Raw genomic sequence first — 123079 nt, 5'->3', positions numbered from 1 at the left:
GGTACTTGAAATGTGGTTACTGTGACAGAAGAACAAAACTGTTTTATTTTTTTACGTTAATTTGAATTTAAATTTAAAAAGCCACATGTGGCTAGTGGCTACAAAATTGGACAACATAGTTCTACTCTACCCACCACAGATCCTGCCTAACAGTAGGTGATCAATACCTTTTTGTTGAATGCCTAAATGAATGGATGGAAACAATATCAATATTTTACATTTCAAGGCCATCTCATTATTATATATCCCTTGTAGCTTAGAAGTATATAAGGTTTCCCAAATGTATCTAGGAGCACCTTAAATTCATAGTACTCATTTCAGAACCCAGTGAAATGGCTGTATTTAATTTAACTATATAACTCAAGAACTAGGAAATGTTATCATATTATATCCCCAACTCATACATGAAGTATTTTAAAGATCACTTTTTATCAGGATAAACCCTCTTACCAAAATTATGAAAAACTTGAAACTGAGTTTGAATGAAAAACCTTGATATCAGATGTATTTTTCAACAAACACATATTTATTGCAAGGACTGCTGTGCTCTGTCCTAAGAAAACCTGGGTGAAGAACTGAGTTCATCTGACAGTTGACAGTGGAGGTGGGAAGATGGTTTCTAAAGGGTAAGAAATGCTAGCAGCAATAATAAATGACCCCAGACATTGCATAACACAATAAACTTAACAAAACAAAGGCTTAATTCTTGCACATGTTATATAGTCTGATGTCAGTTGGGGAGTTCCCTAAGGAAGCTCTCCTCCAAAGGTGGCTCAGGGATGCAGGGTCCTTTCATCCTGTGACTCTCATTGCCCATCATTAACATTTGGCTTCCCACATGGAAGGAGAGTACAGTGTGTGGGAAGGCACATCAGATATTTCATTACTTCAGCCTGGAAGTGATACCCATCTCTGCTCTTTTGGCCAGACCTAGTTATGGGGCCAACCTAACTACAGGGAAATATAGAGGAGCATGCAAATAGCAGGGAGTTCCAGTAGTCTATGTCACAATACTTAAGGCAATAGAATCCATTACAATTTATTAGAATTGCCCTTAACAATCCTTCTTAAGAATTTTGAGCATACACAAAACAGTTGCCATTAGTAGATATGTTGAATGAAAAATATCTATTTTTATGGAACGGATAATACTCAGCCTTGGGAGAAACCCACATCTAAGAAAGATAAGTGAACAGTGAAGGAAACAACAGGTTCACATTTCAGTTCTCGTATTCACTGCAGGGACCATGATTCCCTACACATTCTGAAAACATCTCTCTCAATAAATGTGGATTTTATTTTGTGAGACTACTCTATTGTAGGAAAAGATGGGGTGGAATGATAGGTTCTTTTGTTAAATATGGAAAATCAAGACATATCTTTATCTTTTTTTAAGATTTTTTTATTTATTTATTTATGAAAAACACAGAAAGAGGCAGAGGCATAGGCAGAGGGAGAAGCAGGCTCCCTGTGGGGAGCCCAATGCGGGACTAGATCCCAGGATCCCAGAATCAGGCCCTGAGCTGAAGGCAAATGCTCAACCACTGAGTCACTCAGGCAACCTAACATATATTTATCTTATTTTTGATCAGGTTACTACTTATAAATATCTTAAATCTCTGTTATATCTGAGATCCCCTCAATGCTCCTTCTCTTTATTACTGAAGACAGGGAGTATGCTCTTGACTGGGATGCATCACAATTTCCAGTTTCCAGAGAAAACAGTCACTTGTTGAAAGCAGTTTGGCATGTGGACATTTCCAGCATTGTATCATTCCTCACAGAATTACCCATCATGAAATTATTCTCAGAGAGAAAGTTTTCCAGGGTGGGAAAGCAGCTGAATAGAACTTTTCTTCATTTGAATACCAGGATTCATTCTTCCTTTTTTGTGGCTATGATTGTGTCATGAGTAAGGAAGACAGTAAGATCTTTGTCTTCAGGATTCAGATGTAATGTATTCCTATTTACCAAAATAAATGTGCCAAGGAAACAAGACTATGAACCAGATGATATCTTACTGCCAATAAGTCAAAAGGAATGTGTGAATCTGAGAAAGAGCTGCTACTTCAACTTTTTTTTTTTTCCTACTTCACCTTTTAACTGAGCCCTGGCCTACCCTTTGCTAGACCTTAGCTAATCAACACCTGAGTGCACACAGGACTGGTATATTAAGAAAGTTTTCTACAAACTCAAATTATAGAAAACGATTATGCTTTCAAAAGCCTGGGTTTTACCCTGTTAGCAACATTGTTCAAACTCATGTGTGAGTCTGTGAGGCCTTCTCATCTCCATCCTCCAGCCATCATTAATACTCAGCCAACTAGCCCAGTGTGGAGATTTCCAAGTTTCTTGGGCTCTGACACCATTCTCCAAAATAGTCAGTAGTCAGGCATTTCTTTTGCCCTGTCTTTATACATATCTGCCAACATGTTTCATTTCTAGGTGTAAACATTATTGAAACAAATCACCATAACACCCGGCTGTATCCCCTCCTCAAACTTCATTTATTATTTTTTAAATATTTTATTTAAATTCAATTTGCTGACATATAGTATAACACCCAGTACTCATCCCATCAAGTGCCCTCCTTAGTCCCCATCACCCAGTAACCCCATCCCCCTACACAACCCTTTTTTTCCCAGTCAGGAGTCTCTCACGGTTTGTCTCCCTCTCTAATTTTTGCCCACTCAGTTTCCCCCCCTTCCCTTATGGTCCCTTTCACTATTTCTTATATTCCGTATATGAGTGAAACCATATGATAATTGTCTTTCCCCGATTGATTGATTTATTTCACTCAGAAATTTCATTTATTGTTGAAGCCTAATGGCTAATGTGTTGGTATTTGGAGGTGAGGCCTTTGGGAGGTAGAGCCCTCGTGAATGGGATCGGTGCCCTTATAAGAAGAGACCCAAGGGAGATGATCACTCTCTGTCCACCAAGTAAGACCCAGCCAGAAGAGGCCATCTGCAAACTAGGAAGAGGGTCCTCACCAGAACCCGACTGTGCTGGCACCCTGATCTAAGAATTCCCTGCCTCCAGAATTGGGAAATAAATTTCTATTGTGGTAGTCACCCAGTCTATGGTATTCTAGTAGAGCAGCCCAGATTGACAAAGGAACATCCATATTATAGAATATTATGCATCCATATGAAAATCACACTTACAGGGGTGCCTAGGTGGCTCAGTCATTTAAGTGACCAATTCTTGATTTCTGCTTAGGTCATAATCTCAGGGTAATGAGATTGAATCCCACTCAGCATGGAGCCCACTTAGAATTCTCTCCTTCTCCCTCTACCCTACCGCCACCCCTCGTGCTCTTGCTGTCTCTAAGGGAAAAAATTGCACTTATGAACTATATTTTATGACATTCAGTTTATCCGAAAAAGCAGGGCAAACGCTGAATATGGATTTTAATATTGGTATCATTATGATACCAATTTTTTTAACAAATGTGTTGTGTATCCCAACTTTCTATTCCTCCTCTCTCTTTTTAAATTTTATTTTATTTATTTATTCATGAGAGACACATAAAGAGAGAGGCAGAAACACAGGGAGAGGGAAAAGAAGGCTCCAAGTGGGGAGCCTGATGTGAGACTCCCAGGACCCCAGGATCCTGACCTCAGTCAAAAGCAGACGCTCAACCCCTGAGCTACCCAGATGCCCCTCCTCCTATCTCTTTTAGAGTGTCTCTTTCTTCCAGGAAAAATACTGCAAAATCAAAGGTTCTGTCTTTGGTCAATCCGGGTGGCTCTTGTATGAGTGGAGCAGCTCTACAGCTTCTCCCAGCTTTGCCACAGACCACCTGTTTCCTACCAGACTCTGCTGAAAACCATTCCCACAGTTCCCTGTTTCCTCTCCACGAACACCAGTGGTTGATGTGGGGCAAGACTTGCCTTATTTGATTGTCCTATTCCTTTCTTGATCCCCATCCCCACCACAAAAGACTGTAACGAAGGGCTCAAGAAATTTAAGGAAATTATAACACTGTAGGAAGAACAAACCTAAAGAAATGCTTACAATATGGCTTTTGCCAGAGTCCAAAAGCAAGCCTCCAAAGTTAATCCCAGCACAGGAATCCCTTTGCAGGAATAACTCCATTCTTAACCTGACTCCCTTGTCCTAAAGTTCTCCCTTTTGTCTCTGCTGTAAAAATTATGCATTTTGGAAAATACCACTGCCTAACCAAAGATCCGTTTACTGGAAACTATATGTGAGAGCAAAGTCATGGAACTCAGAGTTCTCAAACTGTCAAACAGTGTGGAAGGTAACCAAATAACTTGCATGCTACCCAAGGTGCTTTCATACACACTGGGAGCCACTCTTTTTTATTTATTTATTTATTTATTTATTTATTTATTTATTTACTTATTTATTTACTTATTTACTTGTTTGTTTATTTATTTACTTATTTTGGGGAGGCACTCTTACTGCAGGAGCTTTCTGACTTGTTTATCAAGCCCTTCTGGAGTGCTGCCAAATTCCCAGAATAAAACGTATGTGATAAATCCAAAAACGTTGAGAACACAGCCTAGGGTGCAGTTCCTTTTTGCCATCTTAATGTGAATTTCTTTTATTATTAGATGTGCTGACATTCAATTCAGAGGGACGAAGCTCACTATAAAAAGAATCAGCTATCTTTTCAGCACACGTAGTTAAATTTCTTGAGAACAAAGAAAGCCCACAATTATTTCAGTTTTTGAGCAAGTGAACCAATGAAAACTCAACGTGTCCTTAGGAAAGATTATCAACCCCTGTATCAGCATAAAAGCTAACACTCATTCTTCTATTGCAATGTTCTATTTTAATCGAAATATAACTGACATATGACATTATACTAGTTTCACGAGTACAACCTGATTTGCTATATGTGTAGGTTGCATAGGTTATTTAAATGTTAAATACACTTCAAACCAAATTATTTTACCTCCAAACTATATTCTAAAATATTCTGACAATTTTTGTTTAAATTATAATTTGGAGGTTATCTGTGACACCCTACCCTGTTCCCCAGTACTGGAGCTTAAGAGATCACTATCAATATATATATACACACATATATATATATACACAAAAAAAATTACTGGTAGAATCATATTTACTGTAATAGTCTCTGAGAACTGGAACTATGATTTTTTTCTTTAAGCTGTTTTGTGCTTTTCAATTTTTTTGCAATGAAAATTCATTGTCTTTGTAATCAGGAAGAAAAACATCCAAATATGTTGTTAAATGCTTTGGCCACTGATAAATGATCAGCAACTTACATAAAAGCAAGTGCCTTTATACTTCCTTAACAAAGAAATACCAAATATATAATAACATTACTAACCTTTTAAAGTCTTCTGATTTTTAAAAAGATTTTATTTATTTATCCATGAGAGACACACAGAGAGAGGCAGAGACACAGGCAGAGGGAGAAGCAAGCTCTCCACAGGGAAGCCCAATGTGGGACTCGATCCCAGGACTCCAGGATCACTACCCAAGCCCAAGCAGACACTCAACCACTGAGCCACCCAGGTGCCCCAAAGTCTGCTGATTCATAAAACAGACAAGACAAAAGAGCCCCAAATTTATAAGCTGGAACTGTAACTGATAATTCTCCAGTATCATTAAACTCTGGGGTTGTATTTCCAGCCATGCCAGAGTAATGGAGTCTGCAATTATCTTCCCACAACAAGCAACTAGAAAATTGGAGGAAATGTAGGAAAAACAAATTTTGGATATTGGACAATAGGTAGTTCAGGCTCAAGATTTTTGAGAAAATGGGAAAAAATGATGTGAGCGAGCCCTACACTTTCCCAACCTTTCTGCCTAGATGCAATGTCCAAGCTATGGGACAGATGGGGACATACAAACTGAGCTGAGGAGATGAAGATTGGATTTGAGGAATACTAAGGAGGCTGAATTTATAGGGCATAATTCCTGAAAAGGAGAACAGAGCAAAGAAGGAATTCCAGAAATCTGAATATGGATCCCTTTTCATGTTTGACTAAAAACCAGTCTGTACATGGCAGGCTGAAATCCCACAATATCAAAGAATGATTTCCAGAGACAGAAACCAAAAAATTCAGAGAGCACCAGGAACTGTTCAAATCCCAGCTAGTCAGAGTAGAGAGGCAGTATTGTACACACAGAATCTTTATGAGAGACTCCGGAAGGTCCAGGCTTAACAGTGGGGATAAATTAACCTCACAGTATAGCCTACTCTAGATTCTCCCTAGGAGATGAATCCAAACTCAACTGCACAGCAAAAACAAACAAAAACAAAACACACACACACACACACAAACCCATAAAAAACACAAGGAACCATTCTTTAAAGACACACGACAAAAGCCAAAACTCAATAATCTAAAATTTAGAATGTCCAGTATTCAACCAAGCATTAGTAGGTCTATGAAGAAGAAGGAAAACATGACTCATAACCAGAGAAAAAATTAGTCAATATAAAATGATGCTGAAATGCCAGAGATGGTGGAGCAAGATGACAAGGATATGAAAACAGCCATTATACATAAGCTTTATATTCTCTCTCTCTTTTTTTTTAGCTTTATATTCTCAAGGACATAAAGGAAAACAACACAATGAGATAGGAACTGCAAAGTATAAAAAGCAAATGAATATCTAGAAATTGGAAAACACAGTATCTGAAATGAAAATTTGGTCGTAGGTATTTTTGCCACAAGCATCTTTGCCACAGACATTTTTGCTGCAAGCATTTTTGCCACATAACTAATGGCCATAAGGCAATTTTGCAATAAAGGATAAAAAAGTAACTGGTTAACAGTTTGTGTATTATTAATTCGAAGAAGCCAATCTGAGATGGCTGCCTGATAGTGTATGATTCCAGCTATATGGCGTTCTGGACATGGTAAAATGATGGAGACAGTAGAACAGTGACTGCCAGGATTCGAGTGAAGGGATGGATAGGTGGAGCACAGAGGATTTTCAAGGTAGTGAAAACACTCTGTAGGATACTATAATGACCCATAACAAATATGACTTGTGTTTTGTTTTCTTTTGTTTTTAAGATTTTATTTATTCATGAGAGACACAGAGAGAGAGGCAGAGACACAGGCAGAGGGAGAAGCAGGCTCCCTATGGGGAAGCCCAATGTGGGACTCGATTCTGGAACTCCAGGATCACGACCTGAGCCCAAGGCAGATGTTCAACCACTGAGCCAGCCAGTTCAACCACCCAGACATCCCAAATGTGACTTGTTTTTAAAAGGATTATAACAAATATAGTTATAGATTTGTTATCCAAACCCACAGAATATGCAACACCAAGAGTGAGCCCTAACCTGATATATCAACATAAGTACATCAATTGTAACGAATGTACCATCTGGTGGAGGATGTTGATAATGTGGGAAGTCGTGTAATATTGTGGCAGGGAGTACATGGAAATTCTCTGCACCTTCCTCTCAATTTTTTTTAATGAACAAAAGATTTGAGCAGGAACTTCACAAAGGAATATATAGAAATACTCATTAAAGGGACACCTTGGTGGCCCAGTGGTTGAGCCTCTGCTTTCAGCTCAGGACTTGACCTCAGGGTCCTGAAATCCAGTCCCACATCCATTCAGGGAGCCTGCTTCTCCCTCTGCCTTTGTCTCTGCCTCTCGCTCTGTGTCTGTCATGAATAAATAAATAAAATCTTGGGGGGGGGGAGAAATACCCATTAAAAAAATTTAACCTCATTTGTCATCAGAGAAATAGACATCAAAACCAGCATGAAATCTCACTTCACATGCACTAAAATAGCTAAAAGTAAAACGGATTGAAAATAATAAGTGTTGGCAAGGATGTGAAGCATCTGGAACTCTCATATGCTGCCAGTGGAAATATAAAATGGTACAGTTACTTTGGAAAGGAGTTTGACAGCTTCTTTTAAATTTTATCATTTGGCCCGTAAATTCTACTTCTAGGTATTGATTCAAGAAAAATAACAACATATGCCCACAAAAAGCTGTACAAAATGCTCATGGCAGATTTTTTCATAATAGCCAAGTACTGGAAAATCCCCAAATGTCCATCAATGGCTAAACAAATTGTGTTCCATCGATACAATGGGGTATTACTGAGCCATGAAGACAAGCTGCCGATGCACAAAACAACATTTTGTAAGATTGTCCTGAGTCTTAGCCTCAGCTCTGCTCATTTCCCTAAGAAGCCCTCAGCTATTGTTCCCATGAGAATAGTTCCCTTTGCAAGAAAATGTTATGAGGAAGGCCTTATGAGTAGGATGGCCATCGAATTCTCATTGTAGTCTCTAACTCTTTGCAGCTAGAGAGAAGCCCATTCTCATGTCTTTATTAGTTTTGTTTTACTTGTTTTTTAGGTTTTGATTTTTGGGGTCTTTTGAGGGATGGGTCAACATTTTAACTCAAAACTTGATTTTCGATGTCATAACTCAGGACTTGTTTCTCCAATAGTATGAGCTTCCTCTCAAAATAGCTTTTCACTTTCTTCCTAGGTTTGATGCTTCTAATAATTTATAACTGTGTATCACCTTCAATTTTAAGAATTATTTCTTTTTGGTTATTTAATTCATTGGTTTAGTTTCTAAATGAAATGACACACTTTAACCAGTCAAATTTGAAGAATGCTGGGTTTTTTCCTTTCTTGGTGAAGGGTTGGGGAGAGGTGGGTGGATGGTAGCAATTTGCTCTTAAAAATAAGGTTTGGTCTTCTAAAGAATCTATTTCCCTGATGGCCCCATCATCCACATACATCACACACCATTAATAATTACATGTCACCACCAAATATTTGGCAAACCTAACACTTAACAGGCATTACTATTGCTAGCAAAATAGTGTATTTTTCTTAACAAATGGTTGTGGGGGGGCCTGGGTGGCTCAGTCTGTAGAGCATGTGATGCTTCATCTCAGGGTTGTGACTTCAAGCCCCACACTGAGGGTAGAGATTACTTAAAAAATAAAATCTTCAAAAAATAATACGTTTTGGAAGGGGTACCTGGGGAACTCAGTTAAGTGTCTGGCACTTGATTTCGGCTCAGATCATGATCTCAGGGTCCTGAGATCGAGCCCCAAGCTAAGTGGGCAATCTGAGGATTCTTCTCTTCCTTTCCCTCTGCCTCTCCCCCTGCTTGCATCCCCCCTAAAATAAATAAATTAATAATAATAATAATAATAATAAGGTTTGTGCCCCTGCGGGGCTCAGTCATTTAAGCATCTGACTTGATTTCAGCCCAAGTCATGATCTCAGGGTGGTAAGATTAAGCCCTGCGTCAGGCTCCACACTGGGCGTGGAGCCTGCTTAAGATTCTCTCTCTTCCTCTGTCCTTTCCCTTCCCCTTAAAAAAAATAAGGTTTGTTTTTTTCAGTTTATATGCAATACCTGTTTGTTATAGAAGATTGCTGTATTTCCCTCTTTCTCCACATTTTGGAAGCATGCTTTCCTGCAGATTTCCCATCGAAAGTGATTCAGGTAGGACTAACTCCATGCATGCATTTCCCCCACTCCTTAATAACTAGCAACAGAACGGCAGGGTATGGGGGGGTGCTTATTAGATCAAGGTCACCACGTGACCTGACAAGGTTAACCACAGACTGCCAGACTTTCTGGGTTTTTTTTTTTTTTGTTTTTGTTTTAAGATTTTATTTATTTATTTATTTGAGAGAGAGAGAGAAAGCAACAGAGACAGTGAGAGCATGAGTGGGGAGGAGAGGGAGAAGCAGACTCCCCACTGAGAAGGGAGCCTGACACAGGGCTTGATCCCAGGACCCCAAGATCATGACCTGAACTGAAGGCAGATGCTTAACTGACTGAGCTACCCAGGCGCTCCCCTACTGTTTTTGTTTTAAATGCAATCTAGTTGGCACACAATGTTACATTAATTTGAGGTGTAACGCATAGTGATTCCACAACTCTATGTTATGCTGTGCTCACCACAAGTGTAGCTACCATCTGTCACCATACAACAGTATTACAATATAGTTGACTATATCCCTTGCGCTGTGCCTTTCATCCCATGACTTATTCGTTCCATAACTGGAAGGCTCTACCTCCCACCCCTTTCCCTCATTTTGCCCATCCTTCCACCCCCTTCCCTCTGGCAACCACCAGTTTGTCCTCAGGAGGGTTTGAAATACAGACATCAGAAGAGTGAAATTTCTTCAGTTCTGGGATACAGAATGACAGAAGTAGAAGTCTTTTTCAGCCGCCTTCTCTGGTCTCACAAAAGAAGCCATCTGTATCAAGGAAAAATGTTATTGATGCACTAAAAGCAGCAGGGATGAGGGATGAAATAATAGGACAGTTAGACTCATCACCATGTCATTGGAGCCTCTGGATCTAGACTGAAATGTGCTATCCCTGGGATTTTTGATTACTTGACTGATAAACTTTTATTTTTGCTCATACTGTTTGGAGTTGGGTTTCTGTTACTTGTAACCGAGAGCTGACAATAAAACAGAAGTATAAAAGGGAAAAACAAGTACTGTTAATTCCACCCCCCAAAGACAACTGGATTTTTGTAGCATTTTTGTAACTTTTTATTCCAGTTGTTTTCTCTGCATAATTAAAATCATATACCACAATTCTATACCCTTTTTTAAATTTAAATTTTATTTTTTTAAGGGTTGTTATTTATTTATTCATATGAGACACGGAGAGAGACAGAGGCAGAGGCAGAGGGAGAAGCAGCCTCCCCACAGGGAGCCTGATGCGGAACTCGATCTCAGGATCCTGGGATCATGCCCTGAACTGAAGGCAGATGCTCAACTACTGAGTCACCCAGGCACCCTTATATCCTTTTTTAAAAAACTTAATGTAATTATGTAAGCTTTGCTCAGGTAATTCAAAATTATTTGCAAATATCATTGTTCATAGGTATCTTATCATGCAACCATGCTATAACTATAACCATCCCTCCATTATTGGATACTTAACTTGTTTCCAATGTTTCTCCATTATGGATTATACTATAATAAATATCATGGTACCCAGAGATTCTTTTCCCCTTGGATTTAGGACTATTTCCTTCATATTTAATCTCAGGAATTCAATTACTGGGCAAAACATGTGAACATCCTAAATGTCCATGATAAAATGTGACAAATTTATATCCAAAGAGTTGTATAATTTATAACCTCAGCAACGATGCATGAAGATGCTAAATTTATGACCACATTAAGTGCTACCACTTAAGACAATCTTTCCTTAGTTATATGGCTGAAAATAACATGGCATGACTTTGTTGTTTTAATTTGTACTTATTAGAGAGAATTGCATTGCATAAACTTAAGTCATTTATTTTTTCCTTTCTGTTGCTTGTCTCTTCACATCCCTACCGAAATGTCTACTGGGGACATTGTGTTTTTCTTATCAATTTGACCTCTCTCTCTTTTAAAAATTTGTTTATTTATGTATGTATTTATTTATAATCTCTACACCCAACATGGGACTTTAACTCACAACCCAGGGATCAAGAGTCCAGCAGTCTGCTGACTGAGCCAACCAGGCACCCCTGTTCCTCTCATTTTAAACTCAAGAGTCTCCTCCCTCCCATTTAGAGACTTGGTAGTCACTTTTGTAGACTTTTAGAGTATCTTTAATTGTTTTTACTTTCTACTTTAAGTTCATTTAACTATCTAATCTGTGTGCAATCTTTTTCAAGCACGTATGAAGAAAAGGCCAGGATTTCTCTTTTGTTCTAAACAACTGAAATGCATAAAGCTTCTTTGATCACATGTTAAACTCTCACATATCTTAAGGTCTAATTCTGAGCAATCTTATCTTCCATTAATCTGTCTCTTCTTATGCCAGGAATACTCTGCTTTAATTGCTATGATTTTGTAATGTGCTCCAACAACTAGTAAGGCTAGCTGCCATTCCCACTTGTAAGTTTTTATTTTTAAAGTTTTATTCTTATATCATCTCATCTGTCTGCTCTTTCAGATGATCACCACAAAAGGAAAAAACTGACACCTCTGAAAATTCACCAGCAGCCACAGAATAAGAAAAGGGGTATAACTACAAGTCATAAGCTTCAAAATGTGGCTATTGAGGAAAGAAATGAAACATTCTATCAGAGCAAAGCCTGGCTTCTAGTCCCACTGCAGCCTGCTACCCACCATGATGGTACTGAGGAGAGAGGAGATTGGACACTAATCCTGAGAATTCTCACTAATGCTGCCCAAACCAGAGAAAAACAGACTCAGAGGTAAGTAAGCAGCCCAAGGAAACACTCATCAGAGTAAAGGCCCCAACTCCAGCTCTCACTGGATACAGGAAACCATCAGGAACACAGAGGTATCCTACCATGAGGACAGCACGCATGGCCAACGTGACAGATTAATTCCTGGTACCAGATATTTAACATCATTTCAGAAGAGAGACTAAAACCCAGATTACTTAACAAAGGGTGCACGCAGCCGCGGCAGAACGCTATTTCTACCCTTTCTGTCCTCAATCTCAAAAGAGTGGATAGAACCCAAAACTTTAGCTCCGCCCTGTAACCTGAAGGTGAGACATGCATGTCAGGGATGGAGTCATAGAGAACTCATCCTCACTATCTCAGGGAGAGCTGAAGGTCTGGAAAGCGCTGCCCACATTCAACACGAACAAGCTACAACTAATCAGATATACTTTGGAAGAACAAAAAGAAACTGGTAAACATGCCAAGGAGGAGCCAAGGACCCAGGCTGGGAGAAGACAATATAAGCCGAGCAAAAAGTAAAAACAAAACAAAACTTCCCAAGAGTATGTGTTCTATGGAAGACTGTGATGAAAACCTGAATAAAATAGGAGGGAGCTCAATGACAAAAAGATAGAGCAACAGAACTTCCAGAACATTGTTAAGTAAGACTGGAAAAAGTGGTTGTCCTTGTTTTGTACCCAATTTTGATAAGGGCATATTTGGTGTGCATTATTTATTATAGGGTAGACACTATTTCGAGCGTGTTATTCTTTATCATGTTAAGGAAATAGCATTCTAATTCACAAAATGTTTCAGTAACCGATGGTTGAACGCTGACTCAACCTATTTCAGCTGGCATAAAGAAGCTATTTTGCAAGGTGCTTTTTTTCTTGCACCACACTTACAAAGAACCTCAGTGCAGTCCTCAGAACTTGTCCATATAAATGATGAGTGAGACATTTCATCATCTTTCCTTTTAACAACCAGACTTTCTGTCATACAGCAAATTTAATGACTCATTTTACAAAGGCAAGTTTTTCCACCATTAGTATTTACAGGATTGCTGACGTCAGGGATACAGGTTGTATAAACGCCCTATCCCCCAAACATCTTGAAACTAGAAAGATGGAAAAGCTGGTGGGATTGGGGTTCGTTCCTTCTGTAAATGTGAGCTTTGGAGTTCAGCAGCTCTGAGTATAAACCCCTGCCCTGCAATTTACTAGTCATGGCTTTGAACCACAATTTAGCTTTCACAAAAAGCACCAATTTTCTCACGTAATGGTTGGGTCTATGATACTTAATTTACAGGGTGTTGCAAAAATTAAATAAAATGATACATTTCAAGCAGGTACCTCAAAATGATTATTTATGCTATTATCATTGCTATTTTTTAAAAAAAATTATTACATGCCTGGCACATAATAGATATTCAGTAAATATTTATTGAGTGAATAAATGATCTCTATAAAAAATTCAGAGATGGGGCAGCCCCAGTGGCCCAGCGGTTTAGCGACGCCTTCAGCCCAAGGTGTGATCCTGGAGACCTGGGATCGAGGCCCATGTTGGGCTCCCTGTGGGGAGCTTGCTTCTCCCTCTGCCTATGTCTCTGCCTCTCTCTCTCTCTCTCTCTCTTTCTCTCTGTGTGTCTCTCATGAACAAATAAACAAAATTTTGAAAAATTCAGAGATGAAATAGAAAGTCTATGCCCACAGGAGATTTGCCAGCTAGGAAATTCATTGCAAATAAAATAAATCTAAATAAAGCTGGACTTCTAAGTTTGATTTCATGGGGCCTAATGACTTTTTTATCTGAAAAAAAGATTATTTTAAATTCCAGTCTTGTGACTTAATTCTAAGTATTGTTCCTAAGTTGATCTCAGCCTGGTCCCTGAGTACACTCACAAACCAATTCTTGACCCCTTGTACTCTTTGGATGCAAGTGGTGAAACTAACTCAAGCTAGTTTAAGTTAAAAGAGAAATTGTACAAAGATCTAGGAACTGGTGTCTCAGGGGACCCAAGGGCAGGGATATAGCTGAGTGTTGAGAAGGAATGGAACCAAAAAGTGGCAAGATTTTGGAAGTAGATTTCTCTTTCTCCTTCCTTTTGACTTTCAGTTCTATTTCTCTCCGTTTCTTTCTCCAAGGTGAGTCTCTTCTCTCTCTGGACTGCACGGCAGAAGGTCACCTATGAGTCTTGAATCTCTGTGTTTTGCATCCATCCTAATTCATATTCCTGGAAGGACTCTGGATGGCTTGGCTTAGATCAAGCACTTACACTCATCCATTCAGTAGCCTCCAGGAGAAAGGGGTCAGAATGCACCACAGAATGGACCACCTTCACTGCTTGAAGTGAAGGGCCAGGGGTAACCCACCTTGAGGGGAGAAATAGCAGAACATCCACTAGGTGTCCCCAACACCTAGCACCTACCACACACTGACCCTTAACATCTCGCAGCCCTAACTCAAACCAAAAACTGAACTGCACACTAACCTTATTCTTGGTCCAGGAATTCTGCTTACACTGAGCTTGTGACACACACATAACTGATAAAGTGAAGAGAGCTTGCTTCACTTACTTTTGGGAAAATGTGGTTTTTATATAATAGATTTTATTCAAAATCATGTTTACTTACTGTAAAATACCTGAGTGAAAACTAAAAAATTAAAAGAAAAAAATCTAGTTCTTTCTAAATGTTCTTAAAAGCTTGGATATTTCCAAACATTCCTAAGTAAACCACTATATGTAGAATAAAATTTCTGAATTTGGAGGTAAATATTTCTGCTTTGGTCCCTGTTGCTGGGGTCACGCTGACTTCTTTAGTGTCTGCACATCATTAAATGTATTCTTATCAACCACTCCATGTACAGTAAAATTCAGAGACTCGGGTTATAATCAAGACTTTACTTGGCCCCAAGGAATTTTTGGTACCTTCCAAGATTCTCCCTCTAACAAGAGTCTGTCTCAAGATTGGACTTTTTCTTTGACCTCCATCAACTTCAGAGTAAATTACATGCCTTCCTGGAGTTCCTGCAATCTCTCAATGCCTTCTCCTTTTCCTTCTTCAGGAGTATCATGGGACATAAGATATTCAGTGCCAGCCAAGATGCAATGAGTCAACAACAGTCTATCTTTCCCACTGATTACAACCAAAACTTCTAGGCAAAATGCAAAAAAACAAATATCTATAATACCCTAGTTGTACACATGCATGGCAGACCCAAAGAAGTGTAGTAAAGCTTCAAGAACTGAACTACCAAAGTCTGAGGCTAAACTCAGAGCTGTGCATGTGATAGATAGACCCAAATACCATAGCAAAGGTTTGAAAACTGAACTGACATTGGAATCATAACCCAAAAAAGGTGAGACAAAACTTGTAGTCTGAACCTAAGCTAACTGATTACCTGCTAACAAAAGCAAACAAACAAACAAATCAACATTCTCTAGAGGATTTTAACAGAAGCCAGAATCTCATAATACAATATTAAAAATATTCTGGATACAAGTCAAAATTACTGAATGTATAAAGAACCAGAAAAATCTAACCAGAATTCAGAATAACTTGGAAGAAAAAATAATCAACAGGTGACCCCAGTTAAATTACCAGACACAGACTTTATAATACCCACTGTAGCAATGAGGTAAAGATGAACATTCTTGAAATAAATGAGAGGATAGAGTTCTTAGCAGAGAAAGAAAAATAAATTTTAACCTAAATGGAAAAATTTAAACTAGAAGATACAATATCTGGAATTCACAGTTCTACCAAATGCACTCAATAGCGAATGGAGATGACAGAGGGAAGAAAACCTGAAGATAGATCAAGAGAAATAAGAAGATCAAAGAGAAAAAGATAGAAAAAAATTAGTGCAACCTTAGGTGCTTATCAATCTAACATTCATGTCATTGGGATCTCAGAAAAAGAGAAAGATTACTCAGAATATATATTTGAAGAAATAATGGCATAAAACATTCCATATTTGGTGAAAAGCACCTATTTACAGTCTCAAGAAGCTCAATGAATCCCATCAGCTTAGGTTAAAAAAATATATATACCCAGATATATCATTAACTATTCAAAGCCAAAGTAAAGAAAATACCTTAAAAGCACCTGGAAGCAAAAGGTGATAAGTTACAAGTAAGGGAAACTATGACTACAGGCTTCTTATCAAAAACCTCAGAGCCTGAAGACAGAGAGAGAATATTTTTAAAGTGTTGGAAGAAAAAATAATAAATAAATAATCATAAAAAGTCCTGGCTGGATCTGTCAGTAGAGCATGTGACTCTTGAGCTTAGTGTTGTGAGGTCAAGCCTCCATTGGATATAGAGATTACTTAAAAATAAAAAGTGCTGGGAGGAAAGAACTGCCAACTCGGAATTCTATAGCCAACAAAAATATCCTTCAAGAATGTAGGCAGGGGATCCCTGGGTAGCACAGCGGTTTGGCGCCTGCCTTTGGGCCAGGGCGCGATCCTGGAGACCCGGGATCGAATCCCATATCGGGCTCCCGGTGCATGGAGCCTGCTTCTCCCTCTGCCTGTGTCTCTGCCTCTCTCTCTCTCTCTGTGACTATCATAAATAAAAAATAAAAAAAAAGAATGTAGACAGGATAAAGGTATTCTCAGATGAGGGAAACTAAGAGAATTCATGACTTGCAGACTTGTTCTGAAAGAAATGGCAAGGGAAGTTCTTCAGGATGAGGGGAGACTATACCAAACTTTAGGAATGAAGAAAGAACAAGAGAAATGATTAATATCTGGCTAAATAGAGTATTTGGGGCCTCTTAAATTCTTTAAAATATGGAAGACTGTTTAAAGCAAAAAATATAGCATTATCTGTAATGTTTCAATGAATATAGATATAAGATACACAGCAACCACAACATAAAAGGATCAGGACACAGAATCCTATTTGATTATAAGGCATGCATATTTTATTTGAAGTGGTAAAATATTAATTCTAAGTATACTCTGAAAAGTTAGGTATACACATTGAAATTCCTAGAGCAACTACTAAAAAATACTAAAAATACCACAGCCAAAATCCAATAAATAAATTAAGATGAAATATTATGGAATATTCAAGTAAACAAAAGAGAATAAAATATATTTAAATATAAATGTAATATAAATAATAGAATATTATATAATATTTATATGAATATATTATAAAATATATAATACATGTAATATACAAAGTACATGTTAGTTGACTATGTTATCATTCAGGATTCCACTCAACAGTAGAAAAGTTTTTGGAGAGTCAAAAGTTATACACAGATTTTTGACTATGTGGAGGGTGTGTGCCCCTAAACCCCACATTGTTCAAGAGTCAACTATATAGATAGATTTAAAGCAACACAGTGGGAAAAGATACGATGCAAACAGTAATCAAAGGAAAGTTAGACTGCCTATATAAACTTCAGACAAAGTAGGCTTCAGAATAAGGAAAATGACCAGGGATAAAGAAAGACATTAGGTAATGATGAAAGAGTAAAATCATTGAGAAGACATAATATTAAATGAGTATGTACTTAACAGGAGAACTCCAAAATACAGGAAGCAAAAGCTGGCAGAACTAAAAAGAAATAAATCCATAATTATGTTTGAAGATATGAAGTGACCATGAAGATGTCATGGGACCATTAATCTTAAAATCTTGGCCACAATTCCTCTCAGGAGGGGCTATGCAGTTTGGGTCTCTCTGTTTCCACAAAGAATTGGCCATGCTCCAGAGAGCTTAAAGTGAGAGTGACTCCATGTCCAGTGCTGTGAAGATCCTCCCACCCCCACCCAGACGTGGGACTGTGAGCATGACCAGATATCAACCACTTGTTGAAATTTTAGAGAAAACCAATAGTAATCTTCCAGCAATATCTAAGAAACCTAAGAAAATTCAAACATAACATTAAGAGTTTATGGTGACCAGGTGCATTCGCATCCATCATTCACTCTCCCACTTCTGGCAACTGTGTCCAGTTTTGCCTTAGAGAAAATACCCTTTCTCCAGCTTGAGCCATAATCAACTTAAGTCGATAAGTATACTCCATCCTCCTGACTGAAGTAATTGGTCAGAGACAGCCAAACAACCCAGTGAGAGCCAATGAGATGCAAGAACATACTTGCTGGGGCTTCTGGAAAAGAGAACTTCCTCCCGCCTCCGTGGGAATCACCAGAAAAGAGAATGTCCCTCTAGCCACATGATGTGGTGGGTGGGTGCCAAAGCTGGCAGGCTGCCAGCCAGTCTATTTGATATCGTGAGGAAAGGCCTAGACGTATACTGTGTAGAGCCTGAGAGTTAAGTCCACACTGCTGACGGCAGAGAAGGACAGATAGAAAAGGGTCTTGGATATCACTTGAGCCTCTGTTTCAAGCCTTACCCAATGACAAAATAGCTGCTCTGGTAGTTTCCATCATGCAAAGGAATCCTTTTTTCCCCCCATCTTGACTGACAGTTGTTTTCCATCATTTATAACACAGAGGCCTAACATGCAATGTCCCCTTACCCCTTCACCCCCCTCTGAGCCCCATGTCTTTCTCCAAAAATGAAAACAAAAGCCATGTGATTCAAGTGCTTCTACTTTTAATGCTAAACAGTATTTTTATTTGTATAACATGATGATGTGAAAACATTTTTTTTTACTTTATTTTTAAAAAATATTTTATTTATTCATGAGACAGAGAGAGGCAGAGACACAGGCAGAGGGAGAAGCAGGCTCCCTGCGGGGAGCCCGATGTGGAACTCAAACCCAGGACCCCGGGATCATGCCCTGAGCCAAAGGCAGATGTTCAACCACTGAGCCACCCAGGTGCCCCGATGCGCAAACATTTTTAAAAATGAAGCTTTGTATGTAGAAATAATAATCCCTTAATGATAAGCAATACACAAACAAAAAGGAATCATTCAGAATGATAAAACTGGGAGGAGAAAAAAAAAAGCTTCCCCTGTCTGTTTATACAGAATGCTACTAACTCTGCTTTTGCTAAAGACTTTGAAAAATGTTACGCAAGCTGTTGTCTCCTGGGAGGATATTTATCATTATTGACTACTTATATACTTCTTTATTTTTTTGAGAAATATTTGACAACTAAAAATTGTATATAATTAGATGTACCATGTGATGATTTATTATAGATAAACATGGTAAAATAATCACCACAATCAAGCTAGCTCTCATACCCATCACCTCAGATAGTTCTTTTCTTTACTCTTCTTCCTTTTATAATTCTTAAAGAACAAGAATAGATTCAGAAGGCCCAGGTCTTTCCAGACCTTGTTGGTACTCAAGGAAAGAATCGTCTCCAAATTCCTTTGTGGGTTTTGCATTGCAGGCTCAAGCTACCCCCTTGAGGGAGAATTCTTTAAGTATTCTGGAAAACACACCCAAACCTTAGTGGAAAAAATTCAAACTACTCAGTGGAAAGGATTAAATTCAGGGAGTTCCTAAAATGAAAATGTTTTTGTAGATAAGGATCAGTTATATGAAGAGACTAAACTGGAGTTAATTCTGGGTAGAGGTGAGATTCAAGAGATTGGTCTTCATGAGGCATTTATCAAGGACCTGTAAAGGGACTCAGAGGTGAAAGAAGCACAGTCCTTTCCAGGCAGTTGTCTCCAGGCTGGTAGAAAATGTCAACCCAGGATTCTCATCCAGCTTAATATGTAGAGGGACACAGGGGCACGGTGTTGTGAGGAAAATTTGCAGGAAAGAGCTAGCACATCAGAGAAGCTTCCTGACTAGGTGGTTTGGAGGAACAGGGAGGATTTCACCATGTGGAGATGGAAGTAGCTTTCTGAGCTAGAGAGAAGAGCATGAGGAAAGACACAGAAGCAGAAGTACAGAGTAATTTTTTTTTTTGAAGTACAGAGTAATTAATGGTCCGGCTGGGATGGGACCTAGTCATAGAATCACCTTCTCTGAGGGAGCTCTACTGGGGAAAGGCTTAATTCACCATGAAGACCAACTTAGAGGCCCTCAGGTGAGGTGGGTGATAGACCCCCTACCAACACTCTCAAGAGGCCGTATACTCCTAAAAAAAGGCCAGGGTCTAGTGGAGAAGGCCTACAGACCTGGGTTTGGTTACTAACTCTTCCACTTAATGCCTGTGTGAGCTTAGGCATTCCCTTACTCTCTCAGGCTCAGGACCCAAGACTAAAATGAGAAGAATAATATCTTTCCTGTGCACCTCCCAGGATTGGCATGAACGTGAGGAAAAAGGGTGGAACACAGAATAGCACTGCCAAATACTTTCTGGTAGTCCACTATCTTACCATATATGTGAAGCACCCCCAGAAATATTATTAACTTTTCGTTGCTACTACATAACAGATCCTTGAGGCCAAGAACTATGTTTTCTTTAGGACAGGGAACATAGTATATGATTTTTTTTGAAAAGGTACTTGCTGAATGAATGAGTAGATAATGAGTAATGTTCAGAGCTTTCCAACTAGACACAAAAATTAATCTTCTTCTTCTTCTTCTTCTTCTTCTTCTTCTTCTTCTTCTTCTTTCAAAATTAGTCTTCTAACTCCACTGAACACCTGTTGACTGTTTTTTTCACTTTGGGGTTGTTTGGCCAGGTGGAGGCTCTAAGTTAGTTGTGATCAGTTGGTGTCATGGTAGAGAAGGAAGCCCGTAAAGGTGGAGTCATTGACGTTATCTGCGTAGATCCCATAGGAGTCCCCATCCCCGTACACCTGGAGCCAGACTTGGTCACCCACTTCCAGATGAAGGAGCACAGAGCCAGAGGCCTGGTCCACGTTCTTCTCCTGGTACTGGTCGTAGGTGAAGAGCATAGCCTTGTCTTTCTTGTAGAGGCTGACCTTGACATCCTTCAAGTAGACTGTGATGTGGTAGGAGAAGTAGTACAGCCCAGGAATGTTGCAGTGAAATTTTCCAGTGGTGCCATCGTAGTGGTTTTGCAGATTGTAGAAGATTTTGGTAAAGCGAATGGGAACATTGGGGACAGTGATCCGACTCTCCAACCCCACACTGAATGCCGAACGGTGTACATAGGCACTTTCCCCAGGTTCTCCTTTCCTTCCTGGGGTTCCTGGAAAGCCTCGGGGACCTTCAACCCCAGTTATTCCAGTTTCACCAGTGTCACCCTTAGGACCAACAAGACCTAGAGAATGAGAAGACCTCAGTGACCATAAGGAACAGAACACTCCTGCCTAGGTGAGTTCTAGCCTGAAACACTGTCCCTTTGGCCCTTACCCACAGCCTGCCTGACTTACAGAGCAAGGGACCAATGGGAGCTCCCAAAGAGGTGAGTTATGCCTTCTACATCCCCCAGCAGACTTCCATAAATTCATCTCCAGCCTTATTTCCTATAAGTTTGCATCCTAGACCCTCCACCCTGCGAACCCTTTATATGCTGGCTCAACCAACCATACATTTGCTCTTCTATCCCTTCTATCCGGGATGCACTCCCTCCTTTATTCCGTGTACCCATCCTTCAAGGCCTGACTCAAGCCCCGCCTCCTCCTGAAAGCCTTCCTTGTTAATCCAGATCTTCATTAAGAGCGTTGCATTTTCTCTCTGTTCCATACTTTGGGCATTTGTCCACATTCAATCTGGCATATTTGGAATAGACTTCCTTGTAGTAATCTTTAACAGCCTCATGCATTAGATTTTTTTTTTAAGATTTTGTTTATTTGTTCATGAGAGACACAGAGAGAGAGAAAGAGGCAGAGACACAGGCAGAGGGAGAAGCAGGCTCCATGCAGGGAGCCTGATATGGGACTCAATCCCGGGACTCCAGAATCATGCCCTGGGACGAAGGCAGGCCCTAAACCACTGAGCCACCCAGGGATCCCTAAATTTATCTTCTTAACTGAAACAAGAGTTCTCCAGGAGCAGGACTGCGAGCTATAAGAATGCATTAAGTGTGAATGCCACTGGGTGGAACGGGAATTAAGTGGAAATCAGTGGAATGAGAATTAAGTGGAAATGAAGGGAGACATGAATGTGAACAGATTGGGAATAGTGATGGATGGTGTGGGGGTGGGAAAGTGTACAGGGAACGTGATGTGGATAGAGCAGAGTCAGAAGTGCTGGTTTTATAGGTTGCTTATGGGTCACAGAAAAAATTGCTCCCTTCCTGTGTCTAAACCTTTGTCAATAGCTAATGACTTTGTATAATTACAGAAGCCCTCTTCTACCCAGAAGTCTATGATGGAGGAAGCCAAAAAACTTGTTCTTACCTGGATCTCCTTTCTCACCCTTTTCACCAGGGGTGCCATCTCTGCCATCACGGCCTGGGGTCCCATTGTGGCCAGGATGCCCCGGGATGCCTGCCATCCAACCTGGGCAGGCCCCCTTCGGCAGGGGAAGCAGGACTCCAGGCCCTTCTGCCACAGAGTCCTGGCCGTGAGCAGGCAGGACTAGTAGCAGTAGAACAGCTCGTAGCAACAGCATCCTGAGCCCTGGAACCCAGATCTGCATTGTCAGCCACGCAAGGAGACCCCATACAGCACACCCCATCAGGACCTAAGCAGGCCATCTCAGCAGTGTCCACTTCTGAGACCTGTTCTCTCAACACTCACCTCTTCTAGAAGAGTTGTCTGACTATTTCCACCTAGCTTGATCTCTTTCTGCCCTGAAATTTGCAATATTTAGCATTATTCTTTGTGTGTAATCTCCTTTCCTCAACAGATTGTGAGTTCAATGAGGGCAGAACAACACTCTTCCAATTGCCTCATAGGCACAGGGCCAGGCTCCTTGGACCAAGTTCCAAGAGTCCATTTGTCAAGAACAGAAACCTCTTGAGTTTTCCAAGGATGACGACTCTAACCAACTTCTCTCTCTCTCTCTGGCTCCTTCCTTTTTCTTCTCTACTTCTCTCCCTCATTTCTTTTGTTGTTGTTGGTTTTTTTTTAAGATTTTATTTATTCATTCATGAAGGACACAGAGAGAAACAGAGAGAGGCAGAGACACAGGCAGAGGAAGAAGCAGGCTCCATGCAGGGACCCTGACATGGGACTCGATCCTGGGTCTCCAGGATCAGGCCCTGGGCTGAAGGTGGCGCTAAACCGTTGAGCCACCTGGGCTGCCCATCTCTCCATTTCTATGTCTGTTCCTCCTCCTTTCTCTTTCTCTCTCTCTCTCTCTCTCTCTCTCTCTCTCTCTCTCTTTCTCTTCTGCCTCTGCTCATCTCCTGGATCACATATTAGACCATTTGGTTTATTGTACATGCGCCCGCACACGTGCACACACAGGCATACATCCACATGCTTGCACACACATATACACAGTCACACAGTGCACACACACACACAGCCTTTCCCTATGTTAGTCAGACAACCAGAGCCACACTGTCCCATGAGGATGACCCTCCGCTGCTGACCCTTTGCCTGGGCCATTCTTAACTGCACCTCCTCACCTGCCGGATCCCTCTGCAGCCTTCAGGACACAGTTAGGATGTCTTCTCTTTCTGGAAGTCCTCCCTCCCCAATCGATGTTATTCATTCCTCCCCTGCACACACTCTGCCCTCGCTTACCGCTGGTATCGCACTTCCTGCACGATCCAGTGATTCCCCGATCTGCTCATTCATTTCACCCATTAAACTACAGGTACCAGGAGGCAAAGCCTAACACACTATCTACTTTTTAGTAGGGACTAAATAAATGTCTTTCTAAGGAAGAAAAGAGAGAGCAAGAGAGTCAGAGAAAGGAGGGAGTGAGGGAGGAGAAAGAAAGAGGGAAAGAAGGATGGAGAGTGGAGTATATTTGAAATATGTGTTCTGGGAGCCCTAGCAAAAAGCTCAAGTGGCACAGGTGGCCGGGGACATTGTCTCAACACCGTTCCTCCATATCCTGCCCCCACCACAGAAGATGGTCCTTTATATATATATATACTGGTCCCCTCCCAGCTTCTGCCTCTGATGTTAGGGTGATCTTAGCCCCCCCATCAATAATAGACAGGGTCTTAGTCTCCTCAGCCCTCTTTCACCAGGGAGTTGTGAGAAGGTGCCACAGAAAGGGGAATAAGTCCTAGGATCCTGGATTAAGGCAGCCCTAAAACCTTCTGTGGAGTTTGAGAGGTGCTTAATCCCATGAACCTGATTCTGAGTTAAACACAGTCCATGTGTATTTTTTTACACCAAGGACTTACCAATTTTCATCAGTTTGCTTGTCTCTTAAGAGTTATCCAAAGTCTCCAGAATTGGGCTTGGGTTCAGGGTACAGTTCCTGTGTGCAGGAGGCAAGAAAGTCTCTGATTGACAATTTTACCCTCCAAGATATGCATGGTGTCTAGAATCCTACCTCTATGCCCCATCACCTGGGCTCTATAGTGCCCTCTCAACTCAACGCACCAACTCATCATTCATTCATTCATATAGATATGAATCTATATATATCTATCTATATATCTATATATCTATATATATGAATTCACCTTTCATATAGATAGATAGATGTAGATGTAGATATAGACACACATACACGCACATGTATTCACTAAAAATTGGTAATATAAACACTTTGGAAACTACAGAAAACAAAAAGATCCCCAGTCCCAAGGCTTTCTCCGTTTATTTTTAAACATAATGAAAAACACATTTTACATAAAAATTTTATTCCCCCATTTTTGCCTTGTCACTTTCTGGTTCTCATAATCACCATTTTTTAAAGGTTTTTATTTATTTATTAGAGAGAGAGAAAGCATGAGCAGGAGGGAAGGGCAGTGGGAGAGGGAGAAGTAGACTCCCAGCTGAGCAAGAAGCCAGCCCAATGCAGGACTCGATCTGAGGACCCTGAGATCATGACCTGAGCTGAGCCACCCAGGTGCCCATAATCTTCATTTTATTTTTTTTCATAATCTTCATTTTAAATGTGCGTGTGCTAGTTCATCAAATGGAAACAGTCAAAATATACTTAACCATTCCTATTTTGTTGAACTTCTAGCTTACTTCCATTTCAAAGTATTATTTTAAAATCCATAACTTATATCCTTGGTCATATGGCTTATCCCCAAGTTATATAGTTATGACCTATTCCCAGAAGTAAAATCACTGGCCCAAATCTATGAACATTTTTAAGGCTCTTGATGTGTATTTCCAAACTGCAGTTCGTTACACTGTTACTAGGTAGTGTGTTAGTGTGTGATTAAGAAAGGCTATTAACTATTCTCACCAGCAAAATTTTAAAAACCTATTTCTGTTATTGCTATTTAATGAACAAAAGAAAAGGCACCTTGCTACTTTGATCAATAGTGAGTTGCACATTTTATTAAAGGCCTATTTCCTAACTTAATTTCCTCATTCATGATACACCCTTTAGTGTTTTGGGTTACTTAATTTATTAGGGACACAATGTTCTTTTTCTTTTTTAGTTTTTTTTTTTAAGATTTTATTTATTTGTTTGACAGAGAGAGAGTGCACACACAAGCAGTGGAAGCGGCAGGGGGAGAGGGAGAGGAAGAAAGAGAGCTCTGCAGGGAGCCCGATGTGGGACTTGATCCCAGGACCCTAGGACCTTGACCAGAGCCAAAGGCAAATGCTTAACTAACTGAGCCACCAAAGCAACCCACACTGTGCTTTTGAATCAATTTGTATGACCTCTTTTTACACTTTATCATATATGCCACACCTGTTTTCTCTGGTGATTATTCTGTAGATTATTCTTTTGTCTACCCTGATTTTTAAGTGATGGAAGTTTTCATTTTTAGAGACAACTCTTATTTTTCTTTGCTTCTAAGTTGTAAACCCTTCTTAGCCCTTGTAGGTCTTGGAAAATATTCTATTTTTTGTCTTCTATTGCTTGATATATTTTAATTTCACTCTTTAATTCACCTTCAATATTTTGTTTTGTGATCTAAAAAAAACTCAAATGATTTCTATTTGAAGACTAGCTGTTTAAAGACACCTTTAGTTCATCTTTCCACTCTTTATTAAGCTGCTGCATCATTTATTTAGTAAATATCAGTTTTACTATGATCTTATAAGTAAGTGAGAATTGAGAAGGAGATGGATTGATAGAAGAAGGGGCCAGAGAGAGACCACACAGCAGCAGGCACTGCCCCTAGGGTCCTCTGTAGCTGTGAATCTCTAGCCAACGCGCCCCTTACCATCTATGTACACCTTTGTCGCCCTCTACTGGATTTCAAGTGCTCAGGCGAGTGTAGTCCATAGCTGCTGGAAATGAAATGAGATACAGCCTAGGCTTGGCTTGTCCCAAAATAAGAAGAGGTGAGTTAGATTAGAAGGCAAGGAGGAGAGACCAGCCAAGCCCGCTTTCGTATTTAGGAAGAACACTTCATATGAATAAGACTTAATATGCATTCAAAGTTTCCCATTATTTGTCATTTTCATCCTTTCTTCTGGAATTAGCATTCCAAGTCCCGAGAAGACCTCTGAAAGGTTGTGTGCTTGCTTTCTCCTGAAACAAGGAGGCTGTGCTCTTTTCCACAAAGAAATAGGAAGAGAGAGCCCAGAACATGAGAACTGGTGGGGGACAGCTACAGAGGACCCAAAGATAGGAGAAGATTGGCTTTTCCAAACTGTTGGGGGGAATGTAAAGTCAGAAGGTCTCTGGAGTTCTCTGGTTTAAGATTCTCTTCTCTCAGCCCAAGGGAAGGCATTCTGTTCTCAACACTTCAGTATTATGGATGGATTTCTCCACTAACAGGGATAAGCAGTCCGGGTACCATGACAGTGGCATGAGGAGGAGGTACTGAGAAGAGAAGTGGGGTGAAGATCGGTACGTGATCCTCAGAAATTTCTGATGCTAAGAACGGACTCTGATTGCAGAAGAAAGTTGTCTTCTATCCTTAGTTCTGGGTGGAAAAGTCAGCAGTTGATAACAATTAGAGGTCAGAGCAGAGACACTACTCTCAAAAAAAATGGATTCCAAAATTGTGTTCTTTGTTTATTTTTTTTAATTTTTTTATTTATTATTTATTTATGATAGTCATACAGAGAGGGAGAGAGAGAGAGAGAGAGAGAGAGAGAGAGAGAGAGAGAGGCAGAGACACAGGCAGAGGGAGAAGCAGGCTCCATGCACCGGGAGCCCGACGTGGGATTCGATCCCGGGTCTCCAGGATCGCGCCCTGGGCCAAAGGCAGGTGCCAAACCGCTGCGCCACCCAGGGATCCCGTGTTCTTTGTTTAGATATGGCAGTTGTTACACTTACATTTGGAAAGACTTCTAATTCTACAGGGGAAAACATTAATTAATGAAACCATAATATAAGACCCAATGGTGCCTGTAAAGAAAACATTTATGTGGATCGTGAAGCTGGACCCCAAGTTCCACTTATAATTCTGTTTCTACAGAACTCCATGTGTCACTTAATGTCTCATTTAATCCTCACAACTATTTTGAGAAACAATATGAAATAGAACAGGATCACATGCTCTATGATCTTGGAGCTTGGGTGAGAATGATTTGTTCTTACCTGTAACATGTATTACTCATATATTTGTTGGAGGATTAAGGGCATAAAATCCATATAAAGCACCTAGAATGGCACATGGCACATGTCAGTGCTTAATAAATGTTAGCTATGACTGTACCCATTTTAGAGATGAGGAAAGTGAGTTTCAGGAAAGTTAAGTGACTTGTCCAAGATCTTAGAGCTTTTAAATGCAAAAAGAGCTGGAAATTGAATTCTGGTCTTCCAAACCCCAAAAATGGACCCCTGGGCATACTTCAGAGGAGAAAAAAAAAGCATCAGGATCACATTTCTGCCTTTTCATATTTCACTCCATGGAATGGAGGACATAAGAGAAAATAGCTTGAAAAGCCCTTCAGATTATAATGCAAGCGCCCTGGCTTCTAGCCTAGGCTCCACCAATAACACACTGGGTGACCTCACCTCCCAGATCTCATGCTCGTTGCCTGCAAATGTGATTATTAATGATATTAATCCTTACCTATCCTATTTCACAATCTTATTGTATCAGTTGACTAAAAGTATGAGGTATTTTATAAGCTTCCACACATATAAGTAAAGAGAAGGGAAACTAGCAAATATTTACGGACCACCTGCTGTAGACCACCACTGTACGGCCACCTGCTCCTTCATCTCTTTCCATCCCTACTACTCCAGGAGGTAGGACACAACTGCCACAAGAGAACTCCCAGGACCAGAGAGGATTAGTAACTTCTGCCCATGCATGAAAAGGGAAAGAGTGCAGGGGTGCAATTTAAAACCCAAAGCCTGGGTTCTTTCAATGGCATTGGCTTTCACAGCATACCGTGTATAGGCATGGATCTCTTCTTTTTTAAAACTATATTAGGGGATGGCCACGATGTTCTCTGGATCCTAAAGGGCCATATTATGATCTCTTCTTTTCATATTTAGAATATATAAGAAATTCCACTTTGACCTGCTGAAATTTCAATAACAACAGCAGAATCTTGTGAAATGCAGAATGGGGTTTCCTTTGGGACTGACAGGAAACAGTAGAGGGGGGAAAGGCCACCAAATCTGGTGCCAACTCTTCCAGTAGGAAAGGGCACTAAAGCACAGATCACTGAGAGCCGAAATGAACCCCAGAATCATCTCACCCCTGTCCTCCTTTTACAAATGGGAGGTTAACGAGAAGGGAAAGGGTGCATTTATTAGATCTTCATAGAGGCCAGCTCCCACACTAGTAGCTTGTACCCATTATTTATTTTATCTATTATGTATTTTAATCTTTACAAGAGTCCATGAAGCAAGGAAAATAACCCCAACTTTAGAGATGGGGAAACCAAGAAGAGATTAAGGACATGATCCCTCAGACATTCCTGTTCTGACTTCCAAACCAGTGAGCTTCCCATCATGCTACAAGGCCTCTAAAAAGCCTTCTCAGACTCAGCTTCCTAACCTGCTAAAATGTGATCACATAAGATGAGGGACATGAAATCGGCAAGGGTACATTGGAGTAGAAATTGGATAAGGCACTTTAACTTTTATTTCATGTAACTTCCCCCATAGCCCTGCTCTTGCTTCCACTATAGAGAAGAATCGGAGACTTGAAGAGACCAAGATGCTGCCTTTAAGATCACACAACTCTTAGTAGAAGTGCTGAACAGCTGGGAGGGGGAAAAAAATAAAGAAAAAAGATCATGTGGGCAACTCTTGTGGGTTCTATGAAATTGCCATTTTTAGGGGAACCTGAGTGGCTCAGTGGTTGAGTATCTGCCCTTTGGCTTTTAGGTCATGATCCCAGGGTCCTGGGATTGAGTCCGCATTAGGTTCCCCGTGGGGAGCCGGCTTCTCCCTCTGCCCATGTCTCTGCCTCTCCTTCTGCGTCTTTCATAGGTTAAAAAAAATCCAAAAGAAAAAAGAAACTTCCATTTTTAAAGGTTAAAAATGGTTTCGCCTGCTACAACCTAAGGATGAATGACAGAAGCAGGAACCAACTCAGTTCAGGCTGGCTCCCAGGAGGATTACTTGGAAACCGCATCTCCACGCCCAACACACACACACACACACACACACACACACACACACACACACACACCCTCCAGGAACTAGCATAGCAGCACATCCCTCCAATGCATTTTTAGGATCCAGTCACTCTCCACGTGAAAAAATTCCTGATTGAAAACGTCTGCACTCCAAAGCTTCTACCTCCTGACTTCAGCTAAGTGGGGACACTAATCTCCTGTCCTGACAAGGAGTCCATGGAAAGTCTGTCCCCTTAACCACCTTAGAAAGGACAAGAAGCAAGTCCTGTGTATCTCTTTACAACTCCTCAAGAATTAAGGGAGGGAGACTACAAGGACTGCCCATTAAACTGCAGGGCTCTCTCTCTGCTTGTGTTTCCAGAACAAAGCTGACCCCCTCCTGGTCCTTTGGGCACATTCTACCAACAAGGGCCCCGTCACTCACCTACCTTGCGTGGAGGAGCCAGCCTTACACCTAATGGGAGGAGTCACCGGGAGTGAGGCGCTGCAGCCCCTCTGAGGTTGGATCTGAAACCCAGAACCTCTCCAGACCAGGGACCTGCACCCACTGACACAAGAGGGCTGGGCTGATCTCTAAAATCCCTCCTGCTCTGACCTCTGCCTTGACATTGAAAACAACCAGATGCCTCAGATGCAGCGCTCGTGGGGGCCAGCAGGATTGGGCTTGGCAAAGGCCAGGCTGACCCACTGGTTGCTGTCAGAAAATGTCTTCTATAAGATTGTCATAGGTTTTCAGTATATACCAAGCTCACTGTATCTCATTTGAGTGTCTCAATCATCCTGTGAACTATCTCCACATCTGTGTAGGTATCTCCATATTTACAGATTCCCTCAAATCCAGGGAGTGATTATGTCTCACTCATCTTTGTACTTCACTAACTCTACCCGGTGTCTGGCCTTATAGAATCTGCTCAATCAATATCTGCTGAGAAGAATCAAGTGGCAGAGCTGGGTTCCAGACTCAGCCTGAGCGCTGGCTTTCCCCAAGCTGCCTTTCCATGTGCTTCTTTCTTTGCCTACCTGTCAACCTGAGAAGTTCGTCATTTCCTTCCCTTCTTATTTGACTGAACTCTATCACTGGGCCATCCCTCCCTCCTCATTGACTCCAACCTTTTCTCTGGGTAGGCATCTTGCCACAGAGTGAATTGGGCAAAATTCAAGATGGCCCCAGGCATTCTGATCAGAAGAACAGTTCCTTTTCTCTTACAGATGTGGGAGAACCAAGGAAGAAGCCCAAGGCCTATCTGACTCCGCCAGTGCTGCCCTGGCCAGAGTTTTGCCGTACCCATCTGTGCCTTGCTATGACAAGAGAGCCTGCAGAAACCCCAGCCAGAGGCTCCATTGCAAGGCAGCCCCCCTACACACACCTCCCGACCTACTTGGGAACTGTAATCGACTTGTTCTTACCCTCAGGTGTAGAATCAGACCCACAAACTGCAGTCAGGATGGAAATGAGGAAATGATCCAGTCTCAGCAGTCTGGTACTCAAGGGGGAAGGCAATCCCCACCCCAAAGTTGTCCCTTCCCATTGGCCAGCCCTGTCAGGGTAGAGGCCAATGGGAGGGCACCCTGTCCCTGGCAACTGCTTCAGGTCTCCACTCTGGGGAACCTGCTGCAAACCTTCTCGGGTTTGGGAAGCCAAGTGGATCCTCAGTCACAGCACTCAGATTCTCTTGGCTCTTACGTTTGCTTCCTACAACCTCAACAGAAGGTAGGGCAAGGTTCAAGACCAGAAAGAGGAAAATAAGCTATCTCGACATCTGAGGGAGAAACTTCCTCCTGTAAAGTGAACTGTCCAGTGATCCAGGAGATGCCCCTTTCCCCCATCGATTTGCCGTAATAAGTCAGGGACACCAATTACCACCACCACACTCCTGCCCGCTGTGCATGACCAAGTGTGAGATTGTGTGGTGCACATGGAGCACTTCAGAAGGGGGAATAGTCAGAGGGGTTACAATAAAACAAGAAATAGAACACATCCTCCCCTCTCTGGGCTGGACCCCAAATTTGGGGAAGACTTTGTGGGTTAATTCTGAGAACCAAGGTGAAGGGAAGTTTCTGGAGTGGTGTGGGGGCAGAGCCAGAGTAAGCCCTTTAGAGCTTCCGCATTGCAAAAGGTTATAGAGCTCTGAACCTGATGTAACTCAAATTCAACATAACAGAAAACTTTCCTAAAATGTGATAATAGAATACAATCTCTCAAGATTTTCTGGTTCCAAAATTCAGAATAAATTTTGAAAACTAAGTTTTTGTGGGTATGTGAGCCCTTATTTTGCCAGTCCCTTAAGCATATTGCTGACTTTACCTATTGGGGAACCCAGCTCTAGGCTGGGAGCAGCCTGGAGGACCACCAGCTGCCACCCATGTAGGTGTTCCTAGAAGGCTTAGGCTTGAAATGGCAACATTCATCACCTTGGACTCTTTCTTGGCAAACTCATGTTCTGTTTTTGAAACTCAAGATCAGAGTGGTTCCTGCAAGCCACAAATTCTGGGGCACTAAATCATGACCCCAGCAAGGGCTCAAGATCCCAGTAACAACTTCTACAAGATAGTCAGAAACAGGATGTTCTCAGTATATCTGGGTGCCTCAATGGTTGAGCATCTGCCTTTAGTTCAGGTCGTGGGATTGAGTCCCGCATCGGGCTCCTCGCAGGGAGCCTGCTTCTCCCTCTGTCTATGTCTCTGCCTCTTTCTCTGCGTCACTCATAAAAAAATAAATAAATAAAATCTTTAAAAGAAAAAAAGGAAACAATGTTCTCAGGCAGAGGCTGGGCAAGTGTCTGCCTGCCCCCAAACACCATCTCTGCTGGCCCCACAGAGCCTAAAAGTACACAGCAAAGTCAAGTAAAAGTCTGATCTCAGGCCTTTGCCTTTGGCTAATATACATATTTTCTGGAGAGGTCACTTTAGGCCATTGGGATTGGAGTGATGAATCCCTTTCCAAGGGCCCACTGACTTAGATAGGGACCAGGGGAATCAAGGTTTAATAGAGTTTACCAGGTAAGTAGGACCAAGCAGAAAACAGAGAAGCTGCAGTTACTCTCAATTGAATCACTGTTTTTGTTTTTATTGTGGCATTTGCTTATTTACTTTTGGTTGTGTTACTATCTGTCTGTCTCTCACTACGTTGGGAACCTCATGAGAACAGGCGCTTTTCCTGTCCAGTGTTGTATCCCCTGGCCCCTAGAATATGATCTGGTACAAGGTAGGCAATACAAAGTGTTGAATCAATGGATAGGTAAGTGATCATATTTAATCTCCCTTTAAGGATTGCTATGGCTGTCTCATATTTTACAAAAAAAGCCTCTGGAGTTCAGTGAGGTTAAGTGACTTGTCCAAGGCACAGATCTAAGATTTGAACCCAGATCTGAGTCGAAAACCAGTATGCTTTCTAATAACTCATGTCCCTCACTCCTCCTGATGGACTGTGAGACCCTAAGATCCCCACTTGTACTTCAGTGTAGCTTTGGCAAAAAAAAAAGTATTTTCTCCCGGCTTTATGGGAATGCAGCTGGTTACAGCAGGCTTTAACTGTTGCACAAGGTGGAATGCCTCTAGCCCCAAAAACACACCAGGACTGGGCTGGGTCTGGTTGTCAGCCAATGACATTGTGAAAGCCTGTCATTTTGAAACCTCAGGGAAAACTGCCATCCACCACAAAGGTCACTGTGTGGAAAGAGGCAATTCTGTGGCATGCTGGCTTAGAGACCGTAACTGAAAAGCATTCAGCCAGGAATGCCTCGAGGCTACTCTTTTTCCCAGGACGGAACTGTTACTACCTAGAGTGAAATAAATAAATGTGATCATTTCCTCTAGGGTATGATGTCTGCAGTTCAATCTCCCATCAGCTTGTGAATTGGGATATTGAAAGAACAGGGCACATGATTAGTTTCCCATAAGTATGGCTAAATATTGCCATACATTTTTTGCTTAATTGTGATTTTTAAAACATAATCTTAATTGAAATAATGAAGCATCATTACCGTGTTTTGAAAAAGAATCCAGAATATTGGAGCACACCCTGGAAACTTCTGCTCCATCCCCAAATCCCTAGAAATGGCAAGAAAGGAAAAAAAATTCTTGGCTATAAAAGGAAAAAGACTTGGCTATAACTGCACTTCACCTAAGGCAACCTCAGATACTAATTTAAGTATATGTTTTGCCACTCAGGCTGTGGACTAATAGTAATGCACTTCCATTGGCAAGGAGGCCAGTTCCAATAAGCAACCCTAGATTCGTATCTTTGAGAACCTGTGTCCTGGGACCACACCCAATATCAGTCAAAGAATTTCCCACAATAATTTTGGAAATGCTGGAGAAGCAAAGGAAAGGAGATGGTGTCGCCCAGAGATCCAGAAGCACCTCTGTCCATAGGCCGTAGCCTATTAGTCTACACTCAGTCTGTAGTGCTAGAGCCTCCATGACTGTACTGAATGGCAACCAGGGCCACTGACACTGCCAGGGATATGGCCAGAAACATAATAGCTTCTCCCTTTTACCCCCTGTCAATCTTACACAACAGTCTTGCCTTTGCAGAATCTAATTGGAGCTCATCCGGCAAGGGAGACTAGAATATGTTATTTCAGACACACAGCTTCAGGAATAAAGGGGATTATTTAAAAGTGGATATGGGGGATCCCTGGGTGGCGCCGTGGTTTGGCGCCTGCCTTTAGCCCGGGGCGCGATCCTGGAGACCCGGGATTGAATCCCACGTCGGGCTCCCGGTGCATGGAGCCTGCTTCTCCCTCTGCCTGTGTCTCTGCCTCTCTCTCTCTCTCTCTGTGACTATCATTAAAAAAATAAATAAATAAATAAAATAAAAATGGATATGGGGCTAAGTACCAACAGACATAATCTGACATAGGCCACAATTTCAACAAATAGAAGAATTTACACCAAGGAATCAAAGCTAATTGCCAAAAAAAGGGGGCAAAACTTAAGAATAATTGTTAGATTTAGGAATATATCTATTCCTATGCCATGGCATAGATAAAAATAATTTAAATGAATATCCTCCCACAATAGGAGATGAAAATAATTTTCTCTTCCTCAAGTTATCAAGTTTGTGGTGATTTGTTATGGCAATGCTAGGAAAATAATACAGGGAATAGAGCTAGGGAAAGAGTTCTTACATATGACACAAAGCCATGATCCATTAAAGAAAACAATGGAAATTGAGATGCCTCCAAAATTAAAACTTTTGCTCTGTTAAAGACCCTGTTCAGAGGATAAAAAAAAGCAAGCTGCAAACTGGGATGAAATATTTGCAAACCATATATCTGAAAAATGATTTGTATCTAGATTGTATAAAGAACTCTCAAAATAAACCAAAAAACCCAGTTAGAGGGCAGCCTGGGTGGCTCAGGGGTTTAGTGCTGCCTTCAGCCCAGGGCATGATCCTGAAGATGTGGGATCAAGTCCCACGTCAGGCTCCCCGCATGGAGCCTGCTTCTCCCTCTGCCTGTGTCTCTCTGCCTCTTTCTCTGTGTGTCTTTCATGAATAAATAAATAAAATCTTTTTAAAAAATCCAATTAGAAAATGGACAACATATATGAAAAATATTTCATAAAATAAGATATATGGATGGCAAATAAGCACATGCAAAGGTGTTCAACATTATTAACCATTAAGAAAAAGCAAATTGAAACCACCAATGAGATATCACTACACACCAACTAGAATGGCTAAAATTAAAAATATTAAATATTATAATGGTGGATAGATATTATGCATTTATCAAAAAACATGAAAAAGTGGTTTCTCTTTGATCAAAAAACATAAGGAGTGAATTCTAATATAAGCTATGGACTTTGGATGATTTTTTTAAAAATATTTTTTTAATTTATCTTACAGAGAGAGCACAAACAGGGAGAGTGTCAGGCAGAGGGAGAGGGAGAAGCTAAGCATGGAGCCTGATGCAGGCCTTGATCCCAGGACCCTGGGATCATGACCTGAGCCAAAGGCAGATGCTTAACCAACTGAGCCACCTAAGTATCACTGAATGATTTTTTTTTTAAAGGCTGGAAAAATAAAGAGCACAAATTTTTTTAACATAAAAAAATAGTGAGAATACTAAATTTGGAAAAGAACATGATAAAAATAGATCACTCATAATCTGCCAGTAGAAATGGAAAATGGTACAGCCACTCTGGAAAATAGTTAAGCAGTTTCTTAAGAAATTAAACAGCAGCCACACTCCCATGCATTCATCCCCCCAAAATACCTACACATAAAAACTTGAATATACTTGTACATATATATCTTTGCTCATTAGTGTAAGTAAATACTTATGATAAACACATAGATGTGGAATTGCAGGATCAAGATGTATGCACATCTTAACTCTCTCTCTTTCTCTCTCCCTCCTTAAAAAAATAAAAAATAAATAAATATTTGACATTCTAATAGATTTTTAAGTATCTTATTTTAATTTGTATCTCTTGATTATGCATGAGGTTATATTTTTATATATTTATTAGTTATATGTATTTCTTTTACTGCATATTGTGCTGTGTTCATTTTTGTCCATTTTTTTCTATTGAGTTATTTTTATTAACTTTTAAAAGTTTTTTGTATATCAAGGAGATTAGTCCTTCATTATATGTTTTGAAAATGTATCTTTTGCCTTTTAAAAAGTATGTTATACAAAAATTTTTCGCTACCTGTTTAACCTAATTTTTAACATGTTCCTTTTGTTTTCTGGACTTTGTGTTTTGCCTAAAGATTCCGCCCATTCCAAAATTATTCTTTAAAATATTTTTTTTCTAGAATGTTTATGATTTCTTTTTCCTTTAATTCACTGTTTGACCAACTTACAATTATTTTGTCAAATGAACAAAGATCACTTACACAGTTAATCAGAGGCTGTTTAGCCAAAGCTTACTATTCTAAGGGAGTCATTACTGTCACCTTTTCATTCCAGTAGAGACTAGAAGGGGGTTGAAAGGACAGTGAACTTTTACATACTGAAAAGAAGAACTCTTAAGACAGTCCTTGGAAGAGTTTTTTTAGGTGGGATTTTCTGATTCTCATAGCGTGGGACTTTGGAAGTGAGAGAAGCGTTATGATTGACTTTCAGATACATTTGTCAGTTTTTGATTGGACCATTACTTACTGGTATGTAAGTGGAGGCTCTCCAGCCTGGGTAGGGTCATCTGGGCTTTCCTGCTTCAACTGGAAGAAAATATGGTACTCAGCTTTAGAGTTTCACATAAGCAGTTCCTCATGTTTTAAAAAATGAAGTAAAATCCAGCTTCATTTTATATATATATACTTTTGGTGAACCCAACACACATCTTAATGCATATTTATTTTTCTCAATTCTTATTTTCATACATTCACTTTTCAAATGCATTGGGGGGTATTTCAGGAATCTCTACTCTGCTGCTCACCGTATATGTTTATTCATCAGGAATATGTATCCTTTTGACAACCAAGTGCAGCATGATCCAAAGCTATAAGACATGACTATTAAAGTCATACCTGAAAGTTTATTTATTTGTAAAGCCTGATACTAAAGTAAATATGTAATTAGGAGACTGTGTTTCCTTTTTTAAAAGATTTTATTTATTTATTCATCACACACACACACACAGAGAGAGAGAGAGAGAAGCAGAGACTCAGACAGAGGGAGAAGCAGGCTCCTCAAGGGGAGCCCGACATTGGACTCGATCCTGGGTCCCCAGGGTCACGCCCCAGGCCAAAGGCGGTGCTAAACCCCTGAGCCACCCAGGCTGCCCAAGACTGTGTTTTCTAAAACTTTCTATCCTTGTACTGTGACATGAAGCCTGACATACAAGAGGACTTCATATATGTGGGCTGAGTACAGAAATGCTTGTGTGGCAATGAGAACTGTGGATCAAGAGTTAGAAGACCTGGACTCCTCTGGTCCCTGCTTCCCTGCAGGCTTGTTGAGGGACCATGGCACAAATTAACAGACTGTTAGCCAGGAAATGGCCTCCATTATCAGTAATTGTAATTCCTGCCCTTCCTTGAAGCAAGGAGTTACCACATGACAAAGTTTTCACCTATAGAATATGAGAGAAGGTGATGTGTGCTACCTCCAGGCTGTGTGTTAAAATATTGCACGTGTGATTCTCCAATTTCTTCTCTACCTAGGTACTGGAATGCAGATATGCCTGTGACTCAGCGTTTTGGGGGAAGGGTTTGGGGATTGGTTGTTTATCATAGAACTACATGTTTCTTTCTTATTCCAAGCTTATTGAGAAATGACTGACAAATACATATTTTTTAAGATTTATTTATTTGTTGGGGGGAGAGAGAGAGAGAAAGAGAGAATAAGAGGGGTGAAGAGCAGAGGAAGAAGAGGACTCCCCGCTGAGCAGGGAGCCCAAAACTGGTTTTGACCCTAGGACCCTGAGATCATGACCTGACCCAAAGGCAGGTACTTAACCAACTGAGCCACCCAGGTGCTCCTATAATTGTGTATATTTAAAGTGCACAGTACTATGATCTGATATACATACACATTGTGAAATTATTACCAAGATGGAATTAATTCATACCTTCATTGCCTGACAAAATTTTTCTTTTATGGGGGGGGGGGGGGGTGAGAATGCTTAAGATCTATTCTTAGCAACTTCCGAGTATACAATATGTATTATTAACTATATGCCTGTGACCTAGTTTTGACCATACAGACAAAGATGATGTTGAGGGGGATGGTGTGAAACCCACATGGAAGAAGCCTGGGAATCCTGAATGTGCGGAGTAGGGCAGGCTTCCCACCGATCCTGCACTATTCCATGAGACAGAAATAAATGTATTGTTTGACTCACTGGACTGTTGCTCCCTGTTGCTGCATCTTACTAGCCCACACGCCATGCGGTATTCCACAAAGACAAGAGTACTGCAGTCCAACAGTTGGGGAAATGAAGGGGTTATTAAGAGTTTGCAGGTTTCCTTCCTGTAAGAATTCTGGCTACGTGTTTTCTTTTCTCCTATATTGCAAATTGAAGGAGAAAATTGCTGATTTCTTGCATTCTCTTCCTGGTTCTGAAAAACAAATCTGAAAAAAATGCTGATCTCGACGATTTCTATTTTCTCTAAATATTGCATAATGCACAGCGAGGGTTTCATGTGCATTTGGAACACACCAAACTTTGTAGAATCACGGCTGCCTTTAGCCCGATCACAGCAGTCACAGCATGTTACCTCAAGGGGACAACAGGCTATATTATAAAACCATAGAGAATAATGGTCCCAAAAGGTTTAGGTCCTTTTTATCTCATTGTGCTGTATTCTTCCTCATCTAGACAAATGGAAAGATGACAAAAGTTTGACCCAGAGAAGAGTCATTCTTTTTTTTTCTTTCTTTTAAAAAGCTTTAAAAATGTTGGTCTATTTCTGTAGTGGGCACAAGGCTAGTCAATGGTCAACGTGTTTTTTTTCTTAAGATTTTATTTATTTATTTATTCATAAGAGACACAGAGAGAGAGAGGCAGAGACACAGGCAGAGGGAGAAGCAGGCTCCCTGCAGGGAGCCCGATGCAGGACTCGATCCCAGGACCCCGGGATCACGCCCTGAGCCGAAGGCAGATGCTCAACCGCTGAGCCACGCAGGTGCCCCTAAAATTAATTTTAAGACTAAAAAACCTAAACGTAAATTTCTCATAAGTCAACATGGCCCCAACCCGCCCCGAAACGGAATAGCCTCGGCCCTACAGCGACACCGCGGCGGGCTGCACCACAGCCAGCTCACCCGCCCGCGCCGTAGGGCCCTCGCGCAGGCGCGTGAACAGTCCCGAGGTTCGCGGGCGTCCGCACTAGGTCCCGGCGCAGGCGCTGGTACTAGCGGAGCAGCCCCGGGGGGGGGGTCTTCGGCGCTCGCGCAGGCGCGTGGGGAAGAGGCCCCCCCGCCCCCGGTCCCGGCGCTCGCGCAAGCGCATGGGGAGCAGCCCGGGTCCCGGCGCTCGCGCAGGCGCGTGGAGGAACAGCCCCCCGGGTCCCGGCGCTCGCGCAGGCGCGTGAGGAGGAGCCCCGGGTCCCGGCGCTCGCGCAGGCGCGTGGAGGAACAGCCCCCCCGGGTCCCGGCGCTCGCGCAGGCGCGTGGGGAGCAGCCGCGGGTCCCGGAGCTCGCGCAGGCGCGCGAGGAGCAGCCCCCCCCCCCCGGGTCCCGGCGCTCGCGCAGGCGCGTGGGCAGCAGCCCCGGAGCTGGCGGCCGTCTGTGCCCGGAGCCGGACGGGGAGCCGCTGCCCGCTTGTCCGCGGCGCGCAGGGGCGTGGGGGGCGGCGGCCCCGCGGGCAGGCCCCTGGGAGGCGGTCCTGGTGCTCCCCCCGGCCGGCCGGGGTGCAGGTCCGCAGGCTCCGCGGCCCCTCGGCTGCTCCGTGCTTAGGGAGGGCCGGGCCGTCGGCGCCCCCGCGGCCTGCGCGGGAACGGAGGCGGCGCCGTGGTCCGGGGAGGGGCCCCGCGCGTCCTCAGGCGCCCGCACCGCGTCTGCGCGCGAACCTCGTGGCCGCCCCAGGGACGCTGGCTCAGGCCTGTGGTCCCGAGGTTCCAAGGAGAGTCGGGGGAGCCGCGGCCGACGCGTCCTCTTACTGTTCTTTCCTCATTCTTGGTTGGTTGGCTGGTTGGTTGGTTGGTTGGTTTTTTTTTGGGGGGGGGGGTACAAAGTAGGTTTTTTTTTTTTTTTAATTTAGTTTGCCATCATCTCCCATCAGGTGGCACGCTCGCATGCCCTCATCACACCCCTGAACACAAGGGCTTCGTGGCCTCAGTGCCCCACACAAGGCCGAGGGGTGGGGGTGGGGGTGGGCCAGGGACCCCAGAGCCACCCGCTGCAAAGCCAGGGGTGGGGCCGCGCACCCACGTCTTGGGGGCAGCAGGGCTGGGGGACAATGCTGCACCCGAGAGACCTGACAGCCGGTTCCAGCCACTCCACAGGTAAGTGGCACCTGGGGCAAAATGATGACCAGGCACTGGTGGCTGCTTTCCCCTCTCCTGTGGGCCCAGCACGAGGGGACGGGGATCCTCAGCCAGGCACAGGGCTGGCACAGAGGACCTCACACACTCACTCGGCCACGGGTAGACTGCAGAATTTCGGGGTCATCTGGGCCATTCCCTGCCTTCAGGAAGGATCTGCCTAAGCCTGGAGAGAGATGATCCTCCCAGCGCTGACAGTCCCCGGATGCCACCTCCCTGCTGGCGACTGTCAAGCGCCTGTGGCCTTCCTGGCAATTCCACAGGTAAGGGAGGAGGCCTCCACTTTAGGGCAAAGTTTTCCTAATGTCTTAAGATAGAAAGTTTACATCTTGACCCGGTGTATATGCAAACACAGGGATGCCTATTAAAACAGGTTTTACACAGAACATCATCCTCAGAGATAGGAGTGAGCTTGTCTTGATTAGCGCTGAATAATGTCTACAGCTGTTGGATTACTGTATTGTACCCTTGAGACTAATAAAGCACTGTATGTTAACTACACTGGAATTAAAATTTTTTAAATTAAACTAAAAATGAAATTAGATTTAAAAAAAGCATATTGGGGGATCCCTGGGTGGCGCAGCGGTTTGGCGCCTGCCTTTGGCCCAGGGCGCGATCCTGGAGACCCGGGATCGAATCCCACGTCGGGCTCCCGGTGCATGGAGCCTGCTTCTCCCTCTGCCTATGTCTCTGCCTCTCTCTCTCTCTCACTGTGTGCCTATCATAAATAAATAAAATAAAATTAAAAAAAAATAAAAAAAGCATATTACCCTCCTTAGGAGTGATGCCCTTAAGAGTCTGAATTGTGTAATTGCAATAAAAAAGTTTTCTTAAAGATTTTATTTCACAGAGAGAGAGAGAGCACAAGCAGGGCGTAGTGGCAGAGGGAGAAGGTGAAGCAGGCTCTCCACTGAGCAGGGAGCCTGATGCAGGGCTTGATCCCAGGACCCTGGGATCATGAGCTGAGCTGAAGACACACTTAACTGAGCCACGCAAGCACCCCTAATTCCATTTTTTCTAATGCTGGCCTATACATACTGAATTTATTTTTTTGGCCTACTAATGGTTTAAAACCCATAGTTTTAAAAAAAGCACCCTTCTAGGGTAGGGCAGAAGGAGAAAGAAAATAAAGAGAACCAGAAGGAAAATGGTAGAGACTCAGGAAAGGCAGAACAGAGAAAGAAGACAAGGACAGAGTGCAGAAGGTGTTTTGTGGGAGGTCCCATAGGTGCCTGCCACGATGTCCCTTCCAGGGCATGGGCTCTATCATACAATACCATCCCACTCTGTGCCCTTGGGGTTATGTTTCCCATAAGACCCTGGGCTACTTGGTGGCAAGACAAAATCTTTTTCACTCTGGAAGCCCCGCAGCTCCCAGGAAAGGAGCTCTTAAATCAGGCACAACCTTAGAGAATAGGCCTTAGTCAAAACGTTTCATTCTCTAGGGATGAAAGTGTCAACCAGTCAGTGATTATTTGGCACAGTCAGGATTTTGCCCAGTGGGTCACAAGCATCAGTTTTTCATCTATAGTGAAGATAACCATATCTATTTTAGAGAGTGAGAGGATTAACACTATGTGCATCAAGAACATTAACATGCCTGGCACATCATAGCAGTTCAATAAATAGCACCTGCTATTATTGTTAGTAGTAACAAGAATTTATTTATTTATTTTTTGAATTTAAAATATATATATTATATCTCAAAACAGCACTGGCCACTTCAGGTATTCTCCAGTCATTAACTTTTTGGGGAGATTTGGCTGCCAATGTCTTCACCCTAGACAAAACGGAAATCCTCATAGACACTTAAGGAAATGACCTTAGAAATAAAAAGAGAAAATATGTGCATACATAAATCAGCAAAAAACTAATTCAAGTACTTAGACCTTAACAAATGTTCATATTGGCTACACCAGCATTTTAAGTTGGTGTACATTTTTGAAAAATTAATAGAATAATCTTATTTCCCCCAGTGATTTCGGTCAGTGTTTTGGGAGACATTTTATGAACAAGCTCTAGCTACTCCTAGTCTATGTGCCAAAATAAATGCAGAGTACCAAATAAATAGAGATGGATAGTATAAATGGGAATGGTGGACCAGAAAAACTCATGATGGTAAGAACTCAAGAGCACTCTCTTCAAACAATCTTCAAAACTCAAAATCTGTAAATATAAACATTTTAGGGAATTTAGTTTTAGTGCTTAATGTTTAGAATACTGGGTTGTTTTACTTTATAAAAGTTAAATGAATCTATTAATAAGCAAATTCAGTAGGGAGTGTGAATTACATTGATCAGAAAATACTTTTCTGAAAACTACAGACATCCACAAAATCTTAAGATCAGTGATCTTGCTCTAAGTTTGTCCTTTCCCTTCTTGTCCACTAGATGGCAGATTGGAACCACTCTGGATCCTGCTAACACCTTGGCATCTCTTCCTGCACAGATTTTAAATGGTCAAACTGTTTTTTTGTTGTTTTGGTTCCTTCCAGATTTCGCTCTCATCTCAAGCAAAAGCAAGGTAAATTTTGTGAAAATGTTAGGACAATCTCTAGCATACAGACAGAGTTACTTGGACTGGGAGAGCTGGAGCTTCCTTAAAGAAGCTTCTTGTTCCTTGTCAGAGGGCCTGAGCTTTCTCTTGTCCCTTTGGGGAACATTGGACAGTACGATTGTGCTAATGTGAATGAAAGTACCTGAACTGCATCTCATTCAGTCTTCACAGAGAGACTATAAGGTGTCACCTCTATTTTGTGAAATACAAAATTAAGAACTTAAGTCACGTTGAAGGTAAATGATTTTGTCTAGAGGGACAGAACTGAGTATGAGCCTGGAACTCTAGGACTTCAAGCACTTGTGCTCTTGTCACCTACGTCGTGCTGTTACCTGGTGGCTGTTAAACCACAGGGCTAATTTCTGTCTCCTCTGCCCCACTAGACTAGCAACCTAGATGTCAAAAGAAGAGGAGTCTCAGGATTAGTCTGGATTGTTAGGTTGAATCAGTGCCTTTTGCAAAGTTTTCCTCTGTGAACTAGAATTTAAATTTGTACAGTTACGCTTATATATCTCTGAAAGTTTTTTTCCTTCTCCAACCAATCTAAGACCAAAAGGAATCACAGTTACTAATAAACATCAAGAGAGAACTGGTGTCTTTTTTATATTAAAAAAAAGGTAAGAAAATCAATCAACATGAAGTCTCAAAATATTTTCTGTTTCTTTTAAAGAAAATACAATATTTACCTGCACATGCAATTTTTGCATGCTTCACAAAAAAGCTTGTTGTGCCTGGGTGGCTCATTAGTTGAGTGTCTGCCTTCGGCTCAGGTCATGATCCTGGGATCTTGGGATCAAGCCCCACGTTGGGCTCCCTGGTCAGCAAGGAGTCTGCTTCTTTCTCTCCCCTCTGCTCCTGCTGTCCCTCGCAAATATATAAATGAAATCTAAACAAAAAACAAAAACAAAAAAAAAACCAACTAATTTCAGGCAGAAAGGAAAAAAAATCACTCAAAATGAAGCCAATTTTTTTTTTTTTTAAGATTTTATTTTTTCATTCATGAGAGACAGAGAAAGGCAGAGACATAGGCAGAGGGAGAAGCAGGCTCCACGCAGGGAGCCCAGTGTGGGACTCGACCCCGGGACCCCAGGATTATGTCCTGAGCTGGAAGGCAGACACCCAACTGCTGAGCCACCCAGGCGTCCCAAAATGAAGTGAATTTCAATTTATTTTACACAAACACATTTAAGTAAATATTAAAGAAGTAAGGCCACCATACACATAAAACACTGTCTACTTAAATGTATGTTTTGATCTTTTTTTTCTCTCATATATTCAGAAGGTGTTTCTGTAGTCTTGACTTATTTGGCCCTGGCGTCCTCTCCCACCTACCCACCTACCATGCTGTGTTCCCTGTGTGCCTTGATTCTGAGTCTGTCCAAGTTGTGACAGCTAGTTCTGTTAATATGGACGGCAGCAGTATCAGTGAGCCTTCCATTCCCCATTCTTCCATGTGTGCACCAAGGAAATGGAAATGAGCCCAAACTCTGTAAGTCAGTGGGGAAACACACATCTCCAGAACATTATTTGTTCAGGTGTTTTCCAGGCAATGAGAATAACACCAGGTCTCAAGCTCCAGTGGCTCTTTCCACTGCCTATACCAGCATAAAAGCCAAACACTTCAGCCTGATATTTAAGGCTACCTTCCTCCTCATTCTCATTTCCTTCCACTCCATCAATGAACCTCTCAGGCAAGGCTCCAAATCACCACTGAAAATGCTCACTTAGAGGCAGGTAAGTAATTTTCAAAGGTTCCTGGGTCTACTCTTAATTATCTGTGCAACTTGCACGAATTGTCTTGCTGCTACAGTGGGCCTGCAGCCTTCATATCCCGGCCTCATGCTCTGATGTTTGCCCATACTGGGTCTTTGCCTTGTATCCTTACACACCAGAGCCCTTCCTTGGTGGGCCTGATCTTTCCCCAGTCTCTGGAAACCTCCCAAATCATAGGTGGTCAGGCTGCAAACGTAGTTGTCCCAAACCAGTGTCTGCCTCCCTCCTTGGTTTATCATGCTGATGTGTTTCCCCCCCATCAGGCTACACTCTTCCCTCCCCGAACCCCATCTGTGTCTGTAAACTCCCTCTGGCACAAGACTCCTTCCACTTGGCTGTCTCCAGAAGCCCTGTCTCTACATCTCTTGGCGGCTGCCAGTATCCTTGTCACTGGGTTCCCTGTATACCTTGCCCAGAGTGTACAAGGTTATTAAACTCAGCAATCCCAAAGATTAAATGTGGAATAGGAATGAACTGGGGTGATAATCTGGTCCTTGTTAGAGCTTTGTAAAATGCTAGACAGACATGAGGTCCTGATATTCCTGATCCTGAAACCTCCTTTCCCCATTGCCGGATGCTTTTGAGTCTACATTCTGTCCCAGAAGTCTCATCTCCTCTCAGGGACCAGCCCAAGGCCCTGCTACTACCCACTCACACAGTGCACTGAGGGCCCCTGCGAATTCCTAGAGCCCTCGCTGTTGGCATTGGTCTTGGTGACATTTCATCAGATCCTCCTTGGTGAGCCAGACTCAGAGGAGACCTGGTTCTTATAAAAGAAGGGGCTGGACAGTGCTCTGGGCCTTTCAGGTCCAAAGTTTTATGTGTATTGACTTTTTCCTTCTCATTTAAACTTTATGTTTTACTTTTTTTTTTTTTTTTTAAAGGGAGGGAGAAGGAGAGAGACAATCTTAAGCAGGCACCATGCCCAGTGTGGAACCCGACACAGGGCTCTATCTCAACAACCCTGAGATCATGACCTGAGCCAAAAGAGTCAGACATTTAACTGACTAAGCCACCTAGGTGCCCCCAGACTTTATGCTTTTGATTCCCATCACAACTTAGAGCATAGTGCCAGGCTCTCAGAGATCCTATAAATGTATTTCTGAATTGGTGACCGAATAACAGGTTTGTCTTACTAATAGGGTAAAGCGATTTTCCACTTTGTTGTTTAAATTTATTTTTGTTTTTATTTTATTTTATTGTTTTTAGCATAAGTGTAGTCTTTAATTTCAGCTATTGTACCCATCTTGCCACCCACCTCCCCTCTGATAACCATAGGTTTGTACTCTATAGTTAAGAGTCAGTTCCTTGGGATCCCTGGGTGGCGCAGCGGTTTGGCGCCTGCCTTTGGCCCAGGGCCGATTCTGGAGACCCCAGATTGAATCCCACGTTGGGCTCCCGGTGCATGGAGCCTGCTTCTCCCTCTACCTATGTCTCTGCCTCTTTCTCTCTCTGTGTGTAACTATCATAAAAAATAAATAAAAATTAAAAAAAACCATTAAAAAAAAGAGTCGGTTCCTTGATTTGTCTTTTTTTCTTTGCTTGTTTTGTTTCCTAAGTTCCACATAAGAGTGCAATCATAGGGTATTTGTCTTCTGAGTTACTTCACTTGGCATTATACTCTCTAGTTCCATCCATGTTGTTCCAAATGGCAAGATTTCATTCTTTTTTATAGCTGAATAATATTGTATTGTATATACATATATCACATTTTCTTTATCCATTGATCTATTGATGGATACTTGGACTGCATCCAAATTTGGCTATTATAAATAATATTGCAGTAAACATAGGGATGCGTGTATCCCTTTGAATTAGTGTTTTTGCATTTTGGGGGGTAAATACTGAGTAACAGTTACAGCGTAGTTCTATTTTTAACTTTTTAAGGAACCTCCATCCTGTTTCCTACAGTGGCTGTACCAGTTTGCATTCCCACCAACAATGCATGAGGGCTCCTTTCTCACCACATCCCTGCGAACACTTGTTTCTTGTGTTTTTTATTTTAGTCACTGTGACAGGTGTGAGGTGATATTTTGTAGTTTTGATTTGCATTTCCCTAGCGATAAGTGATGTTAAGCATCTTTTCATGTGTCTATTACCCATCTGTATGTCTTCTTTGGAAAAATGTCTGTTCGTGTCTTCTGCCTATTTTCTTATTGGAGTATTTATTTTCAAGTGTTAAGTTGTATCAGTTCTTTATATATTTCACTTTGGAAACTACTAAGTTGATATATTCTTTCCCCATCTCATAACAACTGTATTGTTTCCTGGAATAAATTTAGTTAGAATATTTAAGTGTAGCCAAAGGCCAGTGACCAAAATCTCTATGTTCTGCAAATAAAGATTCCCAGGCACCAAACCTAGAGATTCTGAATCAGTAGGTTGGGTGGAAATCAGTGCTTGTGACAAGCCCCTCAAGTGATTCGGAAGCTATAGGCCTGAGTTACCCTTTTGAGAAACATCACTCTAAGAAGTAAGGATTTTTAGGACAATGCAGAGAGCAGAAATTTGTTTCTGGTGGCAGCAAGTGATGTTTTCTTTCATTGTGGGGAAGGTTGGGAATTTTCCTTGAGAGCTGGAGCCCTGAAGGCAGAGGAGTGCCCAATGCTAGTTTCTGTGCGTGGCAGGTTGAACTTTCAGCAGCACAGTAGCTAGAACAGCCCATGCTGTTGGACTCACATAGCCTCCGAAGCTATGAAGCTCCGTTCATGACCTTATTGTGCCAACACTAGGGTGACCAAAGGCAGAGACTGGCTGAGGATAACTGGAAGAGTCATTGGTCGATTAGTGCCTGTCCTACGGGTGATGCTTTCTTCCGAGTATTAACATAGGTTACAAAGATGTTCACATTCCACGCCCACTATCTTGGTCCGCTAGCCACATGCCTCTTTCCCACAAACCTTCATCCTCAATCTTCCAGTGTTTTCTCTTTTCAAGTCCCTGACCAACTGGCCAACCTGTTCACCATTGCCTACAAGCCTCTGTGCATCCTTGCCTTGGCCCATTTCTCTTTCTTCAAGTAGATGACCTGATGTACTGCCTGATACCATCCTTAGGAGGATACTCTTCACGGTAATCCCTGACGGACCCCTAACTGAGGCTGCACTACAGTAGCTATCCATTTTTGTCTCACACCCACATACCAACTGATCTCTCCAAGAACCACACAGCCTTTTTCCTCCTCTGTCAGCTAGTCATAGGAGTCCTCCATGTAGTCTGTGAAGGGCTGCCTCTAGGGTGGCCCCATGATCCCTTCCTCCAGGTGTTCACTGTCATGGGTAATCCCCTTCCCTTCAGTGAGGCAAGTCCTGTGATTTGATTCTATGAATGGAATATGGCGAAGATGATGAGATGTACATGAGTAGTAAGTGTACTTGATACACTATATAAGACTGTAACACCCATCTTGCAAGGACACTCTCTTGTGCCTTGTTTGCTGTGAAGAACAAGTGGCCATGTTATGAGCTGCTACATGGAAAGGGACATGTGACAAGGAACTGAATCAGGGGTCTCTAAGAGCCAACAAGAAGATAAACCCCTCAGTGTGGCAGTCTGCAAGGAAGTGGATTCTGACAATAACCACACAAGGCTGGAAGTTAATCTCTCCCCAGCTGATGCTCAGATAATAATACCACAGTCCCAGTCAATGCCTTGATTACAGCTTTGTGAAAACACGAAGGACCCAGTTAAGTTACATTCTAAGTGCTGACTCACAAAAACTGTGAAATAATAAATATGTGTTGTTTTAAGCTGCTAAATTTGTAGTAATACTTTTATGCAGCAATAGAAACCTACTACACAGCCAGAAATGTGATCTGAGAGAGAAACACTGGTACAGAATGGTAGGTGACATGGGAATCTGGGCCACTTGTTTGTGCAGGTTTCCTGTATTCTCTGTCCCTGTGCATTGCTGTCTCCAGAGTTACCACTTCTATCTTATGATGGAATGGTGCTAGTTCCTCCCAACTTTGGTAAATTTGACAGAACCCAGCTCATGGTGGGTAAATTTGGACATACGGTCACTTAGGCCCCTTAGTTAGGTGCTTAATCCATACCGGGCTCAGTAGCACATGGGGATCTTTTCTCCAAATGATTCTCTGCTGCAGATCACATAGATTTGCATCAGAACCCCGGGGCTTTGTGTTGTACTTCCACTCTTCTCCATGTGACATCCTTTCTCACCACAGATAACTCTAATACCAGGGAGTACCTGGTTGTATAGCCCACTGATGGTACTGCCCAAGCAGCAGTGATGCTTGCACGTCAGCCTGGATCTGCTGGCAATTCTCCTTGTCACCAAGTAAATAAGTAAGAGCAGTACTTCTAAATATGGAATATGCTGCCTCCAGAAAACCAAAAGGATTTCCAGGCATTGTGTGAGATGTGAGATAATAATTTGTCCTAATTTGGTAGTAATGGGAGCATATGCCCCAACTTGCACCAAACCACCGGATCCCAAAGAACTTCCCTGATGTGGTGAGCCCCTGAAGTGTCACGTAGCCTTTTCTCTGTCCTCTCCCTTGCATGTCTTACCCAGTCCTCCAGTATATTTGCCACTTTTTGCTCATCTCATCATTAATATAATAGATGAGGTGTTTTTGTTTTTGCAGGATGTCCAGATGGTCCAGGTCCTTAAGACTATATTGTAGGAGAGGGCAGATTTAACGTAGCTCAAAGGCAACACTGTGAATGTATACTGTGCCCTATGCCATGCAAATGTAAACTGCTCTGATCACCCTTCCTAATGAGATTTGAAAAGAATATGAGATTGATATTGTATACTTTGTATCCAAGGCCATTTTAATGTGATCCAGCAAAGATACTGTATCTGGCTCATAGCTGCAGTTGGGAGGCGACTACTTGGTTAGTGTATGGTAACCCACTGTTATCCTCCAGGATACACTTAGCATTTAACTTCATACTGATTAATGGAATGGGCCTATGATGAGGACCACCATTCCTGCCTACGTATTTAAGGGTAGCACTAGTATCTGCCCTATCTCTTCATATGATACTGTTGTTTATTTACTGTCTTCGCTGGGAAGGACAGAATGATTTCACAAGATCCTTCTTGGCATTCTCCACTATGACAGCCTGACCCCATAGGTCAAGGAACCAATGTGGCTTCTGCCAGTACCTAAGCTTGGCCATTCCATTATTCCTTTGGGAACCAGGGAAATTACCTGCAGAGGAGTGTGTGGAGCAGGGGGTCCTACCATAAACCACACCTGAGTCAGAACTCCATTTATTACCCTATCCCTTATGCACCTGACTCCTGAGAGAGGAGATATGAGGATGCTTTGGATCCCTGGATATCTCAACTCAGACCATGTATCCAACAGTCCTTGAAAGGTTTTGTATTCCTCTTTCCTTCAGAGAACAGTTTTATGAGTAAAAGGCTTTGGAGAAGGACTAAGGAAATCACTACTTTTTTTTTTTTTTTTTTTTTTTTTGCCACAGTGTTTGCACCATGCATGAAAAAGAAAGCTTTTTCATGAACTTTTCTGTCAGTCAGTGGGATTTGGGTTGGAAAACTGGAACAGGTCTGAAAACTGAGAAAGTAACCAAGACTTTTTATTGTCAGGTCTGTGGTCAGTATCCTGGTCATCCATCTTGGATTTACTTTGGTTCTGTAGATTGAGCAATACTCTCATTTGCTGTTCATTTGTCATGTCTCTCAGGATGCCATGCTGTATTAACCACCTCCCTAGCTCTCTGTGAGTCCGACCTCTCTGACATTGCCACTCATGATAATAATTATACCCGCCTTGCTTTTGAGAGTTAAGTATTGCCATCTGGCTACTATTTTGGAATTCTGTTGTCCCCACAACTACTAGAAAACCCTTTTCCATCCTAACATCTCCTACCAGTGGCCTTGGCCTATAGATGACCACCCACCACTGAGTTTATTAAGAATATTGGAGCACCCCCATCAGCACATTCCTTGTCACTATGGACAAGAACACTGTATCCTAAGAACAGAGGAGGTTAGTAGCTTTTTAGTCTTGCACAGTATACCCCAATCGAGTGTCTTGCTTTCTTCCCTCAGCGCTTGTGACTGCGGGGCATTTCTACATTTCTACTTAGTGTGGGTCATTGCTTTTCCCAAGTTTTTAAGGGACAACCAATCATCTGGACTCTGCCAAGATATTAAATCCCATGTCACAGGTTTTTCTCCCTTTTTCATCCGGTGCAGTCCCATATATTCTCCTGCTTGGTCAGTCAGGTTGTCACCCAGTCCTGTAGATCTCTCAGCAAGTAGTCCTTTTCTACCATTAGCCAGCCAGCTCAGCATTTCTTCATACTCGCTATAGCTCTGGTGGCCGGGAATGGAGAGTGGGGTAGACTGTTGTGGGGGTAAGGAGGGATATGTTAGAAGGCAGATCTACATCAAGCTCTAATTTAACAGGGAAGAAAAGCATCAGCCTAATTTAACAGGGAAGAATGGACTACTTCTGTCATCAACAGCATTCAAGGAAACGTAGATTTAAGGTTTTCAAATGCATCAACCCAGTTAACCCTATTTCAAGTCTCAGTATCCCTTTTTTTTTCTAATGAGGACCTTGACCTTGGTGTCACAAGCTTTAGTTAAAAGACAAATAAAAAATTCAAAAAAAGACAAATGAAAAAACATGTACAATTAACAAGAATATCATGTTGAGCTTGCACCAAACAAAATTTATAGTCAATCCTTTGGAGAAGACCCACAGCAAAGGCAGCATTTCAAAAGGGACAGACTTCAGTTAAGATTTGGGAAAATCTCAGAGCTTAAAAAAAAAAAAAAAAGGTAAACTTGAAAAGGGAGTCCTCAGACTTGCCTGGAGCCCCCGGGACGTGTCATGGTGGGGTTAAACATTTCAATCTTTTATTTATTTTAAGATTTTTAATTTATTTATTGGAGACAGAGGGAGAAGCAGGCTCCATGCAGGGAGCCCGACGCGGGACTCGATCCCACGTCTCCAGGGTCACGCCCTGGCTGAAGCGACGCTAAACCGCTGAGCCCCCCGGGGCTGCCCTTATTTCAATCTTTTAATTGTTACTGGGCGTGTGCTTCCCCGTATTTCTGGGCAGTGCTCTGGGATTAGAAGATGACCATTAGGACAGCCCGGGTGGCTCAGTGGTTTAGCACCTGCCTTCAGCCCAGGGTGTGATCCTGGAGTCCCGGGATCCAGTCCCACATCGGGCTCCCTGCGTGGAGCCTGCTTCTCCCTCTGCCTGTGTCTCTGCCTCTCTCTCTCCCCTCTCTGTGTTTCTCATGAATAAATAAATAAAATCTTTAAAAAAAAAAAAAAGAAGAAGAAGATGACCATTAGCTGCATGCCAAGGTGCTCCCTCTCACCAACGGGCAGAGGCGGAGTTATAGGGGGCAAAAGCCATGCGCGTTCCAAAGGGCGAAGGCCTCGTCTTCAGACGCGTCTCCCAGGAAAGCACAGAGCGGGCCCCGCGCCGACGAAGGGGCGGGGAGGGCAGGATGGCAGAGCGCCCTCCGCAGCGAGGGGCCGACCGCAGCCTCCCCAATCCCCAGCCTCCTTCGGAGGCAGCAGACAAGTGTGCGAGACGCCGCAGCACGCCCAGGGAGGCTCACGGCGCCGCACAGACAGCGGGCTCCGAGGCCGGCCGCGAGCCGCGAACCGCGAACCGCGGGCCCCGCCCCCCGCCCGCGTCCGCTAAGCTCGCCGGGCCCGCCCTCAGCCTCCGCCGCGGCTCCACTCGGAAGAACGCACGAGAACAGGTGGAGCTTTGTTTACGCCTCCTAAGCCATCCTCGCTCCACTCGGGGGGGGGGGGGTCCCTAAAAGCCGGCGAGTCACCTGTGCAAGCAGAAGGGCGCACGACTCGGAGGCTCCGTGGAGGAGGAGCGCGCGTGCGCGCGGCGGGCCGGAAGTGACGCCCTGCGTGCCCGCGTAGTCCCGCCCCACGTTCGGTGGCGGGAACCGGGGCCGCGGTGCTGACGGCGGGGACGGCTAGTGCCGCTCCGTGTGGCGGCTCGGGGTTTCCCGGGTCTGATGCTCTCGCCCCGGCGAACGGAGCGAGGACTCTGCGACCGGAAGCCCCAGGGACGAGCCGGCCGCGTGCACCCTCCGGAGCCGAGCGGCTGAAGGGCCCAGGCCGTGCCGGGGACAACAGGTGACCGGCCCGGGGGGTTGTGAGGGTGGCCTTCCCCCGCCTTCCCCCGCCTTCCCCCGCGCGCACCCGTTTGCGAAACGGTAGCCGAGAGCCGCATCTTTCGGAGCCCTGCTTCGGGCTGTCGGAGCGCGCAGTAGTCACTGCCCCCGGGGGCCGGGGCGGAGTATCCGGTGGCGTCGAGAAGCTTGGCTGCCTGCGGTGGTTAAACCGTCTACTGACGGGGTACACACACCCAAATGCCAGGAAATGTGTGTATGCAGGAGGATGCTTTCCCTGGGGGCCCTTTCTTTTTTCAAAAAAAAAGTAAACTGAGGTCTAAGTCCAGTTGACATCCAGTATTAGTTTCAGGGGCACCACAGTGATGAGACGTTTTGCACGCGTTGCGGAATTACCGACCGCATCTCCTCCGCCGGGCGCCGCCTCCCAGGACTGGCCTAGTAACCGTCAGTCTGTACGCCTTAATCGCCTCCCCTCTTTTGCCGCCTTCCCTTCTGATGCTCTGTGTATCTGAGTCTAGGTTTTCATTTGTTTTGTTTTTGTTTTTTAGATTCCACACGTAAGTGAAATCATGCAGTATTTGTCTTTGTGACCGGCCTGTCTCAGTTAATATAATACTGGCAAGGTCCACCCACGTTGCCACAAGTGGCAAGGTTTTATTCTTCCTTAGGGCTGAGTAACATTACATGTGCGTATCACATCTTTATCCATTCATCCACTGATGAACAAACTTAGATCGTTTCCATGTCTTGCCTGTTGAAAATAGTGCTGCATTGAGCATAGGGGCGCATATATCTTTTTGAGTTAGTGATCTCTTTTTTTTTTCCGTATGGATACCCAGTAGTGGAATTGCTGGATCATATGGTAACTCTTGTTTCTAATATTTTTTTTGATTATTATTTATTTATGATAGTCACACAGAGAGAGAGAGGCAGAGACACAGGCAGAGGGAGAGAAGCAGGCTCCAAGCACCGGGAGCCCGACGTGGGATTCGATCCCGGGTCTCCAGAATCGCGCCCTGGGCCAAAGGCAGGCGCTAAACCGCTGCGCCACCCAGGGATCCCCTCTTGTTTCTAATATTTTGAGGAAATTCTTTCATAGTGTGTGCACCAATTTACATTCCCACCAACAGTACATGAGGGCTTTCACAATTCTATTTGTTGTTTGTTTGTTTATTTATTTATTTATTTATTTATTTATTTAACTACCTTATGGAGTAGGCCTTAGCTCCTTTTACAGAAGGGGAAGCCAGGCCTCATAAATGGTAATTCAGCCCCCAAATACTATGGAGCATCTGTCATGTACCAGTTATTGCTCTAGGCCCTGGGGAAAAGCAGTGAAGAAAGTAGGATTGCCAGTAATGCTGGGGAATTTCAGGCAAGCTACTGATGCTTTTCTTTTCTTTTCTTTTTTTTTTTTAAAGATTTTAGTTATTTATTCATGAGAGACACAGAGAGAGAGAGAGAAGCAGGCTCCATGCAGGGAGCCCGATGCAGGACTTGATCCCAGAACTGCAGGATCATGCCCCTGAGCCGAAGGCAGGCACTAAACCGCTGAGCCACCCAGGGATACCCTGCTGATGGTTTTCTATACCTAAAACAGCCTTCTGCTGCCTGGAAGAAAGTTTGCCTAAATGTTAATAGTAGTTATTTTCTGGGTGAGATTTTTTAAATGTTTTATTTATTTATTTATTCATAAGAGACACACACACACAGAGAGAGAGAGAGAGAGAGAGAGGCAGAGAGAGAGCACAGGCAGAGGGAGAAGCAGGCTCCATGTAAGGAGCCCGATGTGGGACTCGATCCTGGGACTCCAAGATCATGCCCTGGGCCGAAGGCCGGCGCTCAACCACTGAGCCACCCAGGCATCCCAAGCTGTTTCCATTTTAACAACATAGTCCTCACCCCAACCCTCCTACAAAACAGCTTCTGACGGCAATCATTGGTTCTGCCAGCAAAAGCCCTTGAGTGGAGCTCTAGGCCCAAGAAAAGAAATGGAAGTTCTCATTTGTGGTCCCAGCACTCCTCATTGCTAAGTGCATTTCAGGGCCTGAGCTAGAGCTAGGCCCATGACTGGACTGGATGAGACTGTAGAAGCCCATGCAGTTTGGCCATTAATGACAAATTTGTCAAAAACTCTTAAAAATGTTTCAGTCATTAGATTTAGCTTTGATCTGTAACTCTCACTATAGAGTCTAATAAGTTCCTTAAGCACTTTGGCCTCTTAAATGGTCCCTCTAGTTCTCAGTAGAGTACATTTAGAGGATGCTAGGTTATGAGGTGATGTCCTTTATATGGTAGGTAATTGTTGGAATATTTTGCACGAGGTTAAATGTGCTTTCTTGCTGTTCTTTCTTGTAATGATTTCAGAAGAGCTTTTCCTTTTCTGTCTTACATCTATCTGGTCAGGGTGAAGTAACCATGCAGGCTTTTCTAAAAGGCACATCTGTCAGTACTAAACCACCACTGAAGGATCGAGGAATAGCTGCCACAGCTGGAAGCAGTGGAGAGAACAAGAAAGCCAAACCTGTTCCATGGGTGGAAAAATAGTAAGAATGCTTGTATTTTTCTTGACATAGTTAATAAATTACTTCTCTAACCAGTTTTAGTCACTTTTTTTGTTGTTGTTATTGCTACTTAAGAAGGAGATGATTTGCTTGGTGTAGATGTGCTTGAAAATCATCCAAATATGTAAGTCCTAGAGCCTTGCAACTGAAGGTGCCATCAAATGATCTAGTTTAATTACTTTATAGATGAACTAAGGACTTTTTGTAACTCGGGTCTGTGGTTTTAGAGATTGATACACAACAAGAGAAAACAATTGCTAGAAGGTAGTCATAAGCTCTTGGTCAGAAGTTCTCCTTAAATCCAAATAATCTCTTCCACCTTCCATTACGGACAGGGGGAAATAATTGAGTTTTTTGTTCATACATTTTTGGCAAAAACAACACTTGAAGTGGCTCTTAAATTTCAATCAGCTAAGTCATATTATGACAATAGTTGTAACTCCTGGTGTAGCCTCAATTATTATTAAAAGTTTGCGGATTACTTATAGATCATGTGAGACCCTCATGTTTTGTTTGGCACCACCAATGGTTTTTAAAGTGGGAAATTTCACATAAAAGCCTAGATTTTTAAATAAAAAATTATGCAGAGGGGAAAAAAAAAAGTCTATAGATGTTCAGCTTTTCAAGAGATTAAGCAGAACTAGATACAAATTATCATTTGACAGTGGTTAAATGGACCTGAGTGCTGCTTCTCATTCTGGAGAGGTCATGTGTCCTTCTGTTTTCTCTTGCCTTATACTGTGCCTTATTTACTCTTGTTTTCTTCCTGACCCCTACAGGTATTTGAACATGAAACCCTAAATTATAACTTAACATTGGTTTCCCTAGAAAACATTTTCTGTCATAAAATTCCTACTTGGCATTTACCTGATTAATTTGAAATGTATAAATCAAAGAAGAGCTTTCAGCTAGCTAATTAAGCACAATACCTAACCTTGGGGTTAGGAGTATAACTTTGTCCAGCTTCTTTTAAAATCATCAATTAATGATGCAGGATAAAAATTATATGTTGTTATACTTCATTTTGGTTAAATTTGTTATTTAGCCCTCAATCAAGTGACTAGCTAAGAATTTTTTGTGGAGTTAGGTGATGGAGGAAATTGTTATTAATTAGCTATATTAACCAAAATAATTTCCTCTCCTGAGGAAAGAGTTCTCTCTTTTCAGCTTAAGTGCATGATCTTATGATCTTGTCAAAATATATTACTTTCTAAGCAAGTGTTCACTTTAAATTTTTAACCAGTGGCGTAATAAAATCTTTTTGCTTAATTTTTCTAAGTATTATAGATACAAACAGTGCATCTATAAAGGGAAAAGTAACTTCACTCTTTCAGTATGTATTTGCTTAAGGTGAATACAAATGGGGTTTCCACCTACTTCTAATAATGAAAGTTTCCTATTTTATTGCCAGGATATGAGAATTATCATTGGTATTTTAGCTAAAGGAACACTTAAGACATTTCTGTGGCTACTGTACTATACTAAATAATCTCTCTGGTTTGTTTTTTTTTCCCAGTCGCCCAAAATGTGTGGACGAAGTTGCTTTCCAGGAAGAAGTGGTTGCAGTGCTGAAAAAGTCTTTAGAGGGAGCTGATGTGAGTAGCAGATGATGTTTCATGTCATTGGGAGATTCAAGATTTCATTTATTCATCCTTTTCCTTCCTTTTATAATCACCTGCCTCCCTTAAATAGTAGCTGTATGTACAGTAGGCCCTTAATAATTATTTGTATAATGGATGATGAGTTCAACAAATATTTATTAAGCATCTCCTGTTCTATCTTGGCATTGTTTTTTTTTTTTTTTTTTTCTATCTTGGCATTGTTACATGGTACTTAAGTAGAGACCACTGAACAAGACATACTGGGTCCCTTTTCTCATGGCTTTTTTTTTTTTTTTTTTGTGGGGAGATCTAGAGAATAAACGTGTAAGCCAAATAAGCAAGAGAATTATAGATAATATGTGCTGTAAAGAAGAGTCTGAGACTCTTTGAAAGTATAATTGCTTACCTAATGTTAGAATTTGGTTTGAACTACAATACAAAAAATGAGTATTTAATTTTGCCTTTAGCATTGTGTCTCCTGCTGTCATATATGGGATAAAAAAATTCTTGAATGACTTGCACTTTAGATGATTCAGAGACAAGATAGCCCCATTAGAAGAATTAGCAGTAAAAAAAAAAAAAGAAGAAGAAGAATTAGCAGTGTAAAATTCTATATGATGAAGTGTTGTAAGAGCTTAGTGAAAGGAGAAAAGTTGCAGATAAAAGTGGGATGTGGTGTTTTCATTTCCAAGTAATATTTGCCTCCTTCCTCTCAAACTGGTTACTTTGAATTAGAGGTTCTTTTGGCTTTTGCTGCCATTCTCTTCCCAGAATTACACTATAATAGTATATATTTTGAAAGAAGTTATATTAAACTATTAAAAATCTTGGCCAGTTTTTGTTTTGATTTGATCCAAATACCTTTACCTTTTAATTTTATAGTATACAATTTTAATTGTATAGTAATAATTACACAGATTGTAGGACAAGATAAATTTTGATTGGTAGTGTTCTCATTCCTTGAGGCAAATGTAGTGGGATTATGACCCAGTTCTTGACTTTCTGCCATTTATCTTAGAAGACTGAATTAAGAACTTACTTCTTTAAAACTCTTATTTAATATTTTGTTTCTTTTCAGACTAAGTTCTGTGAAACTTAAAGATGAAGTAATTTTAAATTCCACAGAGTAAAGAAAAAGAATTCATTCCTTCATTTACTTTAGTGTATGTGCTGCCAAAACTGAGCACTCACTTCATCATTTACATTAAAGTATTATAGGTTTTACAATAGATGATCATCAGAAATCAATTTTAAGAACTAATATTCTCCATGTAGTTGTTGAATACACTATATATATATACATTATAATATATATATATATAATTGTAAGGTATAGTAATTTTACCATGCTTTTAAAAATTCAAGTTACTTTATGTAATAGTTACATGGATTAATTGTTACAAATATTGAGGTATGCATGAATCAAAATAATAAAGATGAAGCCTAGGAATGTTTTTTATACTCAAACTGACAAGCCCATAGCTACTGGAGGGAAGGAAATAATAAAGATTAGAGTAGAAAAAGTGAAATAGAGACTAAGGGAAAAAAAAAAAAACAATATAAAAGATCAGTGAAGCCAACACCTGGTTCTTTGAAAAGATAAAATTGATAGACCTTTACCCAGACTTCTCAAGAAAAAGAGAGGACTCAAAATCAGAAATGAAGGAGGAGAAATAGCAAATGACACTACAGAAAGACAAAGAATTGTAAGAGAATATTGTGGAAAAATATATACTAACAAATTGCACAACCTAGAAGAAATGGATAAATCCCTAGAAACATAGAATCTTCCAAAACTGAATTGGGAAGAAATAGAAAATTTGAATAGACTGATTACTAGTCATGAAATTGGTAATCAAAAATCTCCCAGCAGACAAAAGTCCAGGACCAGATGGCTTCATATGAATTCAACTAAACATTTAAAGACGTTAAATACCTATTCTTCTCAAACTATCCCAAAAATAGAAAGAGGAAGGAAAACTTCCAAATTCGTTCTGTGAGGCCAACATTACCTTGATACCAAAACCAGTCAAAAAGCTTAGGAGTTTTTTGGTGTTTGTTTTTAAGTAGTGAAACTCATAACTTGTATCTTAAGCTATGTGCTACCAATGTAATCATCTTAAATTAATATATTTATGCATTGGTTTATTTACTGGACACATGTTGAGCACTGTGCAGGATGCTGAGAATACAGATCGTAAGATTCTTGACCTTAAGCTTTCGGTATAGTGAAGTAGACAGGTATTTTACAATTAAACCAAATCACTAAATAAATAACAATAGTTGCAAATTACTGTATATAAATAAATAAGTGCAAGTTGAAGTAAGTGCAACAAAGACAGACAGAGGAGTTCTGTTTTATTTATTATTTTTTTTAAGATTTTTTTTATTTATTTTTATTTTTTTTTATTTTTACGATAGTCATACAGAGAGAGAGAGGCAGAGACACAGGCAGAGGGAGAAGCAGGCTCCATGCACAGGGAGCCTGACGTGGGATTCGATCCCGGGTCTCCAGGATCGCGCCCTGGGCCAAAGGCAGGCGCCAAACCGCTGCGCCACCCAGGGATCCCTTTTTTTAAGATTTTATTTATTTATTCATGAGAGACCGAGAGAGAGAGAGGCATAGACACAGGCAGAGGGAGAAGCAGGCTCCATGTAGGGAGCCTGACATGGGACTCGGTCCCTGGACCCCAGGATCACGCCCTGGGCCAAAGGCAGGTGCTAAACTGCTGAGCCACCCAGGGATCCCCAAGGAGTTCTATTTTAGATTGGGTGGTCAGGGAAGGCTTCTGACTTGTGATGCAGTAGAAGTTGACTAACCAGGAAAAAAGCAGTCAGACCCTAGCTTGCGGGGAACAAGATAAGGTCATACAGTGCTTGGTTGTTAGGATTCATTGTAAATTGGAGCCTGGAAAGTGAGAGAGTTGGTGAGCAGATCATGGACATCCATGGACGTACAGGTTGGTTTTTGTTTGGTTTTGTTTTTCTAGGTGGAGTATGAAGCCAGTGAATAGTTTCAAGTAGCAAGCAGAGTGGCAGCTGATTTGGGTGAAGATTGGATAGGAAGGTCAAGGGTTAGGCGAGAATGGAAGCAAATAAACCGTGCTGCCTAGTTTCCTATGTACAGTGATTTTTGTACGTGAAAGGACATACTAAAGAGTGCAGTTTTATGACAGCTCATGGAATTTAGTACATTTATCAGTCTACCACAGATTAGTTGTATGCTTGATAGGAGCCAAGCTAGTGAGATTTAAAATATAAAAGAACTAGTGATTTAGCCTTACCCCTTCTTCTAATTAATTCTCCTGATGTATGTGGGCATCCCTACAGGGTATATAATCATGGCATATAGTATTGCCTGGCACCTAATAAATGCTCTTTTTTCCCCCCTGTTCTTGGAACATCAGCTCATCCAGAACCTTGATAAATACTTTTCATTCTTTTTTTCCTCAGTATTAGCCAAATTAAAGTTCTTTGGTCTGTTTCCCCTTTGAAGCAATGGACATCTTTTTAAAATATCAAATCTTTCCCAATCTTGAGCAGAGAGGTGGGATAAGAACTCACAGAAGCCCGAGATTCCCTTCAAAAGAAAGGTTTTGAGGTGCCTGGTTGGCTTGGTCAATGGAGTGGTGCACTCTTGATCCCTGGGTTGTGATTTCAAGCCCCATGTTTGGTGTAGAGATTACATAAAAAATAAAATCTTTTAAAAGAAAGAAAGGTTTCTGATTCTTGCTTTGAAAACTTCACCTAAATATATTTTGTATAGAACAATCATAAATATTGATTCAACTTAGATAAAAGACATTTGGGGGGAGGGAGTATAGAATTATGTGAAAAAGCAGGATTTACAACTAACAGTGTGATACTTGTTATATTAAGAAATATTGTATTCAGGTATGTGCCCTGTTAGGGAAGCTGTTGCACTGTTCTATACACATTTTCAACCATCATTTCATCTATTTGTACCAGAATATAATTTTTAAAAAATAAACTTTAACTTCCACAGCTCCCTAATCTCTTGTTTTATGGGCCACCTGGAACTGGAAAAACATCTACTATTTTGGCAGCGGCTAGGGAACTCTTTGGGTAAGTTGAAACCTCTCTCTCTCTCTTTTTTTTTTTTAAACTTGACACCAAAAATCTCTGCCTTTCTTTATCTAAGAATTGTATTTGGTCTCTGTAAGGTTATTGTTTCTGTATTTTTTATTTATTTAGTGGGCCCATTTCCAGTTCCTCCCCTCCAGTAAATAAGCTTGCTTACATCTTTTATAATCTTCATTCTGAACCTTATTCAAACGTTTGAATATACTACAACAATAGGAAGCCTCAAGATTTTTTCATCACTTTAACTTTTCCCTTTTGATTTTGGAGCCCAGAGGACCCATCCTATTTTTAGTCATGCCAATGCTTTCATTGCTCTCTAAATGGTTGTGTTCACATGTATGTCTTTGTGTGATAGGATCTGCTATGTCTCATGATACTGACCGATAACCAGCCCTTCTAGAGTTTTTTCTTGCTCTGGCCTTTCCAGACCCTGCCTCTGGAGTGGCTAGGCAAGCTGCTAGCCCTCAAGTATCTTGAGTGTGAGCAAAGTGTGTAGTAGTTGCCCCAGTAGAACTCCAGGTACACCAGAAAATCTATGTGGGCCATTTTCTTAGTTTCTTCCCCCAGGATTGATTGTCGTGGCTTAGCCAACCATTGTAAAGGAGCCTTTTAACTAGAGTTAAAAGATACATATCAGCCTGGGTATGTATGATATCCCTAAAACATGCACTGACATAGAGAAGCCTGTCTTGATCTTCTTGGCCTTTTTGCTAAGATCAAGTGTACCAAAGGCTATCTTGAATTTATCCAGAACTTTTATACCAGGCATATAGCAAAGGGTACATCTGAAATCCTACATGTGAAAATAGGTTCCTCTAAAACCATCAAATATGTACAGATAATTAGTTCTATTGAAATGTAAAGGAAGAAAAAGAGGGAAGGTGCTGTGAACCTAAAATTTTATTTTATTTGACAGCAATTTTTATTTCTCAAAGAAATTATAAAAGAGGTTTTTTTTTTTAATTATTCCACAACTCAGATCCAATCTAAACCAGCCTTAGCAATGTAGTCCTAATGAAACTTAGGTAGTTTGTTGTTAGTTTTTTCAGAGTAGGTCAGTCCAAACTATATAATTTTTTAAATATCCTGTTAAAAATAACATTTGTTCTTATAGAACTAAAAGAATTTATTTTTTTAATTTTTTTTTAATTTATTTATTTATGATAGTCACAGAGAGAGAGAGAGAGAGAGAGAGAGAGGCAGAGACACAGGCAGAGGGAGAAGCAGGCTCCATGCACCGGGAGCCCGATATGGGATTCGATCCCGGGTCTCCAGGATCGCGCCCTGAGCCAAAGGCAGGCGCCAAACCGCTGCGCCACCCAGGGATCCCAAACTAAAAGAATTTAATTATGAATTCTGCATTTCATAAAATATGTCATTTTAAAATAGAAAATATATGCACAGAGCTTATGGATGTTTATTTTTTCTTTTTTTTTTTTTTTCTTTTTTTTTCTTTTTTTTTTCTTATGGATGTTTATGCCCATTAAAAAATGCTTAGGATATCATGCTGTTTAGGAAAACTAAAGACAAAACTAAGTCCCAACTCTTGTTTTTTTTAATTAAAAAATATATTTATGTATAGTAAAGTAGGAGGAAGTTTTCAAAACAGTGGCTTGGAAGGGCGTGCCAGTTGTTTTCATCTTCTTTTGATTTCTCAGTGACCCTATGGTGAGCTATTTTTAATAGTTTTTTTTTTCTGACTCAAAAAAAGAACATTTTTTTTGTTTGTTTATGTTTTGATCCAGTATTAGTCCCTAGCAAGCTACCTTATAGAAATAATTGAAAATATGCTATATTGCAGCATTATTTAAAATTGTAATATATTAAAACTATCTAAATACCTAACAATAGAAGAGTATTAAATGAATGATGGTATGCTTATTGTATAGAATGTCATATAAGTTATTAAAATGTTATTTACAGTGGTTCTTATAACATGGCAAGATGTTTATGATATAATTCTAACTAAATTTAAAATTTTACGAATTATGTATCATTTGTTTTTTTAAACTACATGAAAAAAACTGCATGTCTCTGCAATATAAAAAATATGAAAGTGATCGCATGCCTTCTATCTAGTGTTTACTAGGTGGATTTTAAAGTACTACAGAATGTGTGTGGTTAAAATGTGGTTTAAACTCAGTTATTTACATGCTTTATGATGTTTCATATTTGTTTCATTTTGACATAGGCCTGAACTTTTTCGATTAAGAGTTCTTGAGTTAAATGCATCTGATGAACGTGGAATACAAGTAGTTAGAGAAAAAGTGAAGAATTTTGCTCAATTAACTGTGTCAGGAAGTCGTTCAGAGTAAGTAAAGCTCACTTTTCCTTTTTCATACCATGTCATTGCATTTATTTAAAATACATGCTTCAGGGATCCCTGGGTGGCTCGGCGGTTAGCGCCTGCCTTTGGCCCAGGGTGTAATCCTAGAGTCCCCGGATCGAGTCCCACGTCGGGCTCCCTGCATGGACCTGCTTCTCCCTCTGCCTATGTCTCTGCCTCTCTCTCTCTCTCTCTCTCTCTGTGTCTCATGAATAAATAAATAAAATCTTAAAAAAAAAAAAAATTCTGCCAAATGTCCCAACTCCTTTTTCATGTTAGATTTCTTTTTAAGATTTTTTTAATGTAATCTCACATAGGGCTCCCATTTACAACCTCAGGATTAAGAACTGCATGCTCTACTGACTGAGCTAGCCAGGTGCCCCTTTATCTAAATTATTTAAACCCAGAAATGACCTTTCCATTATAGTAACTAATTTTAAATTTTTGAGCTGTCAAAGGTTTTTAACTGATGTTATGTCTAAGGAGTATTTATTTAGTAATCAAATTTGGTAGTTTGATGGTATACTGCTAGTGAAAAATCCTGATATTTGTTAATTATGTTATTAAAAAAATCTTCTGTCAGATAGCTTAAGCTTCAGTATATATTTCCTATATTTCCTAATACATATTTCCATTTAAGTTATTGTCCTTACTGGAACACTTTTAGAATAAAAGATGAGGTATTATTAATAATTTAAATAGGACTGCCCTGAGTTAAACAGAGATGTTTAATCAGCTACTTATAATCTTTAGGTGGCAGAGTTCTAACATTAAAGTTTTGGAACCTGGCATATATTTAATTCATATCAGAGCACACTTTTAAGAATTTATAGGAAGTGAATGACTGATTTTTGATATCTACCTTGGATTGACAATGCATATAAATCCTCTATTTGGGGGCCCCTGGGTGCCTCAGCGGTTGAGAGTCTCCTGCCTTTGGCTCAGGTCATGATCCTGGGGTCCTGGGATCAAGTCCCACATCAGGCTCCCCGTAGGGAGCCTACTTCTCCCTCTGCCTATGTCTCTGCTTCTCTCTGTGTCTCTCATGAATAAATAAATAAATAATCTAAAAAAATAAAAATAAATAAAAAAAATAAATCCTGTATTTGATAAGGAACTCAGATCAAGAATATATAAAGAACTCCTCCTGGGACGCCTGGGTGGTTCAGTGGTTGAGCATCTGCCTTCGGCTCAGGGTATGTTCCTGGAGTCTTGGGATTAAGCCCCACATTGGGCTCCCCACAGAGAGTCTGCTTCTCCCTCTGCCTATGTCTCTGCTTCTTCTCTGTGTCTCTCATAAATAAATACAATCTTTTTAAAAAAATGAACTACATTTTAATAGTCAAGAGAAAACCCAACATAAAAGGAAAGGAACTGAGTAGACCTTACACCACAGAAGATAGTCACCCTTTATCCATGGTTTCAGTTTCCATAGTTTCAGTTGCCTGTATTCAGCTGAAGTCCAGAGCAAATGACCCACCTTCTGATGTTATCAGGAGGTCGTTAGTAGCCTGACGTCATAGTACCTATGTCATACCTCACTTCACCTCATCATGCAGGCATCCTGGCATCTCACATCACAAGAAGAGGGAGTACAGTCCAATAAACTATTCTGAGACCACAGTCATGTAACTTGTATTACATATATCGTTAAAATTGTTTCATTATTACTGTTAATGATGCTATTGTTGTTAATCTCTTACTGTTCTGGATTTATAGATTGAACTTTTTAATAGGTATGTGTGTATAGGAGAAATATGTTATGTATATTTATATGCTGTTCGGTACTATCCAGGGCTTCAGACATCTCCTGGGGTCTTGGAATGCATTCCTTGTGGATAAGAGGGACTACTATACAAAAGGCCTGCAAGGGCATGAAAATATGCTCATCAACATCATTAGCCATAGAGAAATGCAAATCGAAACCATGATGAGATACCACTTTACACATACTAGGATGGCTCTTAGCAAAAAGACAACATACTGGCAAGAATGTGGAGAAATTAGAACTCTTCTACTTTGTACAGACATTTTGAAAATAAATTGGCAGGACCTCTAAAAGTTAAACATAGGGAATTACTAGACAACCCAGCAATTCCAACCTTAAGTCCAAGGTATATACCACGAGAAATGAAAACAGGTCTATTCAAAAGATGTTCCAAAAAAAATTTTTTTTCAAAAGTGTTCTTAAGAATATTAGTCATAGTAGTCAAAACATGAAAACAACCCAAACAGCCATCAGCCTATGAATGAATGAATGAATGAATGAATGAATGAATGAATGAATGAAAGAAATGTGGTATATCTCTCTGCCATATTTAGCAGTAAAAACAGAATGGAGTAGTGATGTCCTGCAACATGGATGAACCTTGAAAGGATGCTGAGTGAAAGAAGCCAATCACAAAAGACAGTGTATGACGGCATTTACATGAAATGTGCAGGGTAGGCAGCCGTGTGGAGACAGAAGGGAGAGATTCATGACTGCCTACAGCTGGGAGACTCGGGAAGCGTCACTCCTAGAGGGCCTGGGATTTCTTTTTGGGACCATAAGAATGTTCTAAAATTAGACTTTGGTGATAATACATGAATTATAAGTCCTGTTTCTCTGTATCAGTGGGAAGCCGTGTCCTCCTTTTAAGATTGTGATTTTGGATGAGGCAGATTCTATGACCTCAGCTGCTCAGGCAGCTTTGCGGCGGACCATGGAGAAGGAGTCTAAAACCACCCGTTTCTGTCTCATCTGCAACTACGTCAGCCGGTATGTACGTTGCCCTGAAGGTGCATGTGGGGCAGCCTCATGTTGATGAGGGGCAGCCTCATTTCTCTCCCAGCTAGGGAGAGAAAAAAATGTCAATGTTTCAAGGCTATGGTAATTTCTTTTCCATCAGATCTTGATTTATTCTTGATAAAAAGGAGTTCTTTGGGGGAAAATCATCTTCAGACGCTTTTTTTCCCCAATATTTTACAGAATAATTGAACCTCTGACGTCTAGATGTTCTAAGTTCCGATTCAAACCACTGTCAGATAAAATTCAACAGCAGCGATTACTGGACATTGCCGATAAAGAACATGTCAAAGTTAGCAATGAGGTAATTACTAAGTATTACAAATACTGCAGTTACAAATGCCTTTGATGAACTCATAAGAGGTCATAAAAACAAACATACTGCTTTAATTTCTTACACCTTCAGGCAAAGTTAAGCTAAAAGAGCAACAGTTGGAATATGTAGGATTCATAGGTTCAACCTTCTTGTTACTCTTAGAAATTTATTATCAATATTTCACAGAGCCAGAACTAGGACAGATTTCATACACATGATACATACTCTGCAGTAACAAATCTCTGCATAATAAATAAGATTTTTCAGTGTCCTAGCTAATATATCACTTGAGGAACAAATTTGGTGGTGAAATTTTGGTATAGAAAGAGAATATGTAGGCCTTATTCATTATAACAGAATTTAATCATAATTTAAATCATTTTATATATTCAAGAAAATAGAACTAAGGAACATTTTTCTCTGCAAATTTCTTCCAAAGGCAAGAGATCTCTAGCCTTCCCTTGTACTGATGCTATCTCTGTGAATTTTTCCATTTTAGGACTGATAACATTCCCTTAAAACTGAAAATGAATTTTTTCTCCCACTAACTCTAGGCCAAAACATAGTGTTTTTTCACTTTTATTAAAATCAAGAAGTCTTCATTGGCCATCCATCACGGGTAAAAAAAAAAATTTTTTTTTTTCTTTTCAGGGAATAGCTTATCTTGTTAAAGTGTCAGAAGGAGATTTAAGAAAAGCCATTACATTTCTTCAAAGTGCTACTCGATTAACGGGTGGAAAGGAGATCACAGAGAAGGTGATCACAGACATTGCTGGGGTAAGGACACTAAATATTCTAAAATTTTTAGTGGGCTTGTGGCTCTTAGAAAATTTTCATTGACAAGATGTATGCAGAATGTTTATTATGTGCTGGTTTAATCCATTCAGGCAGCTTTAACAAAGTACCATAGGCTTCAGTGGCTTATAAACAAATTTCACAGTTCCAGAGGCTGGGCAGTCTAAGTAAGATCTGAATCTTGAGGGGCATATTTGGTCTATAGTATGTGCCAAGTAGTATGCTAGAAACAGTCTAATAAGGGAATAACCTGGAACCATCAAGAACACTTCAGGGATATGGGAGTTAAGAGAAATTTAATGTTGGGCTCCCTGCGTGGAGCCTGCTTCTCCCTCTGCCTCTCTTTTTTGATAAATAAAATCTTAAACAAAAATTATTAATATCCCTGTTCTTACAGATATATTCTGACAAAGGGTCATATATAGAGGGAGCAATATCCCACTTAGAGAAATAATGCCAGAGTTCATCTCTACTACTAGTAGGATCACTACTACTACTTTCAAAACCTTGTTTTTTAAGATTTTATTTATCCATGAGACACAGAGAGAGGCAGAGACACAGGCAGAGGGAAAAAACAGGCTCCATGCAGGGGCCCGATGTGGGACTCTGATCTTGGGTCTTCAGGATCACGCCTTGGGTTGAAGGCAGCTGCTAAGCCACTGAGCCACCCAGGCATCCCAATGAAATGGATGGGGGCACCTGACTGGCTACTAGATCACGCGATTCCTTTTTTTTTTTTTTTAAGATTTTATTTATTCATGAGAGACAGAGAGGCAGAGACAGAGAGGCAGAGGGAGAAGCAGGCTCCATGCAGGGAGCCCGACATGGGATTTAATCCCAGGGCTCCAGGATCACACCCTGGGGCCAAAGGCAGGCAGGCACTAAACCACTGAGCCACCCAGGGATTCCCAAAGATATTTTTCATACCATGATGAAATCTATAGTATTTGTCCTTTAATTTGGGGGGAATTATGGACCTTCTAAAAGCAGTCTATTAGTGGTTATCTTAGGAAAGGAGGCACCTTCCCTTAAATTCCCTCTTTAAACCGGTTGACTGACTTTAGCCGCTTTAGTGGAAGTAGAACCACTTGGGTATAAGCCACCCAGAATTTTTAGCTGTTCTCCCACTGACCAGATCAGCTATTCTTGTTCCATCATGCACCCAAACCAGAACTATTAGAAGATCACCCTGGTTACAGAATAGTGACTTATCTAATTTAAAGATGGTCCTAGGCAGGGTAGAAGGTTAGCTTTCTTGAGCTCATGATAGAGAGTGTAAGGCTCTTCCCCGAGTTCTCTTCCTTTGCTTTTCCAAGGGTGTGTCAATTTAGTGTTACAGAAACAGCTTTACACAGTGAACTCTACCCAGGCCGGAGATAAAGGCTTATCTTTAAACAACTTTCTAGGTAATACCAGCTGAGACCATTGATGGAATATTTGCTGCATGTCAGAGTGGCTCTTTTGACAAACTGGAAGCTGTGGTAAAAGTAGGTCACTTTACTGCTCACTTCCAGGTAAGGGAAAACTTAAATGATCATACCAAATACAACTTTCTGTTACAGGACTTAATAGATGAGGGTCATGCAGCAACTCAGCTTGTAAGTCAATTTCATGATGTGGTTGTAGAGAACGATAATCTTTCTGATAAGCAGAAATCCATCATAACAGAAAAACTTGCTGTAAGTAGGCATTTTTTGCACATTTCAGCAAAATGTTTAATAGAACTCCAAGGGCAAATTTTACTAATTTCTGGTTTTCTTGTAGGAAGCAGATAAATGCTTAGCAGATGGTGCCGATGAACATCTACAACTGATCAGCCTCTGTGCTACAGTGATGCAGCAGTTAACACAGAATTGTTAAAGTTTTGTAGGATACTTGTTTTTTTTTTTTAAATAAAAATCACCAAAGCACCTTTAAAGTGAATATACAATTTATTTAACATTCAAACTTCATTAAGACATGTGCAATATGGCAATTTTACTGGGGGTTTAACCCTATCTAAGATATGATTGCTTGCTGGGGCTTAGCAACAGGGTCCAGTTCACACTTAGCACTAATTAAATACTTTATTGAATAAATACAATACCAAACAAAATGCATTCAAATGCTTTCTAAAAAAAAAAAAATCAATTTTAAAGGCCTTTCTATTCAGGCTAATGACAAACACAATAAAGGCAGATATGCTAGTTTAACATAATTGGCTGATTTTATACAGCACTTATATCTTTTAGTCCACAAGTATATTATTAAATGATAGAGAACATCTAATACAACCATTTCTACAGAACTAGGAAATAAATTTCTAAGAAAGAAAGATTTTACAGACCCCATCTTTTACACCCAACCCCAACAGTCTAACTCTAAAGAGGATAAAGCCAATGCCTTTCCTCACAAGAGCTCACGACTAAAGTCGCTTTGCTATCAAAATCTGTATTTCTGATCCGTTATGAGCATTGAGACAAGATTCAAATATTCCCAAAGAAAGAAGCACAATGCACGTTGTGATCGCCTATTCAGCAACAGCGAGCACTGCATTCAAAACTATCTCATCCCAGGAATTAAATAAGGTCAGCCACATTCATTGGCATTTCCTCCACTGTAGTATTGTAGAAAGTCTCAATGTCACGAAGAATCCTCTTGTCTTCTTCAGTAACAAAGTTTATAGCCACACCTTTCCTCCCAAATCGACCCCCTCTGCCAATTCTGTGTAGAGAAAGAAACATAGCAATTAGAATGTTACTTCTCCAATAGGAACTACTGAACATGATGATCCACTTGTTAACCATCAGCTGCCGTTTACTTAATAAGGTTACAGTTCGTGCTTCTAATTGGAGCGCACTAGCTGCTAATCAATATCTAGAGAAAAAAATCTTCCTTTGCAGTTAGTGCCAAAAGGATTCAAGGCTTGTCTGGCTGCAAAATGAGATTTTATCCGGTGTCTTGAGCATTACTTTTAAAGCAGATGACAGTATTGTGTTTGGGGTAGTGAAATTAAAGCCCATACCAAAGTGGGCCAGCCAAGAGCAGAGGTCAGCCTGGGACAGATGTAAACACCAGGGATAAAACAAGAAGAACAGTTATGTAATCCATTTCGACGCACATCTGGAACTGTAAACTGTAAATACAAATGCTGCAAGGTTAACTATTGTCTAAAACTTACAACTTTTTCCAGTGGGAAAACAAGTATTTGGTATGGTAACCCAAACTTATCACTGCTTTTTTGCTCAGTTTTACACGTTGTATAACTCAAATTACTCAAACGTGTTTACCTCCAAAACAGCTTTCTACCTTCCTCATGGAAACCAGACAACACAAACCACCTAGTAAAACTAACATACAAAATGCCTTGGCTGGAGCAACTTAAAAATATCAAATAATCATGACAAAAGAAAAACAAATATAAATACCGACTCGCTCTTTATTCAAACAGTGTGCTGTTTCGCTTATGATTCCACGTCCTAAATTACGTCAACGCCGTTTCTGAGCGCCATCTCGTCATCAACTGCTGCTATCGACTCCTGTATTTTTTAAAAAGTCTTTTTTTACATCATATAACAAAGTACAGTTCAATTTACTTAGGGATAAAGCCACTATAACTAAACCAGGGACTGCTCAAATTGCTACCAGACAACACCAAGAAAATCCCAACTACAATCACCAAGAAAGCACATGGACACAAGATCACTAAAAACTCAAAAATAAGCTAAGACCAACAAATCTAAACAACCTGATCCACAGTTTGGGCAACATTTACGACTGTTTTCCCACTGCAGATGACCAATCTTCCCAAATACAAATGTAGTTGACATCTTAACCAAGTTACTACGTCTTTACTTCCCTAATAATGAAGTTGCCTTTCAAACAAATCAGTCTGTAGAAAAGCCACACATGAATTTATTTTACCGATATAGTAACAAGATGCCACCTACTCACCTGTGAATATAGTTTTCACGATTGGTAGGTAGATCATAGTTTATAACCAATGACACTTGTTGCACATCAATCCCACGAGCCTGCAATACAATGGTATGATGTTCAAATTCTAATTTAAACTGTACACAGCTACATGATGTAGGCCACAAAATAGTAGTGAACTATACGTTAAGTGATATAGCCCACTGTGGAGTGTGGTCTTTTCTTTAATCTCCCAAACAGCCCAATCTGGTAAAGGTTATTAAAAAACCTTCCCCCCAAAACAAACTTTTGGTAGATTAAAAAGATCAGTAAGAGACTTACCAACAAGTCAGTAGTGATCAAAACACGGCTTGACCCTGATCGGAATTCCCTCATGATAACATCTCTTTCCTTCTGGTCCATGTCACCATGCTGCAAATTAACAAACCTTAATTCAAGAATCACCAGTCAAATCAATTATTTAATTTCACTGACATGTATGAGACCAAGCGTCCCTGGCTGCTACAGGGATATGGCAGACAGGTATAGTAAAGAAACAGCTTTATTTTGAGCAGGGGGAACGACAACACAGCACTTAACAGCTATATTGTAGTCTAAATCCTGCTTTAAGGGGGGGGGGGGCATAATTATCACTACTAGGACACTTCTTACCAGGGCAGAAACTGTGAAGTCCCTGGCATGCATTTTCTCAGTGAGCCAGTCCACCTTACGCCTTGTATTGAGAAAAATAACAGCCTGAGTAATCGTCAGTGTCTCGTACAAGTCACAAAGAGTATCCAACTTCCATTCCTACAATTTTTCAAAGTTAACAGTCATTAAAATCTAGTCTCCAATTCATGTTCATTAGAATTCATTGTTAGGCCATTCTAAAACATATTGCACCAAATCTTAAGACAAAGGACACTGGACATTAAGAAAGAGGTCCACCCCAGTCTCTACAATCCAGTGCAGTTACTTTTCTTCTTGTGTGTACTCTGCTAGCATTATTACAAAAACTAAGGCAATCCTAGTTTCTGCAATTTTAGCACAGTGCTTATACAAGAAGGTCAAGAAATGAAAAACCACAATTTAATAGTAATTAGACAAATTACCTCTCTTTCAACATTAATATAAAACTGTTTGATTCCTTCAAGGGTCAATTCTTCCTTCTTCACCAGAATTCGAATTGGATCTCTCATGAATTTTTTGGTCACTTCCAACACATCAGTTGGCATTGTGGCAGAAAGCAACACAACCTTAAAAAGACAATGGTTATATTGTCACACAAATAGCCAACTTTCACAATAAAACTATAACCAAGTGTCATAGTTATGTGCCAATAGCTTTAACAAGGGAGGACAAAGACTTCAGTTGTACTTTAACTTCCATTAAACCTAAGCCCCCAGCTACTGTATGAACGAGTAAAAACAAAAGCTCACCTGAATACTCGTATTTAATTTTTGGAAAATCTCATAGATTTGATCCTTAAACCCTCGGCTCAACATTTCATCTGCTTCATCCAAAACAAACATTTTGATCCATTTTGGAGCTGACCAAGAAAGCCAAACATACTATTCAGCTCTAAATCCAGAGAGATACTATTTAAACTTTTAAAATAAACTATAAAATAAAATAAACTATACTCCAGAGACAGCAATACTTACAAAGATATCTTCTGTTTAACATATCAAATACTCTCCCTGGTGTACCAACAACAATGTGTGGTGCTTCAGCCTGCAGTTTTTGCATTTCATTCCGAACATTGGTTCCACCAATGCAGGCATGACAAGTTGCTCCCATATAGTCTCCAAGTGCCAGAATTACCTTTTGGATCTAAAAGCCAAAACCCTTTATTATTACACAGCAGAATTACAGGCTGTGACTAAACTTCCAAAGCATAACAGCAAATATCTGGTCTGCAAATAGCTTCTATGCATGCACAGCACTTAACTACTTCCAAGCTTAAAATGCAGACTGATCTAACTGCTTCATGACAAAAGTCCCTTAACGTGTCTTCCTTGTGCCTTGTCAAACTTGGGATCCTGTTACCCCAGATACAACCTGAGTTAATTGAATGATTTTAGTTACATCATTTCCTACATTGCTTTTCAGTGCGTAGGAAGGTGTAAATAGTGGAACAAACTCTGTAAGCACATCTAGGGATAACTTGTTGGTAACTTTAGTCCTTCCCAAAGTACTGGAACTTATGTCCTTTTGACCTTAATAAAACTAAAACCTAGTTTTATTAGCAAGGTTTTACTTCAAAGCCAATATAGCAGTGAGCTTTGAAAACATAGCATGCAACAGATGCATCACAAACTACTGAGACAGTCAAATAACATGTCACTGCAGTTTTCATGTTGCACAACTGCATTCAAACTTAAAAATGGGAACAGATGTAGTCCACCCTGAAAACACTTTGGTTTCTCAAATCTGTTACACAACCCTGCAAACCATACCTGCACACCCAGTTCCTATTTTTAACTCAACAAAAACTCCCTGCATGCATGGACAATTAGGAGGGCTCCTATGGATAGGACCAATTTATACTAAGTTTTAAATTCTTCACAGTTGTGAAACCTGAAACCTATGCAACACGCAAGCAGTTTTTTTGAACTACACTATCAATACCTGTTGAGCCAGTTCTCTGGTGGGGGCCAATACTAGTGCTTGGGTCTCCTTGAACTCAATCTCCAACTGTTGCAGGATGGAAATAGCAAATGTGGCTGTCTTGCCAGTACCTGACTGAGCTTGAGCAATCACATCATACCCTAAAAAAAGTAGGATACATATTTACCGATCCCACATCAAACCGCCACTTCTAGTTCACACCATGTATTCCGTTTGGAACATTAATTATGCCCAAATAATCAAGTGATCAGCAATGAGTATTCTCTTCATTTCAGGTCAGTCCCGAAAGATGATTGCCATCATTTCACTTTAAGGAATACAAACAGGTGCTAGTCCCCCAGAAGTTACTTTCCCTTTTATGGTCCAGGTCAGTTATGTAGAACAGTTAATGCATTTTTCAAAAAGGGCTAGCTAGCTCGTTTACCTTTAATACAAGGAATAATAGCTCTCTGTTGAATAGCTGAAGGCTTCTCAAAACCGTAAGCATAGATGCCCCGAAGAAGAGACTCCTTTAAATTCATATCGTCAAAGTTATCAACAATCTCATTCCAGTTGCTCTGCAAATCACATACAAAAGACGACTGAGTGAGTCGGAGGAACACGCTCACCTTGCCCACGTTTCAGAATCCAACACAGAGGTCTTACCTCGATGACACCATCGGGGTCCATTCCCTCTGGGCCTCCATGTTCTCTGCCGACAAGAACACCGCAGTTAGAGGACGTCCCTCTCCCCAGCCCTCTTACCTGCACGGCCCGGGGGAGGGCCGGGGCTAGGCCGGCCACTCTCCCCACACGTGCGCACCACCCGCGCCTGCAGTCACGTTCCGTGCGCGCCTGCCCCAAGGCCGACCACAGGGGACGCCCAGGAAAGGCCCACGGCCGCCGGCCCTTCCCCCAGCCCGAGCGCCAGGCGCTCCCGTCTCGGCGGCAGCCGGTCTCGCGAGAGCTCCACGCGCTGAGCTCCGCCCCTTACACTGCGCAAGCCGCGGTGATTGACGCGGGCCGCGGCCTGGCGAGAGCGGTGCCAACGGTTCGCGGGGACCCGGTTGCCGGCACGGCCCCATCCGCCCGCAAGGCCGCGGCCAGCGAGCGGGCGGGCGCCGCCGTCCCCTCCCCCCGCCCGCCTAAAGCCGAGCCTGCAACTCGCGCCTTCCGCCGCCGCTAGAGCTTCGCCCCCCCACCCCGTTACACCGTGTCGACTGCGGACTGCGCCACCGCTCAACTAAAACGTGCGCCGGCGGGCAGGGGACGCGGCCGGGATTCCAAGGCGTCTTCGGGAGGGGAGGGGAGGGGGGGGGAAAAAAAGCCCCTCCAACCGCTCCGTTTTTGTACCCTAGTCTCCCCGCAGGCCAGGCCCTACCCATCATGGAAGCTTCTCGAAGGGCAGAGAGGCGCTAAACCTCAAGGAAACGCCCGAGAACCCACAGCCCCCAGGCTCCTCGCCGACCACCAGCACCCCCGCCGGCGTCGCACGACACCCCGGCACCGCGGCAGCGCCATACCTGTTATAGTCCGCGGAGCCACCAGACATGATCCGAAGAGCCACTCAGCGCCCGACTGGAAAGACAGCGGCGCCGCGCCACCCGTCTTTTATAGGCTCGCGGCCGGAACCCGTTTTCTTGCGGAGGGATTTTCTCGTCGCTCTCCGGTCGCCCACCAAATTGTGATCCTGGGGGTCCTCACCTCGGAGAATAGCCCAAGCGAGTGGGTGGGAAAATCCAAATTGGGTTATTTCTCGATGTTACGGGGCCGCGGGACATGCCGGGGCCTTGGGGGGAGGCTGGGACTCTTTGCCTCGCGGCGGAAGAATATTGCAGCAAGCGGTGGCCACGCCGCGCTCCCGGCCCGCCCCGCTCCTACGGGGTTTCCGCGGCCCCGAAGCAGAGGCGGCCGGGGGAGCCGAGCGGCCGGGAGGCGGAAGCCCGGGGCGGCTGCGTGCGGGGCGGCCGGCCTCTCCCCGCGGGCGGCGGGGCGAGCTTGCGGTGCGGCGCCCGGGAACGGCGGCGGCGGCGGCGGCGGGGGCGCGGCCTCGCGCTGCACGGGGGGACCTGCGGCTGCCCCGCCGGCTCCCACCGCGGCTTGATTCTCCGGGGAAGAGCCGCCTGGCCTTCGGCTGGGCGCCTGACACCCATCCCGATCCTAAAAGCGTGGGAACTTCCTGCTCGGGAAAATGTCGGCCACCGAGCAGGTCCCCGAAGCCTGGTGCCCCCGGTGCACCGCAGGGCATTGTGCCAAGCGAGGCGAAAACGTGCAGTGTCCTTTGCAGGGGTCCCCGCGGCAGCCGACGCTGCTCTCAGGTTGCCCCCGGCCTCCTCTCGCTCGCTCTTAAAAAATAACGCCGACCGTTGTAACGGGGGGGAATGAATGCCCGACAAAATCATCCTGAACGTTTGCAAACGGTTAACAGCTAAGGACTGATTTTCCTTACAACGTAGGAAGTTAAATGGACGCTTCCGGCAGATGAGCTCCGTGCCCCCTTTGGGACTAGATAGATTTTTTTTTTTTTTGATTCGGGTCTATGTTGCTCTTCCCCCCCCCCCCAAAAGGCTTTGAACTTTAATTGCTTAATACCTAATGCGTGTAGATTTAGTGGAAATTGAGAGCAATACAACCCCTGCTGCTTAAATAAACTGCACGATTCTTGAAGCCACGGAGGTTTTCCGACTGTAGCCCTGACCCAGGCCTGGGGTAGGCCCAATGCATTTAGTCATTTCATTTTAAAAATACTACCCACACTGCGAGATATCATCAGGGGAACATTTTTCTCGTTAATTCAGAAGGCCACCGAAGACCTGCTACCTGGAAAAACTGACATAATTTTCTACATCTGCAAATGATGGTTGATTCTAAATACATTTCTTCCAAAAAAAAAATTATTGTGCCAAGAACTCTGAGAAAAACTAATACCAAGATGACAAAGTAGGCGTAGGTCTCAGTTTAGGGATGCTGCTCCTAATTAATCCCCCTGTAATAATGTTCAAATTCAGATTTGAGATAATGCGGGATATGTTCTGCAAATGGAGGTCAAAGATCTTTGTTGTCTCATCTAAACCTACTAAAACTCTCCAGGGAGCTGAGAAACCAAAGGAAATACTGAATCAGAAAAACGACCAACCATTTAGTCTCACTGGAGTCTTTAGGGTGAAACCAATCAATCACAAGGTGAAATCAGTCATCAATCAACACCTAAATTGTTGAGTTTTCTTTAGGTTTAGCACTACTGTTACATTTCCAGAATCTCTTAAAAGGAAATAAGGGCTAAATTCTGGTTTAGGTCACAGTTGAAGGGGTTTCCAGGTAAAAAATCTTACTAATCAAAAATCCAGGGACGCCTGGCTGGCTCAGCAGTTGAGCCTTTGGCCCAGGGTATGATCCTGGAGTCCCAGGATCTAGTCCCACATTGGCCCCCTGCAGGGAGCCTGCTTCTCTCTCTGCCTGTGTCTCTGCCTCTCTCTCTCTCTCTGTCTCTCATGAAAAAAATAAATAAAATCTTTTAAAAAATTCAGAGTCAAAATCCAGACTCACGGTGCCTGCAACCCTACAATGTATTTCTGATAAACGCTGTTTACCACATTTGCCTGTGCTTACTAAACACCGTGAGGTGATAAATGAATTGTAGATCCAAAATACACTTATTAACAAAGTGTGCATGTCAGAGAGCATATTCTTCTATGGTTAAAATAAACTTTCTACTTTCCTGAGATCTAAAGTTAGAGCATTCTCAAAGTCAACTGCAAGTGCTTCTTTGCTAACCTGGATCACGTGAGGCCATTTAGACTCTTGGATAGCCTCAGGTGACAATCTAAACCCAGCTAGCAATTGTAAGCCATTGTTCACCAGAGGAACCAAGGAATTAGTACGAATATGTCAGTATGCAACAAAACCTTAAAAACAATATGCTTTATGTTGAAAGTGATGGCTTCTTAAATAAAGTACATGTATTCTTTTGAGGTTCTTACATTATTTCAAGTCTATCAGATCTTAAGTGATAGTTACACATTTAAAGCAGGAGGCTATTGATACGCATGTCGGTTAAGGTTTGCGTTTTGGGGATGCCTGGGTGACTCAGTGATTGAGCATCTGCCTTTGGTTCAGGTCTTGATCCTGGGGTCCTGGGATCCGGCTCCCCGCAGGGAGCCTACTTACTTCTCCCTCTGCCTACATCTCTGCTGCTTTTTGTGTCTCTCGTGAATAAATAAATAAATAATTTTTTAAAGGTATGTGTTTTGGATCTTTAACTCATTACTTATTAATGTCATTCATTCTTTAGTAAACACAATATAATACATGCTTGTCCCTACATCTGTTATTTAAGTGTTTAAGAATTACCTTGAGGGGGATCTCTGGGTGGTTCAGCGGTTTAGTGCCTGCCTTTGGCCCAGGGCGCCGTCCTGGAGTCCCAGGATCGAGTCCCGCGTCGGGCTCCAGGCATGGAGCCTGCTTCTGTCTCTGCCTCTCTCTCTCTCTCTCTCTCTCTTTCTCTTTCTCTCTATGTCTATCATGAATAAATAAATAAAATCTTAAAAAAAAAAAAAAAGAATTGCCTTGAGCTGGATAGGGACAGTAGTGCTACTCAGCTCTTTATCATTCCTTTCCGTTGCTGGAGGAAATAAGAAGTTAGCTTCTGCCTAAACGTAGGCGGTGTCCACTGAAGCAATTTGGAGAGCAGCCCTCACTGACACATTCTTCACAATAACTTTGAAAACTATGTGCATAAAGATAAGTAACGATTAAGAGAGTTGAAAAAAATGGAGAAAATTGAGGAGGACCACAGAAGGGACTGTGGAAACTGTAAGGACTGGGTTTAAACCTGTTAACCCAACGTTCTTACATTCTATTCTATAACCAAGATATGGAGGGTTGTTGGGTTTGTTTTTTTCTTTTTCAGCTCTACCTTCATAAAGACTAAAATAAAAATACATTATTGTACTTCAAATCAGTACATGCAAAACTGTACTATGCATAAAAATCAATGGGAAGATCTTGAAATGCAGATACAAGTATGCTCTGCCCTCCCACCAAGATTCAAGAGATCGGTTCTGAGGCGGGGCCCGCTTTTTATTTTGAAAAACTCAAAACCTAAGGAAGAGTTACAAGAATAAAATAATGAACATCAAATCTTTGTCACATTTATCAGTTAACAGTTTATTACATTTGTTCTCTCTCATATTTCTGACTTTTTTCTGACCTTTCTGAAATTCACAGACATGTAGTGACACTTGACTCCTAATACTTCAGCACTGCACCCTAAAATAAAGATATTCTCCTCCATGAAACCACAGAAATATCATTATATCCCCCCCAAATTTACTATTAGAATAATATCTACAAAACTGTCGTTCAGCATTTCTCAAATGTCCCAATAATGTACTTTATAGCCTTAAAAATAAAATCTAGGACCCAAACAAAGGTTACACATTATATGTAGTGAGCCTGTCTCTTTTAATTTAGGACAGTACCCCCTATTAGGGAAGGGATTTTCTCATAAGAAATTCTTACACATATAATGTAAATATGTGTGTGTGGTGTATGCTTGCATTTTCTGTGACCTCATTGATCTAGTTTGTTTTTCCTGTCTTCTAGGACATTCACATTTTGAAAATTCCAGATCAGTTTGATTTTATTTCTTTGTTATAGAATGTTCCACGCTTTGAATTTCTGTGATTGTTCCCGCATCATTAGGTTCAATGCCAACATCTTTGGCAAGAATATTACATCTAGGTGGTGAAGCACCCTCTTTAAGCCATCATATTAGGAGGCACATAGTGTTAAATTTCCCATTACACCCAGTGATTCTGATTCCATTTAATTTACAGACATTTTGAAAAACACCTGCTTGTAAAACCTTTTGAACTTGCGTGTTTTATTTGAAGTCATGAAACTTCGCCAGAATTCTGCATGACCAGCTCTAATCCTTTATTGGAAGTGCTAAAACTATCAGCGATAAACAGATAACTATTATGATATGTAGCATGGTGCTGGGGCCTTGCAGACATCAAAAAAAGAAAAAACAAAGAAAGAGGCACAATTCCCACTGTGGATCTAACAGAGAAAGGAAAATAAGTGCATAAAAACAAGAGAGTATTTCTCAATCAGGTGACCAAAGATCAGAAACTTTGATAATATTCAATGGAAAAACACATTCTTCTGTTGATGGAAGTTTAAATTCGCATCACATTTTTTGAGGATACTTTGACAATATGATGAATTAAAATGCACATGTCCTCTGACCCAACAATTCCAGCTGGGAATTTTATCCTATGCATATAAATAGCACCAGAACCCAGAACTCTGCCCAGCCCTGTCTTCCACCTCTCTCCCCATTGCCTACTCCCACCCCCTCAAAGAACAAGAACGCCCATTCCTTTTTTTTTTTTTAAGATTTTATTTGTTTATTCAGGAGAGACATAGAGAGAGAGAGTGAGAGATTGAGAGAGAGGCAGAGACACTGGCTCCATGCTGGGAGCCCGATGTGGGACTGGATCCCGGGACTCCAGGATCCTGCCCTGGGCTGAAGGCAGATGCTTAACCGCTGAGCCACCCAGGCGTCCCAGAACGCCCATTCCTTTTGTCATTATTCTAATAGCAAAAAATAAATAAATTAATTAATTAATTAAAAAAAAAAAACCTTTTTAGGAATGACCTAAATGTCTATCAAAAGGAGACTGGCGAAGAAATTCTATGCCTTGCCTATTAGCCATTAAGAACAATCAAGTCGAGATCCCTGGGTGGCGCAGCGGTTTGGCGCCTGCCTTTGGCCCAGGGCGTGATCCTGGAGACCCGGGATCGAATTCCATGTCGGGCTCCCGGTGCATGGAGCCTGCTTCTCCCTCTGCCTGTGTCTCTGCCTCTCTCTCTCTCTCTCTCTCTCTCTCTCTCTCTGTGACTATCATAAAAATTAAAAAAAATCTTAAAAAAAAAAAGAACAATCAAGTCCACTTCCACTTGTAGGAAGATGGAGCAGACACACGCTTCGCCCTATTCGTCCTGCGAAGTAGAGCTCGAGGCCTGGACACTGCGTACAAAGCGGACACCAGAGCCCGAGAGGAGGAGGCCTGGAGGCCGGCGGCCCGGCGGGCCCTTCGTCGCGTGGGGGCTGGGCCGTCCCCGCAGCACCGCCCGGGCCTGGCCTCGCGGGTGCCCTGGGGTCCCTCCTGGGGTCTCCCACGTGCTCCCCCACGTGCTGCGGGGGTAGGCGAGCTCCGGGGGGCCCGGCGCGCGTTGGGGGTGCCGCGGGGGTCGCAGCCCGCGGCAGAGGGCTCGGCGCCCCTGCTCCTCCCGCCTCCGTGCTTCTGCCTCCGGGAGAAACCCCCTTGTCTGGGGCCGCGGGAGGAGCGGGCGCTTCTCCTCCGGGCCGGCCGCTTCTCTCGGCAAGTTTAGATACAAGTGGTGCCTTAGGGGCAGCCCGGGGCGCTCAGCGGTTTGGCGCCGCCTGCGGCCCAGGGCGTGACCCTGGAGACCCGGGATCGAGTCCCGCGTCGGGCTCCCTGCGTGGAGCCTGCTTCTCCCCCTGCCTGGGTCTCTGCCTCTCTCCCTCTCTTTCTCAAATAAATAAATAAGATCTTAAAAAAAAAAAAAAAAGAATTCGTGCCTTGGTTTCCTCCGGTGACGTTCTCTTCTCCAGCAACTTTTTTTTTTCTTATTTTATGGTGTTTTTTTTTTAAAGATTTTATTTATTCATGAGACACTGAGACAGAGACAGGCAGAGACACAGGCAGAGGGAGAAGCAGGTTCCAAGCAGGGAGCCCGACGCGGGACTCGATCCCGGGACCCCAGGATCAGGCCCTGGGCTGCAGGCGGCGCTAAACCGCTGGGCCCCCCGGGCTGCCCCCCAGGAACTTTTCCTTCCTCTGCTGCTGCTCTTCCCCCACCGCTGGCCGCTCCTCCTGTCCGCCTCTGCCTCCCGCACTGCGCGGCGCCCTGCCCGCGGTGGTGGGGAGCTCGGGGCGCCAACCGCAGGGCTCGGGAGGGGGCTGCAGGGAGCCCCACCCCGCCCCGCCCCGCCGACCGCCCTCCGCAGCCGACACTCCACCTCCTGCGAGGACAAACCTTTGCTCTCTGAAGTTCTCTGTTCGAGGGATGAAAACACGAGCGACTGCATGGGAGGAAGGATTTGCAAAGCACATGTCTGACAAAGTACCGTTGTCCCTTGAACAACACGGGCTGGAGTCTTATGGGGCCACTTATACGCAGATTTTGTTTTTCGATAAATACAGTACAGTGTTGTAAAATACAGTACGGTCCTTATGATTCTTTAAAAAAAAGATTTTATTTATTTAAGAAAGAGAGCGCGCGCACTTGCACACAGGTGCACAGGAGCAGGGGGAGGGGCAGAGGGAGAGGGAGAGGGAGAAGCAGACCCCCTGTGAGTACAGAGCCTGCCACGGGGCTTTGCACGGGGCTCATCCAGGACCCTGAGATCATGACCTGAGCGGAAGTCAGACACTTAACTGAATGAGCCACCCAGGGGCTCCTCCTCATAACTTTCTTAATAACATTTTCTTCTCTCTAGCTCACTTTATAAGAATACCGTATATAATGACATATAATGTACAAAATATGTGTTAATTGACTATTTTTTAAAAATTCTATTATTATTTAATTTTTACCGATGTCTACACCCAATGCAGGGCTCAAACTCATGGCCCTGAGATCAAGAATCACACGCTCTTCCCACTGAGCCAGCCAGGCACCCTATTAATTGACCATTTATGTCATCGGTAAGGCTTGTGGTCAACATTAGGCTGTTAGTAAAGTTTTTGGGGGGGAGTCAAAAATTATGTATGCGTTTTTGACTTCGTAGGGAATCAGTGCCCCTAACTCCTGTGTTGTTCAAGGATCACATGTACTAGTATCTAACCAGTATCTAGATATAGTAGAATTCAAAAACTTGATAGAAAAAAAAACAAGCAATCCTATTAAAACATGAGAAAAATATGAAAAGACATTTCACTGAAGAGGATGAATAGATGGCAAATACACATGTGCAAAGACATTTAACATCATTAGCCATTTCAGAAATGTGAATAGAAACCACCATGAGGGGCGCCTGGGTGGCTCAGTCAGTTAAGAATCCTACTCTTGGGGCAGCCCCAGTGACACAGCGGTTTAGTGCCACCTGCAGCCCAGGGTGTGATCCTGGAGACCCAGGATCGAGTCCCACGTTGGGCTCCCTACATGGAGCCTGCTTCTCTCTCTGCCTGTGTCTTTGCCTTTCTCTCTATGTCGCTCATGAATAAATAAAGAAAATCTTAAAAAAAAAAAAAGAATCTGACTCTTGATCTCGGCTCAGGTCATGATCTCACGGTTGAGATACCAAACCCCATGTTGGACTCTGTGCTGGTCATGGAGCCTGCTTAAAATTCTCTCTCTCGCTCTCCCTCTGCCCCTTCCCACAAAAAAAAAAAAATAGAGTTGGCTAAAATAAAAAACCAATAACACCAAATGCTGGCAAGGATGCAGAAACACTGCATCTCTCCTACATTGCTGATGGGAATGTAGAATGGTACAGCTCCTCTGGAAAAGTTTGGCAGTTTATTACAAAACTAAATGCGCAACTATCATATGATGCAGCAACTGTTACTCCTAGACATTTACCAGAGAGAAATACTTATGTCACACAAAGACTTGTGCATGAATGATCATAGCAGCTCTGTTTACAATAGTCACAAGCTGGAAACAATTCACACTTCTTTCAATTGGGGAACAGTTAAATGGCACTACATCTAGCCACGGAATACTACTCACTACTAAAGAGGAAAGATGTATTCATTGATACACATACAACCTGAAAGAGTCTCTAGACAGAGTGAAAATACCCAAATGTCAAAAGGCTACACAGTGTGATTCCATCTATATCACATTCTTGAAAAGAGAAAATGATAGAAATGGAGAGTAGGTTAGTCATTGGGGGATAAAGAGCGGGCAGGAGAGAAGTGGGTATTGCTATAAAAGGGCCACAGGAGAGATCCTTGTGGTGATAGAAGTGTTCATATCTTGACTGCCTCGCTGTCAGCATCCTGGTTGTGATACTGTTCTATAGTTTTCCAAGATGTTCCTTACCATCAGAGGAAGCTGGGCAAAGAGTGCATGTGTTATTTCTTACACCTGCTTGTGAATCTACATTATCTCAAGATAAAAAGGAGAATTTAATTAAAAAATAAAGCAAACAATTGCCAAATGTATCCTGGTCTTCCAGGTTGGCTACTGATATAATAAAGTGACAGTGGAAAAGAACAAAACGAGGTCACTAGATCTGTGTGTGCCAGTATGGGAAGATGTTCAAGATGTACTGTAAATGGAAAAAGCTCATTGAAGAACATTATATTTAGCAAGATCCTATTTGTGTTCAAAATGGATAGATATATATCATAGTTCTATGCAGAGAACCGTGCTATCTTAGTCTGTTTGGGCTGCCACAACAAAGTCCCAGAGCCTGGGGAGCTTAGAAACAGAAATTTATTATCTCACAGTTCTGGAGACTAGAAGTTCAAGATCAAGATGCTGGCAGGGTCCGCATCGAGTGAGAGCTCTCTCTTTGGGTGGCAGATGGCAGCCTCTTCACTGGGTCCTCACACGGCCTTCCCTAGATGCATTTCTCTAAAGAGAGAGGAAACAAACTCTCTGGCGTGTTACCTATAATTGTTTCAATCAAACTTTTCCAGAAGGAAACTGATTCCTTCTAGGGGAAGTGTATAAATGAGAGAGAAGAAAATTTTTTGCTTTTTACTTGACATGCTGTTGTTCAGTTTGTGTCTTTTGTACCTTTGGCATATATTACTATAATCTTTAAAACAATAATTACAATATGATACGGATGGACCTGTGCTCCCCCAAGTTCATATGTTGAAGCCCAGGGGATCCCTGGGTGGCTCAGTGGTTGAGCGTCTGCCTTCAGCCTATGTCGAAGCCCTAAGCCCTACTAGATCAGGAGATGGGGCCTTTAAAGAGGTAGTTAAGGTTAAATGAGGTCACAAAGGTGGGGCTCTCATCTGAAAGAGCTAGTATCTTTGTAAGAAGAGGAAGATACTGAGGCCAAGCACACACAGAGAGACCGCATCAATCTGTAAGCCAAAGAGAGAGGCCTCAGGAGAAATCAAACCTGGAGACAACTTGATCTTGTATGTCCAGTCTCTTGAAATGTGAGAAAATAAACTTGTGTTGTTTAAGCTACCCGGTCTGTAGCATCTGACCATGTCAGCTCTAGCAGGCTCATGGATGTCATTCTTCACGTTCAAGCAGATCTAATCATGTCTTGCTTCATAGCAAAGAGGTGTTAGGGCACGATTTTATAAAAAATATAGGCATGCATTTTCTTTATCAAAGGACTAACAATAAGTATATTTAGAAATAATTTATTATGTGATTTAATTTGTAATTTATGCCACTTTCTCCATCACTTTTATCTCTTGAAATTTACTTACCCTCTCAGGGCCAGCTCAAAAGCCTCCTCTTAATCATCTTCAAAATGAAGTCACTTCCTTAGCCATGATTTTCAATAGCTGCTATGCAGTACCTCCCTTAGGACAGTCATCATGGTCTAGCTCATAGTTTTAGTACATGTGTCTCATCTCTTCTAAACAGTAAGTAGTGTCCTGAGAGGAAGGATTGTATCTTATTCATCTTTGCATCTCCCACAACAGGAAGCCCAATGCTTTGATGCTTGCATTAGTTTCTACTGCTGTTGTAGCTCATTACTACAAACTTAATGGCTTAAACCAACAAAACATTTTTTTTTTCAGTTCAGGAAACTGAAATGGGCCTTACAAGGCTAAAATCAGGGGGTCAGCAGAGCTGTGACCCTTGGGAGGCTCTGGGAAGAATCTGTTCCTTGTGTTTCCAGCCTCTCGAGGCCACCCACACTCCTTGGCTCCTGGCCACATCATTCTGGTTTGGGAGTTAGGATGTGGACATCTTTGGAGGGGGCAATTATTTTGCCTGCTACAACAGCCAACCAACTGGTGGAATAGTGTATAAAATATGTACTGAGAGGAGACAGCAAACGAATTATTAGAATAGAATGGAATTGATCCAAAAAAACTTCGAGAAGTTATGAATTTTGATTCAAAAATGGCAAAATGATTTTTTTGCTTCTTTGATTCATAGGTCAAACAAACTGATTAGAAGAATTTTTGATTGCTGGCAGCAATTCCTTACACACATAATAAGCACTCAACTATTTTTTGGATGAATGAGTGAATAACTAGAAAATTGAATAGTAGGACTCACAGATGGAGGAATATTATCTATTTCCTACAGTGATTTCTAATGTTGATATTCTATTTGATTTCTTTTAGACAGTATATGTTACTCCTTGTATGGAGTACTATCCACATTCAAAAAGAGCATATTTGATGTTCTCTCCAGCTTTTTTTTTTTAAGATTTTATTTATTTATGAGACACACAGAGAGAGAGAGAGAGGCAGAGACGCAGGCAGAGGGAGAAGCAGGCTCCATACAGGGAGCCAACGTGGGACTTGATTCCCCCATCTCCGGGATCCGCCCCTGGGCCGAAGGTGGTGCTAAACCCCTGAGCCACTGGAGCTGCCCTCTCTCCAGCTTCTATGCCAATTGTTATCCCCTAGACTTCATTTACTTATTGAAATGGTGATAATTTACATAAAGGAAAACTTATGTAAATACATTTACATAAAGGCTTTTTTTTTAAGATTTTATTTATTTATTTATTTGACAGAGAGAGAACAAGCACAAGCAGGAGGGGCTGTAGAGGGAGAAGGAAAAGCAGGCTCCCTACCAAGCAGGGAGCCCAACATGCGGCTCAATCCCAGTACCCCGGGATCATGACGTGAGCTGAAGGAAGATGCTTAACCAACTGAGCCACCCAGGCGCTCCTACTAAAAGTTTTCAACAAGGAGCTGTTTTAAACTATATAGACTGTAAAACAAATTGCAGTTCTACTTGCCATTTCTTAATCTTACTTTTTTATGGTACGAATGATACTTTAAAAATAATAAACGACATTTAAAAACTAAAATTTCGGGCAGCCCAGGTGGCTCAGCGGTTTAGCGCCGCCTTCAGCCCAGGACCTGATCCTGGAGACCGGGGATCGAGTCTCATGTCAGGCTCCCTGCATGGAGCCTGCTTCTCCCTCTGCCTGTGTCTCTGCCTCTCTCTCTCTCTCTCTCTCTCTCTCTCTCTCTCTCTCTCTCATGAATAAATAAATAAATAGTAAAATTTCTCCTCACGCTACTTCATCAGGGAACAAAGGAACAAAGGCCTAGTGCAGCAGAACATTTCCTCCTATTCCCTGCCACATTAGCTGCTCCAGTACTGTCACTTCTGTCAATGTTATTTGTATGGGGAATCTGCCCAAAGCGGAGGCTGGGCCTGGAGCACAGGCTGGGTGGTGGTGACCCTTAGATCTAGTCCTTACATCTGAATCTAGGGTGCAGTAAATGTAGAAGGGAAGCAGTTTACAGACCTAATTGCTTTGGTATGGATCTAGCCATTCAATTATCCAGGCTTCAGGATTTTTGCTGTACTTGAGTGCCATCTAAGTATCACTATTTACTTGATATTTTTACAAGTTGACTCACATTTACTTCACTTGAGTGAAATCATAGGTTTAACTTGTTGCATTTTTCTAATACTGATTAAAATAATTTCATAACTATCAAAATAAATGTATGTCAATATAGTCCATCTGAAGCTTTCTGACTGTTTGGGGATACACTGGTACGGAAAGACTTTAGGCCTACAAAAATCTGTAGTCATTAGGCAGAGGTCAATTAGATCTTGGTTTCCAGTGTTGAATTCTGAATGAGAAGCCTGCTGAAGTCTGTGACTAGCTAGCTAAATATTTAGCTAAATATTTGTCCGTTGTTCTTGGTGAAAATTACTTTTGATTATATCAATGGAACTTTGGCAAAAAAAAGCAAAACAAAACAACAACCTTCTAGAATTGCATTCTGCTGTCTTTCTTACTCCTATTTAAAGGCTGAGGCAAAACATAACTGGTGCTCTCTGACACTGTCTCTGTTTGGGAAGGTCTTTTTTTTTTTTAAGATTTTATTTATTCATGAGAGACACACAGAGAGAGGCAGAGACACAGGCAGAGGGAGAAGCAGGCTCCATGCAGGGAGCCCGATGCAGGACACGATCCTGGGACTCCAGGATCACGCCCTGGGCCCAAGTCAGGCACTAAACCACTGAGCTACCCAGGGATCTGGGAAGGTCTTCTTTTTTAAAGTACTCTCTACATCCAACATGGGGGTCAAACCCACAACCCCAAGATCAAGAGTTGCAGACTCCACTGTGTGAGCCAGCCAGGTGCCCCCCAGAAGGTCTTCTAGTCTCTTTTGAAGAGAGAAGACAGTCAAGGAGTAGTGTCCTCTTGGTGGAGGCTTACTTTTATTTTCCTTTAACATTCTTTGGAAAAGTAACTTTAAAATTTTATACTTACACTTGATCTCAATTTCTAAAAATTATATAGGTTATAATGTCATTTAATAAGCTTTGGAGTGGGGCGCCTGGCGGGCTTAGGTAGAACATGTGACTCTTGATCGTGGGGTTGTGAGCTCCAGCCCAAGATAGGGTGTGGAGATTACTTACATAATTTTTTTAAAAAACTAAAAAAATAATAATAAGCTTTGAGGAAAGCAATCTATTATGATCTATTATGACCATGACCTATTATGTCAAGAACTCGAAATTTTCAAAGTACTAGGCTGGTCATTATCCTCCACAGTAAGTTAAGAAATCAATGATCAAGAATATGTACAATCCAGGGGCACCTGGGTGGCTCAGTTGGTTAAGTATCCAACTCTTGATTTTGGCTCAGGTCATGATCTCAAGGGTTGTGAGATCAAGCCCCATGTTGGATTTCAAGCTAGATACACACACACACACACACACACACACACGTACAACTTGGCAATCTGGTTATCTCAGAAATAACGGGAGTAGATAGGTGGAGAAAAGGACTTATTTAATTGTAATTTATAAGGCTCTATCTCTTATGGTCAGTAAGAAATACCAACAATTTTCCTGAATATCTAATACTACTCACGTGTGTTTCCTTCACTCATCCATCAGTCATCATTTGATCCCCTGTCTACTGCAAAGCAAATACAACTTTGCAGTGTTTCTTTAATCAAGAATATGTTTGCAGTAGAAAATGGAATTTATTCACTTAAATTGGAGTTGAACTTTGATAGCCTTGATTTAACAAGACTGATCTTTTTACATAACCTGATGTCCCTTCTGTTAATTAGGAAACCTCAGACCTTGTGTCTACTGTCTTCTTATTGACTGTGCAAGTAAAATAAAATAGTAATTCCAATAAATGTACATCTAAATATTTCCCAAAACCTAGACCCTGGACAAGGTGAGGCTGTAGTGCACTCAGCTGGCAAAACTGCCTTCAGAGGCAAAGGAGCTGCTCTGGATGGACTTCTCGACAACCCAAAAGAAGTGAAAGGCAGCCAGCTGATCCTTTGGGACCTCCAGCAGGAATCTTCCTGTCTTCCCTATCTCTAAATTGGGGTTAACTGCTGAATCTGTTGGACTCACTGAAGCAGAAAATGAATGGAAAATCTACCAAATTAACTACATGAGATTCTCAGGTTAAAAAGTAGAGTCAGGGAATGCATTTCCATATGAATTTAGCTTAATCAGATCAGAGGCTATCTGCTAAGAGAGAAGTATGCTTGTGGTACAGCAGGAAATCACTGAGGGATCAACTCTCACGGGGGTACAGATTGAAGCATAATTACTAAATTTTCTTCTGGGGAGCCTTTGTTCCAACTTTGGTGGCCTTCCTTCTTTGCAGGGACCCTGCTTCCTAGAGGTAAAAACTGTGGAGGGGGTTGGATGGTACAGAGAATAAATGATTTATCTCAGAATGTTTGCATATGAATGCTTTGCTTGAGTGGAGGGAGAGTTCCCTGGGCAATCTCTTAGGTCAACAAGTATGAATGAGGTCTCAAAGCTTCCCAGGGAACTCCAAATAATTCAGTTTGTAGGTAGATTCCTTCGGCCCCTAGAGGCATTAACATCCTCACCTTTGCTCCATCCTGACCTCTGCCTTCAAGAGGGGCTTTTTATCTCTCTATATTAAATCTCCAGATTTGGGGCTCAAGTTGGAAGATGATACAAGCTAACTAAAATAATGGTAAAAAAGTCTGGTTAAAAAGACAAACACTCAAGAAAATTGGAAAAGAGACAACAGCCCACAACGCTTCTTAAATTGGAAAGCAAAAGGGAAATGACAAAATTGACAGATGGGAGAAACCTTAGTCCTAAATGGGGAGTGGGGAAAGCCGATGAGCAACCCAGTTATGCTGCAGAACAAGCGGAAGCCTCAGGAATTGGAAGCATCAGGTTCCTTTGGACATGGGATGGGAGACATGAACCCATGAACATGGGTTGAAAATCCTTTGCAAAAGCAGTTAGAAATCTCCAGAGCAGAGAGGAGCAGGCACATTTCTGCACTGGGGCACCTCCAGCTTGCTGAATTGCAGCATCGGCCAGTAAGGGCCAGCCCTTTCCCCACCCTGGATTATAACCTTGTGGCTGCAGGGAAAACACAGGAATATAGGCAACCCAAGTGGCTCAGCTGTTTAGCGCCGCGTTCAGCCCAGGGCATGATCCTGGGGTCCTGGGATCAAGTCCCATGTCGGGCTTCCTGCATGGAGCCTGCTTCTCCCTCTGCCTGCTTCTCCCTCTGCCTGTGTCTCTGCCTCTCTGTGTCTCTCATAAATAAATAAAGTCTTAAAAGAAAAGAAAAGAAAAGAAAAGAAAAGAAAAGAAAACACAGGAGTAAAAACAGACCAAGTGACACATCAGGCTGAAATTGCTAGAAACCTCCAGGAAGTAAAGGAGGAAAAAGAAACCCAGGGATCAGAAAAAGCCCATAGGCCTGTTAATTAGACTTAGAGTGACTAGGCAATCCAGAGTGTCCCACAAGAATGAGAACTCCTTGAATGTGAAGAAGTGAGGAAGAATCATATATGGTCAAAAGCAACTGGCCAGGGTCTCAGGCACAGGGGCATGAAGAAAAATGGCAGCCACGTCTCCAGATGCTCATACATTTGCAGGATTTACTCTCTACTATTTATGAGGCCAACCAGAGGCCGAGGAGCAGACCTGGTCCTGTCCTTATCAAGAAGCCCTTCTCAGGATCCTGGGGTACAGGTGAGGGGACAGTGGCTTCTCAGGTCCTTCCTCTGCACATGGGGCTGACTTCGCACCTCCTGAGACCAGCCTCAGGCCTGCACCATCCGTATTCCACATGTGATCTACGCGGAGGGTCCTCAGGTACCTGAATGGGAGCCCTGGGACACGCAACCTCCAAAATCAAGTACATTCATTTCCTGTTTCCTACCTTTCTCTTAGCAGCCCCCAGGTCCCAACAGGGATCAGCCTCCTCTGACTCTGATTCGGATCCTGAAATTAAAGAAAATTGGAACCTGGATTCCATTTCTGTCTGGAAGATAATGGTTCATGATTCTTTCCTTTCCCGACCCAATGCGATGAGAAAAAATATGACATTAAATGAAGACAAAAGAAAGAAAGAAAAAGATGTCAGGAATTCTTCCCCTGATCCAAATAGGTAGGCAACTTTCCCTCCTTCATGCTGGCTCCTCTAGAGGTTTATTCTCCAAACATAGTGAAGTAGTAGGTTTCTGGATTGAGGGTCTTCGTGAGGTATGCCAGAAATTTGGTGGTTAATGCAGAGAACTCTGGTTTTACTGTCTCATCTGTTAGACTTGGGGAAGGGGCAAGCTCACACTGAAAGGTCTACCTGCTACCCCACAGAGAAGGCTTTGCATTGCCCTAGGGATTTATTTTTCTGTTCTCTTTGCTGCCACATCACCAGGCCTGGCCCAGGCCTACCACAGGCATATGGTGGACAACCTATTCTGTTATTGTTAGAACCAAATCCAGAGTTCAGTTTGGGTCAGATTAAGTTTAATATTCAGGTAGGGATGTTGACTAGGCAGTTATATGGTATACATGAGTCTGGGGAGCCAGAGGTGGGCACAGAAGAAATCAGGTCATAAGACCTCAATTTGAGAGTCATTAGCATACATATGACATTTCAATCATTGGACTGAACAGAATCAGTTAGGGAGGGATGTAAAATTATATGAGACCGGGTGGCAGATTGAGTCCTGAGGCACTCAACATTGAAAGGTCGGATGGGACGCCTGGGTGGCTCAGTGGTTTAGTGCCTGCCTTTGGCCCAGGGTGTGATTCCGGAGTCCTGGGATTGAGTCCCACATCAGGCTCCCTGCATGGAACCTGCTTTTCCCTCTGCCTGTATCTCTCCCTCCCTCTCTCTCCCTCTCTCTCTCTCTCTCTGTGTGTGTGTGTGTGTGTGTCATATGAATAAATAAATAAAAATCTTTAGAAAAAAAACCCAAACATTGAAAGTTCAGCAAAGGACCCAGAGTCCACCAAGAAGTCTGAGGAGAGACCAGTGAAATAAGTGACAAACCAAGGTAATACAGGGTTTCAAGGAAGCCATGTGCAACTGTTCAAACGCTAATGAAAGATCAAGTCCACGATTAAGCATCAACCACTGGTTTGCACGATGAGTGCTACTGGTGAGGTTGACCAGAGCAGTTTCAGCCGTGAGGATAGAAGCTTGATTTGTGTGGATTAAAGAGAAAGTGAGGAGTTAAGATTCCATAAGTAGTGAGGTTGGTAGGATCTCAAAATCTATCTACAATAACTCCCAGAAATGCTACATAAATTATAACAAAGAATGTTATAATTCTTTAAATTCAAAATAGCTATTTTAAATTCATAGCTGAGGGGACCCCTGGGTGGCTCAGCAGTTTAGCGCCTGCGCACCTGCCTTCAGCCCACAGCGTAATCCTGAAGTCCTGGGATCGAGTCCCACATCAGGCTCCCTGCATGGAGCTTGCTTCCCTCTCTGCCTCTCTCTCTCTCTCTGTGTATCTCTCATGAATAAATAAGTAAAATTAAAAAAAATAAATTCATAGCTGAACTTGCAAGGAAGAAGGGGTATTGCAGATGGCCATGAGGAAGAAGGAGGTGAAAATGAGACCAGTAAACATACAAGCTGACTTCACAGCTACCTATGGGTTTAACTAGTTCAGTAACCCAGGGGCTTCATTTTTAAAACATTACCTTTTTATTTTGGAATAATTTGGGGTTTGCTGAGAAGTTGCAAAGATAGTACACAAGGTTCCTGTACGTACCCCTCACCCAGTTTCCCTCATGGTTAACATCTTGGGAGTCCAGCTCCCCAGAGAGGTTTGGAGTTTGAATTTCTTTTACCAATAAAGTCCTCCAAACCCCAAAGTGAGAACTTAACATAAGAATGTGTGAGTGGGCAGTCCAGGTGGCTCATCAGTTTAGCATCGCCTTCAGCCCAGGGCATCATCCTGGGGTCCCGGGATCGATTCCCGCATCGGGCTCCCTGCATGGAGCCTGCTTCTCCCTCTGCCTGTGTTTCTGCCTCTCTCTCTGTGTCTCTCATGAATGAATCAATAAAATCTTAGAAAAAAATATGGACACATGGAAACAAGGCACCACGCAAGAGATTCAGTACTTAAAACAAACAGTAGGATTCAGTGGCTGTGAACTTCAGATGATAGAAAGGCTATCTGAAAGACAACCTGAAATAAAAACAATTTAAAATGACTAAGACCTACAAGACTTGAATCCCTGAGAAAAGAATGAGACAGCGGAGGAGGAAGAACAATTTCAGAAGGGGCTGGGTGGGTGGAGAACAGAGCTCCTCCTCCTTTCTCCAGCCATTGCTCTTGTCTCCCCTTCTTGCCTCCTCTCCTCCTTCCTTCTTGTAACCACCATAAAGGAGGGACAGGAGCCAAAAATCCTACTGGAGCTTAACAAGGAATATTCACAAGTATGTGTATCTTTCAGAAAAAGAGAGACAATATTTAAATATTATCAGACCAGTACCTTGCTAAGAATGACAGCCAGCAAGAAACCAAAGGTTAGAGGCTAAAAGGAACTTAAACGAGACACAGCAATAGTCTCTGAGCTGCTGTGCTTCTAATTCGTTATACAGTTTTCCAGCCCTTAATTCCCCAAGTCGGCCAGTGCAATTTTACAGGCCCCAGCTCTCAGGGAGTATGGGATTTGACAACTTCCTTTTGCTTACAAGATCCAAGCCTTCGTGTTTTCCATGTTATGAAACACCTCGAAGGGTGCTCTGCTGCAAAGGGCTTGCAAGGCTCACTTCCCCTGGGACATCTTCATTCCTGTGTCACATTGAGCTCTGTGTTTATGTCAGTGAGCTCACCTTCACGAAACTCCTCTGGCTGTACTCCTGGAGTCTAGAGATTGGCAGCTTTATCAACGTTCACGGTTAGGAGCTTCTCATCACATCCCATTTCTCTTCCAGCGGTATCACTTTTCCTTTCTTTGGGGCACTTTCATCTTTGCTGGACAATTCTCTTTCCATCATACATTTTTGGAAAATATCACGTGGGTTTATTATGGGGAGACAGAGTGTCAACTGTGGTGTCTCCAGACTAGATGGGGGCCACCAAATGTGGGGAGCCTCGATGGGGTGGAAGCTAGCAGTGTGGGCAGTGAACTGATTCACCCAAGGCAGAACAAAGGAGATAGGAATGCACTGAATCCACTGCAGAGGAGCCCAGGGCAGGACTGAAAAGGAAAGACTGTCTGGGGCAAGGTGGGGGTGGGGGAGTGAGGTAGTTCAGTGAGGAAGGTGAGACGGTATGGGAACATATGGAATTTTGGTCTGGGTGTAAGCAACACATTGGTCAGCTAGGGCTTATGGATATTTTGAGGTGGGTCACCTAATGGGCCTGTTTGTACTCCTTTGGGGTTGGGGGGAGATTGGGAGTCACTCTGGGCCCTTCTACCTTACTCAGGTTTCCATTGCTCAAGGTGGTTAGCTAAAAGCAGACTCTGTAGCAACTAGATACCTGGCAGGTTGGGGGATCTGAATAACAGATGCACAGCGCTGACTCATCAACAGACTTCAAAGGAATCGATGTGATTGGCCCCTAATCAGGATGTAAATCTGTTATTTCCCTAGTGTTTCCAGGACTGTGAGATTTGTACTATACTTACTCACAAGTAATATACTGTGGTAACTGAAATTGGCCCTGCATTGTTGGGGGACTGGTCTTCATTTAACTAGACTGTTGTCACTGAGATTTGTATGTATCAGACCCATGCCAAATAAGCATTGCCGGGACTCATTTTGTGTCCAGAAAATGATCAAATTGGTTTCTGGTAGAAGAGGTTATCAATATAGAATAGAAGTTTTTTTTTTAAAGAGTTTTATTTATTCATGAGAGACACACAGAGAGAGACAGAGACATAGGCAAGGGGAGAAGCAGGCTCCCTGTAGGAGCCCCATACCGGACTCAATCCCAGGACCCCAGGATCACACCCTGAGCCGATGGCAAACACTCAACCACTGAGCCACCCAGGTACCCCAGAACCACTCCTTTTGATGGTAGACTCAGGAATGGAATTGAAATTGTTTTAATTAACTGGATAATTAAAGTTCTTGACTAGTAAAACATTGTGATCAAGTGATGAAACAGATAAACAGCTCCCTCAGGCCAGAATTTAGGCAGTCCCTTAAGGCAGATCCACAATTCTATATATAACATCCCACTTTTTCCATTACAAATATAAATGTGCGTTCCTGTATATACATATGAAAAATTTTAAAATCTTCAGAATACTATGCAAAAAGATATGTGACAGAAAGTTAAGACCTGAAGACAAAATAATAAAAAAAAAAGGGACCAAATTTTTGCTGTGAACAGAAACAATATGTTCATGTTCCTACTAATGGCTTGCTTTCAGAATCAAGTAGGTTTTGAAACTTCATTTAAAAGCCTACAGGAAATCAGAATAATGTTATAGTATAGTTAATAGTGAGTGAGGCACAGGGGAGGTTAGGTAGGAAGAGACAGTATGGGCCCACAAGAGGAGAAGAGAGTGAGGCAGGGGCCTATGTAACCAGGTTTCTAGAAATTCCAGATGTGGAGAAATAAATATGATATTTCCAAGAACACCTTGTTTGCTCTCATGATAGTTACAAGTCCATCGTGTTTGTTCTAAATATAGACATATATATATAGAGAGAGATTCACAAATCTTCCATGGTACTGACAAGAAAGTTACCAAGTTTCTGGGTCAGTTTCCTATAAAAAACAACCATAAAAGCCCTCATTGGCAACCAATTCTGAACCCTCTTGTTCTGGAGTGCTTTCCTTTTCTGTTCTTACCTTCACTTCATAAACTTTCACTTCACTTCACTCTTTTGTGTCCATCAGATTCATTCATTCTTCCACTCTGTGAGATAAGAACCCTGGAATCCTGCAACAATAGTATTACACTATGTGTTATATTGCATTAAAGCATACTATGTCTACTATTGTGTTTTACCGTACAATGTTAACTTCTTCGTTTTGATAATTGTAGTGTTATTATGTAAAATGTTGACATTAGGGAAGCCAAATGAAAGGTGGTATCAAGAACTATCACTATTTTTATAACTCTTGTCAGTCTAAAATCATGTCACAATTTTAAAAGTTTGGAAATCTCATTGGAAGAAGAGCACTCTGATGAATGGGTACTTATACATTTAAAAAAGTTTGTATCTATGAAAAGATACTTGACTTTCCTCATTTGTCTTTAAAGAGTAGTTAGTTGTCTTTCTTTCTTTCTTTCTTTCTTTCTTTCTTTCTTTCTTTCTTTCTTTCTTTCTTTTTTTCAAGATTTTATTTATTTATTCATGAAAGACACACAGAGAGAGGCAGAGACATAGAGGGAGAAGCCAGCTCCTCACAGGGAGCCCCATGTGGGACTCGATCCCCGGACCTGTACTAGGCCTTGAGCTGAAGGCAGACACTCAACTGCTGAGCCAGCCAGGCATCCCTGCCACGTTTTTTCTACTTCACCTAATCTCAGGATGCTTTCTGGGACAGTCTGAATGGACTTCATTGGGATGCCAACTGAACTTCGGTGGAGGTGTAGAAAATGCATACTGATGAGGTTTTTTGAAATCCGTTACATTTCACTATTATCTTCCTCTTCTAAAAATTTTTGTTTTTATTTTGTGAATAGATAACATATTTATAAGATCTAAAGTTTATGAGCGCCTGGGTGGCCCAGTGGGTTAAGCATCTAACTCTTGATTGCAGCTTGGGTCATGATCTCAGGATTGTGAGATCAAACCCTGCCTCGGGTTCCACAGAGTGGAATCTGCTTGGAATTCTCTCTCTCTCTCTCTGCTCCTCATCTCACTCTCATGCTCTCTCTCTCTCTGAATAAATAAATAAAAGCGTTAAAGAAAAGATTAAAGTTTAAAAGGTACAAAAGTATATGCAGTGAGGAGTTACTCTATCCTGTCTTCACTGCCAGCCTAATTATTCTCTTCAGATCAACCAATGATATTAGTTCATTCTGTATCCTTCAAATATATATATATATATTAATGCACAAGCAAGGAAATCATATCCAATTTACAGAAAATGAAAGACACTTAACTTTTCTGCACCTCTCTCTGTCCTTCCCTCTCTCTCTCTTTTGCTTAATATATTTGGAGATTTCATTTCCATGTGAGTACATAATCTTGATCCTTCCTGAGGTCTGCATTGCATTCTACTGAATGGTGACACAGTTCATTTCACTGATCCCCTTCAATGGATATTTTGACAGTTCTCCTCTTTTGCTATTACACAACACTGCCCCGAACAGCTTTGCACCATCATCATTTGCACATGTGCAGATATCCATAAGATGTGCAATTCAAGGGTCAGGAAGTGAAATTGTAATTTAGAAGGGGGTTATTTTATTATATGTACTTTCGGATACGGAGTAATACACACTGTACAAAATGTAAAAGAAAAGGGTAAGTGGTTAAAAAGAAGTCTTTCTCATACCCCTTTCCCTTCCAGCTCCTCTCCTCAGAGGTAAGGTAATCACTGCTACTTGCTTCTTTGCTACGGGCCATATTTTTGGCCATTTTAATACATTTTTTTCCCAAGATTCTTGGCTATTGGGATGTCCTGTCAGTGCCCAAATCTTCTGGATTTGGGGTCAAATTGTAGAAATGGATAATATGTGAAAAAGTAGCCCTAAGAGACTGCACAATTGGGATCCCTGGGTGGCGCAGCGGTTTGGCGCCTGCCTTTGGCCCAGAGCGCGATCCTGGAGACCTAGGATCGAATCCCACGTCGGGCTCCCGGTGCATGGAGCCTGCTTCTCCCTCTGCCTGTGTCTCTGCCTCTCTCTCTCTCTCTCTGTGTGTGTGTGTGTGTGTGACTATCATAAATAAATAAAAAATAAAAAAATAAAATAAAAAAGAGACTGCACAATTGATAAAAATAATAGAAACAGTGACTGAAAATTTTAAATGGATATAACAGCCACACAGAGGTTAACAGTGGAAAAAAGTTATTTTAGCAATAAGGACTTGTGCTGTTTTTACACTTGTGTACAATCATGAACTTCTCAAAACCATCACAGGATCAAGATGAATGTTGGCGCATTTGTGAAAAGTGAGAGTATACATCCAGAGCTGTGACAATCATTGCTACCATGTCAGAACATAATTTAGGCAAATAACTTTTACCTGCTTCATGTTGGCAACAGATGACATATCCAGAGACCAATTTCTCTTTTCCCAAATTGCAAGTCATCTATCCTCTGTTACATACATATTTTAAAAAATTCATTAACTTTGATATAGCTCTGAAATGTACATGTGTGTATATACACTTATATAGTCCTATAAAATTAAATGATGGGATTCTCATCATTATACTTAAAGCTTTAAAACTCTAAGTTTTATTTTATTATTTTTTAAGATTTTATTTGTTTATTCATGAGAGAGAGAGAGAGAGAGAGAGAGAGAGAGAGAGAGAGAGAAAGGCAGAGACACAGGCAGAGAAAGAAGCAGGTTCCCTGTGGGGAGCCCAATGAAGGACTTGATCCCAGGGACCTGAGATCACGACTTGAGCCAAATGCAGAAGTTCAACCACTGAGCCACCCAGGTGCCCTATTCTGGACTATCTTTCAAGGATATTTGTATAATGAACAGCCCTGGGACTAGAGATTGTGTCTGCTTCCTGAGCAAAGGGCAATTTTATTTACTGTCCATTATAATAAAGATAATGTCTCCTTATAGCACAAAGGTCAGGCAGGCCTACTGCTTATTATAAGATATTTGTTTTCTTAAAACTTGGGGTTCCTCTCCTGCTATGCAACCCACTCTGTGTGTGATGCAGGTATCAGCTGACCCTCCTGTGTCACCCTGTGAAACGCCAGGATTGCCATGTGGAATGTCTCAGACTCAGGTGTCTTGTATCGTCTGCCAGGATCATAAAACTGGGGCGGAGGGGCGGGGGGCTAACTTGTTAGCTTGAAACTAGAGTAAAATGTGAGATTATTCACAGTTCTTGCCACTCTAAACTTTAACATTTTTAAAAATCCCCAAGCAAATGTTGATTATTAACTAAGTTTCTCAATAATCTATTAGTTCAAAGTTCCAATGACAATCGTGGATTAAAAAAATATTGCATTAAAATTCAGTATCATACTGTTTTTTCACTGTTTTAAATTTTTTTCTTTATTTATGATAGAGAGAGAGAGAGAGAGAGAGAGAGAGAGAGAGAGAGGCAGAGGGAGAAGCAGGCTCCATGCACCGGGAGCCCGACGTGGGATTCAATCCCGGGTCTCCAGGATCGCGCCCTGGGCCAAAGGCAGGCGCCAAACCGCTGCAGCACCCAGGGATCCCCTGTTTTTCGCTGTTTTTTCACAGGGATCTTACCTCTTCTAAGTTTACACACCTGATAAATGGAAGGACTCTGGAGGTTCCCGTAAATTGCATTGTTGTCTGAGGTTTATGAGACTGGTTTCCAATGACACCTGTTATTCAAGTAAATCTAAATCCAGTCATATGCCCACATTCATGTTTATATACTTTAAAATATTAGTATAAGTAATAATGCTTTCTAAGCCAAGTATTTAGAATCTTGAAGCTTGCATCTAATTTCTGTAAAATGCTAAATTTCTCACATGAAATTGAGAAATTATGTCTTTGAATCTTTATTTCTTAAATGGCAAAACTAGAACAAAACATATAGCGATCTTTCACAGCCAGAATATATAAAATGATTTATAAAAGTATTTGAGCAGTATTACATAAACTTGGCTTAAATTTACTTTTTATTCGTATATTTTAAAAGCAATATGAAAACCCTATAAATCGTGATTAAAATATTTCTTTTTAAAAAATATTTATTTTTTTATTTATTTATTTTAGCAGGGAGGAGAGGCATAGAGAGGGGGACAAAATCTTAAGCAGATTCCTCACTGAGCTCAGAGCCCAACTGGGGCTCAGTCTCAGGACCCTGAGATCACAATCTGAGTCAAAACCAAGAGTCTGATGCTCAACCTACCCAGATGCCCCTAAAAGGGTTTCTCAGAGTTTCTTCAATAGGAAGAGACAAATGAAACATTACAAATGAAACAGCTTTCCTTCATTAATTTGTCTTCAAGTTTAATGTCTCACTTTTCTTGAGAAACTTTATGGTCCCTTCTCTTAGATTCACATAAAGCCTTAGTGGTCTTTTGAAACCAGCTGTAGGAGCCCCATTAAATTTGAGATAGTTTACTGGACTTTATTTTTTAATTTCCTCCATGGCCAAGTTATCCTATATAATTCAAAGGCTTGTGCCAAGGGAGGCTCTTGTTCTCTGGTGTTTGTGGTAGCTCCACACTAATCCTCCAGGAACAGAAAGCTTTTCCTGCCAAAGGCTTTCAGAAAGTGTTCCTTTGTGAGTCTCACATCCTCCTGGGTACGTAAGGACTTTCACATGGGGGAAAAAAAACCACAGCCAGATAACAAAGGGAATTAGTAAACCCTCAGGCAAATAGAAATTGTATAGTGACTCCATAAGAACAAGGGAAAAAAAGGATGGAAATGTATTCATTAAGAGGAGAAAGTGAAGTGCCTGGGTGGTTTGGTTGGTTGGCCAGTGGGTTCCTGGTTTAGGCTCAGGTTGTGATCTCATGGGTGGTGATCTCATGGGTGGTGAGATCGAGCCTCGCTTTGGGGTTCTGCGCTCAGTGGGGAGTCTGCTTGAAGATTCTCGCCTCTGCCCCCTCCCCTCGCCACCCCCAGTGTGCATGTCCGCACACACTCTCTCTCTCATAAATAAATAAATCTTAAAAAAAAAAGAAGAAGAAGAAGAAATCATTTTCTCCTAGTCGCCTTGAGTTTCCTTAGACCTTCACCTATGCATTTATCCTCAGGGGGGCAGCAGTTGCCTGTAAAGGAGCAGAGATAACCTTGGAAAAGGAGCTTGGCCTCTTGCCCTCATTCATTCCATTTCTCATTTTAGTGAGGGAAAGCTTGCTTCCTATTGGGGTTGGAATCTCACAAAGAATCCTCACTCACTGGAATAAGATTTAAGCTGAATCACCTCTCAAGTGTAGAAACATGTATTCAAAAATTAAAGACTGTTGATTCTGCTTCTGAATCAGCTACTAGTAGATGGATCTCCATCCATTTTATGAATTCACCTTTTGTGTTATCAGCCACAGGACAGTACAGTAACAGCAACAACAAATACCATACTTACTGAATTTTCTTACCAACTGCAATTTTTTTAGCAGTGTATCACAATTAAAATGTATTTTTAATACATTGCCCCATGGGGGCAAGTGGGTTGCTGAATGGGTTAAGCCTCTGACTCTTGATTTCAGCTCAGATCTTAGGATCCTGCATTTGAGCCCCACATTAGGCTCCATGCTGGGTGTGGAGACTTCTTCAAAAACAAAAAACAAACAAAAAAGGTATTCATATATTTGGGATGTCTGGCTGGCTCAGTGGGTGGGGCATGCGACTCTTGATCTTGGGATTGTGCATTCGAACCCCACGTTGGGTGCAGAGATTACTTAAAAATAAAAAAATCTTGAAAAGGTATTCATTTATTTATTATAATTATGGGAATCAAATCTAAGGACATAAAAAATGGTCATGATTTTTGTTGAGGAAAAAATAGAGATTATATATTACATATACAGCATGATTCCCTTTTTGGCATACACACACCTACAGACATTTGGAGAAAACATTTCTAGAAAGTTATAGCCAAAATTTCCACAGTAGTTTCATTTGGCTAGTGAGATTACAATAGCTTTTAGTTTCTGCTTTACATTATTCTGTAATTTCTAAATTTCCCAAACAAAACATTAAAGTATTTTGTATTATAAATACATATAAAAAGAAAGTACACAGGGATGCCTGGATGTCTCAGTTGGTTGAGTGTCTCAGTTGGTTGAGTGTCTGACTCTTAATTTCAGCTCAGGTAATGGCCTCAAGGTTGTGGGATAGAAGTGTCTGTCTCTGTGCTCAGCAGGGAGTCTGCTTGAGATTCTCTCTCTCCCTCTCCTTCTGCCCCTGCCCCCTCAGATAAGTAGATAAATCTTGGGGTGCCTAGATGGCTCAGTTGGTTGAGCATCTGACTCTTGATTTCAGCTTAAGTCATGATCTCAGGGTGGTGAGATTGAGCCCCATGTCAGGCTCTGTGCTGGGTGCAGAGCCTGCATGAAATTCTCTCTTTCCCTCTCTATAAAAATAAAATAAAATGTGGGACGCTTGGGTGCCTTGGCTGGTTGAGCATCTGCCTTTGGCTCAGGACATGATCCTGGGATCTGGGATGAAGTCCTGCATCGGGCTCCCCACAGGGAGCCTGCTTCTCCTTCTGTCTATGTCTCTGCCTCTCTCTGTGTCTCTCATGAATAAATAAATAAATCTTAAAAAAATAAATCTTTTTTTAAAAAAGTGCTTCTTAAAAAAAAAGAAAATACACATACTAAGAAACTGAGAGAAACATTAATAGGGAATTTCAACATTTAAGTAAATATTTAAATATAAATAGTCTCAATCTTAGCCCTATATTTTCCTGTCATATATCTTGGCTTTTACTTATTAAATATTTATCTTGCACGTATATGGAGAATAAAGTTGTTTTGGGGTGGATAAGTTTTCAGAACTGAGCAGCAGTAGATGTTCAAAATAGATTAAATAGACTAAAGAGGCATCTGCTAAATATTTTTTTAGGGCAGCTCTGAGCAAATTATTGCCCATATTTTTCTCCTCCTCTTGGTCCACAAGGTTCTAGATTTGCCTTATCACATAATTCTAGACTCTTGGAGGAGGATGGGTCACAGCTGTCATCTTTTTCCTGAATACCTCTGACCTCCAGTCTCTACGTCATTGCTTCTGCCTGAAATGCTCTTCCCCTTTGTCTGCCCCAGAACTTCTACTCATCATTGAATATTCAAGTCAGGTGCCCTGTTTCTTTCACAGTCATTGGTGGCTATGAGCATGGACTCTGTAGTCAGAGAGACCTGGGTTCAATCCTGCCTCTCCTTCTGACACTTGGTTTGTGGTCTCAGCCAGCTTATCTCACCTCTAAACCTGTTTTCTTACCTGTAAAATGGGCTCATAGATGTGAGAATGTATATGGGATCTTCAAATGTTAGCACACAGCAAACAGGTTATAAATGGCAGCTACTACTATTTGTCACATCAGTGGTTTCAATCCTGATCTACATGTTAAAATCACCTGCAGAGCTCTTAGAACATGATTTAATAGGTCTGAGATGATATTCTTAGCAAGGTATTTTTAAAACCTGTCCAAGTGATTCTGATGTGGAGCCAGGTTGAGAATAGCAGTTCTGAATATCACCTAGGAACCTGTTAGAAACTCCAGGTCCCCATCACAGACTAAGGAACAAGAAACTGGAAATGAACCCCAGAAATCTGAGTTTTAACAAGCTCTCCGGGAGATTCAGGTGCACGCTAACATTTGGGAATCACTACATTAGACTGTACGTTAAAAGCATGAGCTGTGTTTGTCTTGTTCAGTGCTACACACAAATTCAGTTCAGTTTAGTTCACTTCAATTCAGGAACTGTTCACTGAGCACCAATTTTCTGTTCATTGAGTGTTGCATCGTGGCTCTGGGAATATGATGCTGTACGAGACAGGTCCTTGCCCTACAGCTTGCTTACTAAAGTCTCAGACTTGACTCTTCTCTCTGGTTCTCACTGTCTCTTAAGCAGATCTCTTACCATTGTAATCTTCATACTGATTGATATATATTTTTATACACCTGTGTCCCCCAATAAACTGATCTCCTTAGGGCAGGAGCAGCCTTTACGCATTGTCTTAGGAGATGCTCAAAAGCAGTTGCATTGCTGGGCCTGGGTCGCCATTCAAAAGCAATGGAATGTGTTCCCCTAATGCAAAATGATAGGAGAATAAAGGTCGGTTTGTCAAGGTTTGATCAGGGAAGCAGAACCATCGTGAGTATTATGGTATATTGGTTTTATTTTAAGGATTAGAATTTCACTGTTGTGGGAGGGGCTAGGGCAGTAAGATTTAGGGAAAAGAAGTTGGAGGATCAGAAAAAAGTTCCAGGCTTCCTCAAGTATTGTGCTGTTGGACAAATCAGAGCTCTCAGAGAAATCTAGAAGAGCATATCCAGTCTCAGAGGGCCTGTGAAGGGGAGTTAGTGAAAAATCCACAGAAGGCTGTTGTTCTGGTGGCCTCATAAGGCTGTAGGTCAACCTGTCAGCAGTGGGAAGGGAGCTGCGTGCAAAGCAGGGGAGGAGGAGGACAAGCTGGAGCCCCTCAGCACCCCTGTGTACTCACTCATGCATCTTACCTGATGGCATCAGAGAGCAGTGGCTCTGCCTCCCTCCATCTTCTTCATCACACATGAATTTCTCTTTTGAGCAACTCTAACCTAGAACCATATAAGGAAGAGACTTTTTTTTTAAGATTTTATTTATTTATTCATGAGACACACACACACACACACACATACGCAGAGGCAGAGATATAGGCAGAGGGAGAAGCAGGGTCCCCGTGGGGAGCCCAATGTGGGACTCAATCCCAGGACCCAGAATCACCACCTGAGCCAAAGGCAGATGCTCAGCCACTGAGCCACCCGGGTGCCCAGGAAGGGGCTTCTTGAAACAAAATTCCTGCTTAGCCAAGTTGACATGGTACTAAGGTGCTAAATCACCCAGGTGGTAAATAGTACTTACCTAAAAAGCTGCAACTTACATTTTTTCCCCCACGAACTACTATTTCATCCATTTCCCCCCTCAACACTCGATTTTAATAATATCATTCACCTCCATCTCCCCACCACCTTAGCTATAAAATATCAGCTAATAGTTGTCACCTACTTAGAATAATAATGATTTTCAAGACTGTTCATATATGTGCCTTCCAAGGTGATCCATGTTAAATGCCTGGCAACTTTCTTAAGGAAAAACCATGGGATTGGCATAGAGCAGAGCACAATCGGAGGTTGTAGTGTCTTACAAATGTAAGAATGAAAGCAAGAAGATGATCATTCTGGAAGGAAAACAAAGCGATAAATACTTGAATAACAATTTCTTGATATCTATCCTTGGCAGTTTTGGTAATGAACTGTAGGGTTCCATTTGGTGAGAACCATAAGAGCCAGAGACTTGAAGTCAAAACACAAAAAAAGTTATTGATTAATACAAAAAGTACTCGCCAGTTGCTCTCTAACCTTTCTGCAATAAACAAACAAGAAAACCTTATCTACATCTCTCCCTGAAAATCCTACGTCATACTAGAGCATTATCTTTGGGCAAGTTACACTCAGCTTCTGTGACTATGCTGCTTCTGTACTCAACTACCTACCACTCCTCTATATCTCCTAGTAGGCATGACCTGTACACTCAACTACCTATTCATGTTTCCACTCGGCATATAAATATAAATAAATATATTTATATGGCATAAATAAATTAAATAGGCATAAAAATGCCTATTTATAGGCATATTATACGTACAGGACCCAAACTCTTAATCTGTGGCATGGGGTTCTTTTCCTTCATAGCTCGCAAATTTTTTCTTTATGTCATTCAAGTCTAAGTTTAAGTATCTCTTCTTCAGAAAATCCCATCCTAGTCGCCCAAACCTTCTCCCAACTGTACATTCTTTTACTCTGCTGTATTTCCCATCTTTCCTGCTAGAAAATAAGATTCATGAGGCCATGTGTTGCTATCCTCTTAGAACCTAGAACAAAATAACGTGGTAGGCATTCAAAATTTTTGAAAAATGAAATCAATCAATCAATCAAATACTAACAGTTATACGGAATAAAGAAGCAAAATAATAAATAGTTGTATGTGCTCTGAAGGAAAAAATAGTGTGGGGTGTTGTGTTTAAAAACAAAATAACTGTGTGGGTGGTGAATAGGATGGTCAGAGAAAAATCTCTCTGATATTATAGCTAAGACTTCAAGAATGGGAGGGAAGGCGCCTTGCTTAAAGCCAGGGGACACACATTCAGTGAGAAGGGACAGGGAGTATAAAGGACCTACAGTGTGAAAGAGCTTGTCATACTTGAGAATTGTTGAAAGATCTTTGTGACTAGAGTGCTGTGAATAAAGAAAGGAGTGGCTGGGGCCAAGGATGGAGAGATGGGTAAAAGGTTGTTACAGGGGTTTTTGTAGGCAACTATATAGGGTTTTAGTATCATTTTCAGTGAACTAAAACTGCCACAAAGCTGTAAGTGTGGGAGTGGCAGGATCTTGGTTTTTAATTTTATTTTTTTATTAAGTTTTTAAATTTTAACTCTAGTATAGTTAACATATAGTGTTTTATTCGTTTCACGTGTGCAATGGAATGACTCAACAATTCTCTACAGTACTCTGCTCATTATGATAGGCGCACTTATTTCATCTATTTTTTTAATTTAAATAATTAACTTATTTGAGAGAGGATGTGAACAGGGGGAGGGACAGAAAGAGAGGGGGAGAGAGAGGAGGGGGGAGAGATAGATAGATAGATGATAGAATCCTCAAGCAGACTCTCTGTTGAGCACAGAGCCCATTGCAGGGCTGGATCTCAAGACCAAGAGATCAAAAAAAAAAAAAAAAAAAAAAAAAAAAGAAAGAAAGAAAAAAAAAAAGACCCTGAGATCATGACCTGAGCTGAAACCAAGAGTCAGACATTTAACTGACTGAGCCACCCAGCTGCCCCTATTTCATTATTTTTAATATCCATGATAAGATAGTGTGATTTCCACACACTCAATATGATACCATCTCCACATGCCAGATAAAGAAGACAAAAGATAGGAAAGCTTTAGTAACAAAGATCTCTTGCTAGATTTGGGCTTCTGGTCCACTAGTAGAAATAGAAGTTCAGATTACTTTCAGAGAAAAGTTTCTTTCCTTTCTGTTCTTTTTGCTAGGAGTCCTGTGATGACAGTTTCCTCAAGTTTATTCCAGGAGTAGCTAATGATACTCCCCTGTGTACATGGCAGGGGCCACAGATATCAGAATAAATGAAATAATCTGAGGTGGGACGTAGGAGGGTTCTATACTCCACTTGCACATTGATTTAATATGTTCATTTAGCTATTGGAACATCTTCAATTATGTGCATTTTGGGTCAGCTTGTCTCTTTGTGAGTCACTGTAAATCACAGACTAGGTCCCCATTTCCTTGCTTGTGTCAACCCATCCCTTTAGGCACTCTAGACTGGAAAACTTTTGTCATTTTTGACCTGTTCCAGTCCTTCATCCTTCAAATGTAGTAATTTGTTTATAAGTCTTTGAAATGCCATTTATACCCATCTTGTACTCTCCGTTCTTATTATGACAATCCTAGCACATAAAAAACTTAGTCACCTGTCCATCCATCTATCCATCTCTTGTGAGATTCGTAACCATCCTGTTGGCAAAAAGATTTAAGAGTTAATAGGGCAGCCTGGGTGGCTCAGCGGTTTAGCGCCACATTCAGCCCAGGGCCTGATCCTGGAGACCCGGGATCGAGTCCCACGTCGGGCTCCCTGCATGGAACCTGCTTCCCCCTCTGCCTGTGTCTCTGCCTCTTTCTCTCTGTATCTCTCATAAATAAATAAAATCTTAAAAAAAAAAGAGTAAAAGGTGGGTGCTGGGTCACAGGAAATTTGTCATTATTTTACCTTTAAAAGGTCTGAAGTGGAAATGCTTCATGTTATTGAGTAAAGTGAGAACTGGAGGCTCTACATGCCAGCCCCAAGTGGTCATTCTTCTGTTAGGATGCGCCGGATGAGAGATGCCTGGGATACTGCCTCGAGTCTAGTTGGTCTCACTCTGACCTGTGCTCCCCAGAATCTTTTGAATAATGGACCTTAAACACTCTTTCAGTACATCTTAGCTCAAGAAATGTAAAAGGTACTTCATGGTTTACTCTGATCTGAATTCCCAATTGGGCTTCATTTTCTCTCTCCACATTGGTCCCTCCACCTCTTCACATCTTCCTATCGCATTAGTCAGGCTTGCTCACTGCTCCACAAGTGACCATGGCTTGGATTAAATGTCTGTTCTATGTGCTTTAGTCACATTGCCTGATGTGGTTGCAAGTTTTTTGAGGGAAAGGATTTACATCTTTAAAAATTCCTCTTCTTCTCAAGACCTTGTGCTAACTAAATGGAAAAGAGTCAATCCTGTTACCTGACTCAATTATAGGATATCCTGAGTAGTACCCAGGAGAGCACCAGCCTCAATGAGCTATTTAATACGGGTTTTTGGATTGAGATAATGATCATCTTGGAATCAGAAATTATCCTGATGTGTTTTCTGTGATGACAATGTTGATAAGAAAGCCTCATTATAACATGGCATAGTGTAGTTCAAAAGGTCTGGGTTTGAATGCCAGCTCTGTCACATATTAACTGTGTGACCCCGGGCAGGGTACTGAGATCTACACTTTCCTCATTGTAAAAAAAAAAAGTGATGATGGGGACCTCTGAGTGGTTGTGAGGATTAAGTTACACCCCAAAAGGAAATTGTCTAGCATAGTAAATGGCTATCATAGGCATTCAATACATGGGTTTTACTACAGAAAATTTAAAATCTCTATACTTTTTCTTCTACTAGATTTCTATTTTCTTCTTTACCCAGTTCAGAAAGATAATTTAAAACATTTTTTAAAATGTTTTTTTTCTGTGGTTAGATGTTTTCTAATAATGAGAAGTTGGTAGACATCACATTAACAAAAGCTTTTTTTTCTTGTTGGTAATCATCTGGATCATAAAAAACTATAATAAGACAAATTAGTCTTAAGTTTAGTGGGACAATTGAGAGGAGGAAGAAGGGAAGGTAGAGAGTCCTTAGGTTTCTAGTAGAAACAGGACTCACTAACCCTAAACTTAGCACCCATGATGAGGTCTTGGTGGTAAGGTAGCCTCACCTAAGGGACTCCTGCCTTGGCTAGTGAGAGCACTCTAGAGTTGGGCTAGGAGTTTTCATGATAGAGCCATGATACTGGCTCTCTGATCTATTGGGCTTTGCTGTAGGATGGGTGTGGCCAAAAGAAGACCATCATAAATTCACCAGGAATGAGAGCATCAAGACTGAAGTTTATTTCACTCAGCAACAGAATAGTAGGTGGCATTTTTCTCTTTAAATTTTATCCCATCTTCTTGTCCTTCCATGCGGGGGTGGTGATAGAGGTTGTTGGAGCTATTGTGTCAGGCGTGACGATTCTGCCCGCTGGTCAAGAGACCTCACTCTCAGGTGCTGGCTCTGGCTCTGCCCCTGCCTCCTGAGGTCGGCCCTTGTACTCGCAGAGCCTTAGGCGCCTCTGTAAGTATAGCAAAACTCTGTTAATCTGTTGTGATCATTCAATAAAAGAAGAGTGAAGCAACCATTTGACAAGATGAGACTTTTTTCCTACATCATTTGTTCTTTATTTAAAAGTACAGATAATATTTGAAATTATATAAAAACTCAGAGGTTCAAATACATCCCAGAAATTGAAGTAGCAGTGATGCATTCATCCACAGGTAAATGCAGCTGTTTAAAGCTCTATCTTGTTTCCCTAGGCAAAATGACAGCAAGGGTTGTAAAATATATCCTTCCCTCATTTTATAAGGCAATTAAAGATAATCGTATTATTTTCTTCTGTTCAACGTTATTGCAAAACGATGATATGATCATAAAGTGAGGCTAGAGAGGAATTTCCTCATAAAATTTTTGAATGAAATTTGCATCACGTCTCATGATATTCCCTTGTCAATTATTTAAAGAATGTTTTCCTTGGCAAGACTATCTCTACATTACTTTCTTGGCTTTCCATCCTTATCACTAAAGTCAGTGATAAGCTAAGGATCACTCAGTGCAGCCTGGGCAAGAATGAACAAGCAGAAAACTCCTATTTGGAAGTCTTGCTGCAAAGGGCACTCACTGAGTAAATGTAAATTATTGACGCATAAGAAACCCTCTCACCCAGAAAGAGAATTATCAGGACAGCTTTGTCCAGTGGGAGTAACTATTTGGTATACTAGTCATTCTGGAAACCGAAAGTCAATTAATTTACTTCCTCCTGTCCTCTCTTAGGCTGCTCTGTCTTGCTTCCTTGTTGTCCCTCCTTAACCTCTGGAGGTTCCATTATTATTTTTTTCCCAGCAAGAGATTCATCATTTAGTCTCTTGACTTCCCTTATTTTTGCATGTGTTCAGGGACCACATGCCATAGTTTATTCAGAATGTCAAGAATCTTTGTATGAAAGTTGATGACATACATCTTGAGATACATATTTGTTATCAGAAAAGCAAATTGCAGTAGGCCATAAGGCACATGAGTTTGTCCATTTTCTGTGCTAGTTAAGAAAACTTGTGAGGAAGACCCAGAGGGGATTTAGAATACTGCGCACAGTTTTATGTCGTCCATTGAGATTGATGGTGTCCCCATTGGGGGTCTCACCCCTTCTCTCTAGGCTGTTTTGAAGCTTGATGGCTTTTGGTGTGTTATATTAGGACATTTAGACAATGGGGAGAAGGAACAATGAAGTGTTAAAGAAAGAATCGTGGCTGCATAAATTAATACAAAGCATCAGAGAGATCGAAATCATGAAATTCTTTCACTTCCACAGTTGGATTCATTCCATGAACTGGCTTCCAGGGGCGTCCAGGACATTTGGGGGAGGTTTGTTCTGGAAAGTCAGATATCAGGTTAAATGAAAGGCTGTTTGGCTTTATCTGGATGTCAGGGATCCAATCATCATCACTCTCTGTGGCAGTTGGTGGTATGTTAGGCATCACAGGTGCAAAGAGATCTGAGTCCTGAAAGTCAGGCATGGTAACTGCTATACCTGGCTGGGCTAGGGAAGGGAGGGTTGTTGGCCCTTGTGTCTTCTCTTGTGTCTGTGCAGAAGAGGTAGTACTATCTTCAGGAGAACCTGCCAAATTCTCTGTTTTCCAACCATTTTTCTTCCCATTGTCTTTTCTTTTATTTTTATATTTTTCATGGCCATGACCATGCTCATATTTATGTCCATGGGCTAGGCCATGTCCCCTTTGATGTCCATGGCCAAGGTCATGTCTCCTTTGGTGTTCAAGAACATAGTCAAGTTCCCGTTGACCTCCATGACCAAGGCCATGTTGCTTTTGATGTCCATGGCCAAGGCCATGTCCCCTGTTGTGGCCATAGCCTTGGTCATGCTTATATTTATGGCCATGTTTTATTTGCTTTTCATGGCCCCTGCCATGCCCATGAGTGGGTCCTTGTTCTTTTCCTGAATCCCACTCTTCATCTTGTACAGGTGCCATGGAATTGTGGGGTGGACTTACAGTTATTCCTTTTTCTGTTTTCTCCATGAATGAGGATCGGAAAGGTGAAAAACCTGGAGGCCTTCTCATCAATATGACCTAAATAGGGAATATTAAGATGAATGCATTCATCTGTGAAAACCATACTATCAATGAAGAAAGGAGGGACTGAGTCCTGGCAATGCTATCTTGGTTTATAATAGGGCAAATTTATCAGATTTTAAATACTATATTAGGGGATCCCTGGGTGGCTCAGTGGTTTAGCGCCAGCCTTTGACCCAGGATGTGATCCTGGAGTCCCAGGATCAAGTCCCATGTTGGGCTCCCTACAAGGAGCCTGCTTCTCCCTCTATCTGTATCTCTGCCTCTCTCTCTGTGTTTCTCATGAATAAGAAAATAAAATCTTAAAAAATATTATATTAATGTTCCAGAGGAGATGAAAGTGTTTTTTATTGATTTTATAATTTGTAGGTATTGGGTTTTTTTTAGTTGTATGTATATATGTATTTATTTATTTTGATAATTTTTTTAAAGATTTTTATTTATTTCTTCATGAGAGACAGAGAGGCAGAGACACAGGCAGAGGGAGAAGCAGGCTCCATACAGAGAGCCTGACGTGGGACTCGATCCAAGGTCTCCAGGATCACGCCCTGGGCTGCAGGGGGCGCTAAACCGCTGCACCACGGGGGCTGCCCAGTTTTATTTATTTATTTATTTATTTATTTATTTATTTATTTATTTATTTTTTAAATTTTTATTTATTTATGATAGTCACATAGAATGAGAGAGAGAGAGGCAGAGACACAGGCAGAGGGAGAAGCAGGCTCCATGCACCGGGAGCCCGACGTGGGATTCGATCCCGGGTCTCCAGGATCGCGCCCTGGGCCAAAGGCAGGCGCTAAACCGCTGCGCCACCCAGGGATCCCTATTTTTTATTTAAATTCAATTTGCCATCATCTCGTATAGCACCCAGTGCTCATCCCATCAGTGCCCTCCTTAGTGCCCGTCACCAAGTTACCCCATCCCCACACCCACCTCCCCTTCCACAGCCCTTTGATTATTGTTCTTAATACTCTAAGCTGGAGAGTTTTTCCTTCGTTTGGAAAAATTGGGTGGTGGTACTACATAATCTCTAGGGTACCTTCCACATCTATGATTATATAAAAGTCACAACATATTATTTATTCATTGATACTATTTCTATTAGCATAATTAACTGTTTTTGTCCTAAAAGGCCCTAAGTGGCTTTATGAGCTGAATATCTAGGGAGTATATATCCACAACTACTTTGTTGAATTGAAACACATTAGGACATGTTCACCAGCTTGAAACGCAGTCTTTATTTAATGTTTGTTAGACAATATACACATCAACACATGGCAAAAAAGTAAGAAAAAATAAGAAAAAAGTAAGAAGAGGCAAATTGCACTGAAGATATGGACGTGTGGGTTATTTCCACCTACACTTTCACTACCTGTGAGAATGTGATGTTCAGAGGCAGTATTTGGTGGTACAAAGAGCTTGGCTTGGGGAGTCAAACCAGTCAGACCCTACTAATAATCAGCATCATGGCAAATAGGGTGGGCTCTGATTTGAATCTGAGCATCATGGCTTCACTTTTCTCATCTGTAAAGAGGATAATAACAACACCTGCCTCATAGAAGTGTCAGGAATGAAATATGTATGAAGCTCTCAGTACAGTGCCTGGGACAGAGAATGCACTTGGTAATGTTATTATTCACCCTAGACCTCAGCATCTTTGTAATATTTACTATGTCATCCTTGACAATGGGGAAAGTTTTACCTCCCAGGGACCTTTTAAAAATTAAAAAAAATGATGCAAACTAATGCTTTCCAGACTTGAACATGGGTATGAGTTCCTAGCGATCATGTTAAAATGCAGATTTTGAGTCAATAAATGCGGAGTGGGGGCTGAGATCGGCATTTCTCCAGAGGTCCTTGGCCCTGAGCGGTGGGCATGGGAGAGCTGTGCCCTACCGCAGGCATACCTTGTGGGTACAGTTAGCATCAGCCCTCCACGGCAGGGCCTGCACTTCACCAGGAGAGGGCCCCCTGACCATGGCACGCTGACAAGATGTGACAAAAATTATGAGGACTGCTGCTCCCATGTCTAGCCATAAAGAGGTCAGCACAGAAATGTGGAAGTTCTCCCTCATTTAAAAAAGATAGTTTCCTAATTCATTTAAATAATGGTTCATTTTCAATCCCAAACATGATTTTTCAGAATGAACAAAATTGTCCTGGGCTGACAGTAATTAGAATCATACCTTTCCCAGTGACTGACAGTTGACAGTAGGGTGAATTTTCTTCTCCCAACGGATCACATACACTTCAGCTTCACATTTTAGCTGTTCCTATCCAGGAAAACAGAAGCCAAAAGAGAGAACAGTGTTATTCATGAGATGCTTAAACAAGTATAAAACATCAAAAAGTTTTCCAGAGAACAAGTACACAGTTAGTTGTGTTACTACTCACTCCGTATTTATTGATCTGGCAACTTTCCACCAATTCTTCATTATTTTCCTTGGAACACATGGTTTCCTTGGCTACAAACTGGATAAAAAATTTCTCTCCAGCCACCATCTGGATAATTAATTAGCACAAAGTGGGAGCTTAATTAATACTTGAACTTTGGGGGGAGAATATTGACATTTTAATTGTATACTGAACAAATGAGAGTTACACAGAAAAGTACAAATGTTTGACAACAAAACCTTCAACTTGTATGCACGTGAAAAATATTTGGCTAATGGCTGGTCTCATTTCCTTTTCTAAATGGGGGAGGAAGCAAGCTATAATTTTTTTTAATGTTTTCTGATTTATGTTAACACTGCAAAATTCACGAATAATTCAAGGACTCATGTTGTAATAGAATCTAAGAAGGGTAGGAAGAAAAACTTAAATATTTTCTTTGAAATGCCTTATCATCCTGCCAAATCTTAAGTCAGAGAAATGCTGAGTTAGTACCACTATAGAAATTACGTGATTAGACAAATTATTTGGATTTTCGAATTTGCTTTTCTTTCTTTTTTATATTAAGAATGTTTTAGGGGCACCTGGGTGGCTCAGTTGGTTCAGTGTCTGCCTTCTGCTGAGGTTAAGGTCCTGGGATCCTGGGATCAAGCCCCAAATCCAGCTCCCTGCTCAGCTGATTCTGCTTCAGCTCAGGAGTCTGCTTCTCCTTCTCCTTCTGCCCCTCCTCCTGCTCATGCTCACTCTCTTGTTCTCTCAAGTAAATAAATAATAAAAATTCTTTAAAAATAATATGTTTTAATATCCAGCTTTAATCATTATACAGTGCTGTTTTCCAGTAAGCAATTTATAGCCCCCCCTTTTTTTTGTCTAGAAGAGGCACATCCTATGTATTTATTTAAAAAATGAAATTCGTGTTTTTAAACTACTCTGACTTCAACAAAATCCCAAGTATGACTTTGTAAGTCATTTTAAAATGCCATATCTTGGGGGACCCCTGGGTGGCTCAGCGGTTTAGCGCCGCCTTTGGCCCAGGGCGTGATCATGGAGTCCCAGGATCGGGTCCCACATCAGGTGCCCTGCATAGAGCCTGCTTCTCCCTCTGCCTGTATCTCTGCCTCTCTCTCTCTGTGTCCCTCATGAATAAATAAATAAAATGTTTTTTAAAAATAAAATAAAATGCCATATCTTATATTCCTTATACCCTGAGAAAGACACTTGACGAAAATATTTTATTTTTTTACTTTTTTTTAAATATTTTTTTTAATTTTTATTTATTTATGATAGTCACAGAGAGAGAGAGAGAGGCAGAGACACAGGCAGAGGGAGAAGCAGGCTCCATGCACCGGAAGCCCGATGTGGGACTCGATCCCGGGTCTCCAGGATCGTGCCCTGGGCCAAAGGCAGGCGCCAAACCGCTGCGCCACCCAGGGATCCCCGACAAAAATATTTTAAAATTAATTGTTAAAAACTTGATGTGGTTTCTAGACCAAGTTATTTGGTATTTAATTCTAGGATTTAAATATGTGTGTGTATATGTGTGTGTGTGTGTGTGTGTGTGTGTGTGATGGACTGACTGTGTCTCCCACCAAATTCATATATTGAAGCCCTAACCTCCAGTGTGATGGTATTGGAAGATGGAGCCTTTGGGAGACAATTAGATTTAGATGAGGTCATGTGGGTAGGGCCCTCATAATGGAGTTAGTATCCTTATAAGAAGTTTCTTTAGAAGGGTCTTATAAGACCAGAGCGCTCTCTCTCTCTCTCTCTCTCTCTCTCTCTCTCTCTCAAGTTGAAGACACAGCAAGAAGGTGGCCATCTGCAAGCCAGGAAGAGAGCCCTCACCAGAGGCCCTAATTGGCTGGCTTTAGACTTCTAAGCCTCTTGCACTGTGAGAAATAAACTCCTTTTGTTTAAATCACCCAATCTTTGTTATTTTGCTATCGTAGTCTAAACAAACTCTGTGTGTGTGTGGTGTGTGTGTGTAAGGAGAGAGAGAGAGAGAGAGAGAGATTGTGTAGTTGTCAAGAAAATGCATCAAGTATATCTGTTGACCTAGAAGGATGACCATTATTGAAAAAAAAATGAAGTTACAGGGTGATACTACAATCTCATTTTTATAAAAACAAACCTTAGCAGTCTTCCTTATATCTTTATACTTTGGAAAAACATGGGGAAAGCATGATGGAAGGCCGGAGAGGAAAGCAGAGTTATAGGAAGAACTAAGGTCCTCTTCTCTCATTCTTGGTATTGTCTTGCTGGGTAAGCATGGTTAAAATTTTAAGAGAAATATGATAATTAACTTTTAAAACTCCAAGTGTACATGTAAGTAGGAAGGAAGTTTCTAAGAGGGTTTTAGAGTCTATACTTTGGTCATCAAAGTTTTCTTGCTCATTTCAGGGTATACTTTCATCAAATTTTTTGGCCTTAGAGTTAACTGATCAATATGATATTGCCTAAGAAAGCTGACAACATATAATGCGAACCACAGCTGTAGACTCAGTTGTATTCAGGGTCCGGAGGAGAGGAATGAAAGAGACCTAATACCATCTTCCATTTGAGGGCCTCGAAGGTCATATCCACATCACCCTCATCATCAGGTGTTATTCTTATCAGAAGTCTTCCCTGCTTAAATCCATCCTGTTCAAGTTTTGTTTTTATTTTTAAAGATTTTATTTATTTATGAATAATAAATGAATGAGAGACAGAGAGAGAGAGAGGCAGAGACACAGGCAGAGGGAGAAGCAGGCTCCCTGTAGGGAGCCCGACACAGGACTCGATCCAGGGACACCAGGATCACACCCTGGGCCGAAGGCAGGTGCCAAACCATGGAGCCACCCAGGAACCTCCCTCAAGTTTTGTTTTTAAAATGGAGAACGCTATATAGCAATATAAGTTCCAGAGGCATTTACAAATTTAAATTAATGAGCCAGACAGATATAAATAACTATTCATCAGATCCCAGGATGAGGAAGGCTTTTCTTAGGTGAAGAGCAGAGGATGGAAACCTAAAGGAAGGGGAAAATATCTAAATTTGACTAGACAAAAATGAAAACTGATTCTCAAAAATCACACCAGGCAAAGTAGCAAGGCAATTAGGGAAAAATATAATGTAGGATCAATAAAAAGCCCAAATGCCAAAGCAAATGTGCAAAGGGCATGAATAGGCATTTCAGAAAAGAAGTTAAAATGATCATCTATCCTGGAAAAAAATGTTTACTTCATTAATAACCAAGGATATGCACGTTCAAAAGGCAATGCAACATTGTGTTTAATCTTCCATGTTGGCAAAGATGGAAGCCAGTGATGATGCCTGCTGTTGGCCAGGTATGGGGAGCGTGCAGCCTCGATCACTGCTGGTAGGAATATAATTCATGATCCTCAGTCAGTGTCTTATACCCAGTTGGTGTGAATGTATTTCGGCATAATTGCAAAGAACTTTGTAATTTGGCCATTTGTATCAAGTCTTAGACACATACATATTCCTGGACATTTCTAGGGCTTTGTCAAAGGAGAAGCTCCTCAGCCTGCACACACAGATCCTTGAAGCATATTCATCCGAGCAGAGGCAGGGAGGAACACTGACAGATGGGGGTGGGGGTGGGGGGACAGCAGCAGTGGGGGAGAGGCAAGCAAGACAAGCACCCTGTGATAGAAATCAGAACCATTCATGTGTGTGAGACATGGAGGATTTAAGAAGTTCTTGGTTTCTGAAATACAAAACTAGCTTGAAATAGATATGCATTCACACAGGACTAAACATGCAAGGCCAAGGCAAAACTAAAACTGTAAAACAAATCTTTTTTTTTGTTATTAAAAAGAATGTTATTGGCTTTTATTAGGTAGCGTCAGGAATGCTATATACCGACAGTAAGTCCTCAACAACAACAAAATTGTCCCATTCCAGAGAGGGAATGTCACTTATATTTATTTATCTGAGCCTCGAATTTAACATCATTTTACATGTAAAAACAAAATATGTTTGCACTGTTTTACTGTGCAATAAATTTTCCAGGAAGGAAACTATATGGCATTTCGTGTAATTTAAGACCCTGTCAGTTCTAAAACATAGCATTATTTAAAAATCACCAAGAAAAGAGAGCAAAAAAGAAAAAGACTTTGAACTATGACACAATGTGTTTTTTTAATCTTTCAAAAGCTCTTTTATACTTATTTAGATGTAAATCAAATATCATACTTGGATATATATATAAAAGGAAAAACAAAAGCAAAACAAATTGTTAAGGTATTTCTAAAACTTCTTCATATTCAGAAAATTTTCTGCAACAGTTTCCAAACAATATTATCCTCTCTGCCCTCAATTATTTTGATGATGCCATATTTCTTAAAATGGTGCTCAACTATGTGTATCTATGATTGTAAAACAAATCTTTAGCCACCATTTGGCAGATTGGTCATTCAGAGCTTGGCTCTTAGCAAATCATCTCCTGATGCGTTGAGTTTTTAGTAAATGGGCTGCTTCTACCAAGGCTACCTTGAATATCTTATGTCTGAGCAGTCAAGTTGCTGTCTTTAAATGCAAACATAGTGAAGACCGATTCACCTCTTGAGAGTAAGTTCGAAATTTTCACAAGATTTCAGGATGATCTGGCAACAGAAGGGATGTCAGTTCCCTTCAATTCACAGCATTACCTACTACTGTTCCTTGGCATCCTTCACGCACAGTAACGTGCACACACACACACACACACACACACACACACGAGAGTGTTGATTAGCTAATTCACAGAGCTCGAACCAGCAGGATGACTAGATATTCATGCTTGGGCATGAGAGGTTCTCTTCCTGATGGCAGATCTCTGACCTGCACTAAATGGCAGAGGACCACATACTCCTGCATCATGAAGAATAAGGCACAGGAAAGCAGAGAGGTAAAGTGAGGAGAAGAGTGGACAGACAGGAGGAGCACGGATTAGTAGCCTCCTTGAGGGAACCCGACGCGGGTCACATGCCAGGAGACCAGGGAGAGGGTGCTGGCATCTGGGACAGGAGTAAGGGCCCGAGTAGGAGACACAGTGTCAGGTTTGATTTCCTTGGATACTGTTTTTTTTTTTTTTTAAATTTATTTATGATAGTCACACACACAGAGAGAGAGGCAGAGACACAGGCAGAGGGAGAAGCAGGCTCCATGCACCCGGAGCCTGACGTGGGATTCGATCCCGAGTCTCCAGGATCGCGCCCTGGGCCAAAGGCAGGTGCCAAACCGCTGCGCCACCCAGGGATCCCATGGATACTGTTTGTCTAGAGGGCTTCTTCCAGTTTTAAAACTAAAACAGGAAACTAGAAAGAGGAACATAAAGAGCCCATTGTGCCATCACCTAAAAACCAGCACTGTGAATAGTCTAAGGCATTTGTTTCTTTTCAGTATTGTCCTCTGTGCTTTTTAATGACACAATTGAGGACAGAAGACATGCTCAGCTTTATGGCCTCTTGTTTTTCACTGCATATTTTAACACAAGTCACTGACCGCACCAAGAGCCTCACAAAGATGCTTTCAAATTGCTGCTTAATACTCCTTTGTAAGGATATGCCAGATAGAGCTCATCATTTCTAAATTATTGATCATTTTGATAGTTTACCTTTTTTTGGGGGAGTTATAGTTAAAGCTGCAATGAATATCACTGTATATAAGGACTCCTAGTTTATTTATTTAAAGATTTTATTAATTTATTCATGAGAGACAGTGAGAGAGGCAGAGACATAGGCAGAGGGAGAAGCAGGCTCCTTGCTGTGAGCCTGATGCGGGACCTGATCCCAGGACCCCGAGATCACAACCTGAGCCAAAGGCAGAGACTCTCAAGCACTGAGCCACCCAGACAGCCCAGGACTCCTTGTAGTTTATATTTCTACAAATTCAATATTGAGCCAAAAGCATGATTTTTTTTTTTTTTTTTAGTGATACTTCTTTCACCAGTTTATAAAGATCATGTTATTTTGGTGTAAAAGTGTGGTTCTATTTTGATTACTTTTCTTTAGCTGGTATTTAGGGAAGCCAGTTGTGAGATCTATCATGGGACTTTGCCCATAAAAACATTGGTTATAGGCTGCTGGAGTGGAATGAATTTGGGTCTAGTAATCCAGCCACTCATTTTTCAGAGTTTACTTTTCAACAAGAGTTGAGTGAGTCCGAGTGGCTCCAAGGTCACTCAGGATGGTGGTGGTGTTTTGGTAGAGCTGGGTCTCCTGACCCCCGGAATAGGACACTCTTTAGCCTCTATTGACAGGGCATAGAGAGAGAGAGATGAATTCCCAGAGGGTACATCTGTAGGAGGGAAAGGCACTCAAGGCAGGGTAGAAATGACATGCAGGTGAGAATGTGAAGAGTCTGGACAATGACAGATCAATGAGGCCAAGCCCAAGGCACTAAGCAATACTACTATGAGAATGAGTCTAGAAAGGTAGAGAGTAAGTCTTGCACTGAATTTTGTTCATTATATAATAGTGGCTAGTAATTACAGAGCACTTTGGAGTTTGAAAAATGTTTGACATTATATGTTCTTTTTTTTTGACATTATATGTTCTTATTTGATCCTCACCCCTATTGTTTACAGATAGAAAATGGAATAACATGTTTGAAGTGACTTTCCTGAGATCACACACAAAGAATGCAGCGAGGCTGGCACTTGAAATTCAAATCTCCCAAAACCTATTCCCCAGGTATGCTGGTTCCCTGTGCAGAGCCAAGGACAATGGCAAAACGAGTCAGCAATTTGCACATAGGCTATAACATCACTACTTTTGTAGCATAATTTACAGACCTGTACTGTTGCACTTTGCACACTTTCAATCTTGAAATAGAAAGTTCCATTATTCTCAGAGTTAAGCTTTGCAATGGAATGATTCAGAGGCACCTCCAGCTCTGGGCTGTCAACAGGTATTTTTTTGGGGCAGCCAAGGCAAATCCTGGAAGGTGGTTGTACAAAATCTTCCCCTGAAAGAAACAGGTTTTAAGTTAGCATGTGCAGGGGAAGGAAAAGTCTAGCCCAGTAGCTCCCCTGCATGTGATCTGACATTCATATATAGAGGGTCATGGGACAGCCCAAGGCTCAGTAGTAAGTGTGTAGAGGTTGTCTGTCTGACTTTTACCTTAGTGGCCTCTTCTCTTTCCCTCTTCTCAGAGCCAAGTGTGTTTACGGAAACATTTAATCAGTAGATGTCAGTGGCTCATTCAATACACTGTACTTTTCCTAAGTTTTTGTATTTTTGATAGAACTTGTAAAGAGCAAATCTTACTTAAAGGAATGACTCTCTAGTGGGAAAATTTTAAGTCCTATGATTCTGGTGAGGAGGCAGCTTCAGTAGTGCTTCTTATCATGGAATGCATCCAACTATCTCTCAGGAATGAGAAAAGCCAACTCTTGGTATAAGAAATGAGGACTTGACCTTATATAATCTTGCAGTATTTCCCTTCCCCTCCATTAAAACATGTAGGTTAAAAAAAAAATCTTTCATTGAAAAGATTTTACTCTAAGTGGTTAAAAATGGGATGCAGCTTTCCCAATTTACAGCACTTGACATAGGGACATGTTGCACACAAGGAAGATCAGCTGGTGTTGTACCCAGCGGCCGGCCATTTTGCCTTGTGGTCACCATATTCCCTCCTGGCTACTTGCAGAGCAGTGTAAGCTGCATCCTGCTGCAGCACAGGTGAGCAGAGATGGGGTCAGGTGTTCTTGGAAAGGTCTGCCAATCAGCTAAACTTTGTGGCATGACATGGAAACCAAAGCACAACTCCTGGGGAAAGACCTTGCCAGCTGTCAGTGACCAACAGGCAGTAGTAGAGCATTAATATGTATCACCTCATACCTGGAAAGAGTTCACACTTCTGCGAGAAAGAAGCAATTCTTAGCTGAAGATCCATGTGTGCATGATCTGTACATTCACCGATATCCTGGTTTTAAAAATATATATAAATACAAAAAGTAAAAAAACATTTTTAAGAACCTTTAACATAAAAAAAAGAACCTTTAACATAAACAACTTGTATAACTCAAAATAGGATGTTGGCCTTACAAATCATCACATAGAAAATGAAAACAAAATATAGTCTGATTGCAAAGTGAAAATAAAAAACAATTAGTTAACAGTATCAACAACAAACACATAGTGGCAAGCCCATAGGAATGTGAATCAAGATGACAAGAATACCTAGTAGAGAAATAATAACCATATAAGTGAACAGATACAATTCTCTTTTAAAAAGGCAAGACTTTTAGATTAAGCTAAAAACAAAATTAATGTATTACATCTTCAAGTATAATATCTTATAATAAAAAAGTTCAAATTTAAATATATTGGATGAGCAAAGCTATAGGAGGCAAATATGACAAAATAAGAGCTAAAGTATCATTAATACTGGAAAAAGTAAAATTCAGGATAATGAAAAACTCACAAAGATAGCAAGAAAGATTATTTTATTTTATTTCTTTTAAAGATTTTATTTATTTATGAGAAACACAGAGAGAGAGGCAGGCTCCATGCAGAGAGCCCGATGCGGGACTCCATCCCAGGGCTCTGGGATCACGCCCTGAATAAAAGGCAGACACTCAACCGCTGAGCCACCCAGGCATCCTGATTATTTTATTTTTATAAAACACGTAGTATAGAAGCCCAGAATCAGGATAAATAAAGCAGAAAACATATAGGAATAGAAATGGATAAAAATCGTTGTGGTGGGAAAAATTAATGTACACCATAAATCTAAGACAGGCCAGATGGATTAAAAAAAAATAAGGTCATAGAAGGCTTGAATAGCATAATAAAGATATATTTCAATCATACTTTCATATGATGTACAGGATTCTCTTTGAACATAATTTTGGTTCAGACAACAGGATAGCATCCCAGAAAGGGTCACTGGGGGATAGAGACTTGGGATGTGTTTATTAGAGATAAAGGCAGGGAAGGAAAGGTAAGAAAGCAAGCAGAGACAAGTTGGAGGTGAGGGACTGTTCTGAGTAGAGCTTGGGAG

At 41.6% G+C, this 123079-nt stretch overlaps 5 protein-coding genes and 4 non-coding genes across 13 annotated transcripts in view; 2 read left to right on the top strand and 7 right to left on the bottom strand.

The window, feature by feature from the left end:
- Positions 1-18730: 18730 nt before the first annotated feature.
- On the bottom strand, positions 18731-31071 carry ADIPOQ (adiponectin, C1Q and collagen domain containing). 2 transcript variants are annotated; one of them, XM_055308307.1, is made up of 4 exons: positions 30976-31071; positions 24282-24358; positions 22372-22593; positions 18731-21290 (listed from the first exon to the last, which is right to left on the bottom strand). In XM_055308307.1, the coding sequence occupies exons 2-4, from the start codon at positions 24289-24291 to the stop codon at positions 20770-20772; spliced, it is 753 nt and encodes a 250-aa protein (XP_055164282.1). In that variant the 5' UTR covers positions 24292-24358; positions 30976-31071; the 3' UTR covers positions 18731-20769. The 2 variants fall into 2 exon arrangements, with proteins under 2 accessions (XP_055164282.1, XP_055164283.1); XM_055308308.1 differs by lacking the exon at positions 24282-24358 and having other exon boundaries at positions 30976-31014.
- A 7340-nt stretch (positions 31072-38411) lies between these two features.
- Positions 38412-46272, top strand: LOC129498451 (actin nucleation-promoting factor WAS). The gene is made up of 4 exons (XM_055307762.1): positions 38412-38497; positions 39634-40145; positions 40660-40773; positions 42901-46272. Exons 1-4 carry the CDS (start codon positions 38412-38414, stop codon positions 42963-42965), a joined length of 777 nt encoding a protein of 258 aa, XP_055163737.1. The 3' UTR covers positions 42966-46272.
- A 6488-nt stretch (positions 46273-52760) lies between these two features.
- RFC4 (replication factor C subunit 4) lies at positions 52761-69373 on the top strand. Of its 3 annotated transcripts, none has more exons than XM_055307999.1 (11): positions 52761-52965; positions 55371-55510; positions 57045-57123; positions 61136-61215; positions 63425-63544; positions 66174-66317; positions 66528-66648; positions 67312-67437; positions 68862-68942; positions 69018-69134; positions 69220-69373. In XM_055307999.1, the coding sequence occupies exons 2-11, from the start codon at positions 55383-55385 to the stop codon at positions 69313-69315; spliced, it is 1092 nt and encodes a 363-aa protein (XP_055163974.1). In that variant the 5' UTR covers positions 52761-52965; positions 55371-55382; the 3' UTR covers positions 69316-69373. The 3 variants fall into 3 exon arrangements, with proteins under 3 accessions (XP_055163974.1, XP_055163975.1, XP_055163973.1); XM_055307998.1 differs by lacking the exon at positions 52761-52965 and adding an exon at positions 54396-54619; XM_055308000.1 differs by lacking the exons at positions 52761-52965; positions 68862-68942 and adding an exon at positions 54386-54619.
- EIF4A2 (eukaryotic translation initiation factor 4A2) lies at positions 69368-75616 on the bottom strand. Of its 2 annotated transcripts, XR_008662149.1 has the most exons (12): positions 75483-75616; positions 74626-74671; positions 74405-74537; positions 73981-74120; positions 73014-73182; positions 72789-72898; positions 72462-72605; positions 72022-72159; positions 71692-71781; positions 71389-71468; positions 70863-70973; positions 70044-70158 (listed from the first exon to the last, which is right to left on the bottom strand). XR_008662149.1 is itself a non-coding variant. In XM_055307997.1 (11 exons), the coding sequence occupies exons 1-11, from the start codon at positions 75509-75511 to the stop codon at positions 70014-70016; spliced, it is 1224 nt and encodes a 407-aa protein (XP_055163972.1). In that variant the 5' UTR covers positions 75512-75615; the 3' UTR covers positions 69368-70013. The 2 variants fall into 2 exon arrangements, 1 of the variants encoding a protein (XP_055163972.1); XM_055307997.1 differs by lacking the exon at positions 70863-70973 and having other exon boundaries at positions 69368-70158; positions 75483-75615.
- Positions 71524-71665, bottom strand: LOC129499024 (small nucleolar RNA SNORA4). Its single transcript, XR_008662286.1, has one exon. It is a non-coding gene; the product is annotated as a small nucleolar RNA SNORA4 (small nucleolar RNA).
- Positions 71845-71976, bottom strand: LOC129499018 (small nucleolar RNA SNORA63). The gene has a single exon (XR_008662282.1). It is a non-coding gene; the product is annotated as a small nucleolar RNA SNORA63 (small nucleolar RNA).
- Positions 72242-72417, bottom strand: LOC129498972 (small nucleolar RNA SNORA81). Its single transcript, XR_008662246.1, has one exon. It is a non-coding gene; the product is annotated as a small nucleolar RNA SNORA81 (small nucleolar RNA).
- On the bottom strand, positions 74222-74290 carry LOC129498978 (small nucleolar RNA SNORD2). Its single transcript, XR_008662251.1, has one exon. It is a non-coding gene; the product is annotated as a small nucleolar RNA SNORD2 (small nucleolar RNA).
- A 33768-nt stretch (positions 75617-109384) lies between the features above and the next one.
- The window catches only part of KNG1 (kininogen 1), a 23487-nt gene continuing 9792 nt past the window's right edge, over positions 109385-123079 (bottom strand). Inside the window, exons 6-11 of the mRNA XM_055308578.1 lie at positions 121915-121999; positions 120867-121039; positions 114091-114198; positions 113883-113969; positions 111616-111693; positions 109385-109628 (exon numbers count right to left, since the gene is read on the bottom strand). Coding sequence (XP_055164553.1) covers positions 109542-109628; positions 111616-111693; positions 113883-113969; positions 114091-114198; positions 120867-121039; positions 121915-121999 — 618 coding nt within the window. The 3' untranslated portion in view covers positions 109385-109541. The remainder of the gene's footprint in view (positions 109629-111615; positions 111694-113882; positions 113970-114090; positions 114199-120866; positions 121040-121914; positions 122000-123079) is intronic.

This window comes from Nyctereutes procyonoides, unplaced genomic scaffold, assembly GCF_905146905.1.
Source record: "Nyctereutes procyonoides isolate TBG_1078 unplaced genomic scaffold, NYPRO_anot_genome, whole genome shotgun sequence".
Classification (NCBI taxonomy): domain Eukaryota; kingdom Metazoa; phylum Chordata; class Mammalia; order Carnivora; family Canidae; genus Nyctereutes; species Nyctereutes procyonoides.
The sequence above is the reverse complement of the archived record's forward strand: the minus strand, read 5'-3'. Positions and strand labels throughout refer to the sequence as shown.

Excerpts from the sequence above, each read along its gene's own strand:
- ADIPOQ (XM_055308307.1), bottom strand. Across the intron at positions 21,291-22,371 it reads GGGTGAGAAAGGAGATCCAG|GTCTTGTTGGTCCTAAGGGT; the intron begins GTAAGAACAAGT and ends CTCATTCTCTAG.
- LOC129498451 (XM_055307762.1), top strand. The coding sequence starts at position 38,412 with ATGCGGTATTCCACAAAGACAAGAGTACTGCAGTCCAACAGTTGGGGA. Across the intron at positions 38,498-39,633 it reads AGTTTGCAGGTTTCCTTCCT|GCGCGTGGGGAGCAGCCGCG; the intron begins GTAAGAATTCTG and ends GCGCTCGCGCAG. Across the intron at positions 40,146-40,659 it reads CTGTTCTTTCCTCATTCTTG|GAAGGATCTGCCTAAGCCTG; the intron begins GTTGGTTGGCTG and ends CCCTGCCTTCAG.
- RFC4 (XM_055307998.1), top strand. The coding sequence starts at position 54,596 with ATGTTAATAGTAGTTATTTTCTGG. Across the intron at positions 57,124-61,135 it reads AGTCTTTAGAGGGAGCTGAT|CTCCCTAATCTCTTGTTTTA; the intron begins GTGAGTAGCAGA and ends TAACTTCCACAG. Across the intron at positions 63,545-66,173 it reads GTGTCAGGAAGTCGTTCAGA|TGGGAAGCCGTGTCCTCCTT; the intron begins GTAAGTAAAGCT and ends TCTCTGTATCAG.
- EIF4A2 (XM_055307997.1), bottom strand. The coding sequence starts at position 75,511 with ATGTCTGGTGGCTCCGCGGACTATAACAG. Across the intron at positions 72,160-72,461 it reads ATATTAATGTTGAAAGAGAG|GAATGGAAGTTGGATACTCT; the intron begins GTAATTTGTCTA and ends GAAAAATTGTAG. Across the intron at positions 70,159-71,388 it reads CGTGAAAACTATATTCACAG|AATTGGCAGAGGGGGTCGAT; the intron begins GTGAGTAGGTGG and ends TTCTCTACACAG.